The sequence below is a fragment of the Pseudophryne corroboree genome, chromosome 6 (genome assembly GCF_028390025.1).
Source record: "Pseudophryne corroboree isolate aPseCor3 chromosome 6, aPseCor3.hap2, whole genome shotgun sequence".
NCBI lineage: Eukaryota > Metazoa > Chordata > Amphibia > Anura > Myobatrachidae > Pseudophryne > Pseudophryne corroboree.
The window spans coordinates 826388166-826508211 of record NC_086449.1 but is presented as its reverse complement, the minus strand read 5'-3'; the positions used below and the strand labels follow the sequence as shown (position 1 = coordinate 826508211).

The window sequence follows — 120046 nt, the reverse complement described above, 5'->3', positions numbered from 1 at the left end:
AATATAGGGTTGCCATAATATCCCTTTAATCTGGAACACGTAACTATTTACATGTAACTATTTATTACAGAGTTGCATGCAAAGGGCATTGCATTATAACGTGTCGCAGTCTTCGTGCCGGCGGTCTGCCCGTGAAGCTATACCCATGACGAGGTTGGCATCTGGTGCGTGGCATTGTGCCGGGAGAGGCGTGTGTGATGCAGAATTAAGAGCTTTGCAGTTTCTTTTCTTGCTGTCAGAGGCTCTTTCTCTGGAACTGAGAGCAATCACATCACATCAGGGGGGTGGCAATAGTTACTGGTTGTTATTTGGCGATATGCTTGCGCTACACACAGCAATGTCTGGGGAATTTACGCACACACGTCTATTGGTCGCACCCGGGCGGTGGACGGGCTGGGTGCATAGGGCGAAGGGGCGTTTGTAGGGACTACCCTGGGTTTGCTTACCATAAATCCACATCTACAATTTGCATATCACACTAGGTGGGTGATTCAATCCAATGCCCGTGACGCGCCACGAGGTGCGCCAGAAAACTTATGTTGCGGGTGCGGTAACTGATTTATACGCAGCTGATCATTGCGTCGGTGACACATCGCCAGTACTAGCTTTCCCCCCTATGAGCCTGATTTAGAGTTAGGGGTAAATCCAGCTGGAGGGGGTAATTTAGCACTTTGGCAAAACCATGTTGCACTGCGGGAGGAGCAATATAAATTGTGCGGACAGGTTTAGAGTTGTAGGGTTGCAGTGTCCCTCCGGAGGTACTAATTAAGGCATCTGTGCTCAAATATGGATATCCTTAAAACCTGGACTGTTGATGTGTCTTGAGGAAAGGGGTTGGGAAACACTGAAACAGCGAAATAATATGCAAATATATAATTACGATGGATGATGTATGTGGAGAGACAGAGGAATCCAAACACCATGAATGGTATATACTGTGTACGCCCAAAAAGTGGTGACTACACCCTAGAGGGATGGTATATACTGTACACATCCGCAGAGTAATGACTACACCCTAGAGGGATGGTATATACTGTACACTTCCGCAGAGTAATGACTACACCCTAGAGGGATGGTATATGCTGTACACTTCCACAGAGTAATGACTACACCCTAGAGGGATGGTATATACTGTACACTTCCACAGAGTAATGACTACACCCTAGAGGGATGGTATATACTGTACACTTCCACAGAGTAATGACTACACCCTAGAGGGATGGTATATACTGTACACGTCCGCAGAGTAATGACTACACCCTAGAGGGATGGTATATACTGTACACTTCCACAGAGTAATGACTACACCCTAGAGGGATGGTATATACTGTACACATCCACAGAGTAATGACTACACCCTAGAGGGATGGTATATACTGTACACTTCCACAGAGTAATGACTACACCCTAGAGGGATGGTATATGCTGTACACGTCCGCAGAGTAATGACTACACCCTAGAGGGATGGTATATACTGTACACTTCCACAGAGTAATTACTACACCCTAGAGGGATGGTATATGCTGTACACTTCCGCAGAGTAATTACTACACCCTAGAGGGATGGTATATGCTGTACACTTCCGCAGAGTAATGACTACACCCTAGAGGGATGGTATATACTGTACACTTCCACAGAGTAATTACTACACCCTAGAGGGATGGTATATGCTGTACACTTCCGCAGAGTAATTACTACACCCTAGAGGGATGGTATATACTGTACACTTCCACAGAGTAATGACTACACCCTAGAGGGATGGTATATACTGTACACTTCCACAGAGTAATGACTACACCCTAGAGGGATAGTATATACTGTACACTTCCACAGAGTAATGACTACACCCTAGAGGGATGGTATATACTGTACACTTCCACAGAGTAATGACTACACCCTAGAGGGATGGTATATACTGTACACGTCCGCAGAGTAATGACTACACCCTAGACGGATGGTATATACTGTACACGTCCGCAGAGTAATGACTACACCCTAGAGGGATGGTATATGCTGTACACGTCCACAGAGTAATGACTACACCCTAGAGCAGTGTTTCCCAACCACGGTCCTCAAGGCACGCTAACAGTCCTGGTTTTAGTGATATCCAGGCTTCAGCACAGGTGACTTAATTAGTAGCTCAGTTATTTTGATTTAGCCATCTGTGCTGCAGCCTGGATATCACTAAAACCTGCACTGTTGGTGTGCCTCGAGGACCGCGGTTGGGAATGCCTGCCCTAGAGGGATGGTATATACTGTACACTTCCACAGAGTAATGACTACACCCTAGAGGGATGGTATATACTGTACACGTCCGCAGAGTAATGACTACACCCTAGAGGGATGGTATATACTGTACACATCCACAGAGTAATGACTACACCCTAGAGGGATGGTATATACTGTACACGTCCGCAGAGTAATGACTACACCCTAGAGGGATGGTATATACTGTACACTTCCACAGAGTAATGACTACACCCTAGACGGATGGTATATACTGTACACGTCCGCAGAGTAATGACTACACCCTAGAGGGATGGTATATACTGTACACATCCACAGAGTAATGACTACACCCTAGAGGGATGGTATATACTGTACATGTACACAGAGTAATGACTACACCCTAGAGGGATGGTATATACTGTACACTTCCGCAGAGTAATGACTACACCCTAGAGGGATGGTATATACTGTACACATCCACAGAGTAATGACTACACCCTAGAGGGATGGTATATACTGTACACGTCCGCAGAGTAATGACTACACCCTAGAGGGATGGTATATACTGTACACGTCCGCAGAGTAATGACTACACCCTAGAGGGATGGTATATACTGTACACTTCCACAGAGTAATGACTACACCCTAGAGGGATGGTATATACTGTACACGTCCACAGAGTAATGACTACACCCTAGAGGGATGGTATATACTGTACACTTCCACAGAGTAATGACTACACCCTAGAGGGATGGTATATACTGTACACTTCCACAGAGTAATGACTACACCCTAGAGGGATGGTATATACTGTACACGTCCACAGAGTAATGACTACACCCTAGAGGGATGGTATATACTGTACACTTCCACAGAGTAATGACTACACCCTAGAGGGATGGTATATACTGTACACGTCCACAGAGTAATGACTACACCCTAGAGGGATGGTATATACTGTACACTTCCACAGAGTAATGACTACACCCTAGAGGGATGGTATATACTGTACACTTCCACAGAGTAATGACTACACCCTAGAGGGATGGTATATACTGTACACATCCGCAGAGTAATGACTACACCCTAGAGGGATGGTATATACTGTACACTTCCACAGAGTAATGACTACACCCTAGAGGGATGGTATATGCTGTACACTTCCACAGAGTAATGACTACACCCTAGAGGGATGGTATATACTGTACACTTCCACAGAGTAATGACTACACCCTAGAGGGATGGTATATACTGTACACTTCCGCAGAGTAATGACTACACCCTAGAGGGATGGTATATACTGTACACTTCCACAGAGTAATTACTACACCCTAGAGGGATGGTATATACTGTACATGTACACAGAGTAATGACTACACCCTAGAGGGATGGTATATACTGTACATGTACACAGAGTAATTACTACACCCTAGAGGGATGGTATATACTGTACACTTCCACAGAGTAATGACTACACCCTAGAGGGATGGTATATACTGTACACTTCCACAGAGTAATGACTACACCCTAGAGGGATGGTATATACTGTACACTTCCACAGAGTAATGACTACACCCTAGAGGGATGGTATATACTGTACACTTCCGCAGAGTAATGACTACACCCTAGAGGGATGGTATATACTGTACATGTACACAGAGTAATGACTACACCCTAGAGGGATGGTATATACTGTACATGTACACAGAGTAATGACTACACCCTAGAGGGATGGTATATACTGTACACTTCCACAGAGTAATGACTACACCCTAGAGGGATGGTATATACTGTACACTTCCACAGAGTAATGACTACACCCTAGAGGGATGGTATATACTGTACACTTCCACAGAGTAATGACTACACCCTAGAGGGATGGTATATACTGTACATGTACACAGAGTAATGACTACACCCTAGAGGGATGGTATATACTGTACACATCCACAGAGTAATGACTACACCCTAGAGGGATGGTATATACTGTACACTTCCACAGAGTAATGACTACACCCTAGAGGGATGGTATATACTGTACACTTCCGCAGAGTAATGACTACACCCTAGAGGGATGGTATATACTGTACATGTACACAGAGTAATGACTACACCCTAGAGGGATGGTATATACTGTACACATCCACAGAGTAATGACTACACCCTAGAGGGATGGTATATACTGTACACGTACACAGAGTAATGACTACACCCTAGAGGGATGGTATATACTGTACACGTCCACAGAGTAATTACTACACCCTAGAGGGATGGTATATACTGTACATGTACACAGAGTAATGACTACACCCTAGAGGGATGGTATATACTGTACATGTACACAGAGTAATGACTACACCCTAGAGGGATAGTATATACTGTACACGTCCACAGAGTAATTACTACACCCTAGAGGGATGGTATATACTGTACATGTACACAGAGTAATGACTACACCCTAGAGGGATGGTATATACTGTACACTTCCACAGAGTAATGACTACACCCTAGAGGGATGGTATATACTGTACACTTCCACAGAGTAATGACTACACCCTAGAGGGATGGTATATACTGTACACTTCCACAGAGTAATGACTACACCCTAGAGGGATGGTATATACTGTACACTTCCGCAGAGTAATGACTACACCCTAGAGGGATGGTATATACTGTACACGTCCGCAGAGTAATGACTACACCCTAGAGGGATGGTATATACTGTACACTTCCGCAGAGTAATGACTACACCCTAGAGGGATGGTATATACTGTACACTTCCGCAGAGTAATGACTACACCCTAGAGGGATGGTATATACTGTACACTTCCACAGAGTAATGACTATACCCTAGAGGGATGGTATATACTGTACACTTCCACAGAGTAATGACTACACCCTAGAGGGATGGTATATACTGTACATGTACACAGAATAATGACTACACCCTAGAGGGATGGTATATACTGTACACTTCCGCAGAATAATGACTACACCCTAGAGGGATGGTATATGCTGTACACTTCCACAGAGTAATGACTACACCCTAGAGGGATGGTATATACTGTACACTTCCACAGAGTAATGACTACACCCTAGAGGGATGGTATATACTGTACACTTCCACAGAGTAATGACTACACCCTAGAGGGATGGTATATACTGTACACATCCGTAGAGTAATGACTACACCCTAGAGGGATGGTATATACTGTACATGTACACAGAGTAATTACTACACCCTAGAGGGATGGTATATACTGTACATGTACACAGAGTAATTACTACACCCTAGAGGGATGGTATATACTGTACACTTCCACAGAGTAATGACTACACCCTAGAGGGATGGTATATACTGTACACTTCCGCAGAGTAATGACTACACCCTAGAGGGATGGTATATACTGTACACTTCCACAGAGTAATTACTACACCCTAGAGGGATGGTATATACTGTACATGTACACAGAGTAATTACTACACCCTAGAGGGATGGTATATACTGTACACTTCCACAGAGTAATGACTACACCCTAGAGGGATGGTATATACTGTACACTTCCACAGAGTAATGACTACACCCTAGAGGGATGGTATATACTGTACATGTACACAGAGTAATTACTACACCCTAGAGGGATGGTATATACTGTACACTTCCACAGAGTAATGACTACACCCTAGAGGGATGGTATATACTGTACACTTCCACAGAGTAATGACTACACCCTAGAGGGATGGTATATACTGTACACTTCCACAGAGTAATGACTACACCCTAGAGGGATGGTATATGCTGTACACTTCCGCAGAGTAATTACTACACCCTAGAGGGATGGTATATGCTGTACACTTCCGCAGAGTAATGACTACACCCTAGAGGGATGGTATAAACTGTACACTTCCACAGAGTAATTACTACACCCTAGAGGGATGGTATATGCTGTACACTTCCGCAGAGTAATTACTACACCCTAGAGGGATGGTATATACTGTACACTTCCACAGAGTAATGACTACACCCTAGAGGGATGGTATATACTGTACACTTCCACAGAGTAATGACTACACCCTAGAGGGATAGTATATACTGTACACTTCCACAGAGTAATGACTACACCCTAGAGGGATGGTATATACTGTACACTTCCACAGAGTAATGACTACACCCTAGAGGGATGGTATATACTGTACACGTCCGCAGAGTAATGACTACACCCTAGACGGATGGTATATACTGTACACGTCCGCAGAGTAATGACTACACCCTAGAGGGATGGTATATGCTGTACACGTCCACAGAGTAATGACTACACCCTAGAGCAGTGTTTCCCAACCACGGTCCTCAAGGCACGCTAACAGTCCTGGTTTTAGTGATATCCAGGCTTCAGCACAGGTGACTTAATTAGTAGCTCAGTTATTTTGATTTAGCCATCTGTGCTGCAGCCTGGATATCACTAAAACCTGCACTGTTGGTGTGCCTCGAGGACCGCGGTTGGGAATGCCTGCCCTAGAGGGATGGTATATACTGTACACTTCCACAGAGTAATGACTACACCCTAGAGGGATGGTATATACTGTACACGTCCGCAGAGTAATGACTACACCCTAGAGGGATGGTATATACTGTACACATCCACAGAGTAATGACTACACCCTAGAGGGATGGTATATACTGTACACGTCCGCAGAGTAATGACTACACCCTAGAGGGATGGTATATACTGTACACTTCCACAGAGTAATGACTACACCCTAGACGGATGGTATATACTGTACACGTCCGCAGAGTAATGACTACACCCTAGAGGGATGGTATATACTGTACACATCCACAGAGTAATGACTACACCCTAGAGGGATGGTATATACTGTACATGTACACAGAGTAATGACTACACCCTAGAGGGATGGTATATACTGTACACTTCCGCAGAGTAATGACTACACCCTAGAGGGATGGTATATACTGTACACATCCACAGAGTAATGACTACACCCTAGAGGGATGGTATATACTGTACACGTCCGCAGAGTAATGACTACACCCTAGAGGGATGGTATATACTGTACACGTCCGCAGAGTAATGACTACACCCTAGAGGGATGGTATATACTGTACACTTCCACAGAGTAATGACTACACCCTAGAGGGATGGTATATACTGTACACGTCCACAGAGTAATGACTACACCCTAGAGGGATGGTATATACTGTACACTTCCACAGAGTAATGACTACACCCTAGAGGGATGGTATATACTGTACACTTCCACAGAGTAATGACTACACCCTAGAGGGATGGTATATACTGTACACGTCCACAGAGTAATGACTACACCCTAGAGGGATGGTATATACTGTACACTTCCACAGAGTAATGACTACACCCTAGAGGGATGGTATATACTGTACACGTCCACAGAGTAATGACTACACCCTAGAGGGATGGTATATACTGTACACTTCCACAGAGTAATGACTACACCCTAGAGGGATGGTATATACTGTACACTTCCACAGAGTAATGACTACACCCTAGAGGGATGGTATATACTGTACACATCCGCAGAGTAATGACTACACCCTAGAGGGATGGTATATACTGTACACTTCCACAGAGTAATGACTACACCCTAGAGGGATGGTATATACTGTACACTTCCACAGAGTAATGACTACACCCTAGAGGGATGGTATATACTGTACACTTCCACAGAGTAATGACTACACCCTAGAGGGATGGTATATACTGTACACTTCCGCAGAGTAATGACTACACCCTAGAGGGATGGTATATACTGTACACTTCCACAGAGTAATTACTACACCCTAGAGGGATGGTATATACTGTACATGTACACAGAGTAATGACTACACCCTAGAGGGATGGTATATACTGTACATGTACACAGAGTAATTACTACACCCTAGAGGGATGGTATATACTGTACACTTCCACAGAGTAATGACTACACCCTAGAGGGATGGTATATACTGTACACTTCCACAGAGTAATGACTACACCCTAGAGGGATGGTATATACTGTACACTTCCGCAGAGTAATGACTACACCCTAGAGGGATGGTATATACTGTACATGTACACAGAGTAATGACTACACCCTAGAGGGATGGTATATACTGTACATGTACACAGAGTAATGACTACACCCTAGAGGGATGGTATATACTGTACACTTCCACAGAGTAATGACTACACCCTAGAGGGATGGTATATACTGTACACTTCCACAGAGTAATGACTACACCCTAGAGGGATGGTATATACTGTACACTTCCACAGAGTAATGACTACACCCTAGAGGGATGGTATATACTGTACATGTACACAGAGTAATGACTACACCCTAGAGGGATGGTATATACTGTACACATCCACAGAGTAATGACTACACCCTAGAGGGATGGTATATACTGTACACTTCCACAGAGTAATGACTACACCCTAGAGGGATGGTATATACTGTACACTTCCGCAGAGTAATGACTACACCCTAGAGGGATGGTATATACTGTACATGTACACAGAGTAATGACTACACCCTAGAGGGATGGTATATACTGTACACATCCACAGAGTAATGACTACACCCTAGAGGGATGGTATATACTGTACACGTACACAGAGTAATGACTACACCCTAGAGGGATGGTATATACTGTACACGTCCACAGAGTAATTACTACACCCTAGAGGGATGGTATATACTGTACATGTACACAGAGTAATGACTACACCCTAGAGGGATGGTATATACTGTACATGTACACAGAGTAATGACTACACCCTAGAGGGATAGTATATACTGTACACGTCCACAGAGTAATTACTACACCCTAGAGGGATGGTATATACTGTACATGTACACAGAGTAATGACTACACCCTAGAGGGATGGTATATACTGTACACTTCCACAGAGTAATGACTACACCCTAGAGGGATGGTATATACTGTACACTTCCACAGAGTAATGACTACACCCTAGAGGGATGGTATATACTGTACACTTCCACAGAGTAATGACTACACCCTAGAGGGATGGTATATACTGTACACTTCCGCAGAGTAATGACTACACCCTAGAGGGATGGTATATACTGTACACGTCCGCAGAGTAATGACTACACCCTAGAGGGATGGTATATACTGTACACTTCCGCAGAGTAATGACTACACCCTAGAGGGATGGTATATACTGTACACTTCCGCAGAGTAATGACTACACCCTAGAGGGATGGTATATACTGTACACTTCCACAGAGTAATGACTATACCCTAGAGGGATGGTATATACTGTACACTTCCACAGAGTAATGACTACACCCTAGAGGGATGGTATATACTGTACATGTACACAGAATAATGACTACACCCTAGAGGGATGGTATATACTGTACACTTCCGCAGAATAATGACTACACCCTAGAGGGATGGTATATGCTGTACACTTCCACAGAGTAATGACTACACCCTAGAGGGATGGTATATACTGTACACTTCCACAGAGTAATGACTACACCCTAGAGGGATGGTATATACTGTACACTTCCACAGAGTAATGACTACACCCTAGAGGGATGGTATATACTGTACACATCCGTAGAGTAATGACTACACCCTAGAGGGATGGTATATACTGTACATGTACACAGAGTAATTACTACACCCTAGAGGGATGGTATATACTGTACATGTACACAGAGTAATTACTACACCCTAGAGGGATGGTATATACTGTACACTTCCACAGAGTAATGACTACACCCTAGAGGGATGGTATATACTGTACACTTCCGCAGAGTAATGACTACACCCTAGAGGGATGGTATATACTGTACACTTCCACAGAGTAATTACTACACCCTAGAGGGATGGTATATACTGTACATGTACACAGAGTAATTACTACACCCTAGAGGGATGGTATATACTGTACACTTCCACAGAGTAATGACTACACCCTAGAGGGATGGTATATACTGTACACTTCCACAGAGTAATGACTACACCCTAGAGGGATGGTATATACTGTACATGTACACAGAGTAATTACTACACCCTAGAGGGATGGTATATACTGTACACTTCCACAGAGTAATGACTACACCCTAGAGGGATGGTATATACTGTACACTTCCACAGAGTAATGACTACACCCTAGAGGGATGGTATATACTGTACACTTCCACAGAGTAATGACTACACCCTAGAGGGATGGTATATGCTGTACACTTCCGCAGAGTAATGACTACACCCTAGAGGGATGGTATATACTGTACACTTCCACAGAGTAATGACTACACCCTAGAGGGATGGTATATACTGTACACTTCCACAGAGTAATGACTACACCCTAGAGGGATGGTATATACTGTACACTTCCACAGAGTAATGACTACACCCTAGAGGGATGGTATATACTGTACACTTCCACAGAGTAATTACTACACCCTAGAGGGATGGTATATACTGTACACTTCCACAGAGTAATGACTACACCCTAGAGGGATGGTATATACTGTACACTTCCACAGAGTAATGACTACACCCTAGAGGGATGGTATATACTGTACACTTCCACAGAGTAATGACTACACCCTAGAGGGATGGTATATACTGTACACATCCGCAGAGTAATGACTACACCCTAGAGGGATGGTATATACTGTACACTTCCACAGAGTAATGACTACACCCTAGAGGGATGGTATATACTGTACACTTCCACAGAGTAATTACTACACCCTAGAGGGATGGTATATACTGTACACTTCCACAGAGTAATGACTACACCCTAGAGGGATGGTATATACTGTACACGTCCGCAGAGTAATGACTACACCCTAGAGGGATGGTATATACTGTACACGTCCACAGAGTAATGACTACACCCTAGAGGGATGGTATATACTGTACACTTCCGCAGAATAATGACTACACCCTAGAGGGATGGTATATGCTGTACACGTCCGCAGAGTAATGACTACACCCTAGAGGGATGGTATATACTGTACACTTCCACAGAGTAATGACTACACCCTAGAGGGATGGTATATACTGTACACTTCCACAGAGTAATGACTACACCCTAGAGGGATGGTATATACTGTACATGTACACAGAATAATGACTACACCCTAGAGGGATGGTATATACTGTACACTTCCGCAGAATAATGACTACACCCTAGAGGGATGGTATATACTGTACACTTCCACAGAGTAATGACTACACCCTAGAGGGATGGTATATACTGTACACTTCCACAGAGTAATGACTACACCCTAGAGGGATGGTATATACTGTACATGTACACAGAATAATGACTACACCCTAGAGGGATGGTATATACTGTACACTTCCGCAGAATAATGACTACACCCTAGAGGGATGGTATATGCTGTACACTTCCACAGAGTAATGACTACACCCTAGAGGGATGGTATATACTGTACACTTCCACAGAGTAATGACTACACCCTAGAGGGATGCTATATACTGTACACATCCGTAGAGTAATGACTACACCCTAGAGGGATGGTATATACTGTACATGTACACAGAGTAATTACTACACCCTAGAGGGATGGTATATACTGTACATGTACACAGAGTAATTACTACACCCTAGAGGGATGGTATATACTGTACACTTCCACAGAGTAATGACTACACCCTAGAGGGATGGTATATACTGTACACTTCCACAGAGTAATGACTACACCCTAGAGGGATGGTATATACTGTACACTTCCACAGAGTAATTACTACACCCTAGAGGGATGGTATATACTGTACATGTACACAGAGTAATTACTACACCCTAGAGGGATGGTATATACTGTACACTTCCACAGAGTAATGACTACACCCTAGAGGGATGGTATATACTGTACACTTCCACAGAGTAATGACTACACCCTAGAGGGATGGTATATACTGTACATGTACACAGAGTAATTACTACACCCTAGAGGGATGGTATATACTGTACACTTCCACAGAGTAATGACTACACCCTAGAGGGATGGTATATACTGTACACTTCCACAGAGTAATGACTACACCCTAGAGGGATGGTATATACTGTACACTTCCACAGAGTAATGACTACACCCTAGAGGGATGGTATATGCTGTACACTTCCGCAGAGTAATGACTACACCCTAGAGGGATGGTATATACTGTACACTTCCACAGAGTAATGACTACACCCTAGAGGGATGGTATATACTGTACACTTCCACAGAGTAATGACTACACCCTAGAGGGATGGTATATACTGTACACTTCCACAGAGTAATGACTACACCCTAGAGGGATTTTATATACTGTACACTTCCACAGAGTAATTACTACACCCTAGAGGGATGGTATATACTGTACACTTCCACAGAGTAATGACTACACCCTAGAGGGATGGTATATACTGTACACTTCCACAGAGTAATGACTACACCCTAGAGGGATGGTATATACTGTACACTTCCACAGAGTAATGACTACACCCTAGAGGGATGGTATATACTGTACACGTCCGCAGAGTAATGACTACACCCTAGAGGGATGGTATATACTGTACACTTCCACAGAGTAATGACTACACCCTAGAGGGATGGTATATACTGTACACATCCGCAGAGTAATGACTACACCCTAGAGGGATGGTATATACTGTACACTTCCACAGAGTAATGACTACACCCTAGAGGGATGGTATATACTGTACACTTCCACAGAGTAATGACTACACCCTAGAGGGATGGTATATGCTGTACACTTCCACAGAGTAATTACTACACCCTAGAGGGATGGTATATACTGTACACTTCCACAGAGTAATGACTACACCCTAGAGGGATGGTATATACTGTACACGTCCGCAGAGTAATGACTACACCCTAGAGGGATGGTATATACTGTACACGTCCACAGAGTAATGACTACACCCTAGAGGGATGGTATATACTGTACACTTCCGCAGAATAATGACTACACCCTAGAGGGATGGTATATGCTGTACACGTCCGCAGAGTAATGACTACACCCTAGAGGGATGGTATATACTGTACACTTCCACAGAGTAATGACTACACCCTAGAGGGATGGTATATACTGTACACTTCCACAGAGTAATGACTACACCCTAGAGGGATGGTATATACTGTACATGTACACAGAATAATGACTACACCCTAGAGGGATGGTATATACTGTACACTTCCGCAGAATTATGACTACACCCTAGAGGGATGGTATATACTGTACACTTCCACAGAGTAATGACTACACCCTAGAGGGATGGTATATACTGTACACGTCCGCAGAGTAATGACTACACCCTAGAGGGATGGTATATACTGTACACGTCCACAGAGTAATGACTACACCCTAGAGGGATGGTATATACTGTACACTTCCACAGAGTAATGACTACACCCTAGAGGGATGGTATATACTGTACACGTCCGCAGAGTAATGACTACACCCTAGAGGGATGGTATATACTGTACACGTCCGCAGAGTAATGACTACACCCTAGAGGGATGGTATATACTGTACACTTCCACAGAGTAATGACTACACCCTAGAGGGATGGTATATACTGTACACTTCCACAGAGTAATGACTACACCCTAGAGGGATGGTATATACTGTACACTTCCACAGAGTAATGACTACACCCTAGAGGGATGGTATATACTGTACACATCCACAGAGTAATGACTACACCCTAGAGGGATGGTATATACTGTACACGTCCGCAGAGTAATGACTACACCCTAGAGGGATGGTATATACTGTACACTTCCGCAGAATAATGACTACACCCTAGACCAGGCATTCCCAACCACGGTCCTCGAGGCACACCAACAGTGCAGGTTTTAGTGATATCCAGGCTGCAGCACAGATGGTTAAATCAAAATAACTGAGCTACTAATTAAGTCATCTGTGCTGAAGCCTGGATATCACTAAAACCTGCACTGTTGGTGTGCCTTGAGGACCGTGGTTGGGAATGCCTGCCCTAGAGGGATGGTATATACTCAGTGGCGTAACTAGAAATTTTTCTCCCCCAAGCCAAAAAACTATTCGGCGCCCGACCCCCCCCCCATCATTGGCACTAGTGAAGGGACAAATATGTGTGCGCTGCAAAAAGGGCGTGGCGTCGTTGAAATGGGCGTGGCTTCGCATAAAGGGGCGTGGCATTGCAGGGAAAGACTTCCTTATACCCCAGTTTTGCAACCTGCACGCCCAGACGTTGGCCACCACAGGAAAGAAAAATAATCCTGATTCATGCCCCTTACATTATTTTTCATTTTCCCTCCTTATAGTAATGCCCAGTATACATTATGCCACATACTGCAATGGCCCTTACACATTATGCCACACACAATAATGCACACACCGTAATGCCCCCGACACATTATGCCACACACTGTAATACCCCCGACACATTATGACAGGAATCGCAATGCCCGTTATACATTATGCTACACACTGCAATGCCCCTGATACATTATAGCACATACAATGCCTGTGACACATTATGACACACACTGCAATGACCCTGAGACATTATACCACATACCACAATGCCCGTGATATAGTATACCACACACCGTAATGCCTGTGACACATACCGCAATGCCCGTTATACCCTATGCCACACACCGCAACGTCCGTTATATATTATGCCACACTGCAATGCCCCTGAGACATTATACCACAATGCCCGTGATATAGTATGCCACACACCGTAATGCCTGTGACACATTATGACACACACCGCAATGTCCGTGATACATTATGCCACACACCGTAATGCCCAATACACATTAAGTCCTACAGTAAGGCTTCCAATTACTTTTAAATTACCTGCTCGTTGCCAGGGGTTTCATGCTTTTGGTTCCATGCACGGTGCCAGGGGTTTTCATGCTCAGGGTGTCATGCTCGTTGCCAGGGGTTTAATGCTCTTGGTTCCATGCACGGTGCCAGGGGTTTCATGCACTGGGTTTCATGCTCGTTGCCAGGGGTTTCATGCACTGGGTGTCATGCTCGTTGCCAGGGGTTTCATGCACTGGGTGTCATGCTCGTTGCTAGGGGGTAGTGCTTGTTGCTAGGGCTGTGCTCTCCCAGTGCCACATATGCCCCCAGTGCCAGATATTCCCCCACAGTGCCAGGTACTCACGTGCCCCCAGTGCCAAATATAGCCCCTGTCAAAGTCAGAAAAATATCTCTATGCACACTGCCATATTTGCACCTCACACAGGTCTGCGCTGCGCATGCGTGCGCTCTCCCGTGCGTGCGCATACTCGCTGTTGCGGGCACCCGCGGGCGCGCGGTATGTGCATTTACGGTAGAGTTCATGTGTTCGTAGCGTGCGACTCAATCGTTACATATTTTCACTATATAATGTATTTTGTAGATCATGGTCCCTTTGATAGAATCTGAAAGTTTGGTTAATGTAGCATGTTCATGGACAGAGAAATCCCCCTTTGTTTGATACGAAGGGTCAGACAGGAGTAATACAGTGGTGTTTAGTATCCATCGAAAGAGTATCTAATTAGCAATATTCCGGTGTTGGTTTGAAGCGGATTAATCGCTCGTGCGAATAGTTATGGACATAAGAAGTTTATGAACATTTACTGTATTTGCACTTACTTATCCATGCGTCGGGAAACCCAGTTTCCCTCCCACCTGAGCTGTTGGAAATAGTCACAGCCCACCTGTATGAATCAACCTATGACCTTTTGTTATAATGCGAGGAGGAATTCCTGTGTCCAATGAACAATGAGATTGTAGGGACCATTGAATTGTATTGTGTGTGGGGCATAAATAGACAAGCCGATCACATCCAGCTCTCACTCTTCAACGGTTATCATTGCTGAAAATCGGGAGCTGGATGTCCAGAGGCGCATGCGATCGTTTCCTTTGTGCGTAAGTTATATAAGATAAATATTTAGCTTTATCAATTGGCGGCTCGTCCTGTCCTTCACATATCTCTGCTAGGTAATTTCAGCAGACATTATCCATCAGCAAAGGGCGGGAGATCATATTCTTCGCAGTGCTGACGGGATAAGCGTCTGCTTCGCTTAGTAAAGGGTGCTGAAGGAATCCGGAACCGGAGGTAAGAACAACACGCTAGTGTCTTTTAAAACTGTTTATTTCTGTCTTGCGTACACACGCACATATCTGCATTTCTTTTTCATTCGTGTATTTTCATATATCACTCTCCTGTTTGCCATTTTATAATTGATAAAACGTGCTAAGAGAGATTTGTCGCTATTTCATAGTTAAAGTGTAAAACCCACACGCAACTCTACCTAAGGTAAAAGGAGAGATTGGTGTGTTGCGCGGTAGACGATCGGGGATCATCTACATTGATAAACGTGTTAGTTGTGTTACGGTGGACATTGGTTTTGTGTACACGTGTCTCTAACAAAGGGCTGAGACTCGCGTACGCAAAGGCCGACGCACGCAGCGTAAATTACGCAACGGAGCGCCTGGGTACGCCCACGTAACTCAAGTCACACGACAGTGTTGATTTTTAAGTAGCGCAACAGGCGATAAATAGCGCAACAGGCGATAAGTAGCGCAACAGGCGATAAATAGCGCAAATCTATTTTAAATCCGAAATTTAGATTAACAGATCCTTCTCCAAATTCACAACACATCTGGTCTAAAGAAAATTTCTGCGCAGAAATAGAAATAGAAGCAAAAGTGTACGTGTGGTGAGTGAGTGTTTTGTATATATAAGTTTATACAATTTTACAGGTTGAACCACAAGAAGTCGAGTTCTCGCAGAGGTACATACGTGTAAGTGACATACATGGTGGCTAGGGAGGCATCTCTGGTTAAACATAAAATTTGAGCAGTAGAGAATAGTAGACCAGGAGGTCATACTACAGACCGGGAGGTCCAGGTACAGCAGACTAAGAAGTCTGCCATAAAAGAGAAAAGGGCACAACCCAGGGGGTTGGTGCAAAACCCATATAGGCCAATAAAGCTCTGGCTGAAGGAATTCGCAGCCGAAATTTTCGATTCCACTGGTCGCTCAGCACATAAGATTAGTTGCTTATGTGCTGAACGATTGTACCGCACGTAATTGTGTGCATTAGTTAATCTGACCAGTACCATTTGTGTACAAACCCGGTCGTAAAACTATTTGTACACTCTGATGTGATTTGTGTAATTTTTTATTTTCTGAAGGGAAGTTCGCTGGTCACTCAGGAATTGTCCAACAACCAATGGTTACTGGAAAGAGTAAGTGTTCTGCGGATATCCCTCGCATGTTCCAGTAAATAGAGGTTCATAGGGGCCCTGGGTCGAGTACGCCAGCACTAAGGCAGTGTGTGGGTCGTATTGGTCGGCGTGGGCGAGTGAGTGGGGTACTCGGTAAACCGCCACCGTCAGCCTATCGTGAACATTTTGGTTTTTGTAAGGGTTCGCTGAAGACCCTGAAATAAGGTCAGAGGTGGTGAAAGCAACGCCTGCAAGTTATGGGGGCCAATTGTTCAGGAAGGGGGCGATCAACCTCGGTTCGGGTTGATTCAGTAAACCGACCAGTCGGGTCGGCAAGGTACGTAATGTGTGAAAAATATGGTTCACATACAGAGGTTTTATGTGATGAATGGGAGAGAATGACAGTGCATGACGGGGAGAAATTGCCAAGAGTAGGTAGCTTTAGCCCAGAAGTGTTGCGAAATTTAAGGAGGAGGATATGTCTCATTAAATCATCAAAGAGACGAATCCAACATTATGATTATTTGCAGTTATGGCAACAGGAAGGTGAAATACAGAGAGGATTGGCTCTGGCGGCGGGATCTAATCCTATCAAGAAATTGATAGCGACAGCCCCGCCGCCACCATACATATCAGGAGAGAAATTGGTTGCGGAGAATGACGCATTAGGGTGTAACAAACAAACACTTAGCAACTGTGTAAATGTTAATAAGTTAACCAATGCAAGTATTAACCCGTGCAAGTTGTACCCTGTTTTGAACTTTCTCCAGGAGTGTGATCAAGAAGACGAATCGGCAACAATATCGGCGCTCTCTCTAGCAGCCACCATAGCAGAGACAACAGTAGGCACGGCTCCACCCACGAGATTAGTAACAAAAGCCCCTAGCGGAGGGATAGGTGAGGTCGTATCTACAGGTAAGTACGGCACCATACACTATGCTGAAACCATTTCACCACAGGCTGTAGAACCTACACAGAGTGATGTTAGTAGACTTAATCCTGTTAGGGTAATAGCAGTGCCAAATGGGAAAACTGACACGACAGGAATCACTCCTGTTAGGAACATTGCCATGTACAGCCCGTTTTCCCGAATGGAATTAAGGACCATAGTGTCTGAATTCCCTGACCCCAGAAAAGACTTAGTTGCTAGCCAAAAATACATCAGAGACCTAGGAAACACTTTAGAGCCCAATAACAAAGACTGGCAGGTATTGCTGAGGGCATGTTTACCCTCAAATGTCGACGCAGCTCAATTTTTGGCTGACTGTGGATTAGATCAGGATGTACCTCTTACAGATGTGTACAACAAAGATAACGTAAAAAGAATAAGTTTACAGTTAAAGGAGTATTTCCCAGCGGTAGTTAAGTGGAATAAGATTTTCTCCATTAGACAGAAAGAGTCAGAAACTGCTGCAGAATATTTTCACAGGGCATTACTAGAAATGGCAAAGTACACAGGTATAGAGGACATTAAAACAAACATAAACCATCGAGAAGTAGCAGTATCTGTACTAATGGATGGTTTAAAAGAGACATTAAAGACAAGAGTACAGACCACGCAACCATGTTGGCGAGGTCTGTCGGTGGCTACTTTGAGAGAGGCTGCTATTGATCACGACCGGAATATCACCCGACACAGGGAGTCACAAGGTGATAAGTTAATGGCCGTAAGTATACAGGCCCTGACCACAAGGCAGCCTTTGTATAAATCACCAAACCCTGTGGGTAAGTCAAATGTGGTAACTTGTTTTTCTTGTCATAGACAGGGACACATGGCACGAGATTGTAGAGTGAAAAATTCACAAAACTCATATCAACCCCCTAGACAACGACACAACACACGACATTGGGAGCAGGGTCCGCAGAGACGGAGTTATGAGCCACATACAGGGGAAACAAAAAGATACCCCCCGAACAGAGACTGGCAAGCCACTGGTAGTTCCCATTTAACCCCTTCACAAGTAGTTACTGCCAGCGGGATTCAGGGAGGTCACCATACCCAATAGGGGTGTGGCCATACCTGTAATCTGCAGCCAGTAAAATTGATTGCAAGTCTTGGGAGTGAACCAGAAATTGCAATCAATGTAGCTGGTAAATCATTAAACTTTCTTGTAGACACAGGGGCGGCCAAATCAGTGATAAATTCGACAGTGGGCATGAGAACCACTGGTAAGACAATTCCAGCCATAGGAGTAACAGGAGTAGTCCAGCACTACCCTGTTAGCAAACCAGCCGAGATTACAGTAGGGCCGTTACATACCAAGCATTCCTTTTTGCTGGCTGCATCGGCACCGACTAATCTCCTGGGAAGAGACTTATTGTGCAAAATGGGGTGCGTCATTTATTGTACTCCTGAAGGTGTATTCTTGGACATACCTGAGAATCACGCTCAGGAAATGCGAGACATGTTAGACTCCCCGTCAAAATTAATGTCACATACCATTATGACAAATAGGACTCCATCCCAAGTAGAGGAAATGACATCCCAGATACCAGAGTCACTTTGGACTAAAGATGGACAGGACACTGGATTAATGGCAAACGTAGCTCCGGTAGTTGTACAAGTAAAAGATGGTAGGATAGCTCCAAAAATCCCACAGTACCCTCTGAAGCCAGAGGTGGAGTTAGGAGTGTATCCCGTAATAGAGCGCTTGCTACAACAGGGCGTTCTGGTAAGAACGTCCAGCACTGCCAATAGTCCCATCTTCCCTGTTAAAAAGAGTGGGGGGAGGGGTTACAGGCTAGTGCAGGATCTAAGGGGGATTAACAAAATAGTTGAGAGTCAGTTCCCCGTAGTGCCAAATCCAGCTGTCATCCTAATGCAAATCCCTCCCACTGCGAAATTTTTCACTGTTATTGACCTCTGCTCCGCTTTCTTTTCGGTACCTCTGCACCCTGACAGCCAATATTTGTTTGCATTCACATACAGAGGAGTCCAATACACATGGACTCGATTACCACAAGGTTTCATAGACAGTCCAAGTATCTTTTCCCAGGCTTTGCATGATTGTTTACAGTCTTTCCAACCAGAGAGTGGATCAGTATTAATACAGTACGTGGATGATCTACTACTGTGTTCTGATTCATTGGAAGCATCCCTGTAGGATACGAAACAGCTCCTGTTTCATCTTTCAGACACAGGACACAAGGTTTCCAAAGACAAGTTGCAATTATGCCAAACTAAGGTAAAATATTTGGGACACTGTCTAACACAAGGACTGAGACACCTGACCGCTGATAGAATTCAAGCAATTAGAGACATGACTCTGCCACAAACCCAGCAACAGATCAGAACATTTTTAGTAATGTGTGGGTATTGCCGTAACTGGATCCCAGGGTTTTCCATTCCAGCGTTACCTTTGCAGGAGATGGTCTCCTCAAACAAACCTGATCGGATTTCGCATACAGACGAGTCCGAGATGGCATTTGAGAGACTTAAACAGTGCCTAACGCAGGCACCAGCATTAGGTATGCCAGACTATGGGAAACCCTTTGAGCTGTACGGAACAGAAAGTGCTGGTTGCGCGGCAGGCGTCTTAACCCAAAAGCACGGTGATGCCAGCAGGCCAGTAGCATACTACAGCGCTCAGCTAGACACGGTAGCGCGATCCCTCCCCACATGCTTGCGAAGCGTTGCTGCGATAGCATTGCTAGTAACGAAAAGCGAAGACGTAGTGCTAGGTCACAACCTCACAATTCATACACCACATGCAGTGTCAGCCTTGCTAAATTCTGCCCAAACCAGGCACGTCTCATCAGCGCGGTTTACAAGATGGGAATTGGCACTAATGGCCCCCGTAAACATCACCATAAGGAGATGCAGTGCATTAAATCCTGCAACATATCTCCCAGGTGTGCCTGGACAGGCACAAAGGGTGGAGGATGAGAGTGGTGGGGAAGGAGAATTTAACACAAAGGAAGACACACATGATTGTATGGAATATTTGACCCAAATTTTTACCGCAAGGCCTGACATCAGTGACAACCCACTGGAAGATGTAGATCTAACTTTCTACACGGACGGTAGTTGTCACAGACAGTCAGACTCGGGAGACTTGTGTACTGGATACGCAGTCGTAGATGACCAAGGCACCATAGAAGCGGAACCGCTAGGCCCACCTCACTCAGCCCAGGTTGCTGAACTGGTTGCCCTAACCAGAGCATGTGAATTGGCTAAGGGCAAATCAGCCAATATCTACACCGACTCTAGATACGCATTCGGGGTAGTCCATGATTTCGGAGCCCTATGGCGCCTCAGAAATTTCATGACGGCAGCTGGTACACCGATAGCGCATGCAGCTCACATCAAAAGGCTTCTAACAGCGATACAGGAACCCGACAGAGTGGCTGTTATCAAGTGTAAAGCACACACATATAGCCAGGACCCAGTATCACTTGGTAACAGCCGAGCAGACGAAGCTGCTAAGTTAGCAGCTGGTACACCCAGACAGACAGACACCACACAACTGATGGTATTTAATACCATCAACACACAGAAGTTGTGTGAGATGCAAAATTTGTGTTCCACACAGGAAAAGGCAGTCTGGAAGGCAAAGGGATATGGCCAGGAGTCCTCAGGACTTTGGACGGATGGACATGGTAAACCGGTGGCCCCCAGAGCATATCTTCCATGTTTAGCTGAGGCAGCACACGGGCTGACTCATCTGGGCAAGGAGGGAATGTGCAAGTTGGTAAGAGCATATTGGTGCGCCCCAGGATTTTCATCTCATGCAAGTAAGAGAGCAATGTCATGCCTTACCTGTTTGAGAAAGAACATCGGAAAGGCAATACCAACAGAACCATCTCATATCCCACCTGCAGGCGGCCCTTTCCAGGTAATACAGATTGACTTCATTCAATTACCCCCTTGTCGAAATTTGAAATATGTACTTGTTTGTATAGATGTTTTCTCAAATTGGGTCGAAGCATTTCCTGCGGCCACAAATACCGCTATGTTTACTGCTAAGAAAATTGTGCAGGAATTTGTATGTAGATATGGTATCCCTAGAATTATCGAAAGTGATAGGGGTACCCATTTTACAGGTGATGTCTTTCAAGGAATGTGTAAGTTGATGGGAATTGATAGCAAGCTGCACACTCCATACCGTCCACAGGCGAGTGCAAAGGTGGAAAGAGTGAACAGCACTATTAAAAATAAACTGAGCAAAGTTATGGCAGAAACAGGATTAACATGGCCAGAAGCTTTACCCATTGTACTGTACAGCATCAGAACCACTCCCAGGTCCCCTCTTAATCTGTCTCCCTTTGAAATCTTGTTTGGTCGACAACCGCATGTTATGATTAACCCTCAGGATGATTTGAAGTGTAACAATGAAGTGACTGTAAAGTACTTGATTAACATGAGTAAACAGCTAAGGAATCAAAATGATAATTTGAAGTTGGTGATTCCTGATTTACCAGATAGTAATTGTCATGACATTGAACCTGGGGATTATGTAATGATACGGAATTTTCTACGCTCAGGTTGCTTTATTGACAGATGGGAAGGACCATACCAAGTCTTATTGACTAGCACTACAGCATTGAAAGTTGCCGAGAGAGAAACTTGGGTTCACTCGTCCCACTGTAAGAAGGTTGCTGATCCAGAGAGGTCCCGTGATAACGAACAGACGGTAGAGGAAGTTGTATCACTGGAGTGTCTGTTCCAGGAGGACTGAGGCGGCACCTGAGCATCGAGAATCACAAGATCAAAAGCAGTTGTCGATTCCCTGTTTCCCTTTTATTGTTTTTCTCCACTTCCCATCCCCTCTCCCTCAAATTATTTTTCCCCCTTCTCATTCTTCTTCGTTTCCTCCTATAAGATGGACTTGCCTCAAGAGACTGTGATCCGGATCTTCCTGTTGACCATGATGTTGACCAGAGCAGTCTGTTCCGGCGAGAGTACCATGGAGGTCGAGAGAGGTTCTGGAATGGGTTCTGATGACAGAGATGGAGGCGTAGTTTTCCGAGAACAACATAATCAACAAGCAAAGGCGAGTATCAGAAAACGATCCGATAGCATTGACCATAGAAGGAATTGTGAAGGATTGTTAGCTGAAGAAAACTGTATCTGTAGGCTCTGTGACAACGTAGTCGAGGATGGGTGCATTAAGAAATGCCAATCCAGTTTTAATATCCACATGGACCGGCATCCCTTGAGTGACTATCACTCTTTAGTGGGTAGTGTGTTAAATCAAACAGATTGTTGGGTATGCTCTCAAGTACCTCAAGGTCATAGCAAATCAGGACTAGTACCATTTCCTTTAACGATAGGGGAGGTACTTGAGCTAAGTGGTGGGAGGCCGGTGGACAGGAGGTTTAATATCTCCAGTCCTCCTAGCTTGAAGCTCCACCAATATCATGTGGATAGATCCCTCATATGTTTTAACATTTCCAATCCCCGAAAGCCGGGAAATTGGGAAGTGTCATGGAGTAACCAAACCATGACCTTTTCATATAGAGCAGATAGAATGCCGACAGATACAGAGCTTGTACGCCACATAGCCAGTAGAGGAAAATCTTTCCGATATAGGTATACCCTAGGAAGTAGGATTACGAGAGTTGGAGAGGTATCACCAGGATACTGTGCACATATCGTACAAGCTGATACGTGTACTAGACAGATGGGAGAATTAGGGTTAGGAGATTTCACATGGAAGATGTGTAATATGGTTATGTCCTACTCCATCCCATATGTTCTCCCCGATGATGCATATTTCATATGCGGGAGGAAGGCGTATAAGTGGCTTGCCCCAAACTCGGAAGGATTGTGTTATATTGGAAAAGTATTGCCTGAAGTAATGACTGTATTACATGCCAAAATGAAAGATATACACCGTGTTGCCCAAGCTCCTTATACTCATACCCATTACGAGCACGTAGTTAAACGGCACCTGATAGAAAGAACAGAGCATCCGGCCTCTGACATGATTCATGAATCCACCGGGATTCAGGTTCTAATCGCGTTAGATTTCACTCGCACCGCCAGAGGAGTGTTGAATTATAAATACATATCTGCGCTCGCAAATTTGTTAGACAATATCACAGAAATGTATGATGACACGTTTAGGTATACTGGAAGAGAACTTCAAGCTTATAAAACAGAACTAGTTCAGCATAGAATGATTCTCAATTATCTCACGGCAGTAACAGGCGGATATTGTGTCACACTGGCAACGCAGTACGGCGTGAAATGTTGCACGTATATTACAAATAGTACCGAGGACCCGGTCGAGGTCATAGACCAAAAGATGGACGATATTCTCCAACTGAAGTGGGAATTTCGCAGGAGACACAATCTCACCCTTGCTGCTGTGAGTAATGAGCTGACTGGTTGGGTGTCATGGTTGAACCCGCGAAATTGGTTCTCCGGTTTAGGAGAATGGGCTCAAGGAGTCATAATGGATGTAGGGAAGTTTCTCCTATGTATCTTAGGTGTTATCATAACGATTGGCTTGATATTTAGATGCGGTCAGGCTTTAACGAAGTGCAAACGAAGTACCAGGGTGATGAGTTTAAGGAGTGAGGAAATTGTAATTCCAATGGATTTGATTTACGACCCGACGGTAGAAACAATGATGTGATGAAAATGCGATTTCTACGGTCCGTTTCTTTCACCTGTTTTTCCGTTTTCTCCAAGGTAAAAAGACCCACTTTGACGAGGAATTTGATGAGCCGATATACAGACAACAGATGGATTAAAGAAGAAGTTTTGACAACCTGATACACAGATTTTTGATGAACTTTGCCATAGATCCCCAGTTTCCCTAGAAATTTTAAAATTACGCTAGCCCAACACTTTTGTAAATCTATGGACATTGACAAAGCTTTTTGCTCGCACCTTATGGGCAAAAGCACAAAGAAGACTGCATTCAACAGACACCGAACAAGACTTCAACCGACAAATGTTCATTTACCTGACATATATTTTTCTCTTTTTGAAATGTTTTAGGAAGTGGCAGTTATTGTTGACTGCCAAAGGGTGGACTGTCAAAGTCAGAAAAATATCTCTATGCACACTGCCATATTTGCACCTCACACAGGTCTGTGCTGCGCATGCGTGCGCGCGCATACTCGCTGTTGCGGGCACCCGCGGGCGCGCGGTATGTGCATTTACGGTAGAGTTCATGTGTTCGTAGCGTGCGACTCAATCGTTACATATTTTCACTATATAATGTATTTTGTAGATCATGGTCCCTTTGATAGAATCTGAAAGTTTGGTTAATGTAGCATGTTCATGGACAGAGAAATCCCCCTTTGTTTGATACGAAGGGTCAGACAGGAGTAATACAGTGGTGTTTAGTATCCATCGGAAGAGTATCTAATTAGCAATATTCCGGTGTTGGTTTGAAGCGGATTAATCGCTCGTGCGAATAGTTATGGACATAAGAAGTTTATGAACATTTACTGTATTTGCACTTACTTATCCATGCGGCGGGAAACCCAGTTTCCCTCCCACCTGAGCTGTTGGAAATAGTCACAGCCCACCTGTATGAATCAACCTATGACCTTTTGTTATAATGCGAGGAGGAATTCCTGTGTCCAATGAACAATGAGATTGTAGGGACCATTGAATTGTATTGTGTGTGGGGCATAAATAGACAAGCCGATCACATCCAGCTCTCACTCTTCAACGGTTATCATTGCTGAAAATCGGGAGCTGGATGTCCAGAGGCGCATGCGATCGTTTCCTTTGTGCGTAAGTTTTCTCCGCAATCATATTGTCTTTCCTTGTTGATATGGGCCATATCTCTCTCTCTCTCTCTCTTCTCCTTTTACTCTCGTAATCCTTTGAACGTAATAGTATTGTATTGTATTTCATGTATAGTTATCTGGTTAGGTAGTCTATGTTATATTGTAGTGTATGATTTGTATTGTGTTAATTCTTTTGCAAGTATAGCATTCATAATATATATATTAGGCGTTGGACCCTAAGCACGGTATCTGTGTATTTCTTATAGTGTTAAGTATTCTCAGAGCGTCGGTAACGCTCAAACAGCTTTTACGTTAATAATGTTACACTGTGTTGCATCTACACCCTATCTCTACACTAAGGTTTTACAGCATATTACATTGTCTATGGTTTAGATATAAAGGTTTAACATTGTGAGCGTCTGCGCCGCTCGTGATCTCCTCGTGGTCTCGAGCGTCCGCTACGCTGATAGCGTAGCATTACGGTAGTCGCTCACCTATAAGAGTGCCCGATACCAACAGCGTATTCTCGTGAGCGTCTGTATCGCTCGAGCAGCCCGCTCCCGATACAGCGCCCGTTACGCTATAGTGAACCATTACGTTAGTCAGCAGCCAATAGCGTGCCTGCCTGTGATCTCTTGGCCGTGAGCGAACGTGACGCTTGAGCGTCTCGACCACGGCTAAGCGATTGTTACGCAACGAGCGTACCCTTACGGTACTTCATACGTAAATAGCGTACAGTGTTCTTAGACCTCATAAAGGGTTTTATATAAGATAAATATTTAGCTTTATCACCCCCCCCCCCATGTGCCAGGTACACATATACCCCCCCAGTGCAACATATGCCCCCAGTGCCAGATATTCCCCCACAGTGCCAGGTACTCACATGCCCCCAGTGCCAAATACAGCCCCCTTCCCCCCCATGTGCCAGGTACACATATACCCCCCCCCCAGTGCCACATATGCCCCCTCAGTGCCACATAAGCCCCCCTCCCCCTGTGCCGCATATGCTCCCCTAGCGCTCCCCCGCAGTTTTGTGAAGAAGGGACACGGAGGGCACAGCGCGCGCCTCTCCTGTGTCCCTCCTGCGTCTCCGGCGGGTCTGTTAAAGGAAGTGCCGGTTCGTGAGCCAATCTGAGCTCACGAACGGCACTTCATTCAATAGACCCGCCGGAGACGCAGGAGGGACACGGGAGAGGCGCGCGCTGTGCCCTCCGTGTCCCTCCTTACAGCAGCGGATTGAAGGAGACCGCAGATTGACATGCGGACACTCGTCCGCATGTCAATCTGTGCTAAATCAGTGGCGCCCCCGCAGCCCTGCGCCCCCAAGCCACCGCGAGGGCTGCGGGGGCAGTAGTTACGCCACTGTATATACTGTACACGTCCGCAGAGTAATGACTACACCCTAGAGGGATGGTATATACTTGTACACGTACGCAGAGTAATGACTACACCCTAGAGGGATGGTATATACTTGTACACGTACGCAGAGTAATGACTACACCCTGGCACGCAGGCATTTCCATCTCTCACTGAGAAGCACAACATACTATTTCCTCTGTACATTGTGTTACAGTATCAGCTCAGAGATCTGTCGGACACAGTGCACTCTATAGATAAGCATTAAACACCAGTATGCATGCAGTATCTATGGGGGTAGAACTTTCTCTGCTTCCTGTCCAATATTTCTGGTAACAAGAACACACGGAGGGTGATATTTGTTTTACACTGACCGTTGCATTCTACAACTCGCAATGAGACGCAACGGAACAAATCAAGTAAAGGTTTTGCGGTGTAAGAATGACACATATACTATAAGGAGAGTGTAACGGTCACTGTAAGCTCGGTGTTAGACAACTTATATATCCACACCGTTGTTTCAGAATTGTGTTATATTATTATCATAATTATTATTATTAATACTTATAATTATTATTATTATTATTATTATTATTAATAATAATAATAATGTGTATTAGCATAAAAAGTTGCTGTAAAAAACATGTTTATTGCACTTTTTTGGTTACACATATTTTTTTTACTACGAAACAAATAAATTATGTTTTTCCTCCATCGCTTCCAGCTGTCAGCGTCTCGGATTATGGAATGTCATTTTGCTCCATGTAACGTTTCTTAACCCTAGACTAATTCTATACAGGTGACCTAGTTTCCTCATTAGCATGTAAATTAACATACGTGACTCCAAGATAGTGTTGCTGTAATGTCCCTTTAATAAGGGACACCTATGAATTACACATGTTCCGTGGCTGTCTGCCTTCAATCCTGCATTTCACTTGGTTTAATCAGCCACAGAACCTGTGTAATTCATAGGTGTATCAGATCGTAGTGACCCTGCTCAAAGATGGGGCGTGTGTGGCTCGTAATACAGCCATCACGCGCGCCAATTTCAGTCCTCTGCCGACCGTGTCTGATGACGGTCTGATCGATATTACAGCTTTAGACTGGGTACACACTTGCCGATGTCAGATGTGACATCGTGCAAGACCCCCCCCCCCCCCCCACAAATGATATCGTTCATACACACTGAACGATATATACGTTATGGTAAGAACTTACCGTTGATAACGGTATTTCTCCTAAGTCCACAGGATAACAATGGGATATAATGAAGCGACAGCGGATTTGCACCAATCGGTCAAAGCTTTTCCGGCCTCCCAGCATGCAACGGGCCCGTCCATATATCCCCGCCTCCTTGCTCAGGCAAATCAGTTGTATTCCAAAGCTCAAGGCAGGAGCATCATAGAGAGCCCTAATCAGGCGATAAGAACACACATGCACACCCTTCCGTACAAGATGGAAGAGGTTAGTGAGTAAAAGGATCCCCAAATCAGGTGCGTCAGGGTGGGATCCCTGTGGATCCTGTGGACCTAGAAGAAATACCGTTATCAACGGTAAGTTCTTACCATAACGTATATTTCTCCGGCAGGGTCCACAGGTTATCCACAGGATAGCAATGGGATTTCCCAAAGCAATTTAGTGGTGGGGATGCTCTTGATTGGACAGGAGAATCTTTCGCACGAATTCAGAGTCATGAGAGGCAAAGGTATCCAAGACATAATGTCTAATGAATGTGTTAATGGAAGACCATGTGGCTGCCTTGCATATCTGTTCTGCTGAAGCACCACGTTGTGCTGCCCATGATGGACCTACCTTACGAGTAGAGTGAGCAGAGACATTAGCCTAAACAGGGAGATCAGCTCGAGAATATGCTTCTGAAATCGTAATTCGAAGCCATCTTGCCAGTGTCTGCTTATCAGCAGGCCATCCTCTCTTGTGAAATCCGGAGAGAATGAAGAGAGAATCTGTCTTTCTGATGGCACTGGTACGATCCACATAGATCCTTAATGCACGGACCACGTCCAGCGATGTATCTCCCGCAGAAAGGCCCGGTACCTGGAAAGTCGGGACTACAATTTCTTCATTAAGGTGGAATTTAGACACCACCTTTGGAAGATACCCAGATCTAGTTCTGAGAACTGCTTTATCTGGATAAAAAATCAGAAATGGGGAACGACAGGACAATGCCCCTAAATCTGATACTCTTCTAGCTGACGCCATAGCCAGTAGAAAGAGAACTTTAACTGTCAACCATTTAAGATCCACTTTATTAAGTGGTTTAAACGGGGCAACTTGAAGGGCTTTCAGACTAGACTTAAGTCCCAAGGCACTGTAGGAGGAACAAAAGGAGGTTGAATGCGCAGCATTCCCTGGAAAAAAGTACGCACATCCTGTAAATTGGCAATTTTCTTTTGGAACCATACAGTCAATGCTGACACTTGCACTCTCAAGGAAGCCACCTTCAAACCTTTATCCATTCCTGCCTGAAGGAATGCTAAGACCCTGGAAACTCTGAAAGCCTTAGGGTCCATTTTCCGTTCACTGCACCAATGAATATAGGTTTGCCATATTCGGTGATAATTGCGAGCTAAGGAAAGTTTCCTTGCTCTGAGCATAGTTTGAATTACCTGTTGTGAGAATCCTCTTGACTTCAGGATAGAGGTTTCAAGAGCCACGCCGTCAAAGACAGTCGATCAAGATGTCTGTGATAACAAGGACCCTGCATTAGTAGATCTGGACGTTGAGGGAGCAGAAGTGCAACATCCATCGACATCCTCTGCAGATCTGTGTATCAATGTCTTCTGGGCCAAGCCGGAGCTATTAGTATCATGGCACCTTTCCCTTGCTTTATCTTTCTCACCACCCTGGGTAATAGGGTGATTGAAGGAAACACATAAGCCAGATTAAAGTTCCATCTCACCGACAGGGCATCCACAAAGATCGCTCTGGGATCCTTTGTTCTTGCCCTGTATACGAGAACTTTGTTGTTCAGACGGGACGCCATGAGATCTATCTCTGGCAACCCCCACTTGTCTACTAGAGTCTGGAAGACCTCCGGGTGTAGAGACCATTCGCTTGCCTGAATGGCGTGTCAACTGAGAAAGTCCGCTTCCCAGTTTAGGACTCCCGGAACGAACACTGCGGACAAGGCTGGATGATGAAGTTCTGCCCACTTTAGTATGTGACTTACCTCCTCCATCGCTTTTCGGCTGCAAGTTCCGCCCTGATGGTTGAGGTACGCTACTGCCGTTGCATTGTCCGAGCGGATCTGGACTGGTTTTCCCCGAAGAATGTCCTTTGCCTGAATCAGTGCCACGTATATGGCCCGAAGTTCCAATATGTTTATTGGCAGGCAACTTTCTTCCCTGGTCCATTGCCCCTGAAAAGACAACCTTCCTGACACTGCTCCCCAGCCCTGAAGACTGGCATCTGTTGTCAGAAATTCCCAATCTGTTATCCAAAGGGGTCTCCCCTTGTCCAGGTGGGATGTCTGTAGCCACCAGGCTAATGACCTTCTTACTTCTATCGTAAGAGACATGGTCTGTGTTTTTATCGTCTGATGCAACCCATTCCATCTGGCAAGAATCAGATGCTGCAGAGGCCTTGAGTGGAATTGTGCATACTACACCATGTCAAACGTTGATACCATCAAACCCATCACCCGCATTCCTGCGTGAATGGATACCTTTTGACTGTGTAACAAATCCTGAATCCTTGACTGGACCTTGGATATCTTGTTCAGAGGTAAACTTACTCTCTGAAGACCTGAATCCAGTACAGCCCCCAAGTGAGTCATCCTGTGCCAGGATTAAAAGATCGTCGAGGTATGGAAAAATTCTTATCCCCTGCTGGTGGAGATAAGCTGCCATTACCACCATAATCTTGGTAAATACTCTGGGAGCTGTGGCTAACCCAAAAGGTAGAGCCTGGAACTGAAAATGCTGTCGGAGGATAGCGAATCTGAGATAGCACTGATGGGACCGTGCTACAGAAACATGTAAGTAAGCATCCTGTATATCCAGGGATACCATATAATCCCCTGGTTCCATGGCCAAAATGATGAAACGTAACGTCTCCATGTGAAACCGAGGTACTCAAATGTATTTGTTCAGTACTTTGAGATTGAGAATGGTCCGAAAAGACCCATTTGGCTTCTGAACTAAAAACAGGTTGGAGTAAAACCCCTGTCCTCGTTGCGCAGGAGGAACTGGAATGACTACTCCTGAGTGAAGCAATTTCTGAACTGCCTCTAACAAAGCCCTGCCCTTTGTCTTTACCCGAGACGGGCTGGTACAAAAAACCTTCGAGGAGGGTACGTCTTGAAGGCAAAAGCATAACCTAGAGATACCGCTTCCTGCACCCAGGCATCTGTAGTAGACTACTGCCAGATACATGCAAACTGAAGAAGTCGGCCCCCCCACCCTGGGGTCCCCCAGGTGGAGGTCCGCACCATCAGGCTGATGGTTTATCATCTGTCTTCCCAACCGGTCCTCTGGTAGCCCAATGCTTTTTAGTCTTACCAGACTTGTTGTATTGGGCCTGCTTGACCTCATTTTTTCCTTTAGCTTTTCCTTGATACCGAAAGAGCCGAAAAGCCGGAACTTTAGGTTTGAAATTGTATGTGGAAGGGAACTTGACCTTCTTAGAGTCTGCTTCTGATTCTTTACCAAAAAGAATATCTCCAGAAAAAGGTAATGATTCCAAAACCTTCTTAGATTCTGAATCAGCTTTCCACGTACGTAGCCAAACCACTCTGTGAGCAGCTATTGTTGAAGCTGATGCCCTGGAGGCGATAGTACCCATATCCAATGCTGCTTCTTCCAGTAATATTGCAGCCTGTTTTATATGAGCTATATGGGATTTTTGCTCTCTAGAAGCTATAGCAAAATCCCCCTCCAATGCATCAGCCCAGGCAGCCACTGCCTTTGCCATCCAAGCTGAAGCCATGGCTGGCCTTATGACTGCCCCAGACAGGGAAAAAATGTTTTTAGAAAACCATCCACTCTCCTATCCGTGACATAATTTAATGATGTTGAAGGCAAAGGTAATGTAGATTTTCACACTAATCGAATTACATGCGTATCTACTTTAGGAGCCACCTCCCTTTTTAAACAATCCCCAGCTGGATGAGGATAATTGGAATTCCATTTCTTAGGAATTCTGGGCGTAGCCCAAGGCTCTTCCATAATTTCCGTCAGCTGATCTGACCCTGGAAACTCAGTTTTAACTGTTTTGGGACGTTTAAACACTGGTGCCTTGGTTTTTAACACAGGCTCTGCTGATTCCTCTAAGGATAGAATGGCTTTCATTGCTTTAATTAACTCAGCTATATCCACTGAGCTGAGACCTTCCTCCTCCTCTTCGTATGCCGAAGTAGAATTAATTGAGTTTTCATATTCCGATGAATCCTCATCTGAATCATGTGTAGCTTGTGAAGGTGAAGATTTACTTACCACTGGTTTATCAGCTTGTTTCTTTTGAGAAGTTGCTGCTGGAAGTGATACACCATAGGTAGGGAGCTGCATGTAAGGGTTAATAGTGTAACCTATCCCTGGTACAGGAGTTTGAGGAATTAACCGTTCAGCTATACTGGATAAAGTCTGTGCAAACATAGCCCAAGGTGGATCCATCTGCACCTGAATCTGCCTTGTATTTTTCCATTAACCCCTGATGAAAGCTAAAACAATTTGCACTCAAACCATCCTGAACCAGATCCTGAGAGGATAACACATTTTTGCAAGACAAACATGATATGAGTGTTGGTGTTGCTGTGAGTGTACCTTCCTCACCTTTGCCGCTCTTAGACATGATAAATAATCAACACTTCCGCAGTGTACTACACAATTTGTGACTGTAATCACTTTAAAAAAATTTAAAGTTACATACAATCTGACCCTACCCATGCACCGGCATTGAGGATCGGAATAAACAAACTGACAGAAATATAGTAAAGTCAGCAATCACACTAGCAGTCAGTCACATGTTATACATTAGTATATTAAGCAATATGAGCACAACATCAACTACAGCTACATTTTAAGTATGTAGGAGAACATATTACTGCATCATGTTTTAAACAGATCTAACGTATTCAGACGCAAATGCGAAAAAAACAACAGTAAATGTATACAGACTCATATGCAATAGGCACTTTATCTAACTATTTGTACTCAAAAGGTAGATAGAGACTTAGTGCTGTATAACCCGTACTCAGTAGAGTGGGATACAGGGAGACTCACCTCGCTTCCAGGACTGATCAATACGTTAGAGAACGCTGAGTGGATCCAGACGCTACTAGTGTACACTGCCGCTCCATGAACCTATAGTGAACACAGACGCTCAGTGAACACGGACGCACCAGTCACATAGCCGCCTATGCTGCGACTGGGTCTCCTACGTGTACAGCGTCTGAGACGGAAGCGGGAAACAGTTCATGGCGGGAGACTCGGAGGTAACTGGTCATGAACCGGGGGAGGGGCGACCAGGAGAGCGTCTGACTCCCCACTGCTGACATCAACCCTAGGGATCGCGGCCTCATGCTAATCCTGGAGCCTCCGATCCCTAAGACCTAGCGCTGGTGCACCAGAGGTGGCAGCCGCGTCAGCGACTGTTTGGTAGTCTCCTTCTCCCCGTGCTCCGGCCACAGCCTGGTAACGTCTGCTGGACCTGCTAGTATATCCGACACAGACGTCCGCCGAAACAGTACTGTACTCGTGGGTAAGTGTTGTTGCGACCCGGCGGAGAGTTGTTGGAGCGACTCTTTCTAAGGTACGTATAAGACGCTGTTTAGAAAGATCACTCAAAAAATAGTAAGACTATAAAAATAAAATAAGAAAGCCTAGGGCTGCTAAAACCCAGCAGCCCTCTGACTATGGTCCGGCTCCTGCCGCACCAAACAAAACACTGATTTGCCTGAGCAAGGAGGCGGGGATATATGGACGGGACCGTTGCATGCTGGGAGGCCGGAAAAGTTTTGACCGATTGGTGCAAATCCGCTGTCGCTTCATCATATCCCATTGTTATCCTGTGGATAACCTGTGGACCCTGCCGGAGAAATAATTTGCTTCTCGTCAGTGACGGCATGCACCCACATCCAGGTGAAAACTAAAGCTATTGTACAACGTTAACGACCTGCGGGCGTGCGCATCATTAACAATATACTGAATACACACTGGGCGATACATCAGTCATTGACATCAGTCCCTGCCCCAGTGGATCAAACACTCTCTATGACCTACCACAGACAGCATGTTTTTGGAAAGTGGGAGCAAGGGCGTATCTATCCCTTGGCAAGGATGGCACTCGCCAGGGGCGCCGGCCAATGAGGGGGGATGCAACCGGGTCCTCATCTCTCTCCCTCCTCATCCCGACTCCAGCAGCAGCACACACTCCCGGGCCCAGCTCACAGCACGCCGCTGTATGTCATGTGCGATGAGGAGGTAGAACAGATCCGGGCTCGTACCCCGTGACACACCCCTGTGTGGCAGAAAATAGGAGCACCCGCAGGAAACCCAATGCAGACTCCCTCCAAACACCAATTTCTAAAGCCTCAGATGCACACATCTGCAAATATATTTTCCATGACATACCATCCCTTTCTAAATGCTAATGCTATGTATGTGTGTGTGTATATATATATATATATATATATATATAAAAAAACACAGAATTTGACGGCAGATAAGAACCACTTGGCCCATCTAGTCTGCCCCTTTTTATATCCTTAGGTAATCTCAACCCTGTTTGAACCTTAATTCTTTGTAAGGATATTCATATGCCTATCCCAAGCATGTTTAAATTGCTCTACAGTCTTAGCCTCTACCACCTCTGATGGGAGGCTATTCCACTTATCCACTACCCTTTCTGTGAAGTAATTTTTCCTTAAATTTCCCCTGAACCTCCCCCCCCTCCAGTCTCAGTGTATGCCCTCGAGTTCTAATACGTCTCTTACTTTGAAGAATGTTTCCCTCCTGAACTTTGTTAAGACCCTTGATATATGTGACAGTCTCTATCATGTCTCCCCTTTCCCTTCTCTCCTCCATACTATACATGTTAAGATCTTTTAGCCCAGGGGTGGCCAACCAGTCAGAGGCAAAGAGCCAGAAAAGATCTGTAGTCAAGGGCAAGAGCAACTACCATGTGCGCGCCTTAGGCGCACGTGCACAAATGGAGGTGTGGCCTAGTTGTTACAAAGCCACACCCCATTTTTGTGCCCACACCTTTCTGTATGACGTTTGTAGGAGTATGACCTTGTGTCATAACCCTATTTTTAGTCATGTTGTACAGTGCCACATACCCATAAAAATGCCAATAAATGGGTGCCTCCACACTGCCAGAAACATATATGCCCCCACAGTACCAGATACATATATGCCTCCACACTGCCAGAAACATATATGCCCCCACAGTACCAGATACATATATGCCTCCACACTGCCAGAAACATATATGCCCCCACAGTACCAGATACATATATGCCTCCACACTGCCAGAAACATATATGCCCCCACAGTACCAGATACATATATGCCTCCACACTGCCAGAAACATATATGCCCCCACAGTACCAGATACATATATGCCTCCACACTGCCAGAAACATATATGCCCCCAGTGCCAGATACACATCCCCACACTGCCAGATACATATATGCCCCCAGTGCCAGATACACGTCCCCACAGTACCAGATACATATATGCCTCCACACTGCCAGAAACATATATGCCCCCACAGTGCCAGATACATATATGCCTCCACACTGCCAGAAACATATATGCCCCCACAGTACCAGATACATATATGCCTCCACACTGCCAGAAACATATATGCCCCCACAGTACCAGATACATATATGCCTCCACACTGCCAGAAACATATATGCCCCCAGTGCCAGATACACATCCCCACAGTGCCAGATACATATATGCCCCCAGTGCCAGATACACGTCCCCACAGTACCAGATACATATATGCCTCCACACTGCCAGAAACATATATGCCCCCACAGTACCAGATACATATATGCCTCCACACTGCCAGAAACATATATGCCCCCACAGTACCAGATACATATATGCCTCCACACTGCCAGAAACATATATGCCCCCAGTGCCAGATACACATCCCCACACTGCCAGATACATATATGCCCCCAGTGCCAGATACACGTCCCCACAGTACCAGATACATATATGCCTCCACACTGCCAGAAACATATATGCCCCCACAGTGCCAGATACATATATGCCTCCACACTGCCAGAAACATATATGCCCCCACAGTACCAGATACATATATGCCTCCACACTGCCAGAAACATATATGCCCCCACAGTACCAGATACATATATGCCTCCACACTGCCAGAAACATATATGCCCCCAGTGCCAGATACACATCCCCACAGTGCCAGATACATATATGCCCCCAGTGCCAGATACACGTCCCCACAGTACCAGATACATATATGCCTCCACACTGCCAGAAACATATATGCCCCCACAGTACCAGATACATATATGCCTCCACACTGCCAGAAACATATATGCCCCCACAGTACCAGATACATATATGCCTCCACACTGCCAGAAACATATATGCCCCCACAGTACCAGATACATATATGCCTCCACACTGTCAGAAACATATATGCCCCCAGTGCCAGATACACGTCCCCACAGTGCCAGATACATATATGCCCCCAGTGCCAGATACACATGTCCCCACAGTGCCAGATACATATATGCCCCCACAGTGCCAGCTATGCCCCACAGTGCCAGATATACATGTCCCCACAGTACCAGATATGCCCCCAGTGCCAGATACACATGTCCCCCCAGTGCCAGATATGCCCCCAGTGCCAGATATGCCCCCAGTGCCAGATATGCCCCCAGTGCCAGATATACATGTCCCCCCAGTGCCAGATATGCCCCCAGTGCAGATACACATGTCCCCACAGTGACAAATATGCCCCCAGTGCAGATACACATGTCCCCACAGTACCAGATATGCCCCCAGTGCCAGATACACATGTCCCCACAGTGCCAGATATGCCCCTAGTGCCAGATACACATGTCCCCACAGTACCAGATATGCCCCCAGTGCCAGATACACATGTCCCCACAGTGCTAGATATGCCCCTAGTGCCAGATACACATGTCCCCCCAGTGCCAGATACACATGTCCCCACAGTGCCAGATACACATGTCCCCACAGTACCAGATATGCCCCCAGTGCCAGATACACATGTCCCCGCAGTGCCAGATACATATTTTCCCCCACAGTGCCAGCTATGCCCCACAGTGCCAGATATACATGTCCCCACAGTGCCAGATATACACCCAGTGCCAGATATATATGTCCCCACTGTGGCAGCTATGCCCCCCAGTGCCAGATACACATGTCCCCCCTCCTCCCCTTCCCCTATGCTGCTCACCGCGCTGCTGCTGTTTTGTGAGGGGAGGAGAGCGCAGCACGCGCCTCTCCTGCCCCTCACTCTCCGGCGGCGGTATCTCTCCTCAATTAGGCGCCGGTCCGTGAACCAATCAAAGCTCGCGGTCCGGCAGCCAATAAGGAGCCTTAGCTGCCGGTCCGCGAGCTCTGATTGGCTCACGGACCGGCGCTGAATGGAAGAGACACCGCCGCCGGAGACAAGTGTGTGTGCCGGGCAGCGGTGGCCAGGAGCCTGCCGAGCCGCATGCGGCGGATGTAAGAGCTGTCCACCGCTGTTTTAGCCTTTCTGGGTAAGTTTTGTGATGTAGGCCATGCACCATTTTAGTTGCCCTTGTTTGTACGCTCTCTAATGTATTTATATCCTTCTGAAGATATGGTCTCCAGAACTGGACACAGTATTCCAGATGAGGCCGCACCAATGACCTATACAGTGGCACATATATATATATATATGCATATACACACACACACCACCTTCAATGTGGGTGTTGGGTCATTTGGCTCCGTCTTTGACCTTTTCACTCCCTTGTGCCTTGTCGCTCAATCCTTGGCTGCTCTACTATATGTGACAATAATTGGGTATGATAAGAGTGTATTAAGGAACAGTTGCTGGAAACCACAGTCCTTTCTCACAGCAAATAGATTACACTTTGGCATTAGTTCATGTTCATATTGAATGGATTGGTAACAGGGGCAAACCCAAGATTTCTAGATGGGGGGTTTCCAAATGCAATAAAAAATCACCTGTGTAAAATTGGAGCAGGTACAGGTGTCCGGCAGAGCTGTAGAAGAACCTAGTACAGACCTGGAACATTGGTCTTTTTATGCACTGGATAGTGTACGGAATACAGTATTAATAATTAACACCATAGAATAGATGGTCTCTAGTTGGTTGAATAAAACATGTGTGTTCAATTGAAATAACATAAGTGGTCAGGAAAAAGTTCCAGAATAAATTATTATTATTATTATTATTATTATTATTATTATTATTCCAGAATAAATAAAACAAACATTCTCCCACCTCATGGTAAGGCTCCTGTCTCTTCTTCCTGGCAGGTACTCTCTGGTCCATTGTACTCACTGAGCGCTCAGATCTACACACACAGCACACTTGGTAGAAGAAGCTGCTACCACAGGGCACGTGCAGCAGCTCTGCTCTGTCCCTTACACTGTTGGTGTGGCAACAGCTCTAGTAATCATATTATATACTGTTATTATTGTGGTCAGAATTTCAGCCGATGGGCAAGTGGATGGAGGGTTTCCGGGCAACTGGGGACACCCCCCCACCTCCGCATTTGTACCAGTTAGAACAGTAAATATACCCTCACTTAACTTTGCTTACACTTATAGGGGAGGGGGGGGGGGGGGAATAAATGTTCCTTTAGTAATGTGAAAATAAAAATAAATGACATTGCACTGCCAAACTGTACCCAAAATGCAGAGGATCCTAGTGACATACACTACACAGAACACCCCCTCTTATTACCATACCATACAGAGATCTTTTTAAAGGCCACCATACAATACGGAGAACATCCTTCTCACTCTACTTCAGGGCCAAAGTCATTAACCATTGCAGGGACACATAAAACAGTGGGAGTACTTTTATGCCTGGAGAACCTCCCTAATATTTATTTAGTAACAAATATAGGGCTTGATTCTGATCTGTAAGTAATGCAAACAAAGCAAGTAACTTTGTGTCTGGAACAAACCACACTGCAATGCAAATAAAGCAAATATCGTTATATTGTTTCTGTGCAGGGTAAATACTGGCTGCTTCTGCATGTAGCCCTCACATGTTAGGCAGCTTTATTCTTGCACTGTAATTTTCAGATCTCAGTTTGAACACCGCCCACCCAAATCTAATGCGGTACCCTGGTAAAATTGTGTATGCCCCTTTAAAAATGTAAATGGAAGTGTTTGCAACCGACGTTTTCATGGCTGGCACAGCAGGGGTTAAGGCACAGACCAGAGTCAGCTCACGTGTCCTGTTTTGGGAATTGGCAGGATTGGATTGGATGGTGAGGCGTGGATAGAGGAGTTGTAGAGAAGCCATTGCGGGGAGCATGCGTGTTTCGAGGAGCGGAACAGGACAGCTGAACCGTGAGAACCAGGAGGGCAGGCAGGGCGGTGGAGAGCAGCGCTGCAGAACTAAGGCAATGGGGTGCTTCCATGAGTTGAAGAGAACTGGGAGAGAGGGCGTAAGATGTCGCAGGTGGGGACTGGAGACTGCCAGGTCTGGTGCACAGGAGCGGACGCCATCTTAGGAGAGCTGAGATGGACCAGTGAGGGTGCACAATAACCTAAGAGGTTCCAAGTGAGTAACAGAGACTGTTGTTGTTGTTGTGGACTGTTGTCACATATACACCCAGGATCATTAATATTTGTAAAAAGTGCTCAATCCCTTGTGCAACAAGTACAGTTACACCACAGCCCCAATGCAACACTATGGCCCTGTAGGATCTCCATCCCTTGTGCAACAAGTACAGTTTCACCATAGCCCTATTGCAACACTGTGGCGCTGTAGGAACTCTGAGCTCCAACATATATTGTCTGTGAAGATTGGGCAATTTCTTTAGGGATATGTAGAGAAAAAGTGATTATTCTTTGTGCAAATTCTATTCTTAATCATTTTCTTCATTGTCTTTTTCTTGCATAATTATTTTTTGGAATATGCATATATCTGTGATTAGATTAATTGAACTCTTGAATTATTGAATGTTCCAGTGTATTGTGAGCTGTAGCTAAACCTGATTTTCATGTTAGCATGTAAAGTGAATTTCATTCTTCATTGCAATCGTCTTCTTTCATTGTTATACAGGTTGAGTATCCCATATCCAAATATTCCGAAATACGGAATATTCCGAAATACGGACTTTTTTGAGTGAGACTGAGATAGTGAAATCTTTGTTTTTTGATGGCTCAATGTACACAAACTTTGTTTAATACACAAAGTTATTAAAAATATTGTATTAAATGACCTTTAGGCTGTGTGTATAAGGTGTATATGAAACATAAATGAATTGTGTGACTGTACACAAACTTTGTTTAATGCACAAAGTTATAAAAAATATTGTCTAAAATTACCTTCAGGCTGTGTGTATATGGTGTATATGTAACATAAATGCATTCTGTGCTTATATTTAGGTCCCATCACCATGATATTTCATTATGGTATGCAATTATTCTAAAATACGGAAAAATCCAATATCCAAAATACCTCTGGTCCCAAGCATTTTGGATAAGGGATACTCAACCTGTATTGTGATTATCCAATTTTTGCCATGTATCTAATAATACATTACTATCCAGAATTCTTTGCGGCATAATAAAGAAACTTCCTGACGGAGATTACGGTCATTGGACTCACTGTTTGCATATCAGTCTGTCCTCTCTGAACTCAGCCTGCCGGATCTGTGCCGGTGATGCAGCAGGACATGGTAGACTGAGAGCTTATCTTTTACCAAAGGAAGTGTTCATTTATTTCATGTTGCTTTTTTTGTTTGTTTGTTTTTTAATTCTGACACAATTTATTTGCTGGCTACCAACAAATATAAAGCATCCCCAGGATGTGTGTGACAGAGTAATCCAAAACCAGTTTCAAAAGTCAGCGCCAGCAGCGTACACTCGTAGTCAATAAACAAAGCCCAGGTCAAATGAGCATCAGTGTATAGAACCAAATCCAGGAGACACCGTTGCAACCCGCATTGATAGGAAATAGCTCAGGCCACAAACAATTCTCGCAGGATCCAATGAACACATCCCCGCATAGTCATAAAAGCCCAGCAACCAATGACGTGGTGTATAATCAGCGCCCCAGGTGGCCTGAGATGCGGGACTGGATGCCGGTGACGCTCTGTTCGCGAGCCGCCGCGCTCTTACGGTCACCTATTACTTTTATAATCAGAGACTTCATAGGAAATACATTTTGTGATTGAAATTACCAAATTTACTACTGGGGTTAAATTTACTAAGCGGCGGGTTTGATGTTCTGGTGGAGTTGCAGCGTTTTCCTGGCGAGATTCATCCCTCTGATTTACTAAATTCAAACCACTGGAATCTCTCTGCTTTACTAAGATCAAAAGCGCTGCAATATCGCCGACCAACCGCACTTTAGAATAGAAGTGGCTGTCTCAATAATTTCTTTACAGGTGCACTACAGGTTCCAGCAGGCCCTTTCTGCCTGGGAATGTTGGCGCTTGTGGTTCTCCAAGAACCAGTACGCTATGACAGCCTTTAAAATTGGGCATGACAGGGCTAGCTAGGACCTGTAGTGCACCAGTAAGGATGAATATTAATTCCATTATTAACCATAATTTATTAACGACCTTTAGTAAATGCTGCATTGTGGTCTTGGAACACGCCACCAATCTGCAGCAATGCACACCGGTTTGCAAACTCAGGACAAACTACTGCTTAGTAAATTTACCCCATAGCGTTTTCCCATCATAGTACAATGGGCATTTTTAGGTTTAACAATTAACCGGACTAAATACACCTTTGTGCCATTACATCCTCTACCTGGGGCGTTGGAGGGTGAATAATATAATATAACCCGAGTGTTATGGGGTCATAAGAGCTCAGGGACTTTGTCAAATCTAAACCGGGTCTTCTCATTTGACTTTACTAAGAGGGGGCAGCCAGCATGGAAAGTTTGGTAAAGTTACATACGTTTGATTTTTTATTGTACTGCTCGAGGAGTTTAACGTTGATCCAAAATGGAGAAGACACATGAAGACCACTTAGTAAGCACCCTGGTTATAACTGAACGTAGGGCCTCGGAAATACCCACCTGACCTCTAACACCAGGAGCCTTGTCCTGGCACTACGGATAGTTATGCCAGAATAAGTTGGTATTTGGATATTTTTACCAGTTCATATACGACTAACTCTAACAATAGTTTTTTTTTTTACAATAAACGTTCAGTCCATAGAGATAGCTTGCATAAGTTTTATTTGCAGATGAACTTAATCATCTGGATGACAACCTGAGCGTCGCATGGAATTTACACCTCGCCATCATCGTTTTCTGCAAACGAATCCATTCCGACCTCCTCGTAGTCTTTCTCCAGTGCAGCGAGGTCCTCGCGGGCCTCTGCGAACTCCCCTTCCTCCATGCCTTCGCCCACGTACCAGTGTACGAATGCACGCTTGGCGTACATCAGGTCAAACTTGTGGTCCAGTCGTGCCCAGGCCTCGGCGATGGCAGTGGTGTTACTGAGCATGCACACTGCCCGCTGCACTTTGGCAAGGTGCCCCTCGGGCACCACAGTGGGAGGCTGGTAATTAATGCCAACCTGCGAGAGGAATGAATAAATACAAAATCAGTCAGTGTTATAAACTAACTACCCTGTACTATAGCACATACTGAGTCAACGGTGGAATGGGCAGTTGTTCTGCAAATTAATTTGGTCTGGGCGGATAAATGGAGAATGAGGTTCAATATAGACAAATGTAAAGTGACGCACTTTGGGCCTAAGGGGGTCATTCCGAGTTGATCGCTCGCTAGCAGTTTTTAGTAGCCATGCAAACGCTATGCCGCCGCCCACTGGGAGTGTATTTTAGCTTAGCAGAAGTGCGAACGGTTCTATCATAGAGCGCCTGCAAAAAAAAATTGTGTAGTTTCAGAGTAGCTCAAAAAGTACTCAGCACTTCCGATCACTTCAGACTATTCAGTTCCGGATTTGACGTCACACACCCGCCCAGCGTTCACCCAGCCAGGCCTGCGTTTTTCCTGGCACGCCTGCGTTTTCCCGCACACTCCCTGAAAACGGTCAGTTGCCACCCAGAAACGCCCACTTTATGTCAATCACTCTGCGGCAACCAGTGCGACTGAAATGCATCGCTAGACCCTGTGCAAAACGACATCGTTCGTTGTGCCTGTACGTCACGCGTGCGCATTGCGATGCATACGCAGAACTGCCGTTTTTTAGCCTGATCGCTACGCTGCGAACAAATGCAGCTAGCGATCAACTCGGAATGACCACCTAAGAACAATCGGGCAGCCTATAAACTAAATGGGGAAAATGAAGGGATAACGGTAGTTGAAAAATATTTGGGTGTGCTCATTGATAATAAACTTGGTAGCAGTACACAATGTCAAAATGCAGCAACTAAAGCAAATAAGGTGTTAGCATGCATAAAACAGGGTATGGAGACTAGGGATGAGAGTGTAATTCTGCCGCTGTATAAATCATTGGTGCAGCCACACCTGGGATACTGTGTACAGTTCTGGGCACCTCTCTATAAAAAAAGATATCTTGGAACTCGAAAGGGTTCAGTGGCGAGCCACCAAACTGGTTAAGGGGTTAGAGGCACTGATGAATTATGAGGAAAAAGACTCAAAAGGTTAGATATGTTTACACTGGAAAAGAGGCGATTGAGAGGGGACATTATTAATATTTATTAATACATAAAGGGACAATACAAGGATTTATCAGACGATCTGTTTATCAAAAAAACGCAACATAGGACACCCCCTGAGGTTAGAAGAAAAAAAATGTCATACACAACGGAGAAAAGGGTTCTTCACAGTAAGAGCAGTAAGGATTTGGAATTCTCTGCCAGAGAAGGTAGTAATGGTGGATTCAATCAATAAGTTTAAAAATGGATAAGATAAATTCCTAGCTGAAAGAAATTTCCAAGGATACAGCACTTAATTAATATAAAATGTATAATACAGGTTGAACTCGATGGACATTTGTCTTTTTTCAACCTCAACAACTATGTAACTAAGTTCTGTCCCATGTTAATAAGCAATTACTGTTGTTTACTGTCCATCAAGGGGGATCAATACTGCAGCTAAAGAACACACATCCCACCACCCTATGGACTGTATTTATCATGGAGGCAAATGAGGTACATGTCCAGGGCAGCATAAAGGTAAGAGGGATCTGAGTAGACCAGAGTAAGAGCAACCATCTCCTGTTGGCCCAAGTGGCCACGTCCTCCATTGTCATCTCCTAGTTCAGTACCGATGGTAACAGTAAAAACCCTGTACTCCAGAAGTGAGGGGATCTAAATTAAGGGAGAGGACACCCATGTCTCGGGATACAAAACTGTTGTTCTGGGCTTATCAATGTTTTAGGAACCACTGTCATCAATGAGGCATACCCTAACCCCAGAGGCCCTTGGGTAAGTCCCAGCTTCTCACCTTAAATCCTGTAGGACACCAATCCACAAACTGGATCGCTCTCTTAGTTTTGATGTTGGCAATTGCCACGTTGACATCTTTGGGCACCACGTCACCGCGGTAGAGCATACAACAGGCCATGTATTTCCCATGACGCGGGTCACACTTAACCATTTGGTTGGATGGTTCGAAGCAGGAGTTGGTGATCTCTGCCACCGACAGCTGCTCATGGTGCGCCTTGTGGGATGAAATGATGGGCGCGTAAGTGACCAGAGGGAAATGGATGCGTGGGTACGGGACCAGGTTTGTCTGGAACTCTGTCAGGTCCACATTGAGGGCCCCATCAAAGCGCAAAGAAGCGGTGATGGAGGACACTATTTGGCTTATGAGCCGGTTAAGATCAACGTAACAAGGTCGCTCAATATCCAGGTTGCGTCTGCAGATGTCGTAAATGGCCTCATTGTCAACCATGAAGGCACAGTCCGTGTGCTCCAGCGTGGTGTGCGTGGTCAAGATGGAGTTGTACGGCTCCACCACTGCGGTGGAGATCTGGGGTGCCGGATATATGGCAAATTCCAGCTTGGATTTCTTCCCGTAGTCCACAGAGAGGCGCTCCATGAGTAGCGAGGTGAAGCCGGAGCCTGTGCCACCTCCAAAGCTATGGAAGATGAGGAATCCCTGCAGGCCAGAGCAGGAATCGGCCTGAAATATGAAAGGAACTCATTGTGAGACCAGGAACGGCTGCATTACTTCCCTCACCGTATTACGTAGCATGGCCCTTACCAGTTTCCGGATGCGATCCTGCACCAGGTCAATGATCTCTTTGCCGATGGTGTAATGGCCACGGGCATAGTTGTTGGCTGCGTCCTCCTTCCCGGTGATCAGCTGCTCTGGGTGGAAGAGGCTGCGATAGGCTCCAGCGCGGACCTCATCTGGGGACAGAAGAGCGGAGAGTCATCTTGGTTATCCAGCCTGGACCTCACAATAAGATTATCTACAGAACTCTCTCCACCCCGTCATGGTAAAAACAGCTGCGAGAATATGGGAACTACTGCCCGCTAGGACTTTAGGGCCTGATGCAGATTTGGACGTAGTGGCTTCCTTGGAAGCCGCAGTGATATCGCTGTACGGTGGTGCAGCAGGAGGCGTCTATTACAAGCAGACACCTCCTGCTGCAGCAGTGACCCCACCTGTGTGCTAGGATGCAGCATCGGAGGACTCACTCGCCATCGGAAGGCTTGCGGCAACCATGTTGCTGCACAAGCTACCCGTCGCAGAGGCCAGGAGACCTCTGTGCAACCTCGGAGATCTCTGGCCTCTTCCCATCCCCTACAAGGCGGCTACATGCCTCTGTTTGAAGAAACGGGCCCCGTCACTGCATCCAAAGGGCATCAGACTGTCACTCACTGACAGTCTGACGCTGTAGTGCGTCTGTCGTCGTAGAGCCCATTCATGCATGCGCAGAACGTGTCCCGTGTATGCGGAAAGCACAAATAATCGTTACTTTGCCTCATGAAAAGAAACTCCGTCCACATCTGAATTACCCCTTAGTGGGTTGCTCCTTTTTGGGACTCGTGATGCGATAGCTAATTAAATTAAATAAGTTACATATATGAGGCATTTTGGACGACTTTCTGCAAGAAGACTACAGACATGATACCACAGAGAAAACAATAAAACTCAACAGGCCAAACCGCCCATTGGGGGTCATTCCGAGATGATCGGAGCTGTGCTAAATTTAGCACAGCTACGATCATTCACTGACATGCGGGGGGACCCCCAGCACAGGGCTATCCCGCCCCGCATGTCAGTGCCGCCCCCCCCCCCCCCCCCCCGCAGAAGTGCAAAGGCATCGCACAGTGGCGATGCCTTGCACTTCAAGAGTAGCCCCCCCCCCACCCAGCAAACGCCTCTGCCTGTCAATCAGGCAGAGGCGATCGTAGCGGCACAACGGCCTTCTGGCATGCGCCGGTGCACGTGCAGTTCTGACCCGATCGCACCGCTGCGATAAACTGCAGCGTGCAATCGTGTCAGAATGACCCCCATTAACCGAAATTTACAGTCATTGCAATCTCTATGTAATGATTTGTATGCTCGTATTCTGCACAGTGACTCTGGGCCTAATTCACATCTGATCGCTTGTTGTGCGAAATCGCAAGGCGGACGATTAACGAACAACTGCGCATGTGTACGGATCATAACGAGGCCAAGCTGCGAAAAAAATCCTGCGCCGTTTTTGACTAGGCGAACGCAGGCTGATTGACAGAAAGCGGACGTTTGGGTGGTAACTGGCCGTTTTCTGGGAGTGTCAGGAATAACGCAGGCGTTCCCAAGCGTGGGCGGGTGTGTGACGTCAGCTCCGGCCCCGATCAGCCTGTTTGTATAGCACTGTAGGAGTAAGTCCTGGCCTGCGCACACACTGCACATAGTGGAAAAATAATTCGATGGTGAGTGAGTTGCAAACGGATTTGCAGCTGGCCCGCATATGCAAAGCTTTTCGTACGGCGTACGCAGACTTGGACGAGGCGTTTTTTCACTGTCTGGGCGGCGACTATCCGATCACAAACCTCTGCAAATTCACAGAGGAGCCATCAGGTCTGAATTATGCTCAATGTTTCACAGGATGGTAGCAGTACGACCAGTGCCACCTGCAGGTGATGACTGAGTACTGCACCCATAAAAAAAAAAAGACATTACAGGAGGCCTCTGAATGATTCTTTGTCAACAGGTGAGACATTCCCGTTGGGCTCAGGTGCTCGCTTACCTACTACCGACGGCTCCAGATCCACCATGATGGCGTGCGGCACGTGTTTCCCATTGCCAGTCTCCTTGAAGAATGTGGTGTAGGAATCATCGGAGCTGCCCAGATTCGCCTTATCCGACAAGGTGCCGTCCGGCAAGATGCCGTGCTCCAGGCAGAACAGTTCCCAGCAGGAATTGCCAATCTGCACGCCGGCCTGTCCGATATGCACCGAGATACACTCCCTCTGCACAGGGGGGGGGGGGGAGACAGAGATACAGTATAATCATAGGCGCAGTCTATGCTTTCCTTATAGCAGCATTTTTGGAGATTATGGGGCAGATGAATTAACCTGGAGAAGGCATAAGGAAGTGATAAACCAGTGATATGTGCAAGGTGATAAACGCACCAGCCAATCAGATCCTAACTGTTAATTTACATATTGGAGCTGATTGGCTGGTGCCTTTATCACCTTGCACATATCACTGGTTTATCACTTCCTTATGCCTTCTCCAGGTTAATACATCTGCCCCAAAGTGTAAGGGGCCCTACACACTCGGCGATGCGCCGCCGAGGTGCCCGACGGCCGATACGGCCGACGAGCAACCCGGCGGCGGGGGGGCAGTGACGGGGGGAGTGAAGTTTCTTCACTCCCCCCGTCACCCGGCTGCATTGAAGTGCAGGCAAATATGGACGAGATCGTCCATATTGGCCTGCATGCACAGCCGAAGGGAGACCAGCGATGAACGAGCGCGGGCCGCGCATAGTTCATCGCTGGAGTCTCCACACTGAAAGATATGAACGAGTTCTCGTTCATTTATGAACGAGATCGTTCATATCTTTCAGAATATCGGCCAGTGTGTAGGGCCTATATAACCATGTGTTAGGTAACCGCCAATTTCCCACCGCTGCAGTGTGCAATGTTACTATACAGTGATAAAGGGGGTACATATTATGCACACACTACAGAGTGCATGTATAGCTGTCACTCACACAGTACATATAACACAGGTGCAGTAGATACAGCTCCATGCCTGTATGCCGGATACACGGGAAGGTTAGAGTAGGCCCCAGGCTATAGGGGGCCTATTGCCCGAGGCCTGTCCTGTGCACACTGCAATAGCAGAACCCCCCTACTCTGGTCATGCTGTTGCGCAGCTGTCTCATTACACACACCCCCCCCTTCCCCCCACAACATACAGATTTGGTTCTGATCCCCCACATAGTGGGTGTAAAGCAGGTTCCTCTTCTCTCCACAGCAGGGGATTCCTGTCCAGCCGCTGCACAGACGCCTGGGAGGGCTGGGGGGGGGGGGGGATAGCTAGGGTCTAGTTTCAGGACTGAGGGCTATAAACAGCCACCAATGACACGGCAGGGAGAGACACAGTTCTGCGCTCCGTCAGCACAAGGATTGGGAACACGCTTGTTCTTTTGCGGCATTTCACTGTAAATGTGCTCAGTGACTCCTCCGCCCGCCACTTTTCCCGGCCACTCATTTATCCGCAGGTCTGTACTTATTATCCCGGGAGGCTGCTGCTATAGAGAGACTGCCACCTAGTGGCCACATTACCATGATAGATAACTTTTCCACCTGCTGTGATAGAAGGTAACTATGATTGAATGAAGTGATATTAGGTGCATATAATGCATATTGTATTCAAATGATGTCGCTTTTCTTTGTTACGTCCATTTCCCATTAATACATATCGATATAATGGTTCCACTAATTATATAATGTGACGTCTACGTAGTGTACAACTGGTCATCGGTATGTGTCACAGTGCAGGACTGCTGTGAAAAAGGCAAATTTATCAAAGGTATTGCAAACATTTCATCCTGCCAAAGGCCCTCATTCCGAGTTGTTCGCTCGCTAGCTGCTTTTAGCAGCATTGCACACGCTAGGCCGCCGCCCTCTGGGAGTGTATCTTATTTTAGCAGAATAGCGAACGAAAGATTAGCAGAATTGCTACTAAATAATTCCCTGCAGTTTCTGAGTAGCTCCAGATCTACTCCTAGACTGCGATCACCTCAGTCCGTTTATTTCCTGGTTTGACGTCACAAACACGCCCTGCGTTCGGCCAGCCACTCCCCCGTTTCTCCAGACACTCCCACGTTTTTCCCTGACACGCCTGCATTTTTTTAGCACATTCCCGAAAAAACGCTCAGTTACCACACGGAAACGCCCCTTTCCTGTCAATCACTCACCGATCAGCAGAGCGACTGAAAAGCGCCGCATGAACAACAGCAAATCTGCTAAGTTTTTAGTTAAATAACTAAGCGCATGCGCCCTGCGTACCATGCGCATTTAGCAACAAATCGCAGCATAGCGAAATTCGGCAACGAGCGAACAACTCGGAATGACCCCCAATGTATAAGTAGATTTACTTTATTGTGTGTGTGTGTGTATATATATATGTATATATATATATATATATATATATATATATATATATATATATAGTCCAATATTCTGCGTTCTGCTCATAGGGGGTAATTCCAAGTTGATCGCAGCAGGAATTTTGTTAGTTGGGCAAAACCATGTGCACTGCAGGGGAGGCAGATGTAACATGTGCAGAGAGAGTTAGATTTGGGTGGGTTATTTTGTTTCTGTGCAGGGTAAATACTGGCTGCTTTATTTTACACTGCAAATTAGATTGCAGATTGAACACACCCCACCCAAATCTAACTCTCTCTGCACATGTTACATCTGCCCCACCTGCAGTGCACATGGTTTTGCCCAACTGCTAACAAAATTCCTGCTGCGATCAACTTGGAATTACCCCCATAGGCTGCTGCAGGAGGACTTTGTTTGGGTCTCGCAGAACGAAGCTCATTAAAAAAGACAAAGAGAATTTAACTCAATGACTGCTGGATCCTAGGGGACATAACATTAGAAGCCACTCCGGCAAATCACCGTTTGCACCTGTAATTGCGTGTGAAGAACTCTGTGCCGTTGTTGATCTGTCAGGCGTCCACAGTGGGTATTACAATAACATAATTGCAGCAGATGGGGCAGAGGGAATAGCGGCGGCGGGGGTGGGGGTGGGGGGCTGGTGCCAGGAGGCCGAATGTCAGACCTGTAATAGGGAACTATTTGTAGAGCACATCTGAATGCTGTTAACCCCTTACAGTCCGTCCAACATTCTGATGATATTTATGCCGATGAATGAAACACAGCCGCATAGCGAAATAAATGGGAATGAATACTGCAGACTGGAAGCTCCTACAAGCAAGGCCCAACTTACGGCAATTGCGGCTCTTCAGTTGTAGTGGAACTACAAGTCTCACAATGTCTGTAGATGTCATGATGTGGAATTATTACACAATCATACATGTAACATCAGGGCTCCTGCTCCACGTGCCTGGCTGGCGCGACACCCGCTCAGGGCACAGTGTGAGGTTGACGGGTTGGCTAACATTGTACAGCGCCCACATAATGACAGAACTATTCTTATTTGAACATATTAATAATATGGAGATGGAAAGTGGAAGTGCTAGACGCATGGTATTAAAGAGTAAGAAGTACAGAGGAAAATTGCTGGTTGGGGAAACCACTAGCACAGGTCTGAGAGATGCTTTGGGGAAGCAGATATGAATGACCTCAGCCGAGGCGATGGTCTCCCAAACCTGTAGATGGATGACCAAAGCTTTGAGCATTACAGTGCGGTAGTCTAACCCACCAGGCCCCCCATGTTATAACGTAACAAGGCTATCCGAATCACAGAGACCTGGTGCCCAAGGCAATGGTACCCACTAAGAGATTACACACAATCCTTTTATATTTACTAGAAACCAGCAACTCCTTACAGACATTATTCTTAGTCCCGACGGATGGTGAAATAGGAAGGTGGGGGTTCCGTACCATTTCTGCGTGCGTTTAGGGGGTCTCTTGCCAGCAGCGGTTCCTAGAAGCTGCCTCTCTCTGTGTCCTGGCTACTCTGGCCCAGGGCAGGAGAGCAGAGGGCATTCCACACACACGATTTGTGACATCACAACACACAGCGGGCCTCACCTAGGAGGCACCTACCCCATGCCTCAGCTTGTTTCACCCGCCTCTATCAGTCATTTACCACAACAGTCTCATCGAAAAAAACACTTTATTTCAAAATAATAGTAAAAACAAATATATAGGCTTGCCATAATATCCCTTTAATCCGGAACATTGATGATAATGGTTTGATTCAGCCACAGAACCTGTGTCATTTATGAATGTCCTGGATTAAAGGGATATTAAGGCAGGCCTATTTAGAAGGGACACTGGTGGTTAATTACTTGTAAGCGTCAGTTGTTCACCTTGTTTTATGGCTTTGGAATCGCTGCGTGTGGCTACGAGAGCCCTGCGCAGCAGTCAGTCTCAGCCAGTGATATATGCAGCTCCACTCACTAAATGACATTAATGGCGGTTAGATCTCTGCCAGACGCGGCCGCGCACAGAAGATCCAGCAGGGCAGAGTTTGCACAATTAGGCAATGACAACATGAATGGTAAATGCAGTCACGATGTAACTGGACGACAATCCTATAATCCGGAACAGATGTTGTGCCCTAGCAGTAGCAGTTTTGGCGACAACTCATTGCAATTTGTGTCAATTAGGTGTGAAACGAGCCAACGAGACAGAAGAATAACATTTGTAAGGGCCCTGTTATCCGGCTACAGTCACACAGCGCAACCAGCGGCGCAGGAACATTTAGTGATGACAGCTGCTGCCCCACCGTGCAGAGGGACAGGGTTCAGTGTGAACAACCACAAGAGAGTGCAGCAATGTGCAGGAAGAGATGAATACACTTTTTTCTGCATTAAGAAATCCAAACGTTATACACAGTCCTAACGATTATGGGGGGTCATTCCGAGTTGATCGCTAGCAGAAAATGTTCGCTGTGCAGCAATGATGCAAACAACCGGAACTTCTGCGCATGCGCAGCGTACTTTCACAACGGCCGATGTAGTTTCACACAGGGTCTAGCGATGCTTTTCAGTCGCACTGCTGGCCCCAGAGTGATTGACATGAAGTGGGCGTTTCTGGGTGTCAACTGACCGTTTTCAGGGAGTGTTCGGAAAAACGCAGGCGTGCCAGGAAAAACGCAGGCGTGGCTGGCCGAACGTAGGGCGTGTTTGTGACGACAAATCCGTAACTGAATGGTCTGAAGTGATCGCAAGCGCTGAGTAGGTCTGGAGCTACTCTATAACTGCACAATTTTTTTTGCCGCCGCTCTGCGATCCTTACGTTCGCACTTCTGCTAAGCTAAAATACACTCCCAGTTGGAGGCGGCATAGCGTTTGCACGGCTGCTAAAAACAGCTAGCGAGCGCACAACTCGGAATGACCACCATGGTCCTGTACAGGGATAAATCAACAGAATAAGAAATAATTTCAATCAAGTAGTTTAAGTCATTTTAATGTAGTAAGACGGCACGCCATCACTGCAGTGTCACAGTCACTAGGGGACAATGACACATTGATGGTGGGGAACGATTAGTGGCAGAGCGTGCCGGGGAGGTCGCAGTGGCAGAGCGTGCCGGGGAGGTCGCAGCGGCAGAGCGTGCCGGGAGGTCGCAGCGGCAGAGCGTGCCGGGGAGGTCGCAGCGGCAGAGCGTGCCGGGGCGGTCGCAGCGGCAGAGCGTGCCGGGGAGGTCACAGCGGCAGAGCGTGCCGGGGAGGTCACAGCGGCAGAGCGTGCCGGGGAGGTCACAGCGGCAGAGCGTGCCAGGGCGGTCGCAGCGGCAGAGCGTGCCGGGGAGGTCGCAGCGGCAGAGCGTGCCGGGGGTTGTAGCTCAAGAACAACTGCAAAGTTGGTTTTAACAGTCTAAGTCAGGGCTGGCCAAACCGGTCCTCGAGATCTACCAACAGTTCATGTTTTCCAGGCCTCCTGGAGATCTGTAGAATTGTCAGTTAGGAATGAATGCAGCACATCTTAATTAGTAATGACTACACCTGTGCACCAGCTAGGTGGTCTGGAAAATGTGAAGTGTTGGTAGATCTCGAGGACCGGTTTGGCCAGCCCTGGTCTAAGTGGTCTACGTACTAAATCTTTGAGAAAGGGATAAAGTGGAGAGAGATAAAGTACCAGCCAATCAGCTCCTGTCATGTTACAGGCTGTGTTTGAAAATTGACAGCTGGGAGCTGATTGGCTGGCACTTAGTCCTGAAGACCCCTAATTCTTGCTATAATAGAACACACATGACATTTTGGAATGAAATAAGAGTAGCGATCTCTCTATAAAGCAGCCTGCTTATTATATGGGGATGATATTTAGCGCTGGTGACACAGAACCCCGACACGTCGGTGATAATGACACTTTACTTTCTCTAATGACACTTTGGGAGGAGCTCAGTGGATTAATAAATAAAACTAAAATGTACTTTGCACGGATGCGCCATTCCCCAGACCGCGGGAGCTGTAACGGTCCCACGCCGTACTTCTTACTCCGCCTACTACTTGGCAGAGCGGGCGGTACGGGAGCCATTGGGGATTCGGCAGAGCCATTGAGCGGCGCACTGTGACGCCTATATTCTCTGTTACCTCTCTAAGATCCACCAATACATTTGTTTACTCTATGTGCCGTTTATCCTTTACGTAATCCTTTTGTTCGTTGTATAAAGACTGAGGCCTGACGTATTCCTAAGGTCCAGTGACTGAGCCATCCCAGACATGTGCGCTACTCATCGCATGGCGTCACACGGGGAGGAACATCCTGGACATTCCCCCGTACATAGTCCCGGCTCGTTTCTGTGGCCAGAGGGGCATCAGAGCCGGTCAGTAGACGGATTCCGGAAAACACTGGTGACAATTTGGCGGAGTAATAGTAGCAGACGAGATACAGGACCCTTGGACATCGGGGAAGCTGGAAGACAACAAGTGACATGTCATTACATAATTCTTACATTTACAGCTCCAGCCTCCTAATTACATTATTTCCAAAATCCCTCCCTCCTCCCAACCGGTCCCACCACCCCAGAGGTGCACAGATACCCCAGAGGTGCACAGATACCCCAGAGGCGCACAGATACCCCAGAGGTGCACAGATACCCCAGAGACACACAGAAAGCTGAGTCTGGGGCATTGTGGAGACAAATGGGGGATAGGCAGGCTTCTGAGACACTGCAGACAGCACGAGGCGAATAATGCAGTGCCTCGTGTCTCAATAATCTGGAAATGGTTTACATTCATCCTACAAACACTGCTAAATCCTATATCTCCTATATCTGTGGGGAAGGATGTAGCTGAGGAATACCGAGAGATAATAATAGCGGCCTCTAACCTTTCACCCTTATTTATCAAAGTTTTCACTGATAATTATAATTTTCACCACTAATTTGCAACAAGGGTGGTCATTCCGAGTTGATCGCTAGCTGCATTCGTTCGCTGTGCAGCGATGAGGCAAAAAAAACGGCACTTCTGCTCATGCGTATGCGGCGCAATGCGCACGCGCTACGTAAAAGTACAACGAAAGATGTAGTTTCACACAAGGTGCAGCGACGCTTTTCAGTCGCACTGCTGGCCGCAGAGTGATTGACATGAAGTGGGCGTTTCTGGGTGTCAACCGACCGTTTTCAGGGAGTGTTCGAAAGAACGCAGGTGTGGCAGGAAAACCGCAGGCGTGGCAGGAAAAACGCAGGCGTGGCTGGCCGAACGCAGGGCGTGTTTGTGACGTCAAAACAGGAACTGAATGGTCTGAAGTGATCGCAAGCGCTGAGTAGGTTTTGAGCTACTCTGAAACTGCACAAAATTATTTTGTAGCCGCTCTGCGATCCTTTCATTTGCACTTCTGCTAAGCTAAAATACACTCCCAGTGGGAGGCGGCATAGCGTGTGCACGGCTGCTAAAAACTGCTAGCGAGCGATCAACTCGGAATGACCACCTATATGCAATGATCTACTGCCTGCGTGTACTGACGCACCCATGTGGGGGCCCTGATACAAGACCCTGGGATGTGTAAAAGTATACAGATCACACTAGAGATCACATCACTTTTATTTGTTGGGGGCCATGATATGTGTGAGTGGAGAGTGCCGGGGAGGGATCCTACATATCCCCCTCCTTGTACTTTTTTGCGATCTTCAACTCCAGTTGTACAAATACACATCTGACAATAAGACAGGAGGGAGCCGGGGGGGGGGGGGGGGGGGGGGGTTAAAGGGACATCTGTGACCTTAGAGCCACCTGTTCCCCATCACTGTTTATACCCTGTACAGCTGAATTCCCGATGAGGTGGGACGCTAGCTACAGCGATGTGCTAGGCTGTTAGTCGCACACATCCGCCCTATAGTCAGCGAGTCGCCGTTTACCCCTCCGTGCACACACTCGGCTATATAATGCCCCATCCGGCCCCTGTCCTGAGATCTGACCTGGATCCAAGCGCAGTACAATCACAGACATCAGCAGGAGAGCCAGCACGATCTGCCGGAAAGGGATCCTCCGAATCCACGTGGCCACCACGCTCAGGGCCCCATACAGCATCCGCGCAACCTGCAAAGGTCTCGCTTGTAGGTTTCCTGCAACACAAAACAGAGCGTGCAGCGTGGGAGCCGCAGACAACGGTGTCATCTGCAAACACAACGACGACACGGGAAGATGAGCCCGTACCTGTGGGACAGACGGACTGGCTCTGACCCGCTGTCTGGGAACCGGCCTCCTCTTCCTGCTCCAGGCGCCTCCTCTCCTCTCTCACGGCTGTCAGAGCCGCCAGCTGCTGCTGCTCGCTGAACACTAGCGGATCCTGGGCTAAGGCCTCTGCCTCTGAGAGGTGGCCGAGGGGGAGGAGGACTCTGTGGAGGTGGAGCTCGGCCACTCTCCCGTAACCCGGTGGCCGCCAATGGCCGTGTTCTTTAAGCCAATCTCTGCTCAGCTCCAGCATCACGTGGGATTGGCGCACTCTGCTGTAGAGCAGGAGGCTGTGGAAACAGACAAGAGAGACGGTTACAGGATGGAGCTAAGTTACAGACAACGCCCTCAGGGACGCCGGCGCTATGTCCCGCTGTGAGAGTATCTCCTGGGCACCGTATGAGAAGCTGGCAGCAGGACTGTACTGTAAGTAATGCCATCTCACACAGACCCTCCCGATTGGCACATGACAGGTGTCCACATATGCCGCAATGTGGACGGCCATTTAAGTGCCCAGCTGGCCTGCAGATTGCACAAAAAGACAGACTAATATCTTGTGGCGGTCCCTGGCACTGCGCCGGCAGTTTCTATCGCTACCCACATTGGCGCGGTTTGGCGTCCACATTATTTAAGGGTGATGAGATAAATAAAATCAATATTTCATGCAAATGGTGCTAAACTATACGTCTGTGAGAATCTAACCAGTAAATATATACACCAGCAGTGACCGCTGTAACACCCCTCCCCCCAAACCCCTACAGCCATTACCACATCTCCATGATATTGTGGGGCATGTCCTGGGGGGTCCGGTAATACTGTACAAGCCAGGGCAGGACCTCCCTCCATCGATCCATCTCAGCCAGTGCCTGGATTCCGATCACGCAGAGGGAATCCTTTACTTGCTTATCCCTGGGGACACAAATAAGACAGATTCATACGAATGCTTCATCTGCAGCGCACAACCGCAGGGTCTGCAGCGCACAACCGCAGGGTCTGCAGCGCACAACCGCACAGTGGGTAGGCAATTTATTTTTTGCATTAGTCTACATGAGGGGAAATTACAAAAAGGTGCAAAATCTCAGCAACCAATCAGAAATCAGCGTTTGGGCCTGATTCATAGATGGGCTCCGCTGCGTCTACCGGCAGCCACCCGTCTGAGACTTTATGCAAATAGCGCTACAAAGCACTTCCCGAATCCGGCCCTTCCCGGGTACTGCCATTTACATTATGAAAGGAGGGCTCTCATTGGTTGTTATGGTGTAAGTAGAGCTTTCAGCCATCTTAGTAAATAACAGCGTGTTTTGATCTTTAGATATATATATACCATTAGCGGTAGAAAGGGTCAGTGCCAGGATTGGCGGCACAGCGGGCAGCGAGGGGGTGAACGAGGTGAAGTGAATGTGACTGGCAGCTGCATTCACAATGGGCTGAAGTGCGGACGATAGATGGAGGGGCTGCTAGAGAGCAGTAATCAGAGGCGGCTGTTTTACCCTCTCATGCTGCCCACCAGGACACCCGATGCCAGTTACAGGTGTCCTCACAGTGGTGGGATAATGGGAAATGAATAGAGGACAGGGTAATATGACGTGATGCAAACCCAGATCTGGTTACACACCGTGTTGTGACATTCCCTGCCAGCAGCCGGGTGTCACGTTACACAATTATCAGCGCTCAGGCGAGCGTGGCGCAGCAGAGGTTTGTGTTTACTTGTTATATTAAACATTATCAGAGATGCCGACCTCACGGGACCATCTGTGAGACAACAGGGCCCTAATTCCACCGGTATAACGGCTGCCATGGAAACCGAGGGAGAGAAAACACACAGACTGTCCAATACCATGAAGACTAACAATTATAATGTTATACAAAATTCTACAGGTCCAAACTTTGCAAATGTACATTATTAAATCAGCTGGCTTGGCTTTAATGTAGAGGTGGAAGCAATTGACATAAAAAAAAAAAAAGATATTTTATCGCAGCTTGCAAAGCTGGATGAGTCTCATAACACGTTCAGCTCTGTGAGGGTAGTATATGTGCCTGGTTTACACCAGGAGAGAGCAGTAGTATATGTGCCTCGGTTACACCAGAGAGCAGTAGTATATGCGCCTGGGTTACACCAGGAGAGAACAGTAGTATATGTGCCTGGGTTACACCAGGAGAGAGCAGTAGTATATGTGCCTGGGTTATACCAGGAGAGAGCAGTAGTATATGTGCCTGGGTTATACCAGGAGAGAGCAGTAGTATATGTGCCTGGGTTACACCAGGAGAGAGCAGTATTATATGTGCCTGGGTTACACCGGGAGAGAACAGTAGTATATGTGCCCGGGTTACACCAGGAGAGAGCAGTAGTATATGTGCCTGGATTACACCGGGAGAGAGCAGTAGTATATGTGCCCGGGTTACACCAGGAGAGAGCAGTATTATATGCGCCTGGGTTACAGCAGGAGAGAGCAGTAGTATATGTGCCTGGGTTACACCAGGAGAGAGCAGTAGTATATGTGCCTCGGTTACACCAGAGAGCAGTAGTATATGCGCCTGGGTTACACCAGGAGAGAACAGTAGTATATGTGCCTGGGTTACACCAGGAGAGAGCAGTAGTATATGTGCCTGGGTTATACCAGGAGAGAGCAGTAGTATATGTGCCTGGGTTATACCAGGAGAGAGCAGTAGTATATGTGCCTGGGTTACACCAGGAGAGAGCAGTATTATATGTGCCTGGGTTACACCGGGAGAGAACAGTAGTATATGTGCCCGGGTTACACCAGGAGAGAGCAGTAGTATATGTGCCTGGATTACACCGGGAGAGAGCAGTAGTATATGTGCCCGGGTTACACCAGGAGAGAGCAGTAGTATATGTGCCTGGGATACTCCAGGAGAGAGCAGTAGTATATGTGCCTGGGTTACACCAGGAGAGAGCAGTAGTATATGTGCCTGGGTTACAGCAGGAGAGAACAGTAGTATATGTGCCCGGGTTACACCAGGAGAGAGCAGTAGTATATGTGCCTGGATTACACCAGGAGAGAGCAGTAGTATATGCACCTGGGTTACACCGGGAGAGAACAGTAGTATATGTGCCTGGGTTACACCGGGAGAGAGCAGTAGTATATGTGCCTGGGTTACACCAGGAGAGAACAGTAGTATATGTGCCTGGGTTACACCAGGAGAGAGCAGTAGTGTATGTGCCCGGGTTACACCAGGAGAGAGCAGTAGTATATGTGCCTGGGTTACACCGGGAGAGAGCAGTAGTATATGTGCCTGGTTTACACCAGGAGAGAGCAGTAGTGTATGTGCCTGGGTTACACCGGGAGAGAACAGTAGTATATGTGCCCGGGTTACACCAGGAGAGAGCAGTAGTATATGTGCCTGGGTTACACCAGGAGAGAGCAGTAGTATATGTGCCTGGTTTACACCAGGAGAGAGCAGTAGTGTATGTGCCTGGGTTACACTGGGAGAGAACAGTAGTATATGTGCCTGGGTTACACCGGGAGAGAACAGTAGTATATGTGCCTGGGTTACACCAGGAGAGAGCAGTAGTATATGTGCCTGGGTTACACCAGGAGAGAGCAGTAGTATATGTGCCTGGGTTACACCAGGAGAGAGCAGTAGTATATGTGCCTGGGTTACAGCAGGAGAGAACAGTAGTATATGCGCCTGGGTTACATCGGGAGAGAGCAGTAGTCTACGTGCCTGGGTTACACCAGGAGAGAACAGTAGTATATGTGCCTGGGTTACACCGGGAGAGAACAGTAGTATATGTACCTGGGTTACACCAGGAGAGAACAGTAGTATATGTGTCTGGGTTACAGCAGGAGAGAACAGTAGTATATGCGCCTGGGTTACACCGGGAGAGAACAGTAGTATATGTGCCTGGTTTACACCGGGAGAGAGCAGTAGTATATGTGCCTGGGTTACACCAGGAGAGAACAGTAGTATATGTGTCTGGGTTACAGCAGGAGAGAACAGTAGTATATGCGCCTGGGTTACACCAGGAGAGAACAGTAGTATATGTGCCCGGGTTACACCAGGAGAGAGCAGTAGTATATGTACCTGGGTTACACCGGGAGAGAGCAGTAGTATATGTGCCTGGGTTACACAGGGAGATTACAGTAGTATATGTGCCTGGGTTACACCAGGAGAGAGCAGTAGTATATGTGCCTGGGTTACACCAGGAGAGAGCAGTAGTATATGTGCCTGGGTTACACCAGGAGAGAGCAGTAGTATATGTGCCTGGGTTACACCAGGAGAGAGCAGTAGTATATGCGCCTGGGTTACACCAGGAGAGAACAGTAGTATATGTGCCTGGGTTACACCAGGAGAGAGCAGTAGTATATGTGCCTGGGTTACACCAGGAGAGAGCAGTAGTATATGTGCCTGGGTTACACCAGGAGAGAGCAGTAGTATATGTGCCTGGGTTACACCGGGAGAGAGCAGTAGTATATGTGCCTGGGTTACACCGGGAGAGAGCAGTAGTATATGTGCCTGGGTTACAGCAGGAGAGTATAGTACTGCATGCGCATGGGACAGCAGCTATATATATATATCTCCTATATATTTGGCTACATCTGTGACTCTGTGCCTGCCCGTAACGCTGGGCGGAGTCACAGTCACAGATCTACCAGAAACAGTCCCCTCCCTCAGCCCACCCAGTCTCCTCCCTGTCTCCGCCCACTCCCCTGTCTCTCTCCTCCCCGTACACTCCCTGCAGCAGTGCTGCCGGCTCCTGGTCACTGTACTCCGCGAGGCGGCTACCACATGGTGACACGCTGTCCCGCTGCTAACACTACCCCAGCCGCAGCACTGTATATATCCAGCCAGTACCCGGGGCTCCCGCGGCAGTAGCTGCTGTCACACACGTGCTCGGGGCGGCTGTAGCCAGATGATAATATTATTGCAGTCAGCAGTGACATACCTCCCAACTGTCCCGATTTTCGCGGGACAGTCCCGTTTTTTGGGGACTGTCCCGCTGTCCCACCCACGGGCCGCAGTGTCCCGCGGTGGGGGGGCAGTTGGGAGGCTCCGTTTCTCGCTGCCCTGCTTAGCAGAGCAGCGGTGAATAGACGCTGTGCGCATGCGCACATCGTCTATTCATTGGAGACAGGGAGAGGGGGCATGCCAGCAGCTCACAGAGCGCTGGGCATGCCCCTTCAGTGACGAAAACGGGGACGTGGCTCGCGATCACGGGTCCTCCCGCGAAGCCACGCCCCTTTTCGTAGGCCACGCCCCCTTTTCGGGAGCTTCGTCGCGCGCGTGTCACTCTTTCAAAAAGAGAAAAGTTAGGAGGTATGGCAGTGACATGGACGGGTTTCCTATCTCACCCTGCCTCCCGCCCCTCACCTATTGTGGATCATTAAATTGAATAGCCATTGACTACTCCTAGCCCCACCACTGCGTTACACAGGCGCCCTCGGGATTGGGAAGATATTCTCTCTCCCTCCTATGTCACAACACCGCGGCCATAGGGATCTGCTTTGTGGTGCAGTACTGTAAGTCCAGGATGTGACTGTTCCTGTCACTGTCAGCCGCACGGGCGACGTCACTGTGTGATGCAATGCTGCAGCAGTATTAATGTATTATTGTCATGTGACGTCACTGTGTGATGCAATGCTGCAGCAGTATTAATGTATTATTGTCATGTGACGTCACTGTGTGATGCAATGCTGCAGCAGTATTAATGTATTATTGTCATGTGACGTCACTGTGTGATGCAATGCTGCAGCAGTATTAATGTATTATTGTCATGTGACGTCACTGTGTGATGCAATGCTGCAGCAGTATTAATGTATTATTGTCATGTGACGTCACTGTGTGATGCAATGCTGCAGCAGTATTAATGTATTATTGTCATGTGACGTCACTGTGTGATGCAATGCTGCAGCAGTATTAATGTATTATTGTCATGTGACGTCACTGTGTGATGCAATGCTGCAGCAGTATTAATGTATTATTGTCCGGGTGACGTCACTGTTCTACCAGCTGCTGCAGTGTTGCTGTATTGTGCCCGGGTGACGTCACGGTGTGACGTTGCTGCTGCTGGCCACGTGCCTGGGTATAGTAGCTGTGCGAGAGACGTGTCTCCCAGGGAGTCGGGTGACACTGCAGCCGCTGACTGTAAGCGGGACTCTTACTAAATGCCTCAGTCTTGCAGCTGCCGCAGAGTTCAGGGGAAAATGCTACTATACAGTAGAAGGCTACTGACAGCCGCACTCGCCCCCCACCCACCCGTAGCACTAACACCCGCGGCCCCCCGCCCGCTCCCCCACCAGTAGCAACAACACCCACGGCACTCCCGCATGCTCCCCCACCAGTAGCACCAACACCCGCGGCCCCCCACCTGCGGCACCCACCGCATCCGCCCCCCACCCCTGCAGCCCCCCCGCGGCACTCCCGCCCCCAACCGTAGCTCCCACACCTGCAGCACTCCCCACCCGCGGCACCCCCGGCCCTCCCCCACCCCCATACCCACCTCTCCCCCCGCTACATCCCAGCACCCTCCACCCCACCCGCACCACCACCGAATATGCCCCTCCTGCACCCGCCCCTCCCCCATCCGCAGCACCCCTGCTCCTGCTCCACCAACTACGGCACCCACGGCACTCCCACACCAGCCTCTCCCCCAGCCCCCCCCCTGCTCCCAAGCCCCCACCCATGGCACCCCTGCCCCTCCCCTATGCACAGCACCCCCTCCCCTACCTGCACAACCCCCCCAACCGCACACGCAAAAGTGGCACCCTCGCACCCACCAAACCACACCACCCCTGCACCCACCCCTCCCCTCCCCCCCAACACCCACCCACCTGCCCCTCCACCACCCCCAACACCACCACAGCTGGCCCTCTCCAACTGCGGTAACCACACACCCACCCCTCACCCACCTACAGCGCCCTTGGATCCCCTCCCCCATCCGCCCCTCTCCTGCCCGCGCCGCATCCGTACCCCCATCACACCCCCGCAGCCGCTACTCCCCCACCCACAGCACCTCCGGACCCTCCCCCACCCCATCATCTATAGACACCTTCCCCCATTCGCGGACCTCCCCCGCCCCCAGCACCTCTGGACCACCACCCACAGCACCTCAGGACCCCCTCCCCCATCCACGGCTCCCCTGCAACCACCCACAGCATCTACATACCCCATCCCGCACCCACACCTCCCCCACCCGCAGCACCCCCCCCCCCCTGCAACCCCACCTCCCCCTACGCACCCCCACTACATCGGCCCTCCCCCACGCACAGCACCTCCAGACCCCCTCCTTCATCCACAGGCTCCCGTACCTGCCCCTCCACCACCAGCAGCATCTACAGACCCCATCCGCACCCCCTCACGCCCCCACCCCTGGCGCACCGCCCACAGCATCCCCACACCCACCCCTCCCCCACCGCCACACCCCTGCCCCTCCCCCACCCTCCGCAGCAGCACCCCCGGCCCTACCCCGACCACGGTATCCCCGCACCGGCACCCTCCCCCACCCACCGCCGTAATCCCGCACCCACCCCTCACTCATCCACAGCACCCACGGACCCCCTCCCCCATCCGTGCCAACCCCGCACCCGCCCCTCCCCTGGCTACCACACATCCAGATCACCTACCCCATCCAGATCACCTACCCCACCGCAACACCCCCGCACCCACCACTCCCCCAACTACAGCACCTACCCACCCGCATTATCTACAGACACCCTCCCCATCTATGGACCTCCCACACCTGCCCCTCCCCCACCCGCAACACCTCTGGACCACCACCCGAAGCACCTCCGGACTCCCTCCCCCATCCACAGCTCGCCCGCAGCCACCCCTCCCCCATCCACAGCATCTACATCCCCCATCCGTGCCATCCCACACCTCCCCCACCCACAGCACTTCTGAAACCCATCACCTAAGCTCACCCCCACTGCACCTCCAAACGCACCCACCTACATCGCCCCTCCCACACACACATCACCTCCATACCCCCTCTTTCATCCACATTCCCTCGCACCCACCCCTCCCCCACCAACAGCATCTACACTTCCCACCCGCACCCGCCCCTCCCCGCAGCACCTCTAGACCCCCTCCCCCATCTGCGCCCCCTCCACACCTCCCCCTCCCCCACACACAGCACCTCTGCACCCTTTCCGCCATCCGTGCCCCTGCACCCACCCCTCCGCCACCCGCAATACCTCTGGACCCCCTCCCCCACCCACCCCTCCACCACACGTAGCACCTCGGACACCATCTGTAGCCGCTACAAGGGATTCCCTGAATCGGGGTGATCAGCGGCACGTATAGGCACCTCACTGAACCCACCCCCTTTCCAAACCCCCCCCACACACACTGAACTTCTGTGAGTATAGTTGCTACCAATGGACATTGGATTAATAAGAAACACTAATGCTGTGGCCATTCTGTGTCTAAGCGACACTGCTACCTGTGGGCATTGTGTATAAGTGGCGCTGCTACCTGTGGCCACTGTGTGTATAAACGCAGCTACTACCTGTGGCCACTTGTCACAACTGAGGGCCTGAGCTGACGGGAGGCAGCCTCAGTTGTAGGGGCTGAGATGTACCGGAACCTGGGAGGTTGTATCAGACCCCTGGACATGTAAGTAACATGAATAATAACTGCCCGAAGGCGTGACCACGACAACTTGGATAAAAGTCAATGATGTTTATTATGACAACTCCGCAACACAGCAGCAGTAAAAGAAAACGTAAAAGTCAGCAAATAATAAATACAGTTCCTGGGTACTACAGGATGGCAGGAGCCACAGGGCACTGGTAGTGTGAGATAGTTCTTATGATCTTCTAGATGGAAAGTCCTTACCAGGCCCGACTGTAGCAATGGAGATAACCCAGGGTTGTGCCAGCTGGTGTTCCAGGAAAAGCTGGGTTGCTGAAGGTAAAACAGCTGCTGTGGATACTGGCTGGAACCAGACTGTTGTTAGCACGGAGTGGATACTGGCTGGAACCAGTTAAATAATAAATGAACTTGGGAGCGATGAAATATGAACTGAAATGTAGAACTTGAGAGCGGAGAAATAATAATACCGGTGGAGAGTGGTAAAGTGTAGAAAGGACACCGGCCCTTTAAGGGAAGCTGTACTCTGCTGGAAGCTGAGCTGGAAGCAGGTAATGTTGTAGCTGGAAACAGATGAATCCACAATGGATTGGAGAGTCAGGCTACACCGCAGGTGGAATGCTGGTGCGGGTCTCTATGGTGGAAGTCTTGAGACAGGAGCTGGAACCTGGAAGACAATCACAGGAGAGAGACAGACAGGAACTAGGTTTGACAACCAAAGCACTGACGCCTTCCTTGCTCAGGCACAGTGTATTTATACCTGCAGCAAGGAAGGGATTGGCTAGGCAATTATGCAGATTATCAATACTGAGAACAGATTGGTGGAAATGATCAGCTGACAGAATCCAAGATGGCTGCGCCCATGCAGACACTTGGAGGGAAGTTTGGTTTGCAATCCATGTGGTAATGAAAACAGTAATGGCGGCGCCGGCCACCGGAGACAGGAGGCGCCAGGCTGACAGATGCACATCCAACCACGCGGACACAGCGGAGGCCGCGGCTGACGTAATCGCCACTCAGACACTCTGCATGCAGAAGTTCAGGGACGGCGGCGGAGGCCGCGGGAGACGCCATGCCAGGTGTAATATGGCATTTACTGTGACAGCGTCCCAGAGTGACAGGAGAGGATACAGGAATGTACACATCAGGATAACAGATGGGATCCGGTCCTGGAGCGCTGAGCCAGCCTTAGGAGACATCTGATGGGTAAGAAATGGCGTCCAGATACCCGGATCGTGACAGCACCCCCCCCCCCCTTTAGGAGTGGCCCCAGGACACTTCTTTGGCTTTTGAGGAAACTTGGAATGGAATCTCCGGACCAAGGCAGGAGCATGGACATCAGAAGCATTGGTCCATGAACGTTCCTCAGGACCATAACCCTTCCAGTCAATAAGATATTGTAGTTGACCGTAACGGTGACGTGAGTCCAGGATCTTGGCCACTTCATACTCAACGCCTCGTTGAGTTTGGACTTTCGGAGTTGGAGGAAGTGAGGAATGAAACCGATTCAAGATCAGCGGTTTCAACAGGGAAACATGGAATGTCCTGGGTATTTTTAAGAAGGGAGGCAACTGGAGTCTGTAAGCAACAGGATTGATGACTTGTTCAATCTTGAAAGGACCGATATAGCGAGGTGCAAACTTCATACTGGGAACTCTTAACCTCAAATTCTTCGTGGATAACCATACCCGATCACCCACCTTGAGAGCAGGAACTGCTCGACGCTTCTTATCCGCAAACTTCTTGTACCTGAACGATGCCTTGAGCAGAGCTGATCGTACGCTCTTCCAGATATTGGCAAACTGATGCAAGGTGATATCCACTGCGGGAACAGAAGTTGCTGGAAGCGGTTGGAACTCAGGGACTTTAGGGTGGAATCCAAAGTTAGTGAAGAATGGTGTTGAAGCAGATGAAGAATGATACTGGTTGTTATGACAGAACTCGGCCCAGGGAAGTAATTGAACCCAGTCATCTTGAGAGGAGGACACATAGATGCGGAGGAAGGCCTCCAAGTCCTGATTCACCCTCTCGGTTTGACCATTGGTCTGAGGATGGTAAGCCGTGGAAAACTTTAGCTTGACTTGGAGGACTTGACATAAACTTCGCCAGAATTTGGCTGTGAATTGAACTCCTCGATCTGAGATAATTTCTTCAGGAAGACCGTGGAGTCGGAAGATCTCTTGTATGAATACTTGAGCCAACTTGGAAGCTGACGGAAGACCGGTGAGAGGAATGAAGTGTGCCATCTTGGTGAACCGGTCAACTACCACCCAGATGGTATTGAACTTGTTGCACATGGGTAAGTCTGTAATGAAATCCATCGACAAGTGGGTCCATGGTCGACGGGGAACGGATAGTGGAACCAGTTGCCCCGCAGGCGACTGGCGGGATACTTTATGTTGGGCACACTTTGGGCAAGATGCAATAAACTCCAAGACGTCCTTTTTCAGAGTTGGCCACCAATAGGACCTAGAGATAAACTCCAGGGTTTTTTGGATACCTGTATGTCCGGCAAAACGGGAAGCATGGGCCCAATGCATGAGCTTCTTCCTTAGCATCGGCTTCACAAAACTTTTCCCTGATGGGGGCGTAGAGTCCATCCCTACCGTGGAGAATGCCAACGGATTTATAATAGGATGCTTGTCTGAAGACTCTGACTCATTTTCTTGCTCCCATGAGCGGGAAAGGGCATCGGCCTTGCGATTCTGAGAGCCCGGACAGAACTGGAGTTTAAAGTCGAACCTGGAAAAGAAAAGTGCCCATCTGGCCTGACGAGGGTTGAGACATTGTGCGCCCTTCAGGTATAAAAGGTTCTTGTGGTCTGTAAGTATGGTGATTGAATGAGAAGCTCCCTCCAACAGATACCTCCACTCTTCTAGAGCGAGCTTGATGGCTAGCAACTCCTGGTCGCCAATGGCATAGTTGCGCTCAGCTGGGGAGAACTTCCAGGAGAAGAAACTGCAAGGATGTAAATGGCCATCTTTAGCCCTCTGAGATAACACCGCTCCTACTCCAACGGAGGAGGCATCCACCTCTAAGATGAAAGGAGAGTCGATGTCAGGCTGTTTCAGAACAGGCGCAGAGATGAACCTTTGTTTTAAAAGATGAAATGCTTGCATGGCTTCTTCAGACCACTTGGACGGGTTAGCACCCTTCTTAGTGAAAGCAGTAATAGGCGCCACAATGGTGGAAAAGTCTCGTATAAACTTTCGGTAATAGTTGGCGAACCCTAAGAACCTCTGGACCCCTTTGAGGGTTAAGGGTACCGGCCAATTTTGGATTGCTTGTAGTTTCTCAGGATCCATCTCTAGTCCGGAACCGGACACAATGTACCCTAGAAACGGAATGGACTTGACTTCAAAGACGCATTTTTCTAATTTGCAATAGAGATGATTGACACGGAGACGGGACAGAACCTCTTTAACCCAAAAACGATGTTCCTCTAAATCGTTGGCAAAAATGAGGATATCGTCTAGATAGACCACGACATGACGGTATAGAATGTCTCTGAAGATCTCATTGACAAAATGCTGGAAGACAGCTGGAGCATTGCTCAATCCGAAGGGCATGACGAGGTACTCATAATGTCCGTCACGGGTGTTAAAGGCGGTCTTCCACTCGTCACCCTCACGGATCCGGATGAGATTGTATGCACCTCGCAAGTCCAGCTTTGTAAAGATGGTAGCTCCGCTAACTCTGTCAAAGAGCTCAGTAATCAAGGGTAAAGGATAACGGTTCTTGATGGTAATGTCGTTCAAACCTCTGTAGTCGATGCACGGCCGCAGACCACCATCTTTCTTTTTTACAAAAAAGAAGCCTGCGCCGGCTGGAGAAGAAGAAGGTCGAATGAACCCCTTTGCTAGGTTCTCTTTAATATATTCCTCCATAGAATGCGTCTCAGGCAGAGACAACGGATAAGTTCGGCCTCGAGGTGGAACCTTCCCTGGAACGAGATCAATCGGACAGTCCCATTCTCTATGAGGAGGAAGGATATCAGCAGAAGCTTTACTGAACACATCCGTGAAATCTTGATATGGAGGAGGTGGAACATCAGACGACCTGGGGGAGGAAGAACAGACAGGCAATACTTTAAACAAACATGTCTCAGCACAGGAGGAACCCCATGCCAGGATTTGCGTAGTCGTCCAATCAATTGTAGGATTGTGAAGACGGAGCCATGGAAGGCCCAGGACCACAGGATGTGTGGCTCTTGGAATCACTAAAAAAGAAATAAGTTCGGAATGAAGAACTCCCACTCTCAGACGAACTGGTAGAGTCCTTAAAGAAATAACTGCATCAAAAATTTTGCTGCCATCCACGGCAGTTAAAGAAATGGACGAAGGAAGTCTCTCGGTGGGTAGGGACCACCGTTTAACATAGGCTTCGGTAATAAAGTTCCCAGCTGCTCCGGAATCAAGGAGGGCAATGACGTTCCGATAACGTTGAGCAACTTGAAGCGAGACTGGGAGATTACAATCTTGAGGAGATGGAGAGGAGATCATTACTCCTAGCCGGCCCTCTCCTTGGCGAGCTAGGGTCTGGAGTCCCGGACGTTTGGGACAGGCATTAATGGTGTGAGACGGAGCTGCACAATAGAGACAGAGAGACTCGGAGAGACGTCTTCGGCGCTCAGCAGGAGTTAAACGGGAACGGCCAAGTTGCATGGGCTCATCTTTAGATGGTGACAGTTGACGAGGAGGAGGAGCAGAAGATTTTGGAGCAGATGATCTTCCACGCTCAGTTGCTCTCTCTCTGAAACGTAAATCAACTTTCGTGCAGAGTGAGATTAGCTCATCTAACTTAGAAGGTAAGTCTCTGGTAGCTAACTCATCTTTAATACGCTCAGATAAGCCATGCCAGAATGCAGCATACAGGGCCTCGTCGTTCCATGCCAGTTCGGATGCCAGGATCTGGAACTGTATCAGATATTGTCCTACAGTACGTGACCCCTGGCGTAAACGGAGAATCTCGGATGAAGCTGAGGTTACCCGGCCTGGCTCGTCGAAGATGCGCCTGAATGTTGACACGAAGGCAGTGTAGGAAGATAGCAGGGTGTCGGACCTCTCCCATAACGGTGATGCCCAATCAAGGGCTGAGCCACTGAGAAGAGAAATAATGTAGGCAATTTTTGTACGGTCACTGGGAAAATTGCCAGGTTGTAGCTCAAACTGAATCTCACACTGGTTGAGAAATCCCCTGCAGAATCTTGGAGATCCGTCAAATTTTGCTGGCGTTGGAAGATGAAGACGTGGAGCAGAAATGGGTAAGGTGGGTGGGGTTATAGCTGGAGTCACTGTGGTTGACGCACCAGACGCGCCTGATCCACGGAGAGTTGTCTGAATCCCATCCAGCCGAGTAGAGAGATCCTGGAGACAGCGGATGATGTGGCCCTGTGCAGCCTCCTGATGTTCTAGTTGGGCTGCCAGTTCTTGCATCGGCCTGGCCGCTTGATCCTGGTCTCCGGCTGGATTCATTAGGTCAGTGCTTACTGTCACAACTGAGGGCCTGAGCTGACGGGAGGCAGCCTCAGTTGTAGGGGCTGAGATGTACAGGAACCTGGGAGGTTGTATCAGACCCCTGGACATGTAAGTAACATGAATAATAACTGCCCGAAGGCGTGACCACGACAACTTGGATAAAAGTCAATGATGTTTATTATGACAACTCCGCATCACAGCAGCAATAAAAGAAAACGTAAAAGTCAGCAAAGAATAAATACAGTTCCTGGGTACTACAGGATGGCAGGAGCCACAGGGCACTGGTAGTGTGAGATAGTTCTTATGATCTTCTAGATGGAAAGTCCTTACCAGGCCCGACTGTAGCAATGGAGATAACCCAGGATTGTGCCAGCTGGTGTTCCAGGAAAAGCTGGGTTGCTGAAGATAAAACAGCTGCTGTGGATACTGGCTGGAACCAGACTGTTGTTAGCACGGAGTGGATACTGGCTGGAACCAGTTAAATAATAAATGAACTTGGGAGCGATGAAATATGAACTGAAATGTAGAACTTGAGAGCGGAGAAATAATAATACCGGTGGAGAGTGGTAAAGTGTAGAAAGGACACCGGCCCTTTAAGGGAAGCTGTACTCTGCTGGAAGCTGAGCTGGAAGCAGGTAATGTTGTAGCTGGAAACAGATGAATCCACAATGGATTGGAGAGTCAGGCTACACCGCAGGTGGAATGCTGGTGCGGGTCTCTATGGTGGAAGTCTTGAGACAGGAGCTGGAACCTGGAAGACAATCACAGGAGAGAGACAGACAGGAACTAGGTTTGACAACCAAAGCACTGACGCCTTCCTTGCTCAGGCACAGTGTATTTATACCTGCAGCAAGGAAGGGATTGGCTAGGCAATTATGCAGATTATCAATACTGAGAACAGATTGGTGGAAATGATCAGCTGACAGAATCCAAGATGGCTGCGCCCATGCAGACACTTGGAGGGAAGTTTGGTTTGCAATCCATGTGGTAATGAAAACAGTAATGGCGGCGCCGGCCACCGGAGACAGGAGGCGCCAGGCTGACAGATGCACATCCAACCACGCGGACACAGCGGAGGCCGCGGCTGACGTAATCGCCACTCAGACACTCTGCATGCAGAAGTTCAGGGACGGCGGCGGAGGCCGCGGGAGACGCCATGCCAGATGTAATAAGGCGTTACTGTGACAGCGTCCCAGAGTGACAGGAGAGGATACAGGAATGTACACATCAGGATAACAGATGGGATCCGGTCCTGGAGCGCTGAGCCAGCCTTAGGAGACATCTGATGGGTAAGAAATGGCGTCCAGATACCCGGATCGTGACACCACTGTGTGTAGAACCAACTCTGCTACCTGTGGGCACTGTGTGTATAAGCGGCTCTGCTACCTGTGCCCATTATGTGTATTAGCGGCTCTGCTACCTGTGGGCATTGTGTATAAGTGGCGCTGCTACCTGTGACCGTGTGTATAAACGCAGCTACTACCTGTGGCCATTGTGTGTAGAACCAACTCTGCTACCTGTGGGCACTGTGTGTATAAGTGGCGCTGCTACCAGTGGCCATTGTGTGTATAAGCAACACTGCTACCTGTGGCCATTGTGTATAAGTGGCGCTGCTACCTGTGGCTATTGTGTGAACCAACTCTGTTACCTGTGGGTATTGTGTGTATACGCGGCTCTGCTACCTGTGTCCATTTTGTGTATAAGCGCCTCTGCTACCTGTCGTCACTGTGTGTATAAGCGCCTCTACTACCTGTGGGGGGTGGTATTCATGTGACCGCCGGTCAGCTGACCGACAGTCACATGACCTCCTCCATGAGCCCGACGGCTCACTATCCCGATGGTCGGCATGCCGACCAACAGGGACTATTTCCACTCGTGGGTGTCCACGACACCCATAGAGTGGGAATAGAACCCGTGGCGACCGCAGGTCGCCACCGAGCCCGCAGTGTGGCGAGCGCAGCGCGCCCGCAAGGGGCTTGCTGCACTCGCCCTTCCCCTACGGGATCCCGGCGTCGGTATGCTGCCGGGATCCCGGCTTCGGTAAGGTGACCGGCGGTCAGGAGACCGCCGGTCACCAGTACTACACCCCCTGTGGGCACTGTGTGTATAAGCGCCTCTGCTACCTGTGGCCATTGTGTGTATAAGCGCCTCTGCTACCTGCGGGTATTGTGTGTATAAGCGACTCTGCTGCCTGTGGGCACTGTGTGTATAAGTGCCTCTGCTACCTGCGGGTATTGTGTGTATAAGCGACTCTGCTGCCTGTGGGTATTGTGTGTATAAGCGGCTCTGCTGCCTGTGGGTATTGTGTGTATAAGCTGCTCTGCTACCTGTGGCCATTGTGTGCATAAGCGCCTCTGCTACCTGCGGGTATTGTGTGTATAAGCGACTCTGCTGCCTGTGGGTATTGTGTGTATAAGCGGCTCTGCTGCCTGTGGGTATTGTGTGTATAAGCGACTCTGCTACCTGTGGCCATTGTGTGTATAAGTGGCTCTGCTACCTCCAGGTATTGTGTGTATAAGCGACTCTGCTGCCTGTGGGCACTGTGTGTATAAGCGCCTCTGCTACCTGCGCGTATTATGTGTATAAGCGACTCTGCTGCCTGTGGGTATTGTGTGTATAAGCGTCTCTGCTACCTGTGGCCACAGCACTTTGGTGTCTTATCTACAGTGCATTGCTGTTACTCATCTGGTACTTCATGATGCAGACACTAGCAGTATAAACTACACTATGTTATTCATTGTGCCCTGCGGCCACTCTGCACGCCCTCACAAAGGGCTACGCCCCCTTGACAATCGCACGCCCTTCCCCCTTGCAATATTTACCCACTGGCATAAAAAAAAATTTCTCGCAACGGTATTTTCTCTCTAACACCTTCCCTCTCTTTATCCTCTACCTACCACCCTGACTCTCCCTATCCTTTACCGATCGCACAGCATTTCTGTACATTCCCTCCCCCCTGACATCTCTATCTTTTCTCAACCGGACACCATTTCTGTATGCCCTCTATACTGCCCTGAATTTCTGGATCTATTATCTACCGGGCTGCGTATGTTTAAAGGCCTGCAGGGGTTAATGGGGCGTAGCCCCTAACGACGGTGTGAAGAGCGCCCGTAGGGCGCGATGAATCACCTAGTATATATATATATGTTAATGTAATTATGCAGAGAAATGAGATTAATGAACAACTATTGAATACATGAACTTTGCTTTTAAAAAGGGATGAGATACCCCTGAAGAAAATAAATAATATATAGAACACGTATAATATCACGACAGCAGTTCTAGATCATACTTTTACAGAACTACAACCCACTGAATGAATGAGCGGGTGACAGCGCCACATGTGGAACACATATTAAGGGCTGATGATATGTACAATAGGTGCTACCAGGTGCAGCGGACTCACCTCGTGTCCCCAGGCTCTGCAGCCAGGATCTGTAGTCCCCTCTCACACAGTTCTAAGGCACCAGCAAAGTTTCGGTCCAGCACCAGAAGATCAGCAGCCGCATCTAAGAGAGATACAGCCGGGGGGGTCCCAGACAGCGACCAGTGTGACCAGTCCCACATGGTACTCAGCGAACAGCTGGACACATTCTCCGTCACCGCCATCGCTAGCGAACGCCGGGGACCTTCAAAACCAAAATATTCCAGCTAGTATTACAATACAATGAATGTGACCAGAAGACAATCAATACTGGCCTGCAGCGGGGACTGAGATGAGATCTTGAGGCCCCCCCATACAAGCATATGTCAAACAAAAAGACTGACAATACAAGGAACGCTGTGATAATGGCAGTGCCCGGACATGCCAGATTATCTTCATGCAAATAATAGATGAAATATATATTATTGATAGAAGTCAGTGACTTGTGGTGTACTTTATCAGAAATATGGCAGCATTCAGTGAGCAAGCAGAACTGCGCCAACATTATCCCAGTATTAACAGGGTGCACTTTACCCTCCTCTACTACAAAGCAGAACAAATAACTAAACCTTAGCAGCTGCAGGGCGTGTCTGTGCTTTTACTCACTAGCAATCGCTCCTAAATCCCAGTAAGAAAGTACAAGGTACAGGTGCACAGTGATTAGATTGCAGGGCAGTAACCTGCGCAGAACAATAAATACCAGCAATCCTGGCTCTGCTAGGACGGTGTGCTAAATATGCACACTTATGTACTGTATGTCTGCACTGCAGGTAGTTCACGTGTTCACACGATTTTTACCATGCAAACATGGGGATTAAGGGGTCTATGGGGGTAATTCAGACCTGATTGCTAACAGGCGATTTTTGCGCTGCTGCGATCAGATAGTCGCCGCCTACTGGGGGGAGGGTATTTTATCTGTGCAAGTGTGTGATCGCATGTGTAGCAGAGCGGTACAAACAGATCTTGTGCAGTCTCTGCGCAGCCCAGGACTTACTCAGCCGCTGCGATCACTTCAGCATGTCCGGGGCCGGAATTGACGTCAGGAACCCTCCCTGCAAACGCTTGGACACGCCTGCGTTTTTCCAACCACTCCCAGAAAACGGTCAGTTGCCACCCACAAACGCCTTCTTCCTGTCAATCTCCTTGTGATTGCCCAAGTGAATGGATTCTTTGCACAAAGCCATCGCTTAGCGGAGAACCGCTTTGTACCCGTGCGACGCGCATTGTGGTGCATACGCATGCGCAGTTTAGGCCTGATTGCCCACTGTACGAAAACGCAGCCTACGGATCAGGTCTGAATTACCCCCTATGTACTAAGCTTTGAAGAGAAAAAATAGACGGAGATAAAGTACCAGCCAATCAGCTCCTAACTGCCATGTTACAGGTTGTGGAAGGGATGTACTAAAGCAGAAAATGCTTAGTACATCCTGCCCTGGGATTGAAAAATGACACTTAGGAGCGTGGATTACACTGGTTCTGTGGTTGATTAAAACCAGGTGACATGAAGGCTTGTAGCCAGCCAGCCACAGAATCTGTGTAGTCCAAGGGTGTCCCGGTTTAAAGGGATAATATGTAAAGCCGAGCTACAGCGCTTCCTGCTTCGCCTCTGTATCGAGGAGAAGCAGGGAGCAACATCGACGATTCGTATTAACATCTCATTTGCCGGAGTCACTCCCCCTACGGCGATTCCCACTAGCGCATCAGATTAGCATACCTCCCTACATGACCCGCTCCAGGAGGACACAATGCTCTGCTCCTGCTTTTCCCTCTTACTGTATGATTACCATCACCTGTGCTGTACCCTAATACTGACCCAGTGCTCATACCTATGTCATACCTCCCTACATGACCCGCTCCAGGAGGACACAATGCTCTGCTCCTGCTCTTCCCTCTTACTGTATGATTACCATCACCTGTGCTGCACCCTAATACTGACCCAGTGCTCATACCTATGTCATACCTCCCAACATGACCTCTCCAGGAGGACACAATGCTCTGCTCCTGCTCTTCCCTCTTACTGTATGATTACCATCACCTGTGCTGTACCCTAATACTGACCCAGTGCTCATACCTATGTCATACCTCCCAACATGACCTCTCCAGGAGGACACAATGCTCTGCTCCTGCTCTTCCCTCTTACTGTATGATTACCATCACCTGTGCTGTACCCTAATACTGACCCAGTGCTCATACCTATGTCATACCTCCCTACATGACCTCTCCAGGAGGACACAATGCTCTGCTCCTGCTCTTCCCTCTTACTGTATGATTACCATCACCTGTGCTGTACCCTAATACTGACCCAGTGCTCATACCTATGTCATACCTCCCAACATGACCTCTCCAGGAGGGACAATGCTCTGCTCCTGCTCTTCCCTCTTACTGTATGATTACCATCACCTGTGCTGTACCCTAATACTGACCCAGTGCTCATACCTATGTCATACCTCCCAACATGACCCTCTACAGGAGGACACAATGCTCTGCTCCTGCTCTTCCCTCTTACTGTATGATTACCATCACCTGTGCTGTACCCCAATACTGACCCAGTGCTCATACCTATGTCATACCTCCCAACATGACCTCTCCAGGAGGACACAATGCTCTGCTCCTGCTCTTCCCTCTTACTGTATGATTACCATCACCTGTGCTGTACCCCAATACTGACCCAGTGCTCATACCTATGTCATACCTCCCAACATGACCTCTCCAGGAGGACACAATGCTCTGCTCCTGCTCTTCCCTCTTACTGTATGATTACCATCACATGTGCTGTACCCTAATACTGACCCAGTGCTCATACCTATGTCATACCTCCCAACATGACCCTCTCCAGGAGGACACAATGCTCTGCTCCTGCTCTTCCCTCTTACTGTATGATTACCATCACCTGTGCTGTACCCTAATACTGACCCAGTGCTCATACCTATGTCATACCTCCCAACATGACCTCTCCAGGAGAACACAATGCTCTGCTCCTACTCTTCCCTCTTACTGTATGATTACCATCACCTGTGCTGTACCCTAATACTGACCCAGTGCTCATACCTATGTCATACCTCCCAACATGGCCTCTCCAGGAGGACACAATGCTCTGCTCCTGCACTTCCCTCTTACTGTATGATTACCATCACATGTGCTGTACCCTAATACTGACCCAGTGCTCATACCTATGTCATACCTCCCAACATGACCCGCTCCAGGAGGACACAATGCTCTGCTCCTGCTTTTCCCTCTTACTGTATGATTACCATCACCTGTGCTGTACCCCAATACTGACCCAGTGCTCATACCTATGTCATACCTCCCAACATGACCTCTCCAGGAGGACACAATGCTCTGCTCCTGCTCTTCCCTCTTACTGTATGATTACCATCACCTGTGCTGTACCCTAATACTGACCCAGTGCTCATACCTATGTCATACCTCCCAACATGACCTCTCCAGGAGGGACACAATGCTCTGCTCCTGCTCTTCCCTCTTACTGTATGATTACCAGCACCTGTGCTGTACCCTAATACTGACCCAGTGCTCATACCTATGTCAAACCTCCCAACATAACCCTCTCCAGGAGGACACAATGCTCTACTCCTGCACTTCCCTCTTACTGTATGATTACCATCACATGTGCTGTACCCTAATACTGACCCAGTGCTCATACCTATGTCATACCTCCCAACATGACCCGCTCCAGGAGGACACAATGCTCTGCTCCTGCTTTTCCCTCTTACTGTATGATTACCATCACCTGTGCTGTACCCCAATACTGACCCAGTGCTCATACCTATGTCATACCTCCCAACATGACCCTCTACAGGAGGACACAATGCTCTGCTCCTGCTCTTCCCTCTTAATGTATGATTACCATCACCTGTGCTGTACCCCAATACTGACCCAGTGCTCTTACCTATGTCATACCTCCCTACATGACCCGCTCCAGGAGGACACAATGCTCTGCTCCTGCTTTTCCCTCTTACTGTATGATTACCATCACCTGTGCTGTACCCCAATACTGACCCAGTGCTCATACCTATGTCATACCTCCCAACATGACCTCTCTAGGAGGACACAATGCTCTGCTCCTGCTCTTCCCTCTTACTATATGATTACCATCACCTGTGCTGTACCCTAATACTGACCCAGTGCTCATACCTATGTCATACCTCCCAACATGACCTCTCCAGGAGGGACACAATGCTCTGCTCCTGCTCTTCCCTCTTACTGTAGGATTACCAGCACCTGTGCTGTACCCTAATACTGACCCAGTGCTCATACCTATGTCATACCTCCCAACATGACCCTCTCCAGGAGGACACAATGCTCTGCTCCTGCTCTTCCCTCTTACTGTATGATTACCATCACCTGTGCTGTACCCCAATACTGACCCAGTGCTCATACCTATGTCATACCTCCCTACATGACCCGCTCCAGGAGGACACAATGCTCTGCTCCTGCTCTTCCCTCTTACTGTATGATTACCATCACCTGTGCTGTACCCCAATACTGACCCAGTGCTCATACCTGTGTCATACCTCCCAACATGACCCTCTACAGGAGGACACAATGCTCTGCTCCTGCTCTTCCCTCTTACTGTATGATTACCATCACCTGTGCTGTACCCTAATACTTACCCAGTGCTCATACCTATGTCATACCTCCCAACATGACCTCTACAGGAGGACACAACGCTCTGCTCCTGCTCTTCCCTCTTACTGTATGATTACCATCACCTGTGCTGTACCCTAATACTGACCCAGTGCTTATACCTATGTCATACCTCCCAACATGACCTCTCCAGGAGGACACAATGCTCTGCTCCTGGACTTCCCTCTTACTGTATGATTACCATCACCTGTGCTGTACCCTAATACTGACCCAGTGCTCATACCTATGTCATACCTCCCAACATGACCCTCTACAGGAGGACACAATGCTCTGCTCCTGCTCTTCCTGTATGATTACCATCACCTGTGCTGTACCCTAATACTTACCCAGTGCTCATACCTATGTCATACCTCCCAACATGACCTCTACAGGAGGACACAACGCTCTGCTCCTGCTCTTCCCTCTTGCTGTATGATTACCATCACCTGTGCTGTACCCTAATGCTGACCCAGTGCTCATACCTATGTCATACCTCCCAACATGACCTCTCCAGGAGGACACAATGCTCTGCTCCTGCTCTTCCCTCTTGCTGTATGATTACCATCACCTGTGCTGTACCCTAATGCTGACCCAGTGCTCATACCTATGTCATACCTCCCTACATGACCCGCTCCAGGAGGACACAATGCTCTGCTCCTGCTCTTCCCTCTTACTGTATGATTACCATCACCTGTGCTGTACCCCAATACTGACCCAGTGCTCATACCTATGTCATACCTCCCAACATGACCCTCTACAGGAGGACACAATGCTCTGCTCCTGCTCTTCCGTCTTACTGTATGATTACCATCACCTGTGCTGTACCCTAATGCTGACCCAGTGCTCATACCTATGTCATACCTCCCTACATGACCCGCTCCAGGAGGACACAATGCTCTGCTCCTGCTCTTCCCTCTTACTGTATGATTACCATCACCTGTGCTGTACCCTAATACTTACCCAGTGCTCATACCTATGTCATACCTCCCAACATGACCTCTCCAGGAGGACACAATGCTCTGCTCCTGCTCTTCCCTCTTACTGTATGATTACCATCACCTGTGCTGTACCCTAATACTAACCCAGTGCTCATACCTATGTCATACCTCCCAACATGACCTCTCCAGGAGGACACAATGCTCCGCTCCTGCTTTTCCCTCTTACTGTATGATTACCATCACCTGTGCTGTACCCTAATACTTACCCAGTGCTCATACCTATGTCATACCTCCCAACATGACCTCTCCAGGAGGACACAATGCTCTGCTCCTGCACTTCCCTCTTACTGTATGATTACCATCACCTGTGCTGTACCCTAATACTGACCCAGTGCTCATACCTATGTCATACCTCCCTACATGACCTCTCCAGGAGGACACAATGCTCTGCTCCTACTCTTCCCTCTTTCTGTATGATTACCATCACCTGTGCTGTACCCTAATACTGACCCAGTGCTCATACCTATGTCATACCTCCCAACATGACCTCTCCAGGAGGACACAATGCTCTGCTCCTGCTCTTCCCTCTTACTGTATGATTACCATCACCTGTGCTGTACCCTAATACTGACACAGTGCTCATACCTATGTCATATCTCCAAACATGACCTCTCCAGGAGGACACAATGCTCTGCTCCTGCTCTTCCCTCTTACTGTATGATTACCATCACCTGTGCTGTACCCTAATACTGACCCAGTGCTCATACCTATGTCATACCTCCCTACATGACCTCTCCAGGAGGATACAATGCTCTGCTCCTGCACTTCCCTCTTACTGTATGATTACCATCACCTGTGCTGTACCCTAATACTGACCCAGCGCTCATACCTATGTCATACCTCCCAACATGACCTCTCCAGGAGGGACACAATGCTCTGCTCCTGCTCTTCCCTCTTACTGTATGATTACCATCACCTGTGCTGTACCCTAATACTGACCCAGTTCTCATACTTGTATCATACCTCCCAACATGACCCGCTCCAGGAGGGACACAATGCTCTGCTCCTGCACTTCCCTCTTACTGTATGATTACCATCACCTGTGCTGTACCCTAATACTAACCCAGTGCTCATACCTATGTCATACCTCCCAACATGACCCTCTACAGGAGGACACAATGCTCTGCTCCTGCTCTTCCCTCTTACTGTATGATTACCATCACCTGTGCTGTACCCCAATACTGACCCAGTGCTCATACCTATGTCATACCTCCCAACATGACCCTCTACAGGAGGACACAATGCTCTGCTCCTGCTCTTCCCTCTTACTGTATGATTACCATCACCTGTGCTGTACCCTAATACTTACCCAGTGCTCATACCTATGTCATACCTCCCAACATGACCTCTCCAGGAGGACACAATGCTCTGCTCCTGCTCTTCCCTCTTACTGTATGATTACCATCACCTGTGCTGTACCCTAATACTGACCCAGTGCTCATACCTATGTCATACCTCCCAACATGACCTCTCCAGGAGGACACAATGCTCCGCTCCTGCTTTTCCCTCTTACTGTATGATTACCATCACCTGTGCTGTACCCTAATACTTACCCAGTGCTCATACCTATGTCATACCTCCCAACATGACCTCTCCAGGAGGACACAATGCTCTGCTCCTGCACTTCCCTCTTACTGTATGATTACCATCACCTGTGCTGTACCCTAATACTGACCCAGTGCTCATACCTATGTCATACCTCCCTACATGACCTCTCCAGGAGGACACAATGCTCTGCTCCAACTCTTCCCTCTTACTGTATGATTACCATCACCTGTGCTGTACCCTAATACTGACCCAGTGCTCATACCTATGTCATATCTCCCAACATGACCTCTCCAGGAGGACACAATGCTCTGCTCTTCCCTCCAACTGTATGATTACCATCACCTGTGCTGTACCCCAATACTGACCCAGTGCTCATACCTATGTCATACCTCCCAACATGACCTCTCCAGGAGGACACAATGCTCTGCTCCTGCTCTTCCCTCTTACTGTATGATTACCATCATCTGTGCTGTACCCTAATACTGACCCAGTGCTCATACCTATGTCATACCTCCCTACATGACCCGCTCCAGGAGGACACAATGCTCTGCTCCTGCTATTCCCTCTTACTGTATGATTACCATCACCTGTGCTGTACCCTAATACTGACCCAGTGCTCATACCTATGTCATACCTCCCAACATGACCTCTCCAGGAGGACACAATGCTCTGCTCCTGCTCTTCCCTCTTACTGTATGATTACCATCACCTGTGCTGTACCCTAATCTAATACTAACCCAGTGCTCATACCTATGTCATACCACCCAACATGACCTCTCTAGGAGGACACAATGCTCTGCTCCTGCTCTTACCTCTTACTGTATGATTACCCTCACCTGTGCTGTACCCTAACACTGACCCAGTGCTTATACCTATGTCATAGCTCCCAACATGACCCGCTCCAGGAGGGACACAATGCTCTGCTCCTGCTCTTCCCTCTTACTGTATGATTACCATCACCTGTGCTGTACCCTAATACTGACCCAGTGCTCAGACCTATGTCATACCTCCCAACATGACCCTCTCCAGGAGGGACAGAATGCTCTGCTCCTGCTCTTCCCTCTTACTGTATGATTACCATCACCTGTGCTGTACCCTAATACTGACCCAGTGCTCATACCTATGTCATACCTCCCAACATGACCTCTCCAGGAGGACACAATGCTCTGCTCCCGCACTTCCCTCTTACTGTATGATTGCCGGCACCTGTGCTGTACCCTAACACTGACCCAGTGCTCATACCTATGTCATATCTCCCAACATGATCCTCTCCAGGAGGACACAATGGTCTGATCCTGCTCTTCCCTCTTACTGTATGATTACCATCACCTGTGCTGTACCCTAATACTGACCCAGTTCTCATACCTGTATCATACCTCCCAACATGACCCGCTCCAGGAGGACACAATTCTCTGCTCCTGCTCTTCCCTCTTACTGTATGATTACCATCACCTGTGCTGTACCCTAATACTGACCCAGTGCTCATACCTATGTCATACCTCCCAACATGATCCTCTCCAAGAGGACACAATGCTCTGCTCCTGCACTTCCCTCTTACTGTATGATTACCATCACCTGTGCTGTACCCTAATACTGACCCAGTGCTCATACCTATGTCATACCTCCTAACATGACCCTCTACAGGAGGACACAATGCTCTGCTCCTGCTCTTCCCTCTTACTGTATGATTACCATCACCTGTGCTGTACCCCAATACTGACCCAGTGCTCATACCTATGTCATACCTCCCAACATGACCTCTCCAGGAGGACACAATGCTCTGCTCCTGCTCTTCCCTCTTACTGTATGATTACCATCACCTGTGCTGTACCCCAATACTGACCCAGTGCTCATACCTATGTCATACCTCCCAACATGACCTCTCCAGGAGGACACAATGCTCTGCTCCTGCTCTTCCCTCTTACTGTATGATTACCATCACATGTGCTGTACCCTAATACTGACCCAGTGCTCATACCTATGTCATACCTCCCAACATGACCCTCTCCAGGAGGACACAATGCTCTGCTCCTGCTCTTCCCTCTTACTGTATGATTACCATCACCTGTGCTGTACCCTAATACTGACCCAGTGCTCATACCTATGTCATACCTCCCAACATGACCTCTCCAGGAGAACACAATGCTCTGCTCCTACTCTTCCCTCTTACTGTATGATTACCATCACCTGTGCTGTACCCTAATACTGACCCAGTGCTCATACCTATGTCATACCTCCCAACATGGCCTCTCCAGGAGGACACAATGCTCTGCTCCTGCACTTCCCTCTTACTGTATGATTACCATCACATGTGCTGTACCCTAATACTGACCCAGTGCTCATACCTATGTCATACCTCCCAACATGACCCGCTCCAGGAGGACACAATGCTCTGCTCCTGCTTTTCCCTCTTACTGTATGATTACCATCACCTGTGCTGTACCCCAATACTGACCCAGTGCTCATACCTATGTCATACCTCCCAACATGACCTCTCCAGGAGGACACAATGCTCTGCTCCTGCTCTTCCCTCTTACTGTATGATTACCATCACCTGTGCTGTACCCTAATACTGACCCAGTGCTCATACCTATGTCATACCTCCCAACATGACCTCTCCAGGAGGGACACAATGCTCTGCTCCTGCTCTTCCCTCTTACTGTATGATTACCAGCACCTGTGCTGTACCCTAATACTGACCCAGTGCTCATACCTATGTCAAACCTCCCAACATAACCCTCTCCAGGAGGACACAATGCTCTACTCCTGCACTTCCCTCTTACTGTATGATTACCATCACATGTGCTGTACCCTAATACTGACCCAGTGCTCATACCTATGTCATATCTCCCAACATGACCTCTCCAGGAGGACACAATGCTCTGCTCCTGCTCTTCCCTCTTACTGTATGATTACCATCACCTGTGCTGCACCCTAATACTGACCCAGTGCTCATACCTATGTCATACCTCCCAACATGACCCGCTCCAGGAGGACACAATGCTCTGCTCCTGCTTTTCCCTCTTACTGTATGATTACCATCACCTGTGCTGTACCCCAATACTGACCCAGTGCTCATACCTATGTCATACCTCCCAACATGACCCTCTACAGGAGGACACAATGCTCTGCTCCTGCTCTTCCCTCTTAATGTATGATTACCATCACCTGTGCTGTACCCCAATACTGACCCAGTGCTCTTACCTATGTCATACCTCCCTACATGACCCGCTCCAGGAGGACACAATGCTCTGCTCCTGCTTTTCCCTCTTACTGTATGATTACCATCACCTGTGCTGTACCCCAATACTGACCCAGTGCTCATACCTATGTCATACCTCCCAACATGACCTCTCTAGGAGGACACAATGCTCTGCTCCTGCTCTTCCCTCTTACTGTATGATTACCATCACCTGTGCTGTACCCTAATACTGACCCAGTGCTCATACCTATGTCATACCTCCCAACATGACCTCTCCAGGAGGGACACAATGCTCTGCTCCTGCTCTTCCCTCTTACTGTATGATTACCAGCACCTGTGCTGTACCCTAATACTGACCCAGTGCTCATACCTATGTCATACCTCCCAACATGACCCTCTCCAGGAGGACACAATGCTCTGCTCCTGCTCTTCCCTCTTACTGTATGATTACCATCACCTGTGCTGTACCCCAATACTGACCCAGTGCTCATACCTATGTCATACCTCCCTACATGACCCGCTCCAGGAGGACACAATGCTCTGCTCCTGCTCTTCCCTCTTACTGTATGATTACCATCACCTGTGCTGTACCCCAATACTGACCCAGTGCTCATACCTGTGTCATACCTCCCAACATGACCCTCTACAGGAGGACACAATGCTCTGCTCCTGCTCTTCCCTCTTACTGTATGATTACCATCACCTGTGCTGTACCCTAATACTTACCCAGTGCTCATACCTATGTCATACCTCCCAACATGACCTCTACAGGAGGACACAACGCTCTGCTCCTGCTCTTCCCTCTTACTGTATGATTACCATCACCTGTGCTGTACCCTAATACTGACCCAGTGCTTATACCTATGTCATACCTCCCAACATGACCTCTCCAGGAGGACACAATGCTCTGCTCCTGGACTTCCCTCTTACTGTATGATTACCATCACCTGTGCTGTACCCTAATACTGACCCAGTGCTCATACCTATGTCATACCTCCCAACATGACCCTCTACAGGAGGACACAATGCTCTGCTCCTGCTCTTCCTGTATGATTACCATCACCTGTGCTGTACCCTAATACTTACCCAGTGCTCATACCTATGTCATACCTCCCAACATGACCTCTACAGGAGGACACAACGCTCTGCTCCTGCTCTTCCCTCTTGCTGTATGATTACCATCACCTGTGCTGTACCCTAATGCTGACCCAGTGCTCATACCTATGTCATACCTCCCTACATGACCCGCTCCAGGAGGACACAATGCTCTGCTCCTGCTCTTCCCTCTTACTGTATGATTACCATCACCTGTGCTGTACCCCAATACTGACCCAGTGCTCATACCTATGTCATACCTCCCAACATGACCCTCTACAGGAGGACACAATGCTCTGCTCCTGCTCTTCCGTCTTACTGTATGATTACCATCACCTGTGCTGTACCCTAATGCTGACCCAGTGCTCATACCTATGTCATACCTCCCTACATGACCCGCTCCAGGAGGACACAATGCTCTGCTCCTGCTCTTCCCTCTTAATGTATGATTACCATCACCTGTGCTGTACCCTAATACTTACCCAGTGCTCATACCTATGTCATACCTCCCAACATGACCTCTCCAGGAGGACACAATGCTCTGCTCCTGCTCTTCCCTCTTACTGTATGATTACCATCACCTGTGCTGTACCCTAATACTAACCCAGTGCTCATACCTATGTCATACCTCCCAACATGACCTCTCCAGGAGGACACAATGCTCCGCTCCTGCTTTTCCCTCTTACTGTATGATTACCATCACCTGTGCTGTACCCTAATACTTACCCAGTGCTCATACCTATGTCATACCTCCCAACATGACCTCTCCAGGAGGACACAATGCTCTGCTCCTGCACTTCCCTCTTACTGTATGATTACCATCACCTGTGCTGTACCCTAATACTGACCCAGTGCTCATACCTATGTCATACCTCCCTACATGACCTCTCCAGGAGGACACAATGCTCTGCTCCTACTCTTCCCTCTTTCTGTATGATTACCATCACCTGTGCTGTACCCTAATACTGACCCAGTGCTCATACCTATGTCATACCTCCCAACATGACCTCTCCAGGAGGACACAATGCTCTGCTCCTGCTCTTCCCTCTTACTGTATGATTACCATCACCTGTGCTGTACCCTAATACTGACACAGTGCTCATACCTATGTCATATCTCCAAACATGACCTCTCCAGGAGGACACAATGCTCTGCTCCTGCTCTTCCCTCTTACTGTATGATTACCATCACCTGTGCTGTACCCTAATACTGACCCAGTGCTCATACCTATGTCATACCTCCCTACATGACCTCTCCAGGAGGACACAATGCTCTGCTCCTGCACTTCCCTCTTACTGTATGATTACCATCACCTGTGCTGTGCCCTAATACTGACCCAGCGCTCATACCTATGTCATACCTCCCAACATGACCTCTCCAGGAGGGACACAATGCTCTGCTCCTGCTCTTCCCTCTTACTGTATGATTACCATCACCTGTGCTGTACCCTAATACTGACCCAGTTCTCATACTTGTATCATACCTCCCAACATGACCCGCTCCAGGAGGGACACAATGCTCTGCTCCTGCACTTCCCTCTTACTGTATGATTACCATCACCTGTGCTGTACCCTAATACTAACCCAGTGCTCATACCTATGTCATACCTCCCAACATGACCCTCTACAGGAGGACACAATGCTCTGCTCCTGCTCTTCCCTCTTACTGTATGATTACCATCACCTGTGCTGTACCCCAATACTGACCCAGTGCTCATACCTATGTCATACCTCCCAACATGACCCTCTACAGGAGGACACAATGCTCTGCTCCTGCTCTTCCCTCTTACTGTATGATTACCATCACCTGTGCTGTACCCTAATACTTACCCAGTGCTCATACCTATGTCATACCTCCCAACATGACCTCTCCAGGAGGACACAATGCTCTGCTCCTGCTCTTCCCTCTTACTGTATGATTACCATCACCTGTGCTGTACCCTAATACTGACCCAGTGCTCATACCTATGTCATACCTCCCAACATGACCTCTCCAGGAGGACACAATGCTCCGCTCCTGCTTTTCCCTCTTACTGTATGATTACCATCACCTGTGCTGTACCCTAATACTTACCCAGTGCTCATACCTATGTCATACCTCCCAACATGACCTCTCCAGGAGGACACAATGCTCTGCTCCTGCACTTCCCTCTTACTGTATGATTACCATCACCTGTGCTGTACCCTAATACTGACCCAGTGCTCATACCTATGTCATACCTCCCTACATGACCTCTCCAGGAGGATACAATGCTCTGCTCCAACTCTTCCCTCTTACTGTATGATTACCATCACCTGTGCTGTACCCTAATACTGACCCAGTGCTCATACCTATGTCATATCTCCCAACATGACCTCTCCAGGAGGACACAATGCTCTGCTCTTCCCTCCAACTGTATGATTACCATCACCTGTGCTGTACCCCAATACTGACCCAGTGCTCATACCTATGTCATACCTCCCAACATGACCTCTCCAGGAGGACACAATGCTCTGCTCCTGCTCTTCCCTCTTACTGTATGATTACCATCATCTGTGCTGTACCCTAATACTGACCCAGTGCTCATACCTATGTCATACCTCCCTACATGACCCGCTCCAGGAGGACACAATGCTCTGCTCCTGCTATTCCCTCTTACTGTATGATTACCATCACCTGTGCTGTACCCTAATACTGACCCAGTGCTCATACCTATGTCATACCTCCCAACATGACCTCTCCAGGAGGACACAATGCTCTGCTCCTGCTCTTCCCTCTTACTGTATGATTACCATCACCTGTGCTGTACCCTAATCTAATACTAACCCAGTGCTCATACCTATGTCATACCACCCAACATGACCTCTCTAGGAGGACACAATGCTCTGCTCCTGCTCTTACCTCTTACTGTATGATTACCCTCACCTGTGCTGTACCCTAACACTGACCCAGTGCTTATACCTATGTCATAGCTCCCAACATGACCCGCTCCAGGAGGGACACAATGCTCTGCTCCTGCTCTTCCCTCTTACTGTATGATTACCATCACCTGTGCTGTACCCTAATACTGACCCAGTGCTCATACCTATGTCATACCTCCCAACATGACCCTCTCCAGGAGGGACAGAATGCTCTGCTCCTGCTCTTCCCTCTTACTGTATGATTACCATCACCTGTGCTGTACCCTAATACTGACCCAGTGCTCATACCTATGTCATACCTCCCAACATGACCTCTCCAGGAGGACACAATGCTCTGCTCCCGCACTTCCCTCTTACTGTATGATTGCCGGCACCTGTGCTGTACCCTAACACTGACCCAGTGCTCATACCTATGTCATATCTCCCAACATGATCCTCTCCAGGAGGACACAATGGTCTGATCCTGCTCTTCCCTCTTACTGTATGATTACCATCACCTGTGCTGTACCCTAATACTGACCCAGTTCTCATACCTGTATCATACCTCCCAACATGACCCGCTCCAGGAGGACACAATTCTCTGCTCCTGCTCTTCCCTCTTACTGTATGATTACCATCACCTGTGCTGTACCCTAATACTGACCCAGTGCTCATACCTATGTCATACCTCCCAACATGATCCTCTCCAAGAGGACACAATGCTCTGCTCCTGCACTTCCCTCTTACTGTATGATTACCATCACCTGTGCTGTACCCTAATACTGACCCAGTGCTCATACCTATGTCATACCTCCTAACATGACCCTCTCCAGGAGGACACAATGCTCTGCTCCTGCACTACACTCTAACTGTATGATTACCATCACCTGTGCTGTACCCTAATACTGATCCAGTGCTCATACCTATGTCATACCTCCCAACATGACCTCTCCGGGAGGACACAATGCTCTGCTCCTGCACTTCCCTTTTACTGTATGATTACCATCACCTGTGCTGTACCCCAATACTGACCCAGGGCTCATACCTATGTCATACCTCCCAACATGACCTCTCCAGGAGGACACAATGCTCTGCTCCTGCTCTTCCCTCTTACTGTATGATTACCATCACCTGTGCTGAAACACCTTTCTTATCCTTTCACCTGTTTGAAACAGGTTCCGACAATCATAGAGAAAGGGAACAGTCCAGAAGCAGAGTGTTGTGTCCCTCCTGGAGAGGCTCATGTTGGGAGGAATGGATTAGTGTTGACACGCGGCGTCTCACTGCCCGACCAGCTCCACCGGGCATGTGCGAGATCTCACTACTACCACAAGATCTCCTATGCAGCCCTGAGTTGGCAGCCACCACTGCAATGGCTGTAAATGGGTCGACAACCCCAGCAGCTGTCAAAATCGATAATTGCAGGTGTCGGAACGGCCATTGCCGCTGACCAATCATATATTGGTGGGCACATCGGCAGGCCATCTTAAAGATAACAGTGCCGATATAGATGGGGGTGCATAGCTTGTTGCGAATACGTCATAAACGGAGAGATCCGGGCTCGCATGGAGCAAACCGGCCGCTCTCTTAGCCTGTGCGTGTATCCATGGTGCAGAGCATGAAAATATTAGCAGGGTGCATCCGCTTCTGGACTTAGAGTCAGCCCCTTACTCCCAATGGCACAGATGTGATGGAACACATGTAAGACGTCCCCTAGAACTTGAAAGATGGAGAACCAGGCTCATAGCATAGACCAGCACTAATTATCAGGACAAAGCGGCATTACCTGCCCGCAGTTCTGGGCTCCAAGCAGCCGAGTGTGCCTGTGAGTGGACGCCCTTTAGTGGGACTATGGAAAATAAGAATTTACTTACCGATAATTCTATTTCTCATAGTCCGTAGTGGATGCTGGGGACTCCGTAAGGACCATGGGGAATAGCGGATCCGCAGGAGACTGGGCACATCTAAAGAAAGCTTTAGGACTATCTGGTGTGCACTGGCTCCTCCCCCTATGACCCTCCTCCAAGCCTCAGTTAGGATACTGTGCCCGGACGAGCGTACACAATAAGGAAGGATTTTGAATCCCGGGTAAGACTCATACCAGCCACATTAATCACACCGTATAACCTGTGATCTGAACCCAGTTAACAGCATGATAACAGAGGAGCCTCTGAAAGATGGCTCACAACAATAATAACCCGATTTTTGTAACAATAACTATGTACAAGTATTGCAGACAATCCGCACTTGGGATGGGCGCCCAGCATCCACTACGGACTATGAGAAATAGAATTATCGGTAAGTAAATTCTTATTTTCTCTAACGTCCTAAGTGGATGCTGGGGACTCCGTAAGGACCATGGGGATTATACCAAAGCTCCCAAACGGGCAGGAGAGTGCGGATGACTCTGCAGCACCAAATGAGAGAACTCCAGGTCCTCCTCAGCCAGGATATCAATTTTGTAGAATTTTACAAACGTATTTGCTCCTGACCAAGTAGCTGCTCGGCAAAGTTGTAAAGCCGAGACCCCTCGGGCAGCCGCCCAAGATGAGCCCACCTTCCTTGTGGAGTGGGCATTTACAGATTTTTGGCTGTGGCAGGCCTGCCACAGAATGTGCAAGCTGAATTGTACTACAATTCCAACGAGCAATAGTCTGCTTAGAAGCAGGAGCACCCAGCTTGTTGGGTGCACACAGGATAAACAGCGAGTCAGATTTCCTGACTCCAGCCATCCTGGAAACATATATTTTCAGGGCACTGACAACGTCTAGCAACTTGGAGGCCTCCAAGTCCCTAGTAGCCGCAGGCACCACCAATAGGTTGGTTCAGGTGAGACGCTGAAACCACCTTGGGGAGAAACTGAGGACGAGTCCTCAATTCCGCCCTGTCCGAATGGAAAATCAGATAAGGGCTTTTTCAGGATAAAGCCGCCAATTCTGACACGCGCCTGGCCCAGGCCAGGGCCAACAGCATGACCACTTTTCATGTGAGATATTTTAACTCCACAGATTTAAGTGGTTCAAACCAATGTGACTTTTGGAACCCAAAACTACATTGAGATCCCAAAGTGCCACTGGAGGCACAAAAGGAGGCTGTATATGCAGTACCCCTTTTACAAACGTCTGAACTTCAGGGACTGAAGCTAGTTCTTTTTGGAAGAAAATTGACAGGGCCGAAATTTGAACCTTAATGGACCCCAATTTCAGGCCCATAGACACTCCTGTTTGCAGGAAATGTAGGAATCGACCCAGTTGAATTTCCTCCGTCGGGCCTTACTGGCCTCGCACCACGCAACATATTTTCGCCAATTGCGGTGATAATGTTTTTGCGGTTACATCCTTCCTGGCTTTGATCAGGATAGGGATGACTTCATCCGGAATGCCTTTTTTCCTTCAGGATCCGGCGTTCAACCGCCATGCCGTCAAACGCAGCCGCGGTAAGTCTTGGAACAGACAGGGTCCTTGCTGGAGCAGGTCCCTTCTTAGAGGTAGAGGCCACGGATCCTCCGTGAGCATCTCTTGAAGTTCCGGTTACCAAGTCCTTCTTGGCCAATCCGGAACCACGAATATAGTGCTTACTCCTCTCCATCTTATCAATCTCAGTACCTTGGGTATGAGAGGCAGAGGAGGGAACACATACCCTGACTGGTACACCCACGGTGTTACCAGAGCGTCTACAGCTTATTGCCTGAGGGTCCCTGGACCTGGCGCAATACCTGTCGAGTTTTTAATCATGTGGAAGACTTCTGGGTGAAGTCCCCACTCTCCCGGGTGGAGATCGTGCTGAGGAAGTCTGCTTCCCAGTTGTCCACTCCCGGAATGAATACTGCTGACAGTGCTATCACATGATTTTCCGCCCAGCGAAGAATCCTTGCAGCTTCTGCCATTGCCCTCCTGCTTCTTGTGCCACCCTGTCTGTTTACGTGGGTGACTGCCGTGATGTTGTCCGACTGGATCAACACCGGCTGACCTTGAAGCAGAGGTCTTGCTAAGCTTAGAGCATTGTAAATGTCCCTTAGCTTCAGGATATTTATGTGAAGTGATGTCTCCAGGCTTGACCATAAGCCCTGGATATTCCTTCCCTGTGTGACTGCTCCCCAGCCTCGCAGGCTGGCATCCGTGGTCACCAGGACCCAGTCCTGAATGCCTAATCTGCGGCCCTCTAGAAGATGAGCACTCTGCAACCACCACAGGAGGGACACCCTTGTCCTTGGTGACAGGGTTATCTGCTGATGCATCTGAAGATGCGATCCGGACCATTTGTCCAGCAGGTCCCACTGGAAAGTTCTTGCGTGGAATCTGCCGAATGGGATTGCTTCGTAGGAAGCCACCATTTTACCCAGAACCCTTGTGCATTGATGCACTGAGACTTGGCTCGGTTTTAGGAGGTTCCTGACTAGCTCGGATAACTCCCTGGCTTTCTCCTCCGGGAGAAACACCTTTTTCTGGACTGTGTCCAGGATCATCCCTAGGAACAGAAGACATGTCGTCGGAACCAGGTGCGATTTTGGAATATTGAGAATCCAATCGTGCTGCCGCAACACTACCTGAGATAGTGCTACACCGACCTCCAACTGTTCCCTGGATCTTACCCTTATCAGGGAATTGTCCAAGGAAGGGATAACTAAAATTCACTTCCTTCGAAGGAATATCATCATTTCGGCCATTACCTTGGTAAAGACCCGGGGTGCCGTGTACCATCCATACGGCAGCGTCTGAACTGATAGTGACAGTTCTGTACCATAAACCTGAGGTACCCTTGGTGAGAAGGGTAAATTTTGACATGAAGGTAAGCATCCTTGATGTCCCGAGACATCATGTAGTCCCCTTCTTCCAGGTTCGCAATCACTGCTCTGAGTGACTCAATCTTGAATTTGAACCTCTGTATGTAAGTGTTCAAAGATTTTAGATTTAGAATCGGTCTCACCGAGCCGTCCGGCTTCGGTACCACAACAGTGTGGAATAATACCCCGTTCCCTGTTGCAGGAGGGGTATCTTGATTATCACCTGCTGGGAATACAGCTTGTGAATGGCTTCCAAAACTGTCTCCCTGTCAGAAGGAGACATCGGTAAAGCCGACTTTAGGAAACGGCGAGGGGGAGACGTCTCGAATTCTAATTTGTACCCCTGAGATATCACCTGAAGGATCCAGGGGTCTACTTGCGAGTGAGCCCACTGCGCGCTGAAATTCATTGAGACGGGCCCCCCACCGTGCCTGATTCTGCTTGTAAAGCCCCAGCGTATACTGAGGGCTTGGCAGAGGCGGGAGAGGGTTTCTGTTCCTGGGAACTGGCTGATTTCTGCAGCCTTTTTCCTCTCCCTCTGTCACGGGGCAGAAATGAGGAACCTTTTGCCCGCTTGTCCACGAAAAGACTGCGCCTGATAATACGGCGTCTTCTCATGTTGAGAGGCGACCTGGGGTACAAACGTGGAATTCCCAGCTGTTGCCGTGGCCACCAGGTCTGAAAGACCGACCCCAAATAACTCCTCCCTTAATAAAGCAATACTTCCAAATGCCGTTTGGAATACGCATCACCTGACCACTGACGTGTCCATAACCCTCTACTGGTAGAAATGGACAACGCGCTTAGACTTGATGCCAGTCGGCAAATATTCAGCTGTGCATCACGCATATATAAAAATGCATCTTTTAAATGCTCTATAGGCAAAAATATACTGTCCCTATCTAGGGTATCAATATTTTCAGTCAGGGAATCCGACCACGCCAACCCAGCACTGCACATCCATGCTGAGGCGATTGCTGGTCGCAGTATAACACCAGTATGTGTGTAAATACCTTTTAGGATACCCTCCTGCTTTCTATCAGCAGGATCCTTAAGGGCGGCCATCTCAGGCGAAGGTAGAGCCCTTACAAGCGTGTGAGCGCTTTATCCCCCTTAGGGGGCGTTTCCCAACGCACCCTAACCTCTGGCGGGAAAGGATATAATGCCAATAACATTTTAGAAATTATCCGTTGTTATCGGGGGAAACCCACGCATCATCACACACCTCATTTAATTTCTCAGATTCAGGAAAACTACAGGTAGTTTTTCCTCACCGAACATAATACCCCTTTTTTTGGTGGTACTCGTATTATCAGAAATGTGTAAAACATTTTTCATTGCCTCAATCATGTAACGTGTGGCCCTACTGGAAGTCACATTCGTCTCTTCACCGTCGACACTGGAGTCAGTATCCGTGTCGGCGTCTATATCTGCCATCTGAGGTAACGGGCGCTTTAGAGCCCCTGACGGCCTATGAGACGTCTGGACAGGCACAAGCTGAGTAGCCGGCTGTCTCATGTCAACCACTGTCTTTTATACAGAGCTGACACTGTCACGTAATTCCTTACAACAGTTCATCCACTCAGGTGTCGACCCCCTAGGGGGTGACATCACTATTACAGGCAATCTGCTCCGTCTCCACATCATTTTTCTCCTCATACATGTCGACACAAAAGTACCGACATACAGCACACACACAGGGAATGCTCTGATAGAGGACAGGACCCCACTAGCCCTTTGGGGAGACAGAGGGAGAGTTTGCCAGCACACACCAGAGCGCTATATATATATACAGGGATAACCTTATATAAGTGTTTTTCCCCTTATAGCTGCTGTATAGTTAATACTGCGCCCAATTAGTGCCCCCCTCTCTTTTTTTAACCCTTTCTGTAGTGTAGTGACTGCAGGGGAGAGACAGGGAGCTTCCCTCCAACGGAGCTGTGAGGGAAAATGGCGCCAGTGTGCTGAGGAGATAGGCTCCGCCCCTTTTTCGCGGACTTTTCTCCTGCTTTTTTATGGATTCTGGCAGGGGTTAAATGCATCCATATAGCCCAGGAGCTATATGTGATGCATTTTTTTTGCCATCCAAGGTGTTTTTATTGCGTCTCAGGGCGCCCCCCCCCAGCGCCCTGCACCCTCAGTGACCGAAGTGTGCTGAGAGCAATGGCGCACAGCTGCAGTGCTGTGCGCTACCTTGTTGAAGACAGGACCTCTTCTGCCTTCTGGCTCTGTAAGGGGGCCGGCGGCGCGGCTCTGGGACCCATCCAAGCTGGGCCTGTGATCGTCCCTCTGGAGCTAATGTCCAGTAGCCTAAGAAGCCCAATCCACTCTGCACGCAGGTGAGTTCGCTTCTTCTCCCCTTAGTCCCTCGATGCAGTGAGCCTGTTGCCAGCAGGTCTCACTGAAAATAAAAAACCTAATCTAAAACTTTCACTAAGAAGCTCAGGAGAGCCCCTAGTGTGCACCCTTCTCGTTCGGGCACAGAGATCTAACTGAGGCTTGGAGGAGGGTCATAGGGGGAGGAGCCAGTGCACACCAGATAGTCCTAAAGCTTTCTTTAGATGTGCCCAGTCTCCTGCGGAGCCGCTATTCCCCATGGTCCTTACGGAGTCCCCAGCATCCACTTAGGACGTTAGAGAAATAACAATAATAATTAGTTTTGCCTACTTTAATGGTACTTTTAACAACTAAAATGTGATTCCTCTGCACTTCCATCTGCTAAATCCGAGCAATCACTATAATATTTACCAGTAGTTCTGGCATGGGCGCTGCACTTACCCTGCGGGGGGGGTGTCTCTCCTCTCGCCGCCCGTTCTGTCTCCGTCGCTACGGTGGCACCTGCATGATGGAGATGGGAAAGGTCATACTCGATTGATAAATAATAATAATTTATTATGAGGGTAATATGCCCCCTCCCCCTGCGCCACTACTTAGTTACGCTAAGTACAGCGAGGAGGCAGAGTCAGCAGCATTATAGAAGTATAAATAGACGGAGATCATTACCAAACCTTCTTATATTCATTTATTTCATCAGAAGTAATGCCGGAAGAGCCGACGTGCTGCCAGCAAGGGCCTGAGACGCCCCCCATGTGTGATAATATGCACCAGGAGACACTGGAATAGATGTGCTGTTGCTCCTAGCAACTACATGTTACTAATAGCAACAACCCCATAGCAGCTCTCATGCAGTCACCAGGCCAGGTGCTACAGTGACCCCCATGAGAACCATCTACAACCATGCACTGGTATCTATGCTGAGTGTGCGCAGCACAGGTGTGGTGGGGGAACTACATGACCCAGCATGCCCTGCCACCGGCAGCCTGACTGTACGGTTGGTTCTATATCGGAGGGGCTGAAGGGACCTTGTGACGTTTTGAGGGGAGGAGCTACATCAGCAGGGGGAGGAGCTACGGGCGAACAGGGTACCCGAAAAGTACCCTCGCGGGCTCGCTTCGCTCGCCACGCTTCGGGCACGGTGGCTCGCTCCGCTCCGCTTCGCTCACCACCTAATTACTAAAGGTAATAGTTGGTGGCGTGGATAGTAGAGGAACTATCCCGCTGGCCTAGCTCCTCCCCCTTGCGTCGTAACTCCTCCCCCTTACGGAAAAGGTCCCTTAGCCCACTTGATTCTAGCATCTACCCTGACTGTACTGTACCGTTGCTGTCTCTCTCAGCTGGTTCCAGCGCGAGATCCGGGTGCTATGGCTCCAGCAGCCAGCCGGCACCGCCCCCACCAGCCAGCCAGCCAATAGCAGCCAGTGTCCGGGGAGGAGTCGGCGCTGCTGCGTATCAGAGACGCGCGGTGATTGGCCGCTGCGCCTGCAGAGTGAGGTCGGAAGTAGCAGAGCAGTGTGACAGACAGTCAGGGCATCCAGTGCCAGCTGTTATACACATGTGATGGGCAGGGGACAGGCCAGGATTGGCAGATTATCCTGTATAACACAAACATGTAATGCAAAAGGAGACTGTATTGCAGAATGTAGCAAAGTCCGAGGTGAAAGTCTGTGGGGTTAATGTACTAAGGTGGGAGATTTTTAGAATTGGTGATGTTGCCCATAGCAACCAATCAGATTATATCTATTATCTGCTAGAAACAGCTAGATAAATGGTAAGTAGAATCTGATTGGTTGCCATTGGCAACATCACCAGTTCTAAAAATCTCCCACCTTAGTAAATGTATGCCTGTGTGTGCAATGTGCAGGGCCTTATTATTCAGAGCTGCATGTAAACCTGAATAGCTGCTCTGTTAGTTGTTGGTTTTTGTTTTGATTTTTATTAACACAATTTGCACTTTCTTGTGCACATGTGCATTTATTTTTTTCATTTGTACCACTTCCTATGACTAGGGCCAAGAAAGGTGGAGGAAGTGGTTAAAGTACAGGAAGGCCGCATTGATGCAAACTGCAGCATGGCCAGCAAAATGACGTGTCTAGCTGGAGGGACTCGGTTTGTGGGTACTGTAACCCTGGTGCAATGTCAGAACTGATGATGATGATGGGGCGCAGGCTGACAGTGACTGAGGGGCCATTTATCAATAATCACATTTGCAGTACAATCTGGGTGCGATATTAGCAAAAATGCATTGCAGCATGCGCTAAAACAGTCTGCGTCAATGAAAGGGGCACCATCCCTTCAATTGCCTTCTCCTGCGCCAGAACCTCTGCACACGCGCAACCCACTGACCACACGTGCAGGGGAGCATTCTGCAAATTGTATAATGCAGGCTACAACGGCTGGCACCAGCTTCAGATGGCATTACAGTAGCTGGTAAACTTCAGTGGCAAATGCAGGATCCTGTAGGGGGGGGGGGGGGGGGGTTTCCATGTGTATATATAATATATATATATACACACACACACACACACACACATTTATACACGTACAGATGGGAGCCACACTCATCCATCCTGTGATACGTACGCATCACGGCATGGACGACGCGACCAGTGCGCCTGCGGGTGGCCACTGGGCTTTGCCTAGCATATACTGCAGCTTGCTGCAATGCGTATGCCCGCGTGTATGCATCGCGGGAACAAAGAACGTTGCTACATCTGTATACACAGATGCACACGTACCGTATATGTCATACATACATACAGTATATACACACACATGTATGTCACATATTAAACACACACACACACACACTCTCTCTCTCTCTCTCTCTCTCTCTCTCTCTCTGCAACAGCTGTAGCCTGGGTCATAGATGCATGCAGGACAGGGCACCACCATGTCATTAGACTCCTCCCCCTAGCGTCAAAATACTGCAATTTGCGAGTCTACATAAAGGGGGTGGGGACAAAAATACGCAATTCTAAAGGAATTGCATAGCATTGGCTCCGCCCCTTTCACACTGAACTGAGAATTACAGCATTTTGTCACAAGGGACGGGGCTGAAAAAAGTGGCGCTCATTCTGGTAACCGTTTGGGGGGGGGGAGTTCTGGATACTCAGAAACACCTCACAGGTAAGCCACAGCATCCTGTCACATCTCTGCTGCATTTGCTCCTGTTACTTGCATAGGAAGGGTGTCACACTTTGTGGTCTAATCAGAGGTGATCAAACGTCACGTTTGCAGCAAACCTGGAAGACGCTGCTAAATGCAATGGGGCGGGGGGGGGGGGAGGGGTTTTATTTTTTTTGGGATGCATTTTGCAGTCCCGCTTGCGTCCAACTCTAAATACAGCCCACAACGCTACTGACCACTGCACGCACGCTGCATAGAACCGGTCACTAGCGGGAATACTGTACTAATGACAATGAAAGCACGCAGTGTGTGGGTGATAAATGGTTACAGAGCACTTTCTCTGTGTATTCCGAACCAAGCGTACACCACTTCCTCGCCGCCGTGCGATCGGTTCGGAGCTGCACAGGCGCGTCAGCCGCATTGCGCAGGCGCATCGTTGCTCGGGGAGTGACGTGTCCAACGCAGGCGAGTCCAGGCGTTTGGAGGGCAGATGTCTGACGTTAATTCCGGGACCTGCATCGCTGGAACGATCGCTCAGGGTAAGTAACTCTTACCCTGGTCTTCTTTTACAGGAAACTATTTTTTGCATAGCAGGGCTGTATAAGCGATCACAGCCCTGCTATACAGAAAATAGGATTTTGGTTACCTACCGGTAAGTCCTTTTCTCGTAGTCCGTAGAGGATGCTGGGGTCCACATTAGTACCATGGGGTGTAGACGGGTCCACCAGGAGCCATTGGTACTTTAAGAGTTTGAGAGTGTGGGCTGGCTCCTCCCTCTATGCCCCTCCTACCAGACTCAGTCTAGAAACAGTGCCCGAGGAGACGGACATCTTCGAGAGAAGGAAATACACAGATAGTGGCGAGATTCACACTAGCTCACACATACAAGGCAAACCAAGCTTGAAAACTCAGCAACCGCTGAAACATTACTTACCAAGTAACAATGCAGTACTCAACTAAAACGAAGTTATACTGAACCAAATAACGATAGCAAGAAAACGAAGCGCTGGGCGGGCGCCCAGCATCCTCTACGGACTACGAGAAAAGGATTTACCGGTAGGTAACCAAAATCCTATTTTCTCTTACATCCTAGAGGATGCTGGGGTCCACATTAGTACCATGGGGATGTACCAAAGCTCCCAGAACGGGAGGGAGAGCGCGGAGGCTCCTGCAGAACTGATTGACTGAACTTCAGATCATCAGCGGCCAAAGTATCGAACTTGTAGAACTTTGCAAACGTGTTCGACCCAGACCAAGTTGCAGCTCAGCAAAGTTGTAAAGCCGAGACACCCCGGGCAGCCGTCCAGGAAGACCCCACCTTACGAGTAGAGTGGGCCTCAACAGTCGTAGGACACAGCAATCCTGCCATAGAATATGCATGATGGATGGTGAACCTGATCCAGCGAGAGATCGTCTGCTTAGAAGCAGGACACCAAATCTTCTTGGGATCATACAGGACAAACAGAGTCCGACTTTCTGTGACGAGTAGTCCTCTTCACATAGATTTTCAGAGCCCTCACAACATCCAAGGACTTTGAGGAAATTGAGGAGCCAGTAGCCACTAGGTTGGTTGATAAGAAATGCCGACACAACCTTCAGAAGAAACTGCTGACGTGTCCGGAGCTCAGCTGTAGTTTTGTGGAAGATCAAGCATGGGCTTTTACAGGACAAAGCCCCCAACTCCGACACACGTCTAGCAGAAGCTAAGGCCAACAACGTGACAGCCTTCCATGTAATACATTTGACCTCAACCTCCTGTAGAGGCTCGAATCAGTCCGATTGGAGGAACTGCAACACCACATTAAGGTCCCAAGGTGCCATAGGCGGCACAAAGGGAGGTTGGATGTGCAGAACTCCCTTCAAAAAGGACTGAACCTCAGGGAGGGCAGCAAATTGTTTCTGGAAGAAAATGGATAGGGCCAAAATCTGGACCTTCACAGATCCCAACCTCAGGCCCATATCCACACCGGCTTGTAGGAAGAGGAGAAACCGTCCCTGTTGAAACTCCACCGCAGGAGATTTCTTGGACTCACACCAAGATACATATTTTTTCCAAATTTGATAGTAATGTTTAGACGTTACTCCTTTCCTAGCCTGTATCAGGGTAGGAATAACCTTGTTCGGAATGCCTTTCGAGCTAGTATCAGGCGTTCAACCTCCATACCGTCAAACGTAACCGCGGTAAGTCTTGATAGGCGAACAGCTCCTGCTGCAGCAGGTCCTCCCGAAGAGGAAGAGGCCTCGGCTCTCCTTACAATAGATCCAGAAGATCCGCGTACCAAGCCCTTCTTGACCAGTCTGCAGCAATGAGGATTGCATGAACCCTTGTTCTCCTTATGAGCTTAAGAACCCTTAACCCTTGGGATGAGTGGAAGTGGAGGAAACATGTACACCGACTGGAACACCCACAGAGTCACTAGGGCGTCCACCGCCACTGCTTGCGGGTCCCTCGACCTGGAACAATACCGCAGAAGCTTCTTGTTGAGACGAGAGGCCATCATATCGATCTGGGGTACGCCCCAAAGATCTGTTACCTCCTTGAACACCTCCGGATGGAGACCCCACTCCCCTGGATGGAGATAGTGTCTGCTGAGAAAGTCTGCTCCCAGTTGTCTACTCCCGGAATGAAGACTGCTGACAGAGCCAACGCGTGTTTTTCTGCCCAGAGGATGATTCTTGTTACCTCTGACATTGCCGCTCTGCTCTTCGTTCCGCCCTGTCGGTTTATGTAAGCCACTGTGGTCACATTGTCCGACTGCACTTGAACGGCCCGATTTCTAAGAAGATGTGCCGCTTGGAGAAGACCGTTGTAGACGGCTCTTAGTTCCAGAATGTTTATCGGCAGGCCGGCTTCCAGACTTGACCACCTTCCTTGGAAGGTTTCCCTTTGAGTGACTGCGCCCCAGCCCCGGAGACTTGCATCCGTGGTTAGAAGGATCCAGTCCTGAATCCCGAACCTGTGGCCCTCCAGAAGGTGAGGCAGTTGCAGCCACCAGAGGAGTGAAATCTTGGCCTTTGGTGACAGATGTATTCTCTGGTGCATGTGTAGATGGGATCCCGACCACTTGTCCAGGAGATTCAGTTGGAAGGACTGAGCGTGAAACCTCCCGTACTGCAGAGCCTCGTAAGAGGCCACCATCTTCCCCAGAAGGTAAATGCACTGAACTTCAGGACATCCCGGACCATTGTTTGTATCACCAACGCTTTTTCCTCTGGAAGAAACACCCTCTGCACTTCCGTGTCGAGGATCATTCCCAGAAAGGACAACCTCCTGGTGATTTTGGAAGATTCAGGATCCAACCATGTTCCCTGAGAAGCTGGGTCGTGAGAGCTATGGACCATAACAGCTTCTCACTGGACAATGCCTTTATCAGCAGATCGTCCAGATATGGAATTATGTTCACCCCCTGTCTGCGGAGAACCATCATTTCCGCCATCACCTTGGTGAATACCCTCGGTGCTGTGGCCTGGAACTGAAACTGACAGTCCAACAGTGCGAATCGAAGATAAGCCTGATGCGGCAGGTAAATCGGAATGTGGAAGTAAGTATCCTTGATATCCAGAGATACCAGGAATTCTCCCTCCTCCAGACCTGATATCACCGCCCTTAGAGACTCCATTTTGAACTTGAACTCCCTCAGAAAGGGGTTTAGTGACTTTAAGTTCAGAATGGGCCTGACCGAACCATCCGGTTTTGGTACCACGAAAAGGTTTGAATAGTAACCTTTGTTTTGCATATGAGGTGGTACTGGCATAATGACCTGTGCCTCCATCAACTTCTGGACGGCTTCTTGCAGGACAGTCCTGTCCGCCAGCAGAGCTGGGAAGCCGGATTTGAAAAATCAATGAGGAGGGAGATTTTGAAATTCCAGCTTGTACCCCTGAGACTCAATATCTTGCACCCAGGGGTCCAGTCTGGATGACACTCAGATGTGACTGAAATGCCTGAGTCTCGCTCCCGCCGGCCCCACCTCCGGGGGCGTGCAGTCCACCGTCATGCGGAGGACTTTGGTGTACCTGAAGCAGGTTTCTGTTCCTGGGAACTTGCAGCCGCAGGTTTCTTGGACTTGGGCCGACCTCCCCGAAAGGTGTTGGGCGGTTTGGCCTTTCTGGGCTTGGTAGACCGAAAGTGCTGTGATGTAGCTGAAGAAAAATAAGATTTTACTTACCGGTAGATCTATTTCTCGTAGTCCGTAAAGGATGCTGGGGACTTCGTAAGGACCATGGGGAGAGACGGGCTCCGCAGGAGACATGGGCACTTTAAGAAAGAATTTAGTTCCTGGTGTGCACTGGCTCCTCCTTCTCGGCCCCTCCTCCAGACCTCAGTTAGAGAACTGTGCCCAGAGGAGATGGACAGTACGAGGAAAGGATTTTTGTTAATCCAAGGGCAAGATTCATACCAGCCACACCAATCACACCGTATAACTTGTGATAACAATCCAGTAAACAGTATGACAATAACATAGCATCAGTTCACGCCCGATGCAACAATAACATAACCCTTATTGAAGCAATAACTATATACAAGTATTGCAGAAGAAGTCCGCACTTGGGACGGGCGCCCAGCATCCTCTACGGACTACGAGAAATAGATTTACCGGTAAGTAAAATCTTATTTTCTCAAACGTCCTAGAGGATGCTGGGGACTCCGTAAGGACCATGGGGATTATACCAAAGCTCCCAAACGGGCGGGAGAGTGCGGATGACTCTGCAGCACCGATTGAGCAAACATGAGATCCTCCTCAGCCAGGGTATCAAACTTATAGAATTTAGCAAAGGTGTTTGTACCTGACCAAGTAGCAGCTCGACACAGCTGTAGTGCCGAGACCCCTCGGGCAGCCGCCCAAGAAGAGCCCACTTTCCTAGTGGAATGGGCCTTGATCGATTTAGGTAACGGCAATCCTGCCGTAGAATGTGCCTGCTGAATCGTGATACAGATCCAGCGAGCAAGAGTCTGCTTTGAAGCAGGGCCGCCAAGCTTGTTGGCTGCATACAGAACAAACAGTGCTTCTGTTTTTCGGACTCTAGCCATCCTGGCTACATAAATTTTCAAAGCCCTGACCACATCAAGGGACTCGGAATCCTTTAAGTCCCGTGTAGCCACAGGCACCACAATAGGTTGGTTCATATGAAAGGATGAAACCACTTTTGGCAGGAACTGAGAACGTGTCCGCAATTCCGCTCTATCCATATGGAAAACCAGATAGGGGCTTTTATGTGATAAAGCCGCTAAATTCCGACACTCGCCTAGCCGAAGACAGGGCTAATAACATGACCACCTTCCAAGTGAGATATTTAAACTCCACCGTTTTCAGTGGTTCAAACCAGTGTGACTTTAGGAAGTCCAAGACCACATTAAGGTCCCAAGGCGCCACCGGAGGCACAAACGGAGGCTGAATATGCAGTACTCCCTTAACAAAAGTCTGAACTTCTGGGAGAGAAGCCAATTCTTTTTGAAAGAAAATGGATAGGGCCGAAATCTGGACCTTAATGGAGCCTAATTTAAGGCCCAAATCCACTCCAGTTTGTAGGAAGTGAAGGAAACGGCCCAGATGGAATTCACACCAAGAAACATATCTTCGCCATATACGGTGATAATGTTTTGCTGTTACTTCCTTCCTAGCCTTTATCAGCGTAGGGATAACCTCAACCGGAATACCTTTTTCCGCTAGGATCCGGCGTTCAACCGCCATGCCGTCAAACGCAGCAGCGGTAAGTCTTGGAACAGACAGGGTCCCTGTTGCAACAGGTCCTGCCTTAGAGGAAGAGGCCACGGATCTTCCGTAAGCATTTCCTGCAGATCTGGATACCAGGTCCGTCGTGGCCAATCTGGAACAACGAGGATTGTTCTCACTCCTTTTCTTCTTACTATTCTCAACACCTTGGGTATTAGAGGAAGAGGAGGAAATATATAGATGGACCGGAACACCCACGGTGTCACGAGGGCGTCTACCGCTACTGCCTGAGGGTCTCTGGACCTGGCGCAATACCTCTGTAGCTTTTTGTTGTGGCGGGACGCCATCATGTCTATCTGTGGCAGTTCCCACCGACTCATAATCTGTGCGAAGACTTCTGGATGAAGTCCCCACTCTCCCGGGTGTAGGTCGTGTCTGCTGAGGAAGTCTGCTTCCCAGTTGTCCACTCCTGGAATGAACACTGCTGACAGTGCGCTTACATGATTCTCCGCCCAGCGAAGAATTCTGGTAGCTTCCGCCATTGCCGCTCTGCTCCTTGTGCCGCCTTGGCGGTTTACATGAGCCACTGCGGTGATGTTGTCTGACTGGATCAGAACTGGTCGGTCGCGAAGTAAGGCCTCCGCTTGACGTAGGGCGTTGTATATGGCCCTTAGTTCCAGGATGTTGATGTGCAGACAAGTCTCTTGACTTGACCAAAGACCCTGGAAATTTCTTCCCTGTGTGACTGCTCCCCAACCTCGGAGGCTTGCGTCCGTGGTCACCAGGATCCAATCCTGAATGCCGAATCTGCGGCCCTCGAGAAGGTGAGCACTCTGCAGCCCCCACAGGAGCGACACCCTGGCCCTGGGGGACAGGGTGATCAACCGATGCATCTGTAGATGTGATCCGGACCACTTGTCCAACAGATCCCATTGGAAAGTTCTCGCATGGAACCTGCCAAAGGGAATGGCCTCGTATGATGCCACCATCTTTCCCAGGACTCGCGTGCAGTGATGCACCGACACCTGTTTTGGTTTTAATAGGTTTCTGACCAGTGTCATGAGTTCCTGGGCTTTTTCTATCGGAAGATAAACCCTTTTCTGGGTCGTGTCCAGAATCATGCCCAAGAAAGGCAGACTAGTTGTAGGAACCAACTGCGACTTTGGGATATTGAGAATCCAGCCGTGTTGTTGTAACACTTTCAGTGAAAGAGATACGCTGTTCAGCAACTGCTCTCTTGATCTCGCTTTTATGAGGAGATCGTCCAAGTACAGGATAATTGTGACACCCTGCTTGCGCAGGAGCACCATCATTTCCGCCATTATTTTGGTGAAAATCCTTGGAGCCGTTGAGAGACCAAACGGCAACATCTGAAATTGGTAATGACAGTCCTGTACCGCAAATCTTAGGTACGCCTGATGAGGTGGATAAATGGGGACATGAAGGTACGCATCCTTTATGTCCAGTGACACCATAAAATCCCCCCCTTCCAGGCTGGCGATGACCGCTCTTAGCGATTCCATCTTGAACTTGAACCTCTTCAAGTATAGGTTCAGAGATTTTAAATTCAATATGGGTCTGACCGAACCGTCCGGTTTCGGAACCACAAACATGGTCGAATAATAACCCCTTCCCTGTTGAAGGAGGGGAACCTCGACCACCACCTGCTGAAGATACAATTTTTGTATTGCATTTAACACTATCTCCCTCTCTAGGGGCGAAGACGGTAGGGCAGATTTGAAAAACCCGACGAGGAGGCACCTCTTCGAATTCCAGCTTGTAACCCTGAGACACAATTTCTATTGCCCAGGGATCCACCTGGGAGTGAACCCACATGTGGCTGAAATTCCGAAGACGCTCCCCTACTGGCCCCGACTCCGCCAGTGGAGCCCCAGCGTCATGCGGTGGATTTTGCAGAGGCCGGGGAGGACTTCTGTTCCTGGGAACTAGCTGTATTGTGCAGCTTCTTTCCTCTGCCCCTCCCTCTGGCAAGAAAGGACGCACCTCGGACTTTCTTGTTTCTTTGTGAACGAAAGGACTGCATTTGATAATGCGGTGCTCTCTTAGGCTGTGAGGGAAAATAAGGCAAAAAATTTGACTTTCCAGCCGTAGCTGTGGAGACAAGGTCCGAGAGACCTTCACCGAACAATTCCTCACCCCTGTAAGGTAAAACCTCCATATGTCGTTTTGAGTCGGCATCACCTGCCCATTGCCGAGTCCACAGGACCCTTCTGGCAGAAATCGACATAGCGTTTATTCTAGAACCCAGCAGTCTAATGTCTCTTTGAGCATCTCTCATATAAAGGACAGCGTCTTTAATATGCCCCAGGGTCAATAAAACAGTATCCCTATCTAGGGTATCAAACTCCTCTCATAATGTATCAGTCCATGCCGCTACTGCACTACAGGCCCAGGCCGACGCAATTACCGGTCTGAGCAAGGTACCTGAATGTGTATAAATGGACTTCAGGGTACCCTCCTGTTTGCGATCAGCAGCATCCTTGAGGGTAGCCGTATCCTGGGACGGCAGGGCTACCTTTTTGGATAAGCGTGTTAAAGCTTTGTCCACCCTAGGGGAGGATTCCCATCGTAACCTGTCCGTTGGCGGGAAAGGATACGCCATAAGAATCCGTTTGGAGATCTGCAGTTTTTTATCTGGAGATTCCCAAGCTTTTTCACATAACTCATTCAGTTCGTGTGAAGGGAGAAAAGTTACCTCAGATTTCTTTCCCTTATACATATACACCCTCGTGTCAGGGACAGGGGTTTCCTTTGTGATGTGCAAAACCTCCTTAATTGCTATAATCATATATCGGAGTGATTTAGCCAACTTTGGCTGTAACTTTGCATCATCATAATCGACACGAGTCAGAATCCATGTCGGTATCTGTGTCAACAATTTGGGATAGTGGGCGCTTATGAGACCCCGACGGTCCCTGCGACATAGGATCAGGCATGGGTTGAGACCCTGCCTGTCCCAATGCATCAGCCTTGTCTAATCTTTTATGCAAGGAATTTACATTATCATTTAAAACCTTCCACATATCCATCCAATCAGGTGTCGGCGCCGTCGGCGGAGACACCACATTCATTTGCTCCCGCTCCTCTCCCACATAGCCTTCCACATCAGACATGTCGACACAAGCGTACCGACACACCACACACACAGGGAATCATGAGCGCCGGAAATTTTTCGGGTTTTGTGTTTTGGTTTTGGGTTCGGTTCCGCGGCCGTGTTTTGGGTTCGACCGCGTTTTGGCAAAACCTCACCGAATTTTTTTTGTCGGATTCGGGTGTGTTTTGGATTCGGGTGTTTTTTTCAAAAAACACTAAAAAACAGCTTAAATCATAGAATTTGGGGGTCATTTTGATCCCAAAGTATTATTAACCTCAAAAACCATAATTTACACTCATTTTCAGTCTATTCTGAATACCTCACACCTCACAATATTATTTTTAGTCCTAAAATTTGCACCTAGGTCGCTGGATGACTAAGCTAAGCGACCCTAGTGGCCGACACAAACACCGGGCCCATCTAGGAGTGTCACTGCAGTGTCACGCAGGATGTCCCTTCCAAAAAACCCTCCCCAAACAGCACAAGACGCAAAGAAAAAAAGAGGCGCAATGAGGTAGCTGTGTGAGTAAGATAAGCGACCCTAGTGGCCGACACAAACACCGGGCCCATCTAGGAGTGTCACTGCAGTGTCACGCAGGATGTCCCTTCCAAAAAACCCTCCCCAAACAGCACATGACGCAAAGAAAAAAAGAGGCGCAATGAGGTAGCTGTGTGAGTAAGATAAGCGACCCTAGTGGCCGACACAAACACCGGGCCCATCTTGGAGTGTCACTGCAGTGTCACGCAGGATGTCCCTTCCAAAAAACCCTCCCCAAACAGCACATGACGCAAAGAAAAAAAGAGGCGCAATGAGGTAGCTGTGTGAGTAAGATAAGCGACCCTAGTGGCCGACACAAACACCGGGCCCATCTAAGAGTGTCACTGCAGTGTCACGCAGGATGTCCCTTCCAAAAAACCCTCCCCAAACAGCACATGACGCAAAGAAAAAAAGAGGCGCAATGAGGTAGCTGTGTGAGTAAGATAAGCGACCCTAGTGGCCGACACAAACACCGGGCCCATCTAGGAGTGTCACTGCAGTGTCACACAGGATGTCCCTTCCAAAAAACCCTCCCCAAACAGCACATGACGCAAAGAAAAAAAGAGGCGCAATGAGGTAGCTGTGTGAGTAAGATAAGCGACCCTAGTGGCCGACACAAACACCGGGCCCATCTAGGAGTGTCACGCAGGATGTCCCTTCCAAAAAACCCTCCCCAAACAGCACATGACGCAAAGAAAAAAAGAGGCGCAATGAGGTAGCTGTGTGAGTAAGATAAGCGACCCTAGTGGCCGACACAAACACCGGGCCCATCTAGGAGTGTCACTGCAGTGTCACGCAGGATGTCCCTTCCAAAAAACCCTCCCCAAACAGCACATGACGCAAAGAAAAAAAGGCGCAATGAGGTAGCTGTGTGAGTAAGATAAGCGACCCTAGTGGCCGACACAAACACCGGGCCCATCTAGGAGTGGCACTGCAGTGTCACGCAGGATGTCCCTTCCAAAAAACCCTCCCCAAACAGCACATGACGCAAAGAAAAATTAAAGAAAAAAGAGGTGCAAGATGGAATTGTCCTTGGGCCCTCCCACCCACCCTTATGTTGTATAAACAGGACATGCACACTTTAACCAACCCATCATTTCAGTGACAGGGTCTGCCACACGACTGTGACTGAAATGACGGGTTGGTTTGGACCCCCACCAAAAAAGAAGCAATTAATCTCTCCTTGCACAAACTGGCTCTACAGAGGCAAGATGTCCACCTCATCATCATCCTCCGATATATCACCGTGTACATCCCCCTCCTCACAGATTATCAATTCGTCCCCACTGGAATCCACCATCTCAGCTCCCTGTGTACTTTGTGGAGGCAATTGCTGCTGGTCAATGTCTCCACGGAGGAATTGATTATAATTAATTTTAATGAACATCATCTTCTCCACATTTTCTGGATGTAACCTCGTACGCCGATTGCTGACAAGGTGAGCGGGGGCACTAAACACTCTTTCGGAGTACACACTTGTGGGAGGGCAACTTAGGTAGAATAAAGCCAGTTTGTGCAAGGGCCTCCAAATTGCCTCTCTTTCCTGCCAGTATAAGTACGGACTGTGTGACGTGCCTACTTGGATGCGGTCACTCATATAATCCTCCACCATTCTTTCAATGGGGAGAGAATCATATGCAGTGACAGTAGACGACATGTCCGTAATCGTTGTCAGGTCCTTCAGTCCGGACCAGATGTCAGCATCAGCAGTCGCTCCAGACTGCCCTGCATCACCGCCAGCGGGTGGGCTCGGAATTCTGAGCCTTTTCCTCGCACCCCCAGTTGCGGGAGAATGTGAAGGAGGAGATGTTGACAGGTCGCGTTCCGCTTGACTTGACAATTTTCTCACCAGCAGGTCTTTCAACCCCAGCAGACTTGTGTCTGCCGGAAAGAGAGATCCAAGGTAGGCTTTAAATCTAGGATCGAGCACGGTGGCCAAAATGTAGTGCTCTGATTTCAACAGATTGACCACCCGTGAATCCTTGTTAAGCGAATTAAGGGCTCCATCCACAAGTCCCACATGCCTAGCGGAATCGCTCCGTGTTAGCTCCTCCTTCAATGTCTCCAGCTTCTTCTGCAAAAGCCTGATGAGGGGAATGACCTGACTCAGGCTGGCAGTGTCTGAACTGACTTCACGTGTGGCAAGTTCAAAGGGCATCAGAACCTTGCACAACGTTGAAATCATTCTCCACTGCGCTTGAGACAGGTGCATTCCACCTCCTATATCGTGCTCAATTGTATAGGCTTGAATGGCCTTTTGCTGCTCCTCCAACCTCTGAAGCATATAGAGGGTTGAATTCCACCTCGTTACCACTTCTTGCTTCAGATGATGGCAGGGCAGGTTCAGTAGTTTTTGGTGGTGCTCCAGTCTTCTGTACGTGGTGTCTGTACGCCGAAAGTGTCCCGCAATTCTTCTGGCCACCGACAGCATCTCTTGCACGCCCCTGTCGTTTTTTAAAAAATTCTGCACCACCAAATTCAAGGTATGTGCAAAACATGGGACGTGCTGGAATTTGCCCATATTTAATGCACACACAATATTGCTGGCGTTGTCCGATGCCACAAATCCACAGGAGAGTCCAATTGGGGTAAGCCATTCCGCGATGATCTTCCTCAGTTGCCGTAAGAGGTTTTCAGCTGTGTGCGTATTCTGGAAAGCGGTGATACAAAGCGTAGCCTGCCTAGGAAAGAGTTGGCGTTTGCGAGATGCTGCTACTGGTGCCGCCGCTGCTGTTCTTGCGGCGGGAGTCCATACATCTACCCAGTGGGCTGTCACAGTCATATAGTCCTGACCCTGCCCTGCTCCACTTGTCCACATGTCCGTGGTTAAGTGGACATTGGGTACAGCTGCATTTTTTAGGACACTGGTGACTCTTTTTCTGAGGTCTGTGTACATTTTCGGTATCGCCTGCCTAGAGAAGTGGAACCTAGATGGTATTTGGTAACGGGGGCACACTACCTCAAGAAATTGTGTAGTTCCCTGTGAACTAACGGCGGATACCGGACGCACGTCTAACACCAACATAGTTGTCAAGGCCTCAGTTATCCGCTTTGCAGCAGGATGACTGCTGTGATATTTCATCTTCCTCGCAAAGGACTGTTGGACAGTCAATTGCTTACTGGAAGTAGTACAAGTGGTCTTCCGACTTCCCCTCTGGGATGACCATCGACTCCCAGCAGCAACAACAGCAGCGCCAGCAGCAGTAGGCGTTACACGCAAGGATGCATCGGAGGAATCCCAGGCAGGAGAGGAATCGTCAGAATTGCCAGTGACATGGCCTGCAGGACTATTGGCATTCCTGGGGAAGGAGGAAATTGACACTGAGGGAGTTGGTGGGGTGGTTTGCGTGAGCTTGGTTACAAGAGGAAGGGATTTACTGGTCAGTGGACTGCTTCCGCTGTCACCCAAAGTTTTTGAACTTGTCACTGACTTATTATGAATGCGCTGCAGGTGACGTATAAGGGAGGATGTTCCGAGGTGGTTAACGTCCTTACCCCTACTTATTACAGCTTGACAAAGGCAACACACGGCTTGACACCTGTTGTCCGCTTTTCTGTTGAAATACCTCCACACTGAAGAGCTGATTTTTTTGGTATTTTCACCAGGCATGTCAACGGCCATATTCCTCCCACGGACAACAGGTGTCTCCCCGGGTGCCTGACTTAAACAAACCACCTCACCATCAGAATCCTCCTGGTCAATTTCCTCCCCAGCGCCAGCAACACCCATATCCTCCTCATCCTGGTGTACTTCAACACTGACATCTTCAATCTGACTATCAGGAACTGGACTGCGGGTGCTCCTTCCAGCACTTGCAGGGGGCGTGCAAATGGTGGAAGGCGCATGCTCTTCACGTGCAGTGTTGGGAAGGTCAGGCATCGCAACCGACACAATTGGACTCTCCTTGTGGATTTGGGATTTCGAAGAACGCACAGTTCTTTGCGGTGCTTTTGCCAGCTTGAGTCTTTTCAGTTTTCTAGCGAGAGGCTGAGTGCTTCCATCCTCATGTGAAGCTGAACCACTAGCCATGAACATAGGCCAGGGCCTCAGCCGTTCCTTGCCACTCCGTGTGGTAAATGGCATATTGGCAAGTTTACGCTTCTCCTCCGACAATTTTATTTTAGGTTTTGGAGTCCTTTTTTTACTGATATTTGGTGTTTTGGATTTGACATGCTCTGTACTATGACATTGGGCATCGGCCTTGGCAGACGACGTTGCTGGCATTTCATCGTCTCGGCCATGACTAGTGGCAGCAGCTTCAGCACGAGGTGGAAGTGGATCTTGATCTTTCCCTAATTTTGGAACCTCAACATTTTTGTTCTCCATATTTTAATAGGCACAACTAAAAGGCACCTCAGGTAAACAATGGAGATGGATGGATACTAGTATACTTATGGATGGACTGCCGAGTGCCGACACAGAGGTAGCTACAGCCGTGGACTACCGTACTGTGTCTGCTGCTAATATAGACTGGATGATAATGAGATGAAATCAATATATATATATATATGTATGTATATATAATATCACTAGTACTGCAGCCGGACAGGTAGATAATATATTTATTAGGTAATGATGACTGATGACGGACCTGCTGGACACTGTCAGCTCAGCAGCACCGCAGACTGCTACAGTAAGCTACTATACTATAGTAGTATGTACAAAGAAGAAAGAAAAAAAAAAAAAACACGGGTAGGTGGTATACAATTATGGATGGACTGCCGAGTGCCGACACAGAGGTAGCTACAGCCGTGGACTAACGTACTGTGTCTGCTGCTAATATAGACTGGATGATTGATAATGAGATGAAATCAATATATATATGTATGTATATATAATATCACTAGTACTGCAGCCGGACAGGTAGATAATATATTTATTAGGTAATGATGACTGATGACGGACCTGCTGGACACTGTCAGCTCAGCAGCACCGCAGACTGCTACAGTAAGCTACTATACTATAGTAGTATGTACAAAGAAGAAAGAAAAAAAAAAAACCACGGGTAGGTGGTATACAATTATGGATGGACTGCCGAGTGCCGACACAGAGGTAGCTACAGCCGTGGACTAACGTACTGTGTCTGCTGCTAATATAGACTGGATGATTGATAATGAGATGAAATCAATATATATATGTATGTATATATAATATCACTAGTACTGCAGCCGGACAGGTAGATAATATATTTATTAGGTAATGATGACTGATGACGTACCTGCTGGACACTGTCAGCTCAGCAGCACCGCAGACTGCTACAGTAAGCTACTATACTCTATAGTAGTATGTACAAAGAAGAAAGAAAAAAAAAACCACGGGTAGGTGGTATACAATTATGGATGGACTGCCGAGTGCCGACACAGAGGTAGCTACAGCCGTGGACTAACGTACTGTGTCTGCTGCTAATATAGACTGGATGATTGATAATGAGATGAAATCAATATATATATGTATGTATATATAATATCACTAGTACTGCAGCCGGACAGGTAGATAATATATTTATTAGGTAATGATGACTGATGACGGACCTGCTGGACACTGTCAGCTCAGCAGCACCGCAGACTGCTACAGTAAGCTACTATACTATAGTAGTATGTACAAAGAAGAAAGAAAAAAAAAAAACACGGGTAGGTGGTATACAATTATGGATGGACTGCCGAGTGCCGACACAGAGGTAGCTACAGCCGTGGACTAACGTACTGTGTCTGCTGCTAATATAGACTGGATGATTGATAATGAGATGAAATCAATATATATATGTATGTATATATAATATCACTAGTACTGCAGCCGGACAGGTAGATAATATATTTATTAGGTAATGATGACTGATGACGGACCTGCTGGACACTGTCAGCTCAGCAGCACCGCAGACTGCTACAGTAAGCTACTATACTCTATAGTAGTATGTACAAAGAAGAAAGAAAAAAAAAAACCACGGGTAGGTGGTATACAATTATGGATGGACTGCCGAGTGCCGACACAGAGGTAGCTACAGCCGTGGACTAACGTACTGTGTCTGCTGCTAATATAGAGTCTAGACTGGATGATAAATTATTGATAATGAGATGAAATCAATATAATATCACTACTAGTACTGCAGCCGGACAGGTACTATATATATTTATTATGTAATGACTGATGACGGACCTGCTGGACACTGTCAGGTCAGCACAGCACCGCAGACTGCTACAGTAAGCTACTATAGTAGTATGTATAAAGAAGAATGAAAAAAAAAAAAAAACACGGGTAGGTGGTATACAATATTATATTTATATATATATTATATACAATTATATATATATATATATATATATATATATATATATATATATATTAAACTGGTGGTGATTGATTATTAAACTGGTGGTCACTTCAGGTCACGTTGCAACTTGCAACTAGTACTCCGAGGCCTAAGCAGACAATCACAAAATATATTATTATACTGGTGGTCAGTGTGGTCACAACAATGGCAGTGTGGCACTGACTCTGGCAGCAAAAGTGTGCACTGTACGTTATATGTACTCCTGAGTCCTGCTCTCAGACTCTAACTGCTCCCCACTGTCAGTGTCTCCCCCACAAGTCAGATAATACACTTACAGTCACACTATCTAATCTATAAATATCACTTCAGCAAGTAGTATAGTAGTATACAGTATAGTAGTACTCCTCCTAATAATGCTCCCCAAATACTGTGTCTCTCTCTTCTCTAAACGGAGAGGACGCCAGCCACGTCCTCTCCCTATGACTCTCAATGCACGTGTGAAAATGGCAGCGACGCGCGGCTCCTTATATAGAATCCGAGTCTCGCGATAGAATCCGAGCCTCGCGAGAATCCGACAGCGTGATGATGACGTTCGGGCGCGCTCGGGTTAGCCGAGCAAGGCGGGAAGATCCGAGCCTGCTCGGACCCGTGTAAAAAACCTGAAGTTCGGGCGGGTTCGGATTCAGAGGAACCGAACCCGCTCATCTCTAAGGGAATGTCCTTTCTGAAGACAGTTCCCCCACGAGGCCCTTTGGAGAGACAGAGAGAGAGTATGCCAGCACACACCCCAGCGCTATATAACCCAGGAATAACACAGTAACTTAATGTTAACCCAGTAGCTGCTGTTTATATACTTTTTTGCGCCTAATTATGTGCCCCCCCCCCTCTCTTTTCAACCCTCTTCTACCGTGTATCAGCAGGGGAGAGCCTGGGGAGCTTCCTCTCAGCGTGCTGTGGAGAAAAAATGGCGCTGGTGAGTGCTGAGGGAGAAGCCCCGCCCCCTCAGCGGCGGGCTTCTGTCCCGCTTAAAATAAGATTTTACTCACCGGTAAATCTATTTCTCGTAGTCCATAGTGGATGCTTGGACTCCGTAAGGACCATGGGGAATAGCGGCTCCGCAGGAGACTGGGCACAACTAAAGAAAGCTTTAGGACTACCTGGTGTGCACTGGCTCCTCCCACTATGACCCTCCTCCAGACCTCAGTTAGGATACTGTGCCCGGAAGAGCTGACACAATAAGGAAGGATTTTGAATCCCGGGTAAGACTCATACCAGCCACACCAATCACACCGTATAACTCGTGATACTATACCCAGTTAACAGTATGAAATATAACTGAGCCTCTCAACAGATGGCTCAACAATAACCCTTTAGTTAGGCAATAACTATAAACAAATATTGCAGACAATCCGCACTTGGGATGGGCGCCCAGCATCCACTACGGACTACGAGAAATAGATTTACCGGTGAGTAAAATCTTATTTTCTCTGACGTCCTAAGTGGATGCTGGGACTCCGTAAGGACCATGGGGATTATACCAAAGCTCCCAAACGGGCGGGAGAGTGCGGATGACTCTGCAGCACCGAATGAGCAAACTCTAGGTCCTCCTCAGCCAGGGTATTAAACTTGTAGACTCTTGCAAAAGTGTTTGAACCCGACCAAATAACAGCTCGGCAAATTTGTAAAGCCGAGACCCCTCGGGCAGCCGCCCAAGAAGAGCCCACTTTCCTCGTGGAATGGGCTTTTACAGATTTAGGGTGCGGCAGTCCAGCCGCAGAATGTGCAAGTTGAATCGTGCTACAGATCCAGCGAGTAATAGTCTGCTTAGAAGCAGGAGCACCCCGCTTGTTGGGTGCATACAGGATAAATAGCGAGTCAGTTTTCCTGACTCCAGCCGTCCTGGAAACATATACTTTTCAGGGCCCTGACTACGTCCAGTAACTTGGAATCCTCCAAGTCCCAAGTAGCCGTAGGCACCACAATAGGTTGGTTCACATGAAAAACTGATACCACCTTAGGGAGGAATTGGGAACGAGTCCTCAATTCCGCCTTATCCATATAAAATACAGATAAGGCTTTTGCATGACAAAGCCACCAATTCTGATACACGCCTGGCCGACGCCAAGGCCCACAGCATGACCACTTTCCACGTGAGGTATTGTAGCTCCACGGATTTAAGTGGCTCAACCCAATGCGACTTCAGGAAATCCAACACCACGTTGAGATCCCACGGTGCCACTGGAGGCACAAACGGGGGCTGACTATGCAGCACTCCCTTAACAAAAGTCTGAACTTCAGGCAGTGAAGCCAGTTCTATGTTGGAAGAAAATCGATAGAGCCGAAATCTGGACCTTAATGGAACCTAATTTTTGGCCCATAGTCACCTCTGACTGTAGGAAGTGCAGAAATCGACCTAGCTGAAATTCCTCCTTTGGGGCCTTCCTGGCCTCACAGCACGCAACATATTTCCGCCATATGCGGTGATAATGGTTTGCGTTCACTTCTTTCCTAGCTTTAATTAGCGTAGGGATAACTTCCTCCGGAATGCCCTTTTCCTTCAGGATCCGGCGTTCAACCGCCATGCCGTCAAACGCAGCCGCGGTACGTCTTGGAACAGACAGGCCCCCTGCTGCAGCAGGTCCTGTCTGAGCGGCAGAGGCCATGGGTCCTCTGAGATCATTTCTTGGAGTTCTGGGTACCAAGCTCTTCTTGGCCATCAATGAGTATAGTTCTTACTCCTCTCCTTCTTATTATTCTCATTACCCTGGGTAAGAGAGGCAGAGAAGGGAACACATACACCAGCTGGTACACCCACGGTGTTACCAGAGCGTCCAGAGCTATCGCTTGAGGGTCCCTTGACCTGGCGCAATATCTTTGTAGCTTTTTGTGAGGCGGGACGCCATCATGTCCACCTGTGGCCTTTCCCAACGGTGTACAATCATTTGGAAGACTTCTGGATGAAGTCCCCACTCTCCCGGGTGGAGGTCGTGTCGGCTGAGAAAGTCTGCTTCTCAGTTGTCCACTCCGGGAATGAACACTGCTGACAGTGCTAACACATGATTTTCCGCCCATCGGAGAATCCTTGTGGCTTCTGCCATCGCCATCCTGCTTCTTGTGCCGCCCTGTCGGTTTACATGAGCGACCGCCGTGATGTTGTCTGACTGGATCAGCACCGGCCGGTGTTGAAGCAGGGGTCTAGCCTGACTTAGGGCATTGTAAATGGCCCTTAGTTCCAGAATATTTATGTGTAGGGAAGTCTCCTGACTTTTCCATAGGCCTTGGAAGTTTCTTCCCTGTGTGACTGCCCCCCAGCCTCGAAGGCTGGCATCCGTGGTCACCAGGACCCAGTCCAGTATGCCGAATCTGCGGCCCCCTAGAAGATGAGCACTCTGCAGCCACCACAACAGCGACACCCTGGCCCTTGGAGACAGGGTTATCCGCCGATGCATCTGAAGATGCGACCCGGACTACTTGTCCAACAGATCCCACTGGAAGATCCTTGCATGGGACCTGGCGAATGGAATTTCTTCGTAAGAAGCTACCATCTTTCCCAGGGCTCGCGTGCATTGATGCACCAACACCTGTATTTGTATTAGGAGGTCTCTGTCTAGAGACGACAACTCCTTGGACTTCTCCTCCGGGAGAAACACTTTTTATCCTGTTCTGTGTCCAGAACCATACCCAGGAACAGTAGACGCGTCGTAGGAACCAGCTGTGACTTTGGAATATTCAGAATCCAGCCGTGCTGTTGTAGCACTTCCCGAGATAGTGCTACTCCGACGAACAACTGCTCCCTGGACCTCGCCTTTATAAGGAGATCGTCCAAGTACGGGATAATTATTTCGGCCATTACCTTGGTAAATACCCTCGGTGCCGGGGACAGACCAACGGCAACGTCTGGAATTGGTAATGACAATCCTGTACCACAATTTTGAGGTACTCCTGGTGAAGAGGGTAAATAGGGACATGCAGGTAAGCATCCTTGATGTCCAGTGATACCATGAAATTCTCCAGGCTTGCAATAATCGCCCTGAGCGATTCCATTTTGAACTTGAACCTTCGTATATAAGTGTTCAAGGATTTCAATTTTAGAATGGGTCTCACCGAACCGTCTGGTTTCGGTACCACAACATTTTGGAATAGTAACCCCGGCCTTGTTGAAGGAGGGGTACCTTGATTTCACCTGCTGGAAGTACAGCTTGTGAATTGCCGCCAGTACTACCTTTCTCCGAGGGCAGCAGGCAAGGCTGATGTGAGGTAACGGCGAGGGGGAGTCGCCTCGAACTCCAGCCTGTATCCCTGTGATACTACTTGCAGAACCTAGGGATCCACCTGTGGGCAAGCCCACTGGTCCCTGAAGTTCCCGAGACGCGCCCCCACCGCACCTGTCTCCACCTGTGGAGCCCCAGCGTCATGCGGTGGACTCAGAGGAAGCGGGGGAAGATTTTTGATCCTGGGAACTGGCTGTCTGGTGCAGCTTTTTCCTTCTTCCCTTGTCTCTGTGCAGAAAGGAAGCGCCTTTGACCCGCTTGCTTTTCTGAAGCCGAAAGGACTGTACCTGAAAATACGGTGCTTTCTTAGGCTGTGAGGAAACCTGAGGTAAAAAAATTTCTTCCCAGCAGTTGCTGTGGATACGAGGTCCCAGAAACCATCCCCAAACAATTCCTCACCCTTATAAGGCAGAATCTCCATGTGCCTTTTAAAGGCAGCATCACCTGTCCACTGCCGGGTCTCTAATACCCTGCTGGCAGAATGGACGTTGCATTAATTCTGGATGCCAGACGGCAAATATCCCTCTGTGCATCCTTCATATATAAGACGACGTCTTTAATATGCTCTATGTTAGCAAAATATTATCCCTGTCTAGGGTATTAATATTATCTGACAGGGTATCAGACCACGCTGCAGCAGCACTATTTATGCAGAGGCAATTGCAGGTCTCAGTATAGAACCTGAGTGTGTATATACAGACTTCAGGATAGCCTCCTGCTTTTTATCAGCAGGCTCCTTCAAGGTGGCCGTATCCTAAGACGGCAGTGCCACCTTTTTTGACAAACGTGTGAGCGCCTTATCCACCCTAGGGGATATCTCCCAACGTGACCTATCCTCTGGCGGGAAAGGGTACGCCATCAGTAACTTTTTAGAAATTACCAGTTTCTTATCGGGGGACCCCACGCTTCTTTACACACTTCATTCACTCATCTGATGGGGGAACAAAACACTGGCTGCTTTTTCTCCCCAAAAATAAAACCCCTTTTATGTGGTACTTGGGTTCATGTCAGAAATGTGTAACACATTTTTCATTGCCGAGATCATGTAACGGATGTTTCTAGTGGATTGTGTATATATCTCAACCTCGTCGACACTGGAGTCAGACTCCGTGTCGACATCTGTGTCTGCCATCTGAGGTAACGGGCGTTTTTTGAGCCCCTGATGGCCTTTGAGACGCCTGGGCAGGCGCAGGCTGAGAAGCCGGCTGTCCCACAGCTGTTACGTCATCCAGCCTTTGATGTAAGGAGTTGACATTGTCGGTTAATACCTTCCACCTATCCATCCACTCTGGTGTCGGCCCCACAGGGGACGACATCCCATTTATCGGCCTCTGCTCCGCCTCCACGTAACCTTCCTCATCCAACATGTCGACACAGCCGTACCGACACACCGCACACACACAGGGAATGCTCTGACTGAGGACAGGACCCCACAAAGTCCTTTGGGGAGACAGAGAGAGAGTATGCCAGCACACACCAGAGCGCTATATAATGCAGGGATTAACACTATAACTGAGTGATTTTTTCCCCAATAGCTGCTTGTATACATATACAGGTTGAGTATCCCTTATCCAAAATGCTTGGGACCAGAGGTATTTTGGATATCGGATTTTTCCGTATTTTGGAAT

General features: G+C 48.2%; 2 protein-coding genes across 6 annotated transcripts; both read right to left on the bottom strand.

The window, feature by feature from the left end:
* Window positions 1-42945: 42945 nt before the first annotated feature.
* Window positions 42946-51850, bottom strand: TUBA8 (tubulin alpha 8). 3 transcript variants are annotated; one of them, XM_063929279.1, is made up of 5 exons: window positions 51743-51850; window positions 47905-48127; window positions 45924-46072; window positions 45162-45842; window positions 42946-43305 (listed from the first exon to the last, which is right to left on the bottom strand). In XM_063929279.1, exons 1-5 carry the CDS (start codon window positions 51743-51745, stop codon window positions 43015-43017), a joined length of 1347 nt encoding a protein of 448 aa, XP_063785349.1. In that variant the 5' UTR covers window positions 51746-51850; the 3' UTR covers window positions 42946-43014. The 3 variants fall into 3 exon arrangements, with proteins under 3 accessions (XP_063785349.1, XP_063785348.1, XP_063785347.1); XM_063929278.1 differs by having other exon boundaries at window positions 51688-51792; XM_063929277.1 differs by lacking the exon at window positions 51743-51850 and adding an exon at window positions 49081-49194.
* Window positions 51851-51960: 110 nt separating this feature from the next.
* PEX26 (peroxisomal biogenesis factor 26) lies at window positions 51961-96839 on the bottom strand. 3 transcript variants are annotated; one of them, XM_063929281.1, is made up of 7 exons: window positions 96741-96839; window positions 95863-95922; window positions 73918-74140; window positions 57250-57390; window positions 56464-56771; window positions 56226-56372; window positions 51961-54721 (listed from the first exon to the last, which is right to left on the bottom strand). In XM_063929281.1, exons 3-7 carry the CDS (start codon window positions 74118-74120, stop codon window positions 54624-54626), a joined length of 897 nt encoding a protein of 298 aa, XP_063785351.1. In that variant the 5' UTR covers window positions 74121-74140; window positions 95863-95922; window positions 96741-96839; the 3' UTR covers window positions 51961-54623. The 3 variants fall into 3 exon arrangements, with proteins under 3 accessions (XP_063785351.1, XP_063785350.1, XP_063785352.1); XM_063929280.1 differs by lacking the exon at window positions 96741-96839 and adding an exon at window positions 96088-96548; XM_063929282.1 differs by lacking the exon at window positions 96741-96839 and adding an exon at window positions 96093-96545.
* Between the last annotated feature and the right edge of the window lie 23207 nt (window positions 96840-120046).

Bases quoted from the DNA above. Each gene is read 5' to 3' on its own strand.
- TUBA8 (XM_063929277.1), bottom strand. From the start codon at position 49,104: ATGTGGGGGATCAGAACCAAATCT. The intron at 48,128-49,080 runs GTATGTTGTGGG...CCCCCTGTGCAG, and splicing joins GGGGGATCAGAACCAAATCT to AGGGAGTGTATCTCGGTGCA. The intron at 46,073-47,904 runs GTAAGCGAGCAC...TTCTGTCCCCAG, and splicing joins TCTGGAGCCGTCGGTAGTAG to ATGAGGTCCGCGCTGGAGCC.
- PEX26 (XM_063929280.1), bottom strand. The intron at 56,772-57,249 runs GTAATGGCTGTA...CTGTTTCCACAG, and splicing joins CACAATATCATGGAGATGTG to CCTCCTGCTCTACAGCAGAG. The intron at 54,722-56,225 runs GTCAGATCTCAG...GTTGTCTTCCAG, and splicing joins TGTACTGCGCTTGGATCCAG to CTTCCCCGATGTCCAAGGGT.